The sequence below is a fragment of the Cricetulus griseus genome, chromosome 7 (assembly GCF_003668045.3).
Source record: "Cricetulus griseus strain 17A/GY chromosome 7, alternate assembly CriGri-PICRH-1.0, whole genome shotgun sequence".
Taxonomy (NCBI): Eukaryota; Metazoa; Chordata; class Mammalia; order Rodentia; family Cricetidae; genus Cricetulus; species Cricetulus griseus.
In genome coordinates, this window is record NC_048600.1 from 85,992,485 (window position 1) to 86,135,683 (window position 143,199).

The 143,199-nt window shown below is 44.3% G+C and overlaps 5 protein-coding genes across 20 annotated transcripts; 2 read left to right on the forward strand and 3 right to left on the reverse strand.

Annotated features, from left to right (window-relative positions):
• Positions 1–1,472: 1,472 nt before the first annotated feature.
• On the reverse strand, positions 1,473–53,125 carry Kiaa0753 (KIAA0753 ortholog). 12 transcript variants are annotated; one of them, XM_027426835.2, is made up of 19 exons: positions 52,907–53,125; positions 48,053–48,195; positions 43,713–44,307; positions 41,189–41,295; positions 39,669–39,731; positions 37,884–38,099; positions 35,494–35,704; positions 26,950–27,185; positions 24,640–24,806; positions 23,176–23,295; positions 22,026–22,115; positions 21,708–21,797; positions 17,784–17,862; positions 16,617–16,772; positions 14,033–14,218; positions 12,687–12,768; positions 6,797–6,917; positions 6,144–6,368; positions 1,473–2,922 (listed from the first exon to the last, which is right to left on the reverse strand). In XM_027426835.2, the coding sequence occupies exons 2-19, from the start codon at positions 48,143–48,145 to the stop codon at positions 2,805–2,807; spliced, it is 2,955 nt and encodes a 984-aa protein (XP_027282636.1). In that variant the 5' UTR covers positions 48,146–48,195; positions 52,907–53,125; the 3' UTR covers positions 1,473–2,804. The 12 variants fall into 12 exon arrangements, 10 of the variants coding, with proteins under 10 accessions (XP_027282636.1, XP_027282637.1, XP_027282635.1 ...); XM_027426836.2 differs by lacking the exon at positions 52,907–53,125 and adding an exon at positions 52,675–52,734; XM_027426834.2 differs by lacking the exon at positions 52,907–53,125 and adding an exon at positions 48,900–49,607.
• A 59-nt stretch (positions 53,126–53,184) lies between these two features.
• Positions 53,185–55,867, forward strand: Txndc17 (thioredoxin domain containing 17). The gene is made up of 4 exons (XM_027426846.2): positions 53,185–53,476; positions 53,948–54,029; positions 54,617–54,692; positions 55,516–55,867. The coding sequence occupies exons 1-4, from the start codon at positions 53,332–53,334 to the stop codon at positions 55,582–55,584; spliced, it is 372 nt and encodes a 123-aa protein (XP_027282647.1). The 5' UTR covers positions 53,185–53,331; the 3' UTR covers positions 55,585–55,867.
• A 933-nt stretch (positions 55,868–56,800) lies between these two features.
• Med31 (mediator complex subunit 31) lies at positions 56,801–64,848 on the reverse strand. The gene is made up of 4 exons (XM_027426845.2): positions 64,679–64,848; positions 63,605–63,682; positions 63,237–63,333; positions 56,801–57,618 (listed from the first exon to the last, which is right to left on the reverse strand). The coding sequence occupies exons 1-4, from the start codon at positions 64,704–64,706 to the stop codon at positions 57,426–57,428; spliced, it is 396 nt and encodes a 131-aa protein (XP_027282646.1). The 5' UTR covers positions 64,707–64,848; the 3' UTR covers positions 56,801–57,425.
• A 32-nt stretch (positions 64,849–64,880) lies between these two features.
• LOC103163142 (uncharacterized protein C17orf100 homolog) lies at positions 64,881–68,096 on the forward strand. The gene is made up of 2 exons (XM_027426843.2): positions 64,881–65,759; positions 67,506–68,096. Exon 1 carries the CDS (start codon positions 65,067–65,069, stop codon positions 65,466–65,468), a length of 402 nt encoding a protein of 133 aa, XP_027282644.1. The 5' UTR covers positions 64,881–65,066; the 3' UTR covers positions 65,469–65,759; positions 67,506–68,096.
• Positions 68,097–92,903: 24,807 nt separating this feature from the next.
• Positions 92,904–116,841, reverse strand: Slc13a5 (solute carrier family 13 member 5). Of its 5 annotated transcripts, XM_027426833.2 has the most exons (13): positions 116,747–116,841; positions 116,287–116,407; positions 111,540–111,668; positions 111,134–111,270; positions 108,856–109,043; positions 107,732–107,900; positions 106,127–106,249; positions 101,398–101,616; positions 100,503–100,603; positions 99,235–99,353; positions 97,033–97,194; positions 94,446–94,583; positions 92,904–93,035 (listed from the first exon to the last, which is right to left on the reverse strand). In XM_027426833.2, exons 1-13 carry the CDS (start codon positions 116,839–116,841, stop codon positions 92,904–92,906), a joined length of 1,833 nt encoding a protein of 610 aa, XP_027282634.2. The 5 variants fall into 5 exon arrangements, with proteins under 5 accessions (XP_027282634.2, XP_035304130.1, XP_035304131.1 ...); XM_035448239.1 differs by lacking the exon at positions 116,747–116,841 and having other exon boundaries at positions 108,856–108,992; positions 116,287–116,388; XM_035448240.1 differs by lacking the exons at positions 111,540–111,668; positions 116,747–116,841 and having other exon boundaries at positions 116,287–116,388.
• Positions 116,842–143,199: the final 26,358 nt, after the last annotated feature.

The following is a 143,199-nucleotide window of genomic DNA, read 5'->3' on the forward strand; positions in this document are numbered from 1 at the left end:
GTCCTTCTGCTTCACTTTGGACTCCTGCACCTGCAGCCACTGTGTCCCCTCCACAGCACTACCTCCTCTGCTCATTCTCCTGGAGCCACCCAATTCAGGGAGGCAGGCACCTGGATCTAGTGGGGGAGAAGAGGGGGAGAACTTTCTCTTACACCCTTGTTCCTCTTCCAGCACACCACCCTGGTACAGGAAGGGCAACCATACCAAGGAAAAGAGGCCGGGGTCACCTTCCCACCTGCCCGCCACTCACATTGTCTGTAGGTTCTCTAGCCCTGGGCCTGCCCCATGTCCAATTAATAGGAACAGCCAGATAAAGGCCCAGGAGCAGCTGGTGCATCCCATCCCCAGTCCAGGTAGAGGGAGACAAGTTTTCCACAATGAGTTGGAAGCCAACAGCAGTAGACCCTAGGGACCAATGTGCACCCTCCTAGATGGCCATCTGCTAGGGCTACACGATGCCAACACGTATCTGTGAACTATACTGGATGTGATCCATCCCCATACATTAATTCAAATGAACCTACAGAGCAGCAACAATATGCTAGGCAGAATCCTTACCCTCAAGTCTTTACTGGAGTCAAGGACTAAATGGGTGAGACACAGTCTGGCCTGGCAGTGAAAGCTGGCCTATGGAAGGCAGCACTAAAGAGCACACAGGTATCTCAGCAAACTGGTGTTGGCTGTGGGGTGGGGAGCTTGGGCACCACAAACATACTCAACTTACACATGACTCTCTAAAACAGCCTGTGAACAGGTCATGAGAAAACCAAAGGGAATTAAACGACGACTCACATATGCTCAGCCTTTTTCACACAGCAAAAACTCAGTGCTCTGGCTACAAGGCTGCATCCAGGAATGTCTAGAGTCAGAGGATTTAGTTGCCATTTCCAAATCCTTATTTCTTGTGGTTAACTTTTGTGTCTCACCGTGGTCAGCAGAGTCTGAGCTATGAAGCAGGCCCTGGGCACAAGGCAGAGGCAAGGCTCATCTCCCTGAGCTAATGTGTCACCTGGTGCAGGAGGTCACCAGCAAGGACAGGCCTCAGCAGGAAGTACTTAGCAAAGGCACTGCTCCAGAAGCAGTGTCTACCACAGTAGCTGGAGACAAGGAGAGGTGGAGCATGCATCTAGTGACACAGCAATCTTCATAGGATTGACTGTCTCCATGACCAGAGTGTAACTCATGAACACAAGCTAGCTAGCCCAAATTCTCTCATTGATTAATGGGGCGTGATGGTATCTATCTCACAAAGGGCACACAAGCATTAAGTTAGTGCAGGGAACACCTTTAGAGCAATACTCTAGTATGTGCTCAATAAATGTTAGGTTTTATTAGCATTTATTTTTCTCTGAGGTGGCAAATAGTTCACTATGTTCACATCAAACACAAAAGTATTCTCAGTGGTTTCTGTAAATCCCATTTCACATTGCCTGTGGGAAAAAGGAGATGTAAATTATTTCAAATAGACATGATCACAGTTTAAAATACTGAGTTTATTTTTTAAAAAATCAGCACAGTAAAAACTACCACACAAATGACTTTATACTACCAATGACAAGTACTTCTGCTGGCTCAAGTGCACATGTTTAACTCTCCAGACTGAAGATTATGAATCCCTCAATGCCCTTTACATTCTGAGGTTATGTAACATTAAGCAAGAAAATAATAAACAAAAATCAATTTTGCACAAGTTAAGTGGGACCAAGCAGCTTGAATCATCACCTGAACTTCTGGTACCTTAGAAACAATCCCAGAAGGCCTCTTAGGGACATCTCTAGTAGCCAGATTCACATGAGTCCTTGGGTATGTCTCACCCTTTGCTTTTCAATTTCTTTCACTAAACTTCACACAAATAACTGGCCCAGGAAACTTTTTTTTTTTCAAGCAGTTGCCTTATTTTTACACATTCCTTTTCTTTTTCTCAATTCAAAGTTTCTGAAAACCTTAGCACCAGGACCCACTAACCTTCGAAAGGCCATGTGGGCATCTTTGGTCCCCTGGAAAGTCCAAAAGTCTTTCAGTCACCCACTTGGCTCCCTCCTCTAGAAGGGATGCTCTGTGGTGTGGAGAGGACCTTCTGCTCTCTGGGAGAGTGAGCTGGCATGGGGAAGGCCTACCCTCTCCTATCCTCAAACTTTCCCTGCATTCAGAGAAATGCTTTTCATACCGGTATGTATCAAACAGCAATAAATGACTCCTGGAATCATGAAAATGCCCTAGGAAGTAAAGCCTTGGAGAAGGAGGTGTTTGGCCTGTGTGCTGAGCTGCCTACTCTGACTGCTGATGAGCAGAGGCTAGGTGGCATCACTACACTTTGCATTCCATATTGGTTGTCACCCAGTAGGGACAGGTGCCCTCTTAGGGCAGCACCAGTGACAATGTGAGGAACACATTTACCACGGGAGCCAACAGTGACTGCACTTGGGTTAGTACTGATTGGCCCTCCCCTGTGGTTCAGTAGAGGCTGGGATTCCTATGTAAAATGTCTTCATCCACTACCTTTCAAAACATTTTGATCTCCAAACTGAGTCAGAGGAATGAACACTCCATTTCAGTAGGAAAATTATACATCCGGAAAATATTGCATCATTACAATCCTCTCATGTTCCTCAGGCACTAAAAAACATAACCCACCCTGTTGTAACTTCCAGAACCACTGCTAAGACAATGAGAGAATACGGAGTGAGGATGACCTCACTGGCATTTCTCATCAGTGGGCAGCTGAGAACAAAGGTTCCCCATGGGCTGACACAGGGTGGTGCTGTCCCTCCTCTAGAGATATGAGGGCCCTGCCTGGACAGCTTTCATGCGGCGGCCTCTAGGAACTCTGAGGTGAACACAGCTTCTGCATAGTCTTCACACACATCCTGCAGCTCCGCAGCCACGGCCCCCAGGGCTTCATCTACCAGCTCATCTGAAAAACTGGAAGACAAAGGACACAGCTGAAGGTGTGGGCAGCCAAACACGGAGCTGTTCAGTATTCATGAAAACCTAGTAAATCAACTTGGAAATTATTTGGCAATCCAGACACCAGAAGAGTGAAGATACTTCTGAAGAACAAATAGAAAGTGAGGGGCCTGGCTCTCCCAGATACTGAGATGGTAGTACCTAGATCCCCAAACCCTGCAAGAACACCAAAACAGACACATGGGCCTCGCTCTTGAGATGGCTGACATTAGAGGTAACTGCAAATAAATAAGCTGGCCACAGTGGAGGTGCATGCTTTCTCTGTGGGAAAGGGCAAGGTCCTCCAAATCCCAGATGTCTCTATATAAGCATATGCATTCACATGCAACACACAGCCCTTTTCATTTAAACTGTTGAAGAGTACGCTGCAGACCTGGTATCCATCAAGAACTTCAGTGTGTCCTAGAAAAGACACCTTGCAGACAGCTGCAGTAACGTCACTATAAACCATTATCTAATCTTACCTACAGACTTTATTCAAACCTTGCCAACCATCCAATTAACGCCATTAAAACTTTTTATAGTTTAGGATCCAATCCAGGCTATTTAGTTGTCATGTCTCTTTAGATGACTTTGTTTTAAAATAAGTTCCTCAGTCTTCTTTTCATGACCATAACACTCTCAAAGAGTAAAGTTCTTTTTTTTTCTCCTTACACTGTCCCCGGATCTGGAGTTGTCTAGTATTCCCTTACAATCACTGTCAGCTACATATTTCTGGAACAGATGCCAAAAGAGGGCTATTGTGTCCCCTCCCTCAGTGCTTGCCCCTTTACTTATGACTGCTGGTTTTGACCACTCAGTTGTGGTGGTGTCTGGCAGGCTTCTTCCTTATAAAGCACTAGTTTCCCCTCTATAATTATTAAGTAAATTATACAGAGATAGATTCAGACTTATTTGGGGTTTGTTTTCCTGTGTCTTCATGACTTGTTCCTTTCGGGATGATAGTCATTGGATATTGTTTCAGACTCATTGTCTTATTCTCCTCACATATATTAGACCACATTGTTTGGTCTTCTATGTTCCCAATCCTCCCGCCTTTACTTTTCATCTTTAATTTTGCCTTTCTCCACTACTCTGGAGATATATATTTCCACATTCCAAGCTCCAAAGTTCTCTTCCTATCCAATACATTCTTTATTTCAGAAAGTGTATTTTTTTATCCTTGAATTTTGATTAGTTCCTAGTCCTCTGGCAAAATTCTAAGTTGTGTCTTTTATTTCTATTACCAGACAAGTTATTTGAGTCTGTAAACAGCTTCAATACTTGGAGCTGCTGTGGATGTGCTGTTACAATTGTCACTCTCTTGCCTGGGTATTTTCACTATAAATTAGACACTGTTCGCTGAAAATTATAGAAATAAATTAAGTCTGCCATGATGGTATGATTTTCCTCCAGAGAAAATACATGTTCGGTTACATATGGAGGCTGGGGAACAAGAGTATCTAGAGTCACCTTGGCTACTAAGAAGAGGCAGAATTGAGTGATGTCCATAAGAAGACCTATATATCCAGGCCACCAGAACTTACAGAGAATGTAACCTTTCAAGGCCTCAATCAGAAGGAATGCAAGGCCTGGGGATGTAGCTCAGCAGTAGATGTAGCTCAGCCTAGAATGTACAAGGTCCTGGGTTCGATACCAGCACCACCGTCAATGAAGTGAAGAAGCTTCCCAAGGCAGTAGCTTGGCACCACTGGATTCCAACCTCTGTCTTCTGACATGAGGAGGCTGTGGATACATTTACCTCCAGAGCAAACCATTCAGCACCACACCGTGGGCCTGTCTTCTCCACAGTCCTGACCTAGTTATTCTTTATTACCTAGTTAGTATCTAGATGCCTTCAAGTGTATACATTTTATTTTTAATTCAGAGTTTCTATTAACAGTTATCCTCAGGGGGATGGCGGGGGAGAAGTGGTTCAAATCACGGATGTCATTTCTGGAAGCAGAAATGTGTCATTTCTGGAATGACCACCTTGTCTTTGTATCTGCTTCGCTCTCTAAATTCCTACCACTGCTTCTCCACTCAACTACGAGGGAAACATAAGGGCACCTCTCAATCACTCGGCACAGCAGTGGCGTATGACACGGGGTTTCCTTTCAACTGTCTTCACTCTGCCTCAAAGCATCATCCCTCCTGACCTGTCTTCCTCTTCCAATCTGAACTGGCTGCATCCTGTGCTGAAGGGCAATTTCTTTTGAAGTGGTTTTGCCATTTTTCTGGATGTCCCATGTTGGAATCCAGATTCCCTGAAGTCCTACGTCTTCTTCCTTAGTGTACACCTTGCCCAGAGCAGCACATGGGCTCCAATAACTTAAGGAGAAGCAGTGCAGGATATCAAAAGCTCATAAATATATAATCCAAGAATGAAAATAAGCATGTTTAAAACTTAAGAAAAATACAAATAATCTACTATTTTGCTCAATGATAAAAACACCTTGCACTTTGTACTAAAGCAGTACTTGGAGGAGGAACTTGGGGGTACAGGAGAGCAGTGAATGAAGAACAGTGCTCCCAGAAGTTAGCTGCGTGTCAAGGCCAGTGTCTCACATATGAGGAGGACCTGATAATGGCTATTTCTTGCCCACCAATACTTGTGCTCCCTGATGGAGTAAAATCCTCAACAACAGCATCAAGAAATCAGCCCTGACTTGAGTCACTGAAGCCCTGACTCTCAATATGATGGGCTGAGCCTGGAAGGTAATAAATTCAAATGAGGTCACAGGGAAGAGTCCTCATGATGGGGATCGTGCCCCAAGAGGAAGGGATAGCGAACCTCTGTAACTAGAAGATAGAGCACAAAGGCAACTGTTTGACAGCCAGGAAGGGGACACCCACCAGACCCTTTGATCTTAGATAACTCCCAGCCTCCAGACTTCGAAAGACATTCTTGTTGTTTTAAGTCCCTCAGTCTACAGTATTTTATAGCAACCTGAGTTTGGCCTGACAGTCTGCCTGAGTGGAGACTGCAGGGCACTCTGCTCCTCCAGGTGACAAAGCCCATGATGTTCTTATGGCCTCCTGCATCTGAAAAAGAGCAGTTCACAGAGGCGGCTTCCCACTAGCCACTGGAACCCCAGAGCAAAGATTAAGACCTCAGCTAGTCCTTCCACCAGCTCCTCTTCAAGTCTAAAATTTGGCCCTTGGCCTGTAAGCAGAGACACAGAAATTTTACTGACCTTTCAGCTATTAGCCATGGGTTGAAGGAGCCTATAGCCTCATGAGATATGATCCGTAGGAACTGCTCAAATCGGCTGCAGTAATCACCAATGCTGTGCCTCATCCTTGGTGGGACAAAGAGGGGAGTCCAGCCTTCTTTCTGATGCAGATCTTCTTCGGCGGAGGGAAAGGGAGCCTCCCTTTTCTCTGATTCCTCTTCTGTTACCCCACTTTCATCCAGTGAGCTGAGAACACAGAAGAAGGAAGGCATTTAAATGTAGGCAAGGGTGAGCTGATCCTGTACCATGATGGTTTGTCCTCCTAATACTGAACAAAACTCAGCATCCTACCATCACTGCCTACTTCTCTTCCTACCACACTAATCCTCAACACTGCAGGCATTCCTGCTTTGCAGATGAAATAAACCTCACACTAAGTGTCAGCACAATTTGTACATGACAGAGTGGAAGCTAGCTAAAGGCTGCCAGGTACTGGAGGCTTCCTTTCCATGCAAGTGTTCAATGCCTACACAGAACCACCGCTTTAGTGACCCATCAAAGTTTGCAAGAACTTGCTCCAAACAACTTCTGCCATATTCGAACTAAAGGGATTTAGAATTTAACTGCACCCAATGCCACCAACTAGCGATCATGATAGTGTCACTGCCACTTACTTGGCATTGCAGGGACTCTCTAGCAAGATGTTCACGGCTGGGCTCTTAGGAGTTGCTGTCTTAGTGATCTTGATTGGATGGGGAGCCAAAGGTCTCTCACTTATTGCTGGGTTGCTCTGGTCTAGAAAGGACAGACATAATTTAAAACGTGTCCCTCTTACGAGTATGGTAGCAGCTAATGAACTGTGAGGGACTCACAGCCATCTTCCTCGCACACTGACACAGGCCAGGGTTGGTATGGAGGGGCTTCAAACACAAAGGTGAATTTTCAAGTTGTAGAGAAACAAAACACTGCAGAGTCAGTGTTCAGAAACCAGCGCTGCTCCCTAGCTCCACGCCAGACTGCTTGCCTGGTCTGTGAAAGGCCTCAGGAGATAGCACTTTACTGCGATCCAGCTGCCAGTCAAGGAGTTTGAAGTCACGACATTTGATTTGAAGAAGGAGAAAGCCACTCAGACCTGAACACTTATTAGCAGATTTAACTTGTCTCTGGACATTGTTGCAAAAAACCTGCATGAGAGTCAACACACTAATTTATTAACTACAATTTGAAGGCCCAAGAGCTCTCCTGAGCTTCAGGTGATTTCTAGTTTTAAATGTGTTTCAAGTAGAAAAAAGAGACCCATCACTCAGGTAATGTTCCGGCAAGACACTTTCTCTGATGTACATACATTCTGGTGATGACACACTGTCAGGAACAAATACTGCCAAGGTCAGCTTTTGTAAAAATGTAACCACTACCGAGTAAAATCAATTTTCAGTTATTCACAGAGAGAAAAGGATTAGACACCACATGACCCTAAGATCACTTTAAGTTTAGTTCTGTAATGTACCTGAGCCAAAAAGCATGTTGCCTGGATTCCTACAGTGATCTCATGATGTTGGAAACATAAGTGTCCAACACTCATTTCAAGTTCTTAGTGTTCTAAAAAGCTCCTCTTTAAAAAAAAAAAAAAGACATTTAACTATATGTATATCTGTGTGTGGGTATGTGCACAGGAGTGTAGGTACCTGCAGAGACTGGAAGAGGGACCTGGATGCCCTGGAGCTATATTTACAAGCAGTTGAGAGCTGCCTGATGTGAGTGCTGGGAACGAACTCTGGTCCTTTGCAAGAGAAGTACGCTACTTTACATACTAAGCAATCTCTCCAGACCCTAAGAAGCTCCTCTGAAATGTAAATGCAGCCTCCACACAGAGATCTATATAGCTACTAATAAGTAAAGGTTGTCCTCTCAAAGGAAAAGACAGTAAGTCCCTTCTAAAACTGTCTTTCACAGCATGCAACCTAACTTTGTGGCCCATGACCAAACTTTCAGTATAACACATCCCTTTGCTCTGCCTCCAACTCAAAAAAAAAAAAAATGCTAAATGCCCATTGTCTGACTACACAGTCATTAGAAGGGTCCTTGCTGTACCTTAGCCCATTGTCTGACTACACAGTCATTAGAAGGGCCCTTGCTGTACCTTAGCCCATTGTCTGATGACACAGTCATTAGAAGGAAGGGTCCTTACTGTACCTTCAGTAGCCTCGATGGAGGCATGACGACTGACAAACTCTCTAAGCCTCAATGAACCTGGGGCTTAGTTGGGAAAGTTGAGACCCCTTGACAAACAGTTATAGCCTGCTGGAACAGGCTGTGGGGGTTCACAAGCAAGAACTGGACAAAGGGAGAGAGCTGTATAATAAAAGCTGGGTATCCCTAATTGCTTGAGACCAGAAATGTTTCAGATGTGCGAGCTGCTCAGATTTGGGGACATATGTATAAGCTTCATTAATTGAGTGTCTCCAATTGGAAAATCCAATCTCTTAAGACCCTGGAAGCACACTGGATCTTGGCATTTTTGTTTATGGTTGCTCAGCTGTGTAAGAAAAAGTACTGCACAGGTAGGATCACATGAGCCAGGCCCAGAAGAACAATTCAGTTACTAGCCCATGAGGTAGAAGCCAGGGGGTGTAACCATAAATAACAACAAAATGCACAAAAACTGCAGAAAACACAGAAGAGTACAGACATGTTCTGTTACATGCCCCATCTTTCAAAATTTAACATACAGAATATTTTTTAAAAAACAATGACACAAATTTGTATCTTAAAATAATTTCTATGTGACATAAGCTGGCATCAAGCACCAACTGCAGCTCCCTTCACATCTCTAGGTAAGTGTAATACTCACTGAATTTAAGTTCCATTAGGGGTAATGCTCAACCACATCTACTTTCTCATGAGAAGATAAACATGAGTCAAGCAGAATTTGATTAACGCTTCCCAGGCAAACTGTGACAGCAGCCTAGCAATTGCAGCCACAATGTAAATGTAAACTTGAAAAGCAAAGAGAAAAACAAGTTTCTTTCTTCAAATGGAGTGAGAACAAGTGACAATCACCAGCCTTTTCCTCAGACCACAAACTTTTATCTAAGATAGACCATAATGCTAAACGTTAAAGCTAAGACAAACAAACTATAAAGTTTCTAGAAGAAAACCATATCCTCTCACCTCACTGGCAGGCAAAGGTTTCCTGGGCCACAAAATAATAATAATAATAATAATAATAATAATAATAATAATAATAATAATAACAACAACAACAACAACAGTAATAATACACAAAGTTGACTGAGGTTTTATCAGAATTAAAACTTTAACATCATTGGGAGAGGAAGTAGTTAAGCCATACACAAGAAACTCGTATCTGCAAAACAACCAATTGAGTAGAGTGGTAGCTGCCAGCAAGTGGTAGTGTGTGTGTGTGTGGGGGGGGGGGGCTGGAAATAACAATTGATGCATACAGAGGGTTGTTCTGGGGTGTGTGAAAATACATGTTTTGGTTTGTTTTTTGTTTTTGTTTTTGTTTTTTGGAGACAGGGTTTCTCTGTGGCTTTGGAGGCTGTCCTGGAACTTGCTCTTGTAGACCAGGCTGGTCTTGAACTCACAGAAATCCACCTGCCTCTGCCTCCCAAGTGCTGGGACTAGAGGCATGCGCCACCAGTGCCCGGTAAAAATAAATGTTTTGTAATTGAGAAAGTAGCAATGAACACTGGTCAGACAACTATGTGAATATAGCAGTTACTTAAAAAAAAAAAAAAAAAAAAAAAAAAAAAAAAAAAACAGAAAGGCAGTGCTGAGACAATAGCTCAGATGTACAGTGTCTGCTGAGCATATGCAAGGTACTGGGTTCGATCCTCAGCACTGCAAAATACAAAAAAACAGAAACAAACCAACCCAAACATATTTGACAAGAACTTATGCCTAGTACACACAAATATTCTGTATAATTAAAAAATAAAAGGACAACCCAATTTAAAAAAAAGACAAAAAGATTTTGGACATCTCATAAAGAATTATATAGCACCAACTACTAAGCGCTTGAAAAGGTTCAGAGTGCTACTTATCAAGAAGGAGGAATTGCCAGGCGGTGGAGGCACATGCCTTTAATCCCAGCACTTCTGGGAGGCAGAAACAGGTGGATGTCTGTGAGTTTGAGGCCAGCCTGGTCTACAAACTGAGTTCCACAATAGCCAGGACTGTTAAACAAAGAAACTTGTCTCAACCCCCGACCCCCCCCCAAAAAAAAAAGAAGGAAGGAAGGAAGAAAGGTAGGAAGGAAGGAAGGAAGGAAGGAAGGAAGGAAGGAAGGAAGGAAGAAAGAAGAAAGAAAGAAAGAAAGAAAGAAAGAAAGAAAGAAAGAAAGAAAGAAAGAAAGAAAGAAAAGAAATAGAAATTTAGGGGCTGGAGAGATGGGTCAGTGGTTTAGAGCATACACTGGTCTTGCAGAGAATCTGAGTTCAGTTTCCAGCACATCTGACAGTTCCCAACCACTTGCATATCTAGCTCAGGGAGAAAATCCAATACCTTTGTGCACTGCCACAGGCACAGACCCATCACTAAAAATAATAATAAAGCTTTAAAAATATTAGAAGGTGAAACTAAAATACCATGAGATACCAATTCCCCTGCCAGATTCATTATTCGAACACAATGTAAAACTGACACCGCCAGAGGCAAACAAGGGCAACTCAGTGGAGACAGGAGCAGACATGGCTCAGCCTCCTTGGCAGATATTTATAGTTTGTTACACCTAGCACATGACCTGGCAATACCTTAGGTATTTATCCAAGAGAAATAAAAACCAATGGTCCACACAAAGACTACATATTAATATGTTTACAAGAGATTTGAGACAGAGTTCGCGTGTAAGCAAGGCTAGCCTGGAATTCATATGCTACCCAGGACAGAACTCTTGATCTTCCTGCCTCAGCTTCAGATTACAGGAATCTGTCACCACGCTTGCATTTAAATTCATTAGTTACTTAAAAAAAAATTAGATGTATTTATTTTTTAATCGATGTAAGCTTTTGCCTGCCCATATGTGTGTACACCGTGTGCCTGCTGCCTAGGTGACTAGAAGATAGATCCAGATCCTCAGGATCTGGAGTTAGAGCCTACTGTCAGTCATCATGTGGGTGTTGGGAACTGAACCCAGGTAGTCTGCAAGAGCAATAAATACTCTTAACCACTGAGCCATCTTTCCAATGCCTTAGCTTAATTCTTAATAGTCCCAAACTAGAAGAAAACAAACATATATCCATCGGCAAACATGCAAACTAGATGTGGAATGTACATTCCAAGGAATACTACTCAGAAAGAAAGGAGAAGGGGAATAGAGAGGGGGTGACAGAGGACTAATTAGTAGGGTAAATGAACATTGAGATGTTTGCAATCAGTAGCTGTGTCATCTCCACTGCAGAAAGGACTTTAAGATCTTGTAATGGGTGGGGAGAGTAATCTGTATGTGTGATTTTCAGATTTCTTTATAATAGGCAAACAATGGGAGGCATGACCACAGGAGGAAAGGTGACTGACCACATAAGCAGAAACTGGGACAACTGTACAGAACAGACCCTCATCTGGAGCGGCCAGAAGGAACCAGCTCTACCAGCATTTTGACTTCTTTTCAAGACTCATTTCCAGCCTTCTGAGCTCTCAAGTTATAAGAGAATAAATCTATATTCTGATTCAATAATTTGTGGTGAGAAGTGTTCTAAGTGTTCTATTTGCTACAGTAGCAACAGGAAATAAGCAAAACCAGGCTATAACATGCTATGTTGACTGGAAGAGCCTAGACAAGAACACATTCTCCAGCAAGAGGCTGCACTTATTCAAACCTCTAGCTAGATTAGTCAACATGGCTGAGAAGCACAGTGTTGCCTAAAGGTAGGACATTGACTGGGAAGGACATGGGAAATTTCTGCAGCGATGGTGTGTGCTGCATCTAGACAGGAGTCTGGTAAGAAATAGATCCATTTGTCAAAACTCCTCAAATGACATGGTTGAGATCTGTGTGTTATATACAAACATTTTTCATTAATAAATTTGCATGTGGGGGGGGAGGGAGAAAGAGAGAGAGAGAGATGAAGGTATAAGAATGCAGGCACTGGCATGGTGTGGAGCATGTTTGGGGTCAGGACAAACTTAGGTGAGTGAGGACCCTCCACTGTTTGAACCAGGGAGGGGTCTCTTGTTGCCTATGACAGGCTAGCTGGCCCAGGAGCTCCTGTCAATTCTGCTTCAGCCTCTCACTAAGTCATCTCTCTATTTCTTACATGTAAATTTTAACTCAGAAAAACAAAAAAACATAAACAAACAAGAAACTCAAGCTGATGCTGCATATTTGGCAGAAAATGGACTGTTACCTGGCAGTTTACTTTGAAATGCGTAATAAGACCATCTGAAATGCAAAACTGAGATGAACTGAGGACAGAGGGTAAACAGACACGGTAACCTCAGAGCTACAAGGTGAGGATTTTGGTCATCACTGGGCAGATTTTCTCAGCCTTTGAAATTTTTCAGAGTAAAATATTGAGGGTGGGGTTGGGGAGAAACACCTACCATTTCTTTCTTCGTGCATCCATAAATGAGGGTCAGCATATACAATTTTATTATATCTTTGGCGAACTGTCTCCTGGTATTTCTTTAAAAAAGAAAGTTTAATTTATGAGAAAAGTAAGTTTCATTATAAGCCAGAAAGTAGTAAGTGTGGAAACAGCTCAGCAGAAGGACACTGATTAGAACAGGGGTCTGCTGAGCAGCTCACCAGAGAAGCCTAGGAGAAAGTGTAACTAACATGACTGCAACCTCAGACAGCTTGTCCCCTAGAGCTTGCTGTGATGACAGACACAGGTCCCCTGTCCACCTATGGACCACCTGTATTTACATCTTCATTAGGTTTGTGTTTCAACAGACTTGGCTATTTCTATTGCGTAGAACAGCTCAGGTCTAGGCAGTTACCCCCAATAGAGGGAAAGTGGTTTAAAGAATAGGACAAACAGTGTGTCTTTAAATTTTCAGAAACCAACCAAAAATTACCTTCCTTTTAAATTCCTATTTAGCAATGAGGAAGAACTGAGCTAATCATGATACAACTAAAACAAAAGTGCTGAGAGTGGGGTCCACCCTGGATAGGGCATCCTGGCTCTCTCTGCAGTTTTTATGACCTTGAGCACACCATTTGACCACTGGGTTTTGATTTCCTGTTCTTGAACAATTCAGTAGGATGGTTCATGTCTGAGGTCTAAAAGTTTGTAAGAAAAAGGAGTCATTATAATAGTAGTAGTCTGGAAACTAAAGATGATGAAGACATCTGTGATATGACAGGGTCACTACAGCAAGCTAGAAGAGGCAGCTGAAAAGTGTCTATAAACGATGGATACAGGGCTGGAGAAATGGCTTAGCGGTTAAAAGCACTGACTGCTCTTCCAGAGGTCCTGAGTTCAATTCCCAGCAACCACATGGTGGCTCACAACCATCCATTATAAGATCTGGTGCCCTCTTCTGGTGTTCAAATATACACGGAAGCAGAATGTTGTATACATAATAAATAAATAAAATCTAAAAAAAAAAGATGGATGCAAAAGTCAATGGTCCAAACTGTGGGACCAAGTCCCATAATCTATGTTTTTGGAATTACAAGTCACTGTTAACAGGGTGAAAACAGTATAGACCACTTGAGTTATGTGTCGGATAGTTTGCTAAATAAATACTTTATATCTTCTATTCTCAAAAACCCTACTTATTAGGCAGGGTAAGCGACCGAACCGATCCAAGGTTCATTTAGTTGGCAAGAGAGCTTGGATTTAAAAGTAGGACCCTGCGGCTCTGCCACATTGAGTGTCAGCATGATCAGGAGCAGAGGTGAACCCCCACTGGCAAAACAGACCAGCAGACCCAGACCTTACTTCCATTTCCTCCATCCGGAGCATCATGGTCTCTAGATTGGGGCTATCCTTGTTGTCCCCCAATGTGGCTGAAGTTTCTAACCCCAAGTTCTTATCATGAGTCATGGCCCAGAGTTCATGAGCAGCATCTTCCAGACAGTCATCCAGATGATGAATATTCCTGGACCCATAACTGATGCCTGAAGCCTACAAAATGAAGAAAGAAAGGGTGAAAAGGTAATATAAAGAGAACTGAAAAATTAAAGACTATTGTTGATCATTATAACCACAAAGCATAGTGTTCCAGCTGGCAGAGATCCCATGCCAGAACAAACTTCTCAGTCAGTATGTAACAAAAGCACCAGCCAATACAATTCTTATCGGTCCCTTAAGAGATTACACTAACTTAGAAGTGCCTTTATTGCAGCTTAACCAGCTATTTCATCTGCCTTGCTGACTAGACATATCTCTTCTGCCACATTTAGGGGAATGTATCATATTTTATACATCATGCATTCTAGATGGCATGTCTTTTCTTTTGGTTCATGCCCTTATAAAAGCCTCACAGCACTACAAAGTTCAGGGTTCTTTTCTTTGCTTGAGGCTCTTGTTATGATTTAAGAGGACTTTACCATTCTCTCCTGACTTTGTGTGCTTTAAATTAACAAAGTACTTTATAGTTTGCAAAGCATTTCTCCATGCTTACTTTTCTTCCTTCCTTTCTTTCTTCTTCCTTTTTTTTTTTTTTTTTTTTTTTTTTTTTGAGACAGGGCCTCTACATAGTCCTGGAACTCACTTTGTAGACCAGGCTGGCCTCAGAGATCCACCTGCCTCTGCCTCCCAAGTGCTAGTATTAAAGGCTTCTATCACCACACCCATCTATTTTCTTGATCCTAAGAGGGCCTGGCTCTGCCCTTCAACTTTGGACAAGTTTATTCAGCCTCTCTGGGCTTGTCTTCTTCCTTGTCTTTTGTTTTTTTTGAGACAGGGTTTCTCTGTGTAGTCCTGGCTGTCCTGGAACTCACTCTGTATACCAGGCTGGCCTCAAACACTTAATTTTTAAAAAAATATTTTAATTAAAATAATTACATAACTTGTCCCCTTCCCTTTCCTCCATCCAATCCCTCCCATGCCCCTCCTCTTACTCTCTCTCAAAGTGCTAGCCTCTGTTTCTTTATTAATGTTTTAAACACACACACACACACACACACACACACACACCTATATAAACACAACTCGTTGAAGACACTTAGTGTTGCTTGTGTGTGCACAATTTCAGGGCTGACCACTTTGTGCTGGGATAATTAATTAGGGGGCTCATCCCTGGGAAAGACTAGATTGCCCCCTCTCAGCAGTTATTAGTTGCCTGTTTGATTATTGATGTACAATCTGGAAAATTCCTTGCAATGCGAGTGTTTCCAACAACCCAGAATTCTAAACAAGAGATGGGTTTTATCTTTCAAACTATTGTATTAAAGACAATTTAAGGCCTACTAAGTAATTTGCACATAAAAAGCCTGTTTTATTCAAAGCATTTATATGTCTGTTTTACTGTATTAGTAATCCATTTCATTTTCCTTTCATACTGAAATGCTTTATGGAGCTGCTTTCCTAAGTTATAAGCTAGCCCATCACTTGTTGGGAGTCTAAAAGGGAGCTTTTAGTGGCCATGATGCACAAAAAAACACTAAGCCATCATACACCTGAGACTATAATGAACAATGGAGGCTTAGTTCCAGTCTTAGCAGCCTGACCTCACATGGGACTCCAACACAAAATAACAACACAAAAAGAATGGCAACAATGAAGATACAGCTAAAATCCTGCTTAACTGTTACATTAGTTGAACAATCTTGACCTAACAGTCTTCTTGCTCCCGGCCACTGGGCTATTGAATCTTCACTCCTGCTTCCTTCTACCTCCTTTATTCTCTGCCCTTTATTTGTTTGGAGCAATTACAGCAGCAAGCACCTTTTTTTTTCAACTTTTAGAAGATTAAAGGAATGCAACTTGTACCTTCTACTCCAAAGTCCCTAGGGCCAGGCAGAAGGGACAGCCCCCTACACATTAAAAGCAAATCCTCCAGAGGAAGATCAGCCTGAACAACAACAAAGGAGGTTTTCATTTAACCTCAAATGCTTTCATTTCTTTCTTGGACCTTCTTTCCTTTCTTTTAGACCAGACATGATCATGTACTAGGTGCACAAAACTTGCTTGCTTAACAAAAACATCAGACCCTAAAAAGAAAGGAAATTAGGCCCCCAATGAGCCAAAGTAGGCTGGATGAAAAAGAAATGAGGGAGCTACTCTTCTGCTCAGGCCATCAACATTCAGGGCCACACTTTATCTACACTCTGTCATTACAGGAGAGATAAAAGTGCACCAACAAAAGCCTGCAGCTCTGGAGATGTCTGTGAGCTGCTTACAAGGCCCATTCAGAGACAGAAGCAAATATACACTCTAAGAATTAACATGCTACATATGAAAAAGAATTTGTACTCTCCTTGAGTAGGATAACGTGATGTTTGCTAAGTAATCTGCATATCACTTTCCTTTGACTGGAGACATGATCATGTAATAATATCAGAATCCCAACGCCACACACCTGCTCTGCAGGCTGGGATGCTGCTGCTGTTGCTGCTGCTGCTGTTGCTGCTGTTGTTGCTGCTGCTGTTGTTGCTGCTGCTGCTGTTGCTGCTGCTGCACTTGGTGACGAACGATCCTTCAAAAGACTATTTGCTTCCACAGAAGAATTAACTCTCTATTAAAATGGACAAATGCATTCACGGATTATAAAAATTCACAACTCAGAACAAATAAGCAGAATATTGCAGAATAACCTGTGTGGAACTATTCATCAGCTCTAGATACAGTAGGCTTCTTGCAGCAATCAAAGCACCCAGTCCTCATGAAAATAAATGCCATGTGTTGTTCTCAGTGCTCCAGACATATTTTTAAGCTCTCAACTTTGTAAACACTGCCAGAGTAGCTAAATACCGCTTTGCAAGTCATTCAACTTGTCTGTTCTATACTTTTCTCAAATGAGGAGACTACACAACTCCATCTCTAGGAGCCCTCTGAGATTAATAATCCTAGAATTTCCATGGACTCTAATAGCCTAACACTTCTTAGAATGCCATTCAATCAATTAATGTCATAATATTCTTACATGACCTCATCTATAAGCATGAAAACAAGATGGCTTCTATTTCCAGGGTGAATCCATCAGGTGTCACTATTGAATCCCTACTGCTTACAGGAGGGTGACATAAAATTGTGGTATGCTCCAAGTCATATCATCTTTGAGAAACTTCTAGTTTGTGCAGAGAAGTGTCCCAAATCTCTCTCTTCTGTTGTAAAATAGCCAATCATTCTAAGTTACCAAGGTCACGGAGACCAGTATCCAGGGGAAAATTAAGTGAATACCATCCTTATCAATAGATTGATTTGGGAAGAATGGAAAATTCACTCTAAACTTTTTCCCCAAGTTAAATAAAATGCCACCCTTCTTAAAAGTAGTGCTGGCTTCTCTTCCCTTTCCTATACGCTCGCTTCCCACTCCACACACACCCACACAGAGGACATGAGGATAGTGGATACTATGTGGTGGTCTGGAGGTTGTGAAGGAACCCACCAGTGAAATCCTGCTCTGTATTACAGGCTGCCAGCACCAAAGAGACGCCTGGCCCTCTAAAAGAGGGTCAGTGTGACCTATGTAATAACTTTTCATTTCAGAACTGTGAAAGGCAAGCAAATGAGATGAACCAGTTACCTGGGCCTTGATCAAGAGGGGCTTCAACCGCTCCAGCACTGCTTCTTCTACCTTGTCAGCTAACTGGGCGGCAGACACACTGTTTAGAAGTAAAGTTGAAAAATCAGTGGTCAGAATGTCCTATTGTGCATATTTATGTAACTCCTCCAGGTGAAGGCAAACCCACAATGCTCCTCCAACTGCAATGGCCACATGCATGGGGTGTTAAGGTAGATATAGATTCAATTGCTCTGAGTGAGACCAAAACCCCACCCTTCTCTTTTTCTCTCTCTCTCCCTCCCCCGACCCTGCTTACAGATCAGCATGTAGCACCACACCTGCCTGTTGCCATGTTTTCTACCATGATGATAATGGACTAAGCCTTTGAAACTGTAAGCCAGGCCCCAGTTAAATGCTTTCTTTTATATGAGTTACATTGCTCATGTTATCTCTTCACAGCAACAGACTTCGCAGTGACTAAGACAGAAACCAAAACATACAGAAGCATACAACCCAGAAAATTCACTATGGGAACTTACTACAGTGAAATAAAACCACATCACATGATACATGTATGTTTATACAATCTTTAGTTATAATAATGCCATGCTAATGACAACTCAGATGTCCCTCGGTTGTTTACTAAGATGAGTGGTTAAACTCTGAAATCCAACTCACCAACAGAAAGAACGAATGAATAATATATGCAGTGACCAGAATGACTCTTTAGAGAACTACTTCAGGAAAAAAAGGTCAGTTCTAGGGCAGGTGAGATGGCTCAGCAGCTAAAGTCATTTGCTGTCAAGCCTGAGGACCAGAGTTTGATTCCCATAGTTGAATAAGAGAACTGACTTCTGCAAGTGGGCCTCTGACCACCATATATATGTACACTATGTACACTATGGTACAATAATTCCCACCCGCTGGAATAAGCAAAACTTTAAAAAGCCAATTCCAGAAAGTTATACATTGTAGAAATAAGTCTTGAAACAAATTATAAAAAGGGAAAGCAGATTAGTGGCTACCATGTTTACTGAATCAAAAGGTGGCTGGGGCAGCAGAGAAGTATGTATGGCTATAAAAGGCAACATGAGGGACGTCATGGTGATGGCGTGTTCATGACTGCAGCAATGCTAGCTAATCACGTGTACTCTACACCCTGGCTATATATAGTCAGCACTTTAAGATAGTAAACTAGGTAACTAAAAAATTATTTCCCAAGATTTTTTCTGTATTATTACAACTTTGTATAATTATCTAATAATAAAAAGTTTAATATTAACAAAATATCTGCTAAAAATCATTTCCAAATAAGAATTCCATAATAAGACTAATAATGGGTATACAAAATTAGCAAATATAAGCATAGAACAGACATTTTTAGATTTGAACTGTCTGGAAAAAAAGACTCCTTTCCCTCCAATTAATTATTACTATTATTTTTTTGAGACAAGGTCAAGCTACTGTAAAATGGGTTGGCCTCATGGCAATCCTCCTGCCTCAGTCTTCCAAGTGCTGGGATCACAGGCATATACCATGCCTAGCTCATCCTCTCTAAGAAGCTAAATTAGAGGACATGGCATAATGGCCCCAGAAGGGGGTGAAGGAAGGCCATTTTGCCATCACTGAGGTGGCTGGGGTGGTTTGAATGATAATGGTCCCCATAGGCTCACATGTTTGAATACTTGCTCACCAGTTGGTAGAACTGTTCTGTTTGGGAAGGATTAGGAGGTGTGTCCTTGTTGCAGGAGGTGTGTCACTGGACAAGGACTTTGAGGTATCAAAGCCATTCTCAATGTATGTGTCTTTCTCTGCCTCTGACTTGTGGAACAAGATGTGAGTTCTTAGCCATTCCTTCATGCTGCCATCATGTCTAATTTTTGGAAACTGTAAGCTTTCTTTTATAAATTGCCTTGTTCACGGTGTTTTATTATCGCAATAGAAAAGTAACTAAGACTGTGGTGACCTGAGAATACATCAATACTCACAAAGGTATCCACAGAGTGGGCTTCAGGAAGTGTGCCCCTTGGACACTCAAGGAAATATGAAATCTGCCACAAAGGATGGGGACTCCAGATGAGCATGCTGATAGCATGCTCAACAAAGTCACCTAGGTCAAATTATAGTTCCTATTATATCTGCATGCATTTGTCCAGAATACGAGGATGGGGAGTCACCAAACAAGCTCTGTAATTTGGTAATCTATATCCTTGTTATCACATTCAAAACCCTACAGAAAACAAAACAAAAAACACTAACAACCAAACCAGCCCCCTTCGTGCCCCCCAAACCTATAGACACTCAATGTGGATGAGAACTATCTGCAGGATGTAAAGCTATAAAATTGCAATTTAAAAAAAGAGGTTAAATTAGGCTGTGCTTCATCAAACCAAGCACACAAACAGAAAGAGGACATAACAAGGAAATTCATGTAAGCATGCCCAGCCTAGACACTTGTCTTTCCTGATGCTGATGAAGTGCTGATCCTCTGGGCTCTGTCTGCTGAGGGTCTTCACCTCACCCCATAGACTGCCCAGAGGAGCTGAGAAAACAGAGCACAAACAGGCAGCTCACTCTCCAGACAAGGCTTCCAGAAGTCCAGTAGACCTAGTTGCCCTACAGCCCTGAGGTGGTAAAACCTATCTTGTCTGTCATGACTCACTCATGCTCTTGCTCTTGCTCTTTGATGCCTGGGATGGGGTTCTTGAATACTCGGAGGAAAGCTTTAAAGTCAGGTGATGGTTCAGATTCTGCAACCTATTCTCCTGAGTCTTCTCTAACATTAGTAAAACTGCCCTTCCGGTGTTCTTCTGTTTCCAAAATTAAGGTTGTTGGCAGAAATGCATACATTAGTAGTAGATTTGTGAACAAGGGTAATGAAAAGATTAAGCCAGGAATCAGGACAGTAGGTATCACTAGGGAGAAGAGGGTATAGCTTCTACAACAGTATTACCTGGTTTGAGAGGCAATGCACAGGTGTTCATTTATAATATTCTGAACCTTACACACGAATTTAGTGTGTTTTTAGATGCTATGCTACACTTATTCTTTTTTTCAGAAAAAAATATACACAAAGGAATAAATGAGATGCGAAAAGATAAGTGGGTAAGAGTCACAGGCAATCAACCTTATACTACCTAGGGATGAGCAAGGCAGAGTCCCTCCAAGAGCTGTGACCACCCCATCATAGAGGTACGTATACACACACATGCTGGCCACTTCTGGGAGACAGTAGAAGTCTGGAACTATCAGCTATGTGTATAGGGGGAATCCTTCAAATCCTAACATTCTGTGAGTCTATAACTGAAATCTTAACCTTGGTCACCTTGGTCTCTAATGAATTAACTAGAGCCCTGTAACTGGGACTGAATGCCATCACTAATGGTGATAAAATGTACAGATGTTTCAGTCAGTGCTTTGTTCATTTGACTACAGGGTGAATGATTAACAGAGCTGGAAAAATGAGTCACCTGTGGCAGTGACATCAGCCCCATTACATCTCAAGCATATTTCTTCACTGCCTGTTAGGTGGCAGCACTCTTAGTGGATGAATGGGGGAAGTAACCTCATCTGAAAGCCTCAGACCACATTCAGGCTAACGTGAGACAAAAGCATCCACACACTCATCATTCACACACATCACACACATCTGCTCACCCTCTGCCCTCAGGAAGACCGGCATCCACCTAGTGCATTGCCTTGGGATGCACTGCAGCAAACAAGAAGCAAACACAGACCTCTTCCCAGATCATATATGGCTTTGCAGTTCTTCACACTCTACACACTCCCAAGAAACTGTGGTGTAGTAGTGTGCATGGAAACAAGCAAATGCTCATTCATTCCGTTACTCAATTTGGGAATGAGGTGAGGTTGGCTGTTCAAACTATAAGAATCAATTAAAAAAAAAGACACATACCCTATCACTCCCCAGTAGCAAACATATACCTTAATTTTTGAAGTCTATCCATTTCTTCAGCTTTCAGTTGAGCCAGCTCCTTTGTTCTTCTAGAAGTCTCAGCCTCAAGCCAGTCAAGTCTAGAAGGAGGTAAAGTCATGTCAGCTCTCCTTAGGGCAGAGTCAGGACTTCCTTGGCTTCTATCTTTGGCTCTACCACAGGCTTGTCGGTAGCTTTCCGGTTTTAAGAAGGCAGAAAGCCAGTGAGTAGAAGTGAGACTGACGTCAACAATCCTGACTCACTGTGGAAGGAGTGAGATGATACAGAACAAACCTGCCTTCTTGTTTACCTCAGAAACAAATATTTACCTCTGTTTTTGCATTCTTAACATTTCCTTGGCTTCCAATTCTTCTGGTTCTTTCAATCTTTTGGAAAACTGAGCATCTGGCCAAGAAAGCCTAACAGACAGTAAAAGAGTCAGGGTAACCATGCCTCAATGCCTTAGGGCATCATCACAGAAACAGAGCAGAAATGAGCCCCTTCCCCCAGCCCACACCAATGCTGGCTCTATGAAAGGATTAAAAATACAATGTATCCTCTGTGTACCCATGAAAGCTTCCATAGTGTGTCCCTACAAAAGGACATTTATACACAATTAGTACAGACACAGGAAGCTGTAGATGAAAAAACCAACCACCACTGTTCTCAGGACAGGTTACTTGTTTAGACAAATAAAAACAAAAGGGAAAGTTAACTCTAAACAATTTTATTGTATGTCTATATAAAGAACTTTGATTCTTCTGGTTCAGTATATGTGAATATCACCAAATTCTCTAACAACCCACTCTTTTTTAAGGGCTGAAGATAGAGCTCTACTAGAGTACAGTGTACTTTACATACACTGGAGCTGTGCTGTACTCCTGAGCTACCCCCTGGCCCTAATACCCATTTTCATTTTTGCTTTCCCATAACTGCCAGGATAATTTCAGCCAAACAAATGCAGAGCAAGCTGTTTTCACTGCTGTCTTCCTTTGGAACGTTCTCATTACACCCCTCACATTTATTCCTGCCTGTGCTAGTCCTGGTTTCATTCCTACCTCCCTGCATGAAGCTTCATTCTCTGCAGCAAGAGGTAAACACTCCCCGCCCTGAACTTGCCCAGATCTTAGGGTGTATACCATGTTCTACCTTAAATCACAGCTAATTACATCTATTTTCCACTGGCAGAAAATAAGAAGGACTGGGATTATGGTCTTATTTGCTCTTTCTTTAAAAAGTGCAGAGTGCACAACAGTGCCATTTACAAATTGGCAAATGACATACATGAAAATTTTCAATGAATGATATAAGAAAGAATAAAAGAGTGGTGGGCCTCTGGTAAGCTGGAGAGTGTAATAGGAAAGTTCAGGAACCTAATTTTAAATAATCATCTTTAGACACAGGGGAGATAAGAAGAGCTTTGCTTCCAAGTCTATATATAAAAGGTGCCCTTTAATTCCGAAAAATGCTAATACAAACCTGGCTGTTTCTTTCTCGGAAGCACCTCCCAACTGACTTCCCCCAGTGGTATCCTCTCGCTGGAGGGACTGTTCCTTTGTAGCACCTCTGGGACTGGACTTCACCTTTAGCCACGCAGCACTGCACCAAATGGAAAAGCATGCCTTTTGCAATCATTTGTCCACTTCTTGTGACTCATCCTAAGAGCACCACAGCAATGCTGATCTATAGCTCAGTGCCTGGTGCCTGATGGCAAAATGAATGTGAAGGAGAGAGATCCTCTAGCTCTCATGCCCAATGTCAAAGGGCATCCCGTTGTCTCAAAGAAGCAGTCACTATTTTAATTTAAAAAAAAAATCTGTCACAGAATAAAGAATGTACTTCAACAAAACCTGCTTTAAATATGAGTCTAAGTACCTGTGTTAGGTCTCACACAGCACTGTGAGCCAGGAAGCCTTATCTGCCCCATGTCTCCACCCACCACACATACTGTTTAAAGCAGTGATTCCCAACCTCCCCAAATGCTGCAACCCTTTAATAAAGTTCTTCATGCTGTGGTGATCCCCAACCCTAAAATTATTTTCATTGCTACTTCATAACTGTAATTTTGCTACTGTAATAAATTGTATCATAATCTGGGTGGTAGTAGCACACACCTTTAATCCCAGCACTTGAGAAGAAGGTGGACCTCAGTGAGTTCAAGGCCATCCTGGTCTAAAAAGTAAGTTCCAGGACAGCCAAACTGTTAAACAGAAAAACCCTGTCTTGAAAAACCAAAACTAAAATAAAATAAAATGGTAATGTAAATATCTGGTATGCAGGATATCTGATATGTGACTCCTATGAAAAGAGTTGTTGACCCCCCCAAAGAAGTTGAGACGCACAAGTTGAGAACCACTGGTCTAGAAGATAGTATATTGTGCACTTGGTTAGCAGCACAGACTTCAACCTGTTGATGTATTATATTACCAACTCAATTCACATCCCTGTGTTGACATGTATAAAACAAAGAAATCAGAACAAAGTCATGAAAACAAAAACACACAATCAGCCAGATGATGGTGGCGCATGCCTTTAATCCCAGCACTAGGGAGGCAGAGGCAGGTCGCTCTCTGTGAATTCAAGGCCAGCCTGATCTACAGAGTTCCAGAACAGGCTCCAAAGCTACACAGAGAAACTGTCTCGAAAAACAAAACTAAACAAGACATAAGAGATACAGTGTCCCGCCTTGAGTAGTAAGCACAATCTACTCACAGAGCAGACAACAGTCACAATCCTTCCTACAATGACCCTACCACTGAGCACTGAGATACTCCACCCACAGACAAAAAGGAACCAACAGGCTTCTAGACAAAAAACTCATGTATCAATCAAATAAGCGTTTCTGCCCAATGGGAAGAATGAAGCTTCATTTGCTTTAATGTGTGTCATCTGTGGAAGAAAAACAAGGCCAATCAAACTCATACTCCTTGAATTTTTGCATACCATTTAGGAGACGCTGGTGGGGACGTGGGGTTTGGAGGTATCCAAGGAGCCCTGTGATCTTTCACAGGCTGTCGGTTCATTTTTAATCTGGATGCCACTGTTGTCTGTTGCAACCTGCTTTTGCTGTAAGATTGGTTTGGTCTATTTCTTTCAGATATGTGTAGTCCCTATAAAAAGTAAACATATATTACAAAGCCAAATAAGTATCAAAGACACTCAGCCTCTGACTCACAGGAAGCTACAAGTGCCTCTTTGCATTCATTCTAAAAGCTAACAGAAAGCACTCTGAGGGCAATGTGAGAAGCATATAAATCACACTGAAGTAAACCTGGGCAAGGGGGCTTTTCCATATATATATAATTTATTATCTTTTTCTTTAAATAAATCTCCCCTTTTAAAAATCCGTTTGTTTAAAAATCCAGGTAAATTATAAAATATTCTTGGCTAAAATATTTAACCTTTTGAACCTTAGTCTAACTACAATGAATCACACAATTTCAAATACTACTGGGCATGAGGCTGAGATGAGCCTCCAAGTAGAATTCCTTCTGATAAACTCAATCCTGACTTACTAGTACCTCATTACAAGTTTATTTGGGACGAAATAAAGACTTGATGCCAGCCCACGACCTGTCAGTAACTGATTATGCTGATTAGTGTTTTGTCATCTTGACACAAACTAGAGTCCTCTGCAAAGACAGAACTTCAAATGAGAAAGTACCTCCATCATATTGGCTTGTAGGCAAGTCTACAGAGCATTCTCTTGATTAATGAGTGATGTGAAAGAAGTCAGATCACTGTATTCAATACCATTTCTAGGAATATAGGTTGCATAACAAAGTAGGCTAGGCAATTCATGAGGAGCAAGTCAGTAAGAAGCACTCCTCCATGGCCCCTGCTTCAGTTCCTGCCTTCAGTTTCCTACCTCAAACTCCTGCCCTGGCCAAAAAACAAACAAACAAAAAACCCATTTCCTGGGGCTGGAGAGATGGCTCAGTGGTTAAGAACTCTGACTGTTCTTCCAGAGGTCCTGAGTTCAATTCCCAGCAACCACATGGTGGCTCACAACCACCCTAAATGAGATCTGGTGTCCTTTGCTGGCATGCAGGCACAAGACTGCATACATAATAAATAAATAAAATCTTTACAAAAAAAAATTCCTCCCCAATTTGGTGTATTTTCACAGCAACAGAAAGGAAACCAAGACACTAGAAAACTGACAAATTTCTGTTTCCAAGGTCATGTGACAATACCCAGGCATGCTACAGAAGAAGCCTCTGGATAGCACTACTGAATAGCAGTCACAGCAGTAAGTACACTCGGACCAGTGGTGTTCATCTGGCCAGTTTTCCACTATAGGACCATAAGAAAGCTTTTTGTTGTTATTAAAATTTTTAGTAATTAGTTAATTGTATATATATAGGTGTTTTACCCACATGTATATTTATGTATCACTTGTATGCCTGGTGCCCATGGAGGTCAGAAGAGAACACCAAATATCCTGGAATTGAAGTTACAGATGGTTGTGAGCCACCATGTGAGTGCTTGGAACCAAACCGGGGTTGGGGTTGGGGTTAGGGTTAGGGTTAGGGTTAGGGTTAGGGTTAGGGTTAGGGAAGGAAGTTTTAGATAGAAGGCTTAAATATAAGGTAGTTTCACATCACAAGCTAGCTCCCAAGCCATATTAAAAAGCACTCACTTCAAGTGGCCCTTTAATATCCACTGACTATTACGGATCAGTATCTATCTTTAGTAGAAACACAATCTTTTTTAAAAATTTATGTGTACATAAATTTTTTAAAAATTGGTTTTGCCTGCATGTATGACTCTGTGTACCACAGGTTTGGAGGGCTTGTGGAGGCCAGAAGAGGGCACTGGATCTCCAAGAACTGGAGTTACAGGTGGCTATGAGCCACTATAAGGGTGCTGGGAGCCTAATCTGGGTCTTCTAGAAGGGCAACAAGTGCTCTTAAAACCACTGAGCCATCTTCAGCCCCAGAACAGCATTCCCCACTAACTAACCACTCAGAACAGAATCTTAAATCCTCTCAACTGTCACACTTTCAAATTTTGAATTTTAAGACAAACTTCCTAATTACTACCATGGTATTGAATTAGTTAGGATCTTACTGAATCAGGGAAGGATAGAATGCTATATCCTATACTACCATTACAATCTAGAATTAAGCAAGTCAACTTAGATTGCTGGACTCAGGGTTGTGGTATCCATCTGCCCTCAAACAAATGCTGGTCCTACCCTTTAGTAGCTCAGATGAATATAAACGGGTCACAAGAAAGGAAAGACCATACCTGCTGTTGTAGTCTGGCTGGCTCCAGAGTATCTTTCTTCCTAAATGGCACATGCTCCATTGCAGTCTTCTTTCTTACTGCTCGTGTTTTTGCTGGGGTTAGTGCTTCATCCTTGACCCCTGTGCTATGGCCCAATATAAAAGGGGCTTCTTCTGGAAGAGTGTCCTCCTCTATGACACCAAGTTCACTCTCCAGTTTTTGGTTCACTGGAAGCTCCACATCAGGCTGACAGTCATCTACACAGAGATTTCAGAGGAGAAAGTCTACTTAGCCACACAGGTGGAATGACTGAATAGCACTTAGGTTCTAACCTCCAGCCTGGCTCTGTGAAAAGCATGGAGCTCTGTTGCCACACCCCCTGGCCCCTTACCAGTAACATCACAGCTGTAATTACCAATGGCCAGAACCCCCTCAAAGTCAGGAACCACATTTACTGATTTTCCAGTTCTTGTCTATGGTCCTAATTCTGCAATACATCTTGCTCCTACCCAGGTTGGCCTCTAACGTGTCTGTTGATTATTAGATACTCCCCAAACTGGCCCCTAGCTGATTGCAGTCACATTTCCACTGGGTTGCCAAATTGTCTGTGCTGGCTAGACTTATGTTAATTTGACACTAACTAAAGCCATTTGAAAGGAGGGAACCTCAACTGAAAGAAAAATATATCCATAAGGTCCAGCTGTAGGGTATTTTCTTAATTAGTGATTGATGGGGGAAGGTGCAGCCCATTGTGGGTAGTGCTATTCCTAGGCTGGTGGTCCTGAGTTCTATAAGGAAGCAGTTTAAGCAAGCCATGATGAGCAAACCAGGGAAGCAGCACCCTTCCCTAGCCTCTGTATCAGCTCCTGCCTCCAGGTTCCTGTCCTGTGTGAGTTCCTGCCCTCACTGATTTTGATAATGAACTGCTATATGAAACTGTGAGCAAAATAAACCCTTTCCTCCCCAATTTGCTTATGGTCTTGGTGTTTCATCATAGCAATAGTAACCTTAACTAAGACATTGTATTTCTAAAATGCAAATACTGGAGCCAGAGATAGTTCAGTGTCTAAAAGCACTTAGTGTTCTTGTACAGAACTTGGGTCCAGTCTCTAGCACCCACACAGTGACTTACAATCCTCCACCTTCTAAACTTCAAGAGCACTGCATGCAAGGGTGTGCAAATGTACATGGAGTCAAAAGACTTATCCACATAAAAATAAATGATAAAATATTTTATTTTGAGGGGCGTTGGTGGCGCACGCCTTTAATCCCAGCACTCGGGAGGCAGAGGCAGGTGGATCTCTGTGAGTTCCAGGCCAGCCTGGTCTACAGAGCAAGTTCCAGGATAGGCTCTAAAGCAATACAGAGAAACCCTGTCTCAAAAACAAAACAAAATTTATTTTACTTTTGTGGGTTTATTTCTTTCATGTGGATGAGTGCATTGCTTGCATATATGTCTGTGCACCATATGTCTGCCAGGTGCCCTCAGATCTCCTGGAACTGGAGTTACAATATAGCTGTGAGCTACCGTGTGGGTCCAGGGAACCAAACCCATATCCTCTGGAAGAGCGGCTAGTGCTCTTAACCACTAAGCCATCTCTCCAGCCTCAGATTAAAAACTTTTTAAAATGAAAACAGTTAAGATTTTTTTCTCTCAACATCTTAGAATCCCTATTTATACAGAATATAGTATGAACTGTATTCTGTACACCTGGCATCCAATTGGCAATTAAAAAGGAAATAAACCCTTGATAAAGGCCTATAAAGACAATTCAAGACAATCGGAATACAGACGAACTCTAATAAGACTGTTCAGTCAGGTTTCTACACGTAAAAGCAACATACAAAAGTCACAAAATAACTACTTAGGAAATGTAATAGGAAAAATGTCCCATTACCATGGGTAACAGAAACTGTAGTAGGGCTGGGTGATGTTCAGTGGTAGAGTGTCAGCATGAGTGAGGCCCTGGGTTCCAGTCCTGGAACCACAAACAACAAACACAAATACACAAACACAAAAACTCCAAGAATATGAAGAGGAAATCTAATGAAAAACTCATAGGAGTTTCACAGAAAACATTTCAAAGCTTTAATTTTATTTTTGCAGTGCTGGGACTATGTACTTGGCCATTGAAAAGGCACGAATGAAAATCTGCATCAAGTTTTAATTTACAAAAAAACTCAACATTTTAAAGATGTCAACTCTCCATCAAGTGATCTATAATTTCAAATCTATATTAAATTAAAATTAGTGTTTGTTTGTTTGTTTGTGCATGCGTGCGTGTATGTGTAGCTAAACAGATTGACCCAGCTGGGTGTGGTGGCACATGCCTTTATTCTCAGCATTCAGGAGGAGTTTAAGGCGAGTCTGGACAACATAGAAAGTCCCTGGTCAGCCAGGGCTACAATAGTAAGACTACCAAAAAACAAAACAAACATACAGACAAAGCCTAAACATATTGATCCTAAAATTCATATGAAGGGGCTGGAGGGTTAGCTTAGCATCTTAGAAGACCTAGGTTAGGTCCCCAGGACCCACAAAATGATTCATAACAATGTGTAACTCCAGTTTCAGGTGCCCTCTTCTGACCTCTGAGGGCACCAGGCATGCACATGCTACATATACATACTTGCAGGCAAAACACTCACACATAAAATAATACATCTAATTTTAAAAATAAAAGTCTAAGAATTAGCCCAACAAATTTGAATAACAACAACTAAATGGGGAGTGACGTGGAGGCAGGAATCTTTTTTGACCTGAGATGGGAATCTGAGCAAGAGCTGCAGTGGTCAAGGCTATGTGGAGAGGACACAGGGACCGACGGTACAGGATGGGAGTCACAGGATGGTTGTTACTGACCACAGACCAAATATCAGAGTGGAATCCATGCCCCACAATGAAAAGCACTTAGCTCACAAAAGCCTGAAGTCCTAAAACAATGCTTCTCAACCTGTGGGTCGTGACCCCTTTGGGGGTTCCACATCAGATACTTACATTACAATTCATAACAGTAGAAAAATTACAATTATGAAGTAGCAACAAAATAATTTTATGGGTGAGGGTCACCACAACACGAGGAACTGTGTTAATGGGTTGCAGCATTAGGAAGGTTGAGAACCACTGTCCTAAAGGAAGAAAATTTCAGAGCTTTAAGCAGAAAAAAAAATAGAAGACTATCATCATATCATCAGGACAGAAAAGACTTTCTTAAACTCAAATATGATATCAACTTATTAGGGTTTATTTACACTGAACTACGGCTTTTGATCAAAAGTCACCATAACAAATCAGTCAAATCTGGGAGGAGATCCCTGAAATACACGTAATTAACATGGGATCAATACTCAAATGGTATAAAGAACTTCTACAAATATATAAAGGAAATAAACAGCTCAACAGAGAAATGTTGAAAAGTATAAGAAACTACAATTTATGCAGAAAAACAAAAGGCCAATAAAAGCATGACAAGATGACAAACTTCATTCAGTAATCAGGAAAATCAAGCGATAAGCGAGCATTCACAGCCATTAGAATGGGAAAGTGAGAAGTACCATAACAGACACAAATGAGGAGTGAGGAAAGCCAGAAACCACGAGCACAGGAATAAACTGGTGAACTCCTCTGAAGAGTGGCTCCATCGATGGATGGATGGATCAATGCCCTTCAGTAAGGCTGAAGATGTGCAGTGCAGCAGCTGCATGACAGGAACACTCAGCCCAGGGAACTGACATATGTAAACCCAAAGAGAAGAGGCACAGGCTTCTACTTCACCCTGTCACTGTTTATAAAAGCAGAAACAGCCAGCAGCGTGGAGTGGTGACATCTGTGTATACTTGCAGCTACTCAGGAAGTGGAAGAGAGAAACTGGGAACAACCCGAGTGCTCATTAATAAGGATGAAGAGATGAAAATTTACTGTGGTTTATTCATAAGGGAGCCATACACAAAAGTTAAGAAAGTTTGAGTCCTCTGAGCTGGGGATGCAGCTTTTCCTAACGTGTTAGGCCCTGGGTTTAGACTCCTCACTCAGAAAAAATAGATTTCACCTATTCATATGAACAAGTCTACTAATTTAAATAATAGGGAAGCACACTACAGGCTGGTATATACTTGTATGTGATCACATGTATGAAGCAATATATTATGGTCATAATAATGAGAAGGTCAGACATAAAAACAGAACAGGCTCATAATGGTAACCTCTAGAAAGGGAAGGTAGAAAATGGAATGGGGGTAAATATTCAAGGGACTTTAACAATACTTGTTACAATTTTTGAAAAAAATTCCAGACTAAAATGTTTAAAACTGCATGTTTTAAAAAGATACATGGTATTTATTATTTTCATTTCTTTCTGTTTAGAATATTTAAGAGCAAAATGAAAGCTTTATTCAGATTCTTCCTTAGCAGCAATCAGTCAGGAACTGGATTCCCCCAACCACTGCTTTCCTCGGATGTTCACAAAGCTCTGTAAGTTACACAGCAAGGAATACAAACCAGAACAGAGGAATGCCAGGACTGACTCCTCAGTCTGCAGTGTAGTAACTCCCAAGATTACATCTATTGAAGCAATGCTGGCTGCTAGGTCCTGACACCTTTTCAGTTATGAATGGCATCAATCAGACTGCAAATGCAGTACAAATTCACAGGGAGCCGAGTCTGAAGACACTGCTGCCAGCAGAATGGCAGCCACCAGCCTTCCAGCTCCTTACAGCCTCGCACAGTACACTAATGCAATCAGTAGTCAGTAGCCACTAAGAATCAACAGCGCTAGCCAACAATTACTTAAAATCACGAGGCAGTTGATCCAATCATGCTCAATCATAAATCTCAAATGACACAGAGACAGTTTCCCTCCCTTGGGGCTCCCTGTGACATTTGGGAAGTATTGGGTAGGGACGAGGAACTCCAGAAAATTAGAATGAAGAATCAGGAAGAAGAATCATATCTAAAACAGAAACAGAAGCATGACCTTCTGACATATCATAAGAACAAGAAAAATAACACTGACGATTACCACATTGCTCTCCATGAGCTACCTATAGCCAAGCTTCATTGCACAGTAAAGGTGATAGTGTTGTGTGCCTCATGTTTGGTACAGAACTTTTTTTTTTTTTTTTAACAGAATTCACATCCATCTGAGTTCCACCATGCTACCTCCCAGAGCAGGCAGAACAGGTTTCCTAAGATTCTTCAGGTGAGGAAATAAATGAAGCATTTGCTCAAGGTCACAAAGAGAGTGAATGCGGAGCCAAGGCTCCTACTTTGCCTCCATGGCAATTTTATTTATTCCATCCTCCCCCACCCCCACCTCTAGATAGGGAAGTCGGGCTTCAGTTACAATCAAGCATGCCTATGTGATGAATTTCTTACACTATGGGCTTCAGAGAGCTTTTGGGTTGCTATTCACATATGGTTTCCTGGAGGTGGTGTTCCTCTTCCCACAATCCTGGTCTTAGGTATCTCCCATCTGGCTATTCACCTGTACCTGGTGTAAAATGTGAGTTTGGTGAGCAATCCCAGCAAGCCTAGGTTTAGAGCTGCAGGTTACAACCCAAGACCTACAACTGGTATCTCAAGTGGGGCAGTCTTCTGGAGCTGAGCCTTGCCTCTATAGGACCGGACCTGCCAGAACTGAGCTGATCTACACAACCCCCTCCACACACACTCTATGAACTGCTCCTCCTGTCATCACTTAGCACTCCACTGAGGATACAGGAGAAACACTAAGCTGCTCAGGGTCCACAGAAGAGCAGCAGATCAATGAACATACCAACAGAGATGAGACACTCATACAAGTTTCTGATCTCAAGAAAAGAAAAATGTTGACAGAGTAAATTACAACTAGGAGGAAAAAAACAACCAAACTTTGGCAAATGAAAAATACAAAATAAGGTCAAAGGAAATTCAACATGTCATTACTCTCAGTAAATCTAAGGTTAAATATAGAGATCTATAACAATGTTCAAAAAACCAACAATAGGGGCTGGAGAGATGGCTCAGTGGTTAAGGGCACTGGTTGTTCTTTCAGAGGTCCTGAGTTCGATTCCCAGCAACCATATGGTGGCTCACAACCATCTGTAATGAGATCTGGTGCCCTCTTCTGGCCTGGGTACATGCAGACTGAACACTGTATACATAATAAATAAATAAATCTTAAAAAAAAAAAAAAGCCAACAATAGCCTGGAGTGGTGACCTTTGCCTTTAATCCCAACACTCAGGATACAGAGGCAGACTGATCTCTGTGAGTTCGAGACCAGCCTGGTCTATTCAGTGAGACTCTGTCTTGGGGGATCCACTGCTCACTTCTACCCTCTATGGGTACTGCAATACACAATTAAAAACAAAAATAAAATCTTTTAAAGAAGTAGAAACATACAGGAGTCAGGGTGAGAGGGAAGAGGGCAAAGGGCATTTCTAAGGAGCAGTCACTCTGTTCTCAGTGCAGATAGTTCATAAAGTGCATGAGGTCTCTTTCCCGGCATGAGGTCAGCAGTAAGTTAACACTTTGTACACTTCTCTATCTGTTTTTCTGCTTCAATTTAAACAATGAAGACCAGAGCCAGTAAGACGGCTCAGAGGATAAAAAGGGATTGCTGTGCACTGACAACCTGAATTCAATCCCTGGAACCCACGGTAGATGGAGAGAATAGATCTCTCAAAGTGTCCTCTGACTTCCACACATACACCTATCACCCCTCCCTCCTAATTATAAATAGAACATTTTTTAGAAAGGAAAATTAGTTTATCAGCTTTACCCATAAATGTTTATAGATTACCTCATCTATCTGGAAAATAAAAAAAGCAATAAAACCCTTATTTCATCAAATCTAAAGCATCATTTTATAACACACATCACTACTCTGAGTCATTAGGAATTTTACATACTGAAAATTTTAAGTGTTACAATTAATTACCAGACACATCCCTTAGCAGGATATTGTGGTTCATATCTGTAATCCTAGCACCAAGAGGCCTAAGACACAAGGTTTTCAAAGTTACAGGTCAGCCTCAGTTATAAGGCTTGCTGGGCTGCCAAGCAAGATGGGCAGGATGGCTCTACCTCAGGGCCTGGGGGATGCCCTTCTGCTGGCTGTGTAGCTCAGTGGTGTTGTCTGTCTGGCTGTGTAAAGGCTGGATCTCTAGCACTACAAAAAGACAAGCTCTCCAGTTTCAGAAATCTTCATCTTTGTAGGCCCAACAAAACACGGGGTTGTAATGAAAGACTTCAAGGCACTGCCAGATATGAGGCCAATCACAAACCCAACAGCTTCCCTTTAAGTAGTGACAACCACTTTCATAATTAATAAAAAATGTCATTTACAACAGCAGTGAAAACTATAAACTAGAAAACTAGAAATGCATGTAGCAAGAGCTTTGTAAACACCTATGTAGGAGCCTCTGCACTGGACTGGAGGTCTAGAAAAGAGGCCACAGTGAGTGTTCACGATGCATAGCCGCCTCTTCCCCACAAGCTGACACAGACCGCCAGCAGCATTTCCACACACAATAAGCTCATTCTCAGTCTCTCAGAGTGAGCAATGACCAGCAAATTTTTGAAAAGTAACAAAGAAAAAATCAATTGTCAAGGATGAAAATATGAGTAAGATTGACAGTTTTGCCTACAAAATTAAGTTTCTATACCAGAAAAAAAAACAAAAACACTATAAACAAATTCCAAAGATAAGTGACTAAGTAGGAGAAAATATTTATAATACATGTAAAACAAAAAAGGATTAAGTCAGGCAGTGGTGGCATTCATCTTTAATCTCAGTACTCTAGAGGCAGAGGCAGGCAGATAGATCTCTGTGAATTCGAGGCCAGCATGGTCTACACAGTGAATACTAGGACAGACTCCAAAGCTATAGAGAAACCCTGTCTCAAAAACCAAAAAGAAAGAAAGAAAGAAAGAAAAAAAGAAAGAAAGAAAGAAAGAAAGAAAGAAAGAAAGAAAGGAAGATTAAGAGCTACACTATTCACTTTATATTCAAAAGTAAAAGAAGTAAAACCCAGTAAGAGAAGGATAAAGAATACAAAAGGGAAAATCAGCACAGAAGAAATGAGCATGGGGAAGGAGCCATGAATGCCCTCAAGAGGACACAACTGCACCATGCAACAGTAAGATGCCTCCCCCGCCCACAGAAACTGGAAACATTCAGATCTTATTGTATAAAATACTCCTCATCAAAACATAATCACACATCCACCTTTAAGGAGTAAACTGGCAGATCTGCACAAATGTGCATACCACACAACCTAACACTCCCGCTCCCTAGGATGGGGGTCCAGAAATGCACAACATGCAGCAGTACAGTACAATCAGCTTAGCACTATGACAGAGCAAAGGGGATTTGCCTTGTTCAACGTCTTCTGGAGAAGCATAGTCCAGCCTTTAGTTCTAGGACACATGCTGGCTGCTACTTCCGATCCCAGCTGCAAGGCAGCTCTCATGGACAGGGCCACAGTCCTAACACTTCACCCCCACCCCACCCCTGCAGGCACTAATTGTTGCAGTCACTGTGACAGAGTAAAATATCACACAGTAACATTTTGTGACACATACCAGCAAGAAGCCTCTTTGCCACAGAAGGTCGACTGGCTTCCTGTGGAAATGTCTCCTTTGTGACCAAGGGTCTCCTCTCATTCTTGGGCAGTACAGTTGGCCATTTCTCTAAGATTCTTTGGCTACCAATAGGAAATCTGCTCCGAATTTCTGTTATACATTTCTTTACCTTTTTAGGTGACAGTTTCTTTTCCAGGAGAGACTCCAAAGCCTGTCATGAAAAAGGTCATTATTCTCTTAGTTTATCTCACTGGAGTATGACTTTAGTCACAACACTGAAAAATAACACCTTCCAAAGAGACATGTCATTAAATGGTAATCTCTAGTGGCTAACAAGGTATTGCGCTTAATTTACAATCAGTATTATTTACAACATGTGATTAATTTATAAAAATAACTTCTACAAAGTTCTTTTTTTTTTTTTAAGATTTATTTATTTATTATGTGTACAGTGTTCGGCCTGCATGTCTGCCTGTAAGCCAGAAGAGGGCACCACATCTCATTACAGATGTCTGTCAGCCACCATGTGGTTGCTGGGAATTGAACTCAGGACCTTTGGAAGAGCAGGCAGTGCTCTTAACTGCTGAGCCATCTCTCTAACCCCTACAAAGTTCTTTTACTCATTTAGCTCATTAAAATCAACCACAAAGATGTTCCAAGTGGGACCATTTTAAAGAGATTCTTAAAATTAAGAATCATCACTTGGGAAACTAACAAGTCTCCAGAACATAGCTGTATGCACTTTAACAAGGTGTTCATTTCCAACAAAACCCCATAAACTCAAGTAGTGTTTTATGTGGGTAAATACATTATACTGAACACACATGTCCATAAGCTAACAATGGGTCCAGTAGCTATTTGTCTATGGCAGTAATGGCAGGAGGTGTGTGTCCCCATTCTCTAAGGCACACCCACTCACTCACCACCAGGCAGTACTGGTCAGTACAAATTAAAGACAACTGAACACATTCAGGGAGGCTAAATGTGCAGGATCATATAGAAACAAGATAGTAAGTCAGGCAAGGAATCAACAAGAATTTAATTTCTTACTTTACTGAGTATTTTTAAAATTAGGGGAGAGATCTACATATGCTTAAGATGCTCTTGCTCAGGATATGGAGTAACCACTGAGATCCTTTCCAGGGTTTGTAAGATAGATCCTCTAAACAAAATTATTTTGTTTAGTACTGTTTCATAAGTTGAAAAAGCATGAATGATATGATGTGATATGCTATCAAAAGTTCTGAGATCTACCCTTGACATTCACACTCCTGACACTGAGCTATGTCTATACAGATACAACCAAAGTTAATTACAGACATTTGCTAAACAAGAGGACTGTAGTAGCAAAACATGATTTAATGACAACAAGAGCCAGTTAGTGGTAGACAGAATTCTCTCCACTATGCCACTCTTCCACGAGGACCAATAGCTTGTTAATATAAGGTTATCTTTTCCTATTTTTAAAGGAAAATGCACCACACTGGCATGGGTGGCTTATTAGTTCCACCCTTTAAGAGAACACTCTGACCTTTGCTTTAAAAACAGCAACAATGGGGGCTGGAGAGATGGCTCAGCAGTTAAGAGCACTGGCTGCTTTTCCAGTGGTCCTGAGTTCTTTTCCAAGCAACCACATGGTGGCTCACAATCATTTATAGTGGGATCTGATGCCCTCTTCTGACATAAAGTTGTACATGCAGCTATAGCACTCATAAAGAGAAAATAAGTAAATCTTAAAAAAAAAAAAAAAAAACACTGCAACAATATAAATTAGTAGTAACAAATGCATTTGCAAATCAGTGTACTGCAGCAAGAATCAAAGGCTACATTGTGTGGCAGGACTCTACAAACCTATGAAACTATAAAGCCAGAGCTCATTGTTAATGCTGTCTTTGTTGCCAATAAAACCACTGTCCATTCTTTATTACCACATGCCACTTGGGGAATGCCAGATGTTTCCAGTCATCCTAAAATCTGAGGCTCTTACTTGCATGTATCCTAAGCATTTCTTTTCTAGAACCTATCTAGATCAAATACTAATAATTAAGTGCTAATCTGAGAATTCCTTGCTATTTTCCTTTCTCTTTCTTTTATTGCTCTGTGTATAGATGATGCGTGGGCATGGGTGCTACAGTATGTGTTATTTGACCTATTATATCATTTCTTCTTCTCTCAAAGAAGAGAAATGTAATAAAGACCAGAAATGTAATAAAGACCAAATATTGTTTTTATTGTAAAAACAATAAAAATGAAACCTTATATCCTCTGAAAAGCACCAAGTTACCAGGCAGCAGCTTTGTCTTGTATTCTCATTGACTGGAACTAGAGTCAGCATTATTTCCCTGCCTTGAAACAACACCCTTTAACAAAAACTGGAGTCCATTCCATACCTCAATTTGCTGCAAGATGTCTATGACCACATCTAGCACAGAAGGATCAGTATCCAGCTTGGCAGAGCACAGTGAAAGCTGACGAATAAGGCTGCCTAGTTCCTTACACCGGGCAGGAAGTGGGTGCTCCCCTCGATCAGTAAACTGAGTGACAAACATCTGTAAGGCCCGGATGGCCCCTCGATGAGCAGTTGCCAGCCTAGACATTGCCCACGACTGGCAACAAACAAGAAGCAAGGGGTTACTTCAGGTTCTGACTTCCTAACACCACAGCAATCTTTAAGAATTTCTAGAGTCCTAGCAATAAGGGATAGTAGCCTGAACTTTCATCTCCTGTCATCAAGCAAGACTTCCAGTGGAGAGATTGGGACACAGACCCAGCCACATAACTTTCAACCTACTGTCTCTCCTGCCAATGTGATATGCTGGGGTAAGGGTGGTACAGACATTATGGGAGTGGCCAACTAATAACTGGTCCAGCCTCAGACCCATGTCACAAGAGTGAGCCCACCCCTGACACTACCTGGAGCACCAGCACCCAGAAGCTGGATGGCCTAGAGACCTAGGACAGAACCAAACACAACTGGAGAAAAAAAAAAAAATGTCAATGTAATGATGCCTAATGATATTCTGCTATACTCATAGATGGGTGCCGAGCCCAATTGTCATCAGAGAGACTTCATCCAGCAACTGACGGGAGCAGATGCAGAGACCCACAGCCAAACATTGGGCTGAGCTCAGGGAATCTTGCTGAAGAGAGGGAGGAAGGATTGTAGGAACCAGAGGGGTCAAGGACATCACAAGAAAACCCACAGAATCAACTAACCTGGGCTCATAGGAGCTGAATCAACTACCAGGGAACCTGCATGGGACTGACCTAGGCCCTCTGCATATATGTTACAGTTGTGTAGCTTGGTATTCTGATAGGATTCGTAACAATGGGAGCAAAGGCTGTCTTTGACTCTTTTGCTGGCTTTTGGGAACCTACTCCTCCTACTGGGTAGACTTACTTAGCCTTAATGCAAGAGGAGGTGCTTAGTCTTACTGCAAACTTGATATGTCGTGTTTTGTTGATATCTATAAATCTGCCCTTTTCTGAATAGAAATGGAGGAGGAGGAGTCGATATGTGGGAGCGGGGAGGGGGCAAAGGAAGCAGGGAGACTTGGAGGAGAAGAGGGAAGGAAAACTGTGGTCAGGTATAAAATTAAAAAAAAAAAAAAAAGAACATCTGGAGTCTATCTGCTATACAAAGTGTTCCCTGTTGTAAAACCTTTCCCAATATGAAGAGAATTAAAAAACCTCAAGTTCTCTAGAAACAGGTTCTTGTCTTTCCTGCTGTCTGTGAAGGCACTCTGGCCAGCTCCAGCATGGTGAGCACGGCTCTGGCAGACCTTGCCCTTCTCCCTGATTCCTTCTGTCTTGCTATAAAACTATTAGATTACATTCCTAAAGCTAACCACCAAGGTCTATTCCATTATTTGGCCACTGAGGCTGACAACGAAGGTCCAGCTATCAAAGTATAGGACCTCTGGAAGAGCAGCAGTCAATGCTCTTAACCTCTGAGCCATCTCTCCAGCCCCTGTGTAGATATTTTCATTTCAGTCTATAGACCAAGAATAACCATACAGTGACCTGTCTCTATACCAGGAGTGACCATACAGTGACCTGTTTCAGATCCTTTTCCTTGGAAGGCAACTCCACATTCAGAACAGGTTTACATAAACTCTGACAAAACACAGTAAAATGCACTCTATTAATAATTACTCATCAGAATTATAACGTACCTTCTTAGTATGTTTAATTTTATGTGGACTTAATTTATCCAATTCTTCCTGGATTTCTTTTACCTGTTTTATGAAAAGGTGGAAATGAAATTTTTATTCCTGTCCATTGATCTTTCTTATAGAAAAAACAGACCTTGTTTTGTACAAATCCCTTATTAACTCAAATATAACCCTTATTAACTCATTACCCACACTCCCAAAACACTGAATGGTTTCCAGTTCAAAATTAATAGAGTTATCCTCAGTGTAAGAACTGAATATGAATCACAGATGGGCCAACTCACTAAGTCTTAACTACACTAAAGAGTTTTGCTTTCTGCTTGGCGTAGGGGCACATATCTTTGATCTCAGCACTAGGGAGGCAGAAACAGGTGGTTATGAGTTTTAAAAGCCAGCCAGGGTTGCACAGAAAGTCTTTCACACGCACCATATACATACACATACACCGGGGGTGGAGTGTGGGAGGAATTACCAAGCACCATTGAAGTCTTTAAGTAAAAATCTGACATGCTGGATTCATGTTTCAGAAAGATCTCAGCTAGGAATATATATAGCCCATGGCATAGCACTTGCCTAGAACAATCTCTGTGGCAATGGTGTAGAATGAGAAACAACACAGAATTCAAAAAGAATACACAAGAAAATTTTGGAATATAAAAATAAGTTAATAAAAACAAAATGGAATGTAATAAATTAATAATTTTTTAAAAATTTAACTATGGCATTTGCCTTTAAACAAAGTATGGGTTTTGGTTGAAGCTATAAAAACCAACATGTAACTTCAATGATCAGAAAAAATTTAAAGGTTTATTAATAAATAAAGAGCTGCCAGATGGTGGTAGCACACGCCTTTAATTCTAGTACTTGGGAGACAGAGGCAGGCAGATCTCTGTGAGTTCTAGGCCAGCCTGGTCTACAGAGCAAGTTCCAGGACAGCCAGAGCTACACAGAGAAACCCTGCCTGGAGGTGGGGGGGAGGGGGACGACGGGGGAATTAAAGTTAAAACTTTAAAGAAATATCCATCACAGACTCACTCACAAAAAATTCAATGCAAATGCCTGTTTACCAACCTTTAAATATTTCCTGAAAGACAACAGTCTTCATTCTACCATGAAATAAAGAATAACCATGTTATTCTCTAAGACAGATGGGAAAGTCCCTTTAAGACTCAGGCTCATATGTACAAGCACTTTTTCAGAAGGAGGAATGGCTTTTAGCAGATTCAGTAGCCTATGCCCCCAAAGTCAAAAACAACTGTTTAAGGACCCTAATCATATGAACATCTCTCTCTCTCTCTCTCTCTCTCTCTCTCTCTCTCTCTCTCACACACACACACACACACACACACACACACACACACAAATTACTTGTCCATAAGTTTAGGGAATTAAGCCTGAAAATTCATTAGAATTTATGCAGGGCCCTTTGCGCTCATCTTTCTGTGACAGAAGGAAAATTATAAGTCCCTAAGAAAGCCACATGCAGATCACCCACTGCTCCTCCCCTGGCTTTTCCACACCTGCTGCTGAAGAACATAGAGCATTCGAGCACAGCGCACAGCTTGCTCCTGTCTCCTCACTCGGATTCGATGCTCTTCATCCGGATCCAAAGCTTCTTCTAGTCTATCTGAAAGTATTTTCCCCATATTAGGTTAAAAACCACACAAAGAAACTCAAGGAAACTTTAATGGAGTAATAGCTGAGGCTCTCAGGTCTTACTAAGAAAACCTCCAACAGCCAAAGTTAAGACTAAGCAAGAGCCTGTGTACTGACTCAGGGACAGAAGGGCCAGGAAGTTGCTAGCAAGCTGTCCAGCACACCAGAATTCACTGAAACAAATCCCACTGCACTTCACTGTGAAGCATTCCTTACTGTCTCAAAATTCCTTTACACTGAGCCAAAATTCACAAAGCTTCCTCTACTTTCAAAAAAAAAAAAAAAAATCTTTACTGGACTATTTTCATGCTAAGTGAGATTATTTTACTTTCTTATCCTGAATCCAAATGAGAAATTCTTTCTCTAACACATTAAGATACAAGTGTTAAAATCATTTGAATGAATTTAAATCTAAGTCTTCATCTATGTATCAAGAAGTACACTCTTGTATACACTGGCTCCCCATATTTTTTAAAAGATCAGCTCAGACCATTTCTAGAAAGCTGCCCAGGGGAAATCCAGTTTATGCACTTCTTCTAGACCATTGTTTCCAAATATATTTATACAAATTCTTCTATAAAACTCTTAACAGGCCGGGCATTGGCGGCGCACACCTTTAATCCTAGCACTCGGGAGGCAGAGACAGGTGGTTCGAGGCCAGCCTGGTCTACCAAGCAAAGTTCCAGGACAGGCTCCAAAACAATACAGAAAAACTCTGTCTCGAAAAACCAATAATAATAATAATAATAATAATAATAATAATAATAATAATAACAATATAAAACAAACAAAAACTCTTAACAGACAATTTGATAGCAGCAATACTTTGCAAGTTTAAGTATATTCTGAATTTAATTTTCTCATTAAAATGTTACACATGAGAGAGTGGGGCTGGAGTGCAGCTTGGCGGTATAGCACTTGCCAAGTATGTGTGAGTTTAAGTTTTAGCACCAAATTTAAAAAAGAATCAAACAAGATTAAGGCAATTAGGCTGCTAAGGGCAAAACTTTGAAACCAGAAATTGCACATACAGGTAAGAGTCATAGGGGAACCTCTAAGCTAAATTATTACCACCTCTATTTGGGTCACACAGTGAGGAGAAAATGCACATTCACATACCTGTAAGAACAGAAACAGGAACTGGTTGAGGCAGGGGTTTTTAACTCTTCACCATCAAGGTGAGTCCAATGCAACCAGCTGGGCTTGGGAAGCACAACTACTGAATGCAGAAACTGAAACTATGTATTCACATGTCTTTTTAGTCATTTGCCTCAGTCAGGACATTGTTATTATAGTTACCAAGTATCTGAGATCCACTAAAATATTTACATAAAGGAAGGTAGACCAGGCCAGCCCTTCCCCCACAGAGCTTCCAAAGCTTGGTTCTAAAGGTACTGGTCTTAGGCCAGATAACTAGAGCAGGAGACCTGGGAGCTCTGTTCCCCAGTAGCCTACACCAACGGATATCATGGCAAACAAACCACAATACTTCTGAGGTGGTCTGTGGCACTGTTCTGGACCACCCATGATGTTCAATCATTACACAACATGCTCATTAGGAAGACTGGCTGTGTGTGTATGAGTTGGTTTTCTCAGGCAGCTGCATTTTTCTGTTTTAGATGTTCCTGGTTTGCCAACAAGCGGCAGTTTTTGTGTAGTTGGTTCCTAGGAATGAGCAGATGAATTTGTACATCTCTTTTTCCAGTCCTCTTGTCTCCTACCCAGCCACACCTCACTATGTAGTTTTATCTTGTATCAACCAACAGGTACTTTAAAAAGAATTACATTTTTTCTCCAACATGCATATATTTAGATGTCCACATTTTAATTAAACTTTAAATGCAAAATATAATTTTAGACAATATATTATCATAGTCTAATAGCTCCTTTTGCTACACAATTCCTCATGCCCCACTGTCTAACAGCTGGCTTACTTGTTGGCTATAGAAACCCTACTCTCTACTCTTGAATCTACTACTTCCCAAAGAAATGCAAGGGCAGTGAGATTATTGTGAAATTAGTACTTCTTCCCTTTGACCCTGCGGTCAGATATGAAGTGGGTTTATCTACAATATACATATCTTATGGTCTTTTAAAGCAAATTAAACATCATTTTTGACAGAAGCACTTCTGTATTCACAAGGAAAATATCATAAGATGCTTTGTACACAGGTATTAGATGTCAGGCAGTGAGAGTGGACAGAGCCCAGGTCAGTCTCCAAGCCTAACTCTTTTATAGTGGTTGTTCAGTTCTACTGAACCAACCAGTTCATAGGAGGCAGCAGAACTTGGTAGTGTGTATGTTGGAAGAAGGGTCCCCAAAATGAATGCATTTGAATTATCCCACACCATGGCATCTCATCAAATGAAGAATTGGGTTTTTCTCACCTTTTTTAGTTACTGCTTCTATTTTATGGATACAACTGCTCAATTCCTTTCGGAGTCGTTGAACTTCTAGCAGGCTTTTCTGTTCCCATAGGTTTTTGTGCTCCTCTATTTTGGGTTGTGGCTGAAGTCCTGGATCATGGGTAGGTGGTGAATTTGGCACAGGAAGATCCGATCGTCCTGGATGAGATGCATATATATAAACCTTGGCACCCGAACTGGAAATGTCTACTTTGGATGGTTGATGGCTGCTATGACAGACATCCTGACTCTTTAAGTCCTTCTTTTCCACCTTGACATGTACACATTTGTGAGCGTTATGGGAATGACTTCTGAGATGATCTTTCATGTGTTCTTCAAACTGTCTTCGTTTTACATCTCTTTTGGCTAGGTGGACAGCATAGCTAAGCCTTTCTTCTGATACGACAGAAAATGAGACAGAACTGCTTAGATCATTTCCGTCTCTAAAATCCAAGTCTTTAGAATGATACAATTCATTATATGAGTGCTTCAGTTTTTCAATTTTAATTGCATGTGGACAAGAGTATCGGACTGCCAAGTTGCTGGGATGTGTAGGAACATTCCTATTAAACTGCAGCTGGTTTAAGAAATATAAGTAAGCTCTCATTAGAAAGATGACATATTGCACAGCTGATACACATACACATACATACATACATACATACATACATACATACACACACACACACACACACACACACACACACACACACACCAGTTCCTAATATTTTACCCAGAAGACTGTCTGTATATAAAGATATTTTTCTGGTGTGCCCATGGAACCAGTCACCTGCATACACCGCATACAAGGTTCTGTACTAAGTCATTTAGTCCTGCAGTCTTCCACCTGCTAACAGTAGCATACTGGTCCTCCTGCAAAGCCTGCCCTACAATGCTTCATGCAACCAGTAAGTTCTTCAACTCCCAACTATAGATCTGTCCTGTTTCAAGATGTTGAAGTCTAGTAAGACACAAAGATCCTGGATTAGAGCATTCCTAGAAACAGCCCCACAGGCACATACCACACAGCAGACCTAAGCCACTGTTGCTAGCCCTAGGTCCTCCCCAGATTTTCATCTGGTCATTGGACACACCTTTTACCCTGCACCCATAAAAGTACCTTGTTCTAAAAGTCCAGTTACCCAGGCTTAAGAAGATTTAGGTTCTTACCAGATTCATCATATAGGTAGACCTTATGATTCTCTATATTTAAACATAAACATGCTCCCACATTCCTGATGGTTTTTTTTTGTTGTTGTTTTTTGTTTTTTGTTTTCCGAGACAGGGTTTCTCTGTGTCTTTGGAGGCTGTCCTGGAACTAGCTCTTGTAGACCAGGCTGGTCTCGAACTCACAGAGATCCACCTGCCTCTGCCTCCCGAGTGCTGGGATTAAAGGCATGAGCCACCAACATCTGGCTCCTGATGGTTTTTAAGACGACTTTACAGCTGCATTTTCTAATCTTCAAAACCTAGCCTTTTAAGCTAAGCTACAACTACATTAAACAGATTGTTCTAGTTTTTCCACTAACAGGTACATTATTAGTATAGGGTTGTCTTTAGGATTTTATTTTGCTTTGTTTTTCTGCTTTTACATTATTTCCTTAGGTTAAGTAAGGTGCTCTAGGATTACCAGACCATGAGAAATAAATAGTTTTATGACTTTAAAACATAAAAGGGGTCTACCTATGAAAGGCAAGTAAAAGAATCCATGTTGTTGAATTCAGTAGACCCAATCTCATGGTACCTTCATTGGGAGACCTCCCAACACTCACAATAAATGTGCTCAAATAATCGCATGTATATAAAACTTCAGGAACTTTTTTGGGAGAGATGGGTGATAAAGCAGGAGTAGGAACAATTCACTAAGTAGAAAATAACAACAACAACAAAAGAAAACCAGAAAGATATAGATTTAAAAAGAAAAAAAATGTTAGGGCTGGAGAGATGGCTCAGCAGTTAAGAGCACTGGTTGCTCTTCCAGAGAACCTGGGTTCAATTCCCAGCACTCACATGGTGGCTCACAACCATCTGTAGTGAGATCTGGTGCTCTCTTCTAGCCTATAGGCATACATGCAGACAGAACAGGGCATACATAATAAATAAATAAATCTAGGAAGAAAGAAAGAAAGAGCCGGGCGTTGGTGGCGCACGCCTTTAATCCCAGCACTCGGGAGGCAGAGGCAGGCGGATCTCTGTGAGTTCGAGACCAGCCTGGTCTACAAGAGCTAGTTCCAGGAAAGGCTCCAAAGCTACACAGAGAAACCCAGTCTCAAAAAAAAAAAAAAAAAAAGGAAGAGAGAGAGAGAGAGAGACAGAGAGAGAGAGAGACAGAGAGAAAGAAAGAAGTAAAGGAAGGAAGAAAGGAAGGAAAGAAGGAAGGGAGAGAGAGAAGGAAGGAGAGAAAGAAAGAAAAAAGAAAGAGAGAGAGAGAGAAAGAAAGAAGGAAAAAAATAAAGAAAGAAATTTCTTAGCTGGGCATTGGTGGTACACATCTTTAATCCCAGTATTCAGGAGGCAGAGGCAGGTGGATCTCTGAGTTCAAGGCCAGCCTGGTCTACATAGTAAGTTGCAGGACATCCAGGGCTACACAGTGAAACCCTGTCTCAAAAGAAACAAAAAAATAAAAGAATTTTCTTTTAAAATTTCTCCCTGGTTAAGAACCAACAAATACACAAACACACAAATATAAAGCCCCAATAAAAAAGATCAAAGAACTAGAAGAAAATATTTGCAAGTATAAAGGGCTCCTTAACTGATATTAAAAAAAGAAACCACAGGGAGCTGGAGAGATGGCTTGGCAGTGATGTGTGCTTAGTGTTCTTCCAGAGGACCTAGATTCAGTTCCAGTTGCCAGCAAGATGGAGGACTCTCAGCTGCCAGCTGCCTGCATGCTGCCATGATCCCACATGATGCTAATGGACTGAACCTCTGAAACTATAAGCCAGCCCCAATGAAATGCTTCCCTTTGTAAGAAGAGTTAGTGTGGTCATGGTGTTTCTTCACAGCAAGAAAACCCTAACTAAGACAGACATACTCCCAACAATACACATATAAAGGCTTACTTACTATTACATGGTTTGTTACTGCCAGTTACTGAAATCAACCTACATGTCTACATAGGGTTGGCCATGGAATAAATTTTGGGACAGCTGCAGAATAGAGTGCTAGAAATGTAAGACATGAGGACATCTTTAGAAACAGCACTAGGAACTGGTGTGGGAGATTTCTCAGAAAAAAAAGAAGGAAGAGTATTATCAAGAAAAGATAACACCAAAAGAATATGTGCACGCATCTGGGCCTTAGGACAGAAAGAAAGTGACAAAGAAAAATGGAGGTTAATGAGATGGGTTATTCATAGGATGTGAATGGGAACAAGATGGAAAGAATAAAAGAAAACCGGGTGGAGAACAATGCTGCCCTGAATAAACCTGTTTGCACAGGTTTATAATGGAACCATGTGAATGCTTCACAAACACAAGGGAGGGAGGGGTGAGGGGATATAGCTCCATAAAGATAATGGAAAACCCTAGAAAAGAATACCAACAGAAAACAGTGAACCAAAATCAATTACACTAAAAAATGAGTGGGAAAAAATTTAACCTATAACTTTTGAACATAGTATTTGAACTATCCATCATTGGGCCTAGACACCCAAAATACTTTAACCAAGTACTGAACTCTTACTTTTCATACAACTGAAGACTGAGCAATTAAATAGCTATTTGTGGGTAATCGGTTCCAGGGTTCACACTGTAGCCTGGAGGGATCCAGCGCCCACCCTCTTCTATCCTCTAAAAGTAACTTTGCACACACATATGCACATACACTCAGAAACACACACACATAAGTTTTGGGTTTTTTAAAGTTATTTTCTTAAGTGTGATAATAGTACAATTAGGTAAGAGAGTTCATTTTTAAAGTGTTCTGAAATTTTTTTTTTAAAAAAAAGCATCATGTTTGTAGCTTTCTTTGGTATGCTTATACATAAACCTTAGAGACAGATGGTTGAGCAGACACAAATCAGCAAATTATTAACAACTGCTGAATCTAGAAAATGGCACAAAATGTTCAATGTCTTTTTATTTTTCAACTTTTCTTTATGTTTTATAATGTTTTGTAGCCAGGCATTGGTGATGAATGCCTTTAATCCCAGCACTTGGGAGGCAGAGGCAGGTAGATCTCTGTGAGTTCGAGGCCAGCCTGGTCTCCAGAGCGAGTGCCAGGACAGGCTCTAAAGCTACACAGAGAAACCCAGTCTCAAAACAAAACAAAACAAAACAAAAGTTTTGTAATAAATATCCAAAGGAAAACAGTAAAACAACCTGGGGCTGAAGATTCCTGAGGTCACTCCTCCCATTTAGTTGGATACCGGATGCTAGGTGAACACAGGTAGAAGCTGGCTGGCTTGGTCCCATCACATCAGGTGGTGAAGAACAGTGATCACAGAGTAATCAGGCAAATCTCCCTTAAATTAAACATGTCTAAAGTTAAACAGCGCCACAATCTTCAAAAACCAGATGAAGCAACCCACAATCCCATGCAGAGTTATGTAGCAGCATTCCAGAGTGAACCTACAGTAAACTCATGCAAGAATAACGGCTTAGAAAGAGGTTTATGTCTTATATTTATTAAAGCAACCACTTTTGACATTCTCATTTTCAAAAGAATAGGGAGCTACTATTTTAATGATAGTCCCTCAGACCATTTTCACTTCAAATCTCAAGAGTCTACAGTAAGACATTAGTTCTTTTATGATAAACTATTGTTGTGATTAGACAGTTTCATGGACATGTTCTACTTGCATAGATCCTAATGGCTGGTCAAAAAAGCACAATGTATTCCTCTGTTAAGTAGCTCAGATAAAATTCTGAGTGACTCTAAGTAAAGCTGGGGTTTAACCAGTGGAACGAACGGGCTCTCTAGGTGTTTAGTTCCCCCATCATCTATACCCTATATACATTCGCAGGGAGCTCACGGCTACTGAAGAATCTAGATGTTTAGTGCACCATCATCCACACCCTGTATACATTGGCAGTGAGCCCACAGCTACTGAAGAATCGAGAAAGCTGTAAGAACCCCACCCTCGTTCTTCTATTCTGAAGATACTGAACATACTTGAATGGCCCTACCATTCAAGGGTTAACCATGTCCTCACACATAGTTATTTACCTATTTCAAAGTCTGTGTCTCAGCTTTCCAGCTGAACAAGGATCCTTGAGACTTGAGGGCTTTGTCACTCTTGTATTTCCCAAAATCAGTACTTGTACACAGTAAACAATTTAACTCAACATGGTTGTGTTGAACAATTTTCTGAGAAATTATAAGTTTTAAGTACACCGAAGAATTTGTTCTCTCAAAGAATCCTATAGTAAATCAACTAGGAAATTCAAGGTTAAGAGAGAAAAAAAGCTAGCTTAAATTAAAAAAAAAAAATAAATCCAAAGTTTGGACTGGATCCTCTTAAAGGCAGATGCATTTGAAGGAACATAGGGCAGCTGTACACAACTCCTTGTTTCTAAGACTACAGAGACATGATCCAAGAGGCAGACAGGAGGCACACAAGTAAGGCAATGCCAGCTGGCGTGCGAGTATCACAGGGCTGAAGCCACAGCATGAGCTGCAGAGTTGGGGCTGTACACCTTAAGTCATCAATCACACACACATTCACACACAAGTCAGGGACACCCACCCCACCATTCCCTATACAAAGTCCTGGGATAGCCCTCTCCTTGCAATGCATTCCCCATCTTTCCAGAAGTCTCCCCACACCTGTTTCCCTGCACACCTGTTGCCACAAAGTATCTCTCCAGGAATCATGAGATTCCCTACAACTAATCTGTTTTTTTCACTTATACCCAAGACAAATCATTCCCCAACCTCTTCCCTCCCAAGAATCCCAGGACAATTTCCAATTTGCTTTACACAAAGCTACTGGCAGGTGCCCCTCAATCCACCCTCCCTCCTCTCTCCCAAATCCTTCACTCTCTCTCTAGCTTCAGGAACTCCTCCCACAGCTCTGCCCCCATTCCCCTGCAGATTATCTCTGAAATGGCCAAGGCCTATTTCCTCCCTTGAAACTGAAGGCACAGTTGTTCTCATTGCAGATACTCTGGGAATATTCTCATAGATTGTTGCCTCCCCCACAGATCTTGGACTGCCCCACATCCTGGCACCAAGCTCATGGGTGTAAGACATCCCCACAGCCTGGCCCCTCCCTGAAAGTCCCAGGATCTCTCTACTCCCTGTTTCCTCCCCTGATGCCCTTACTTCCTCAGTGGGCTGTCTCCTAACCACTGTCAGGTCAGAGACACCTCCATTTGCCTCCTCTCCAGGGCAGCCAGTCATCCACACTGCCGCAGGAACACGTCCGACCCCAACAGCTGCAAGCATCCCTTGATGCAATGTCCCCCTCACTACCTCAGGAACTGTCCCACTGTGTCCCCTCCACAGATCAGAGACACCTTCAGAGCCTGCCTCCATCTCAGGTTTAGGGACTCTGGCAGCAGTTGGCAAATCAGTCATTTGTCTTCTTTGCCAAAACCCCAAGCTTTCTCCACAGGCACTATCCACCACCCTGTGAGGCCCACAGAGCCCAGAAGCTGTGGGCACTCCCATAGTGGCAAATCTAGCAGCCACAGGCATCGAGGCAGACTGTCTTCTTTGTAAACCCTCAGCTAGTGTCTCATCACCCATGGCCTCAGGGAGCCCCACAGTCATGGATACCCCTGTAGGTGGCCTACCTTCTGCTAAGTCTGAGACTCTCCTAGAGCTAACATGCTCCCACACAGAACTAGATGTCCCGGCAGCCACACCCACACCAAAAGGGGATACCCCTGCAGTCACAGGTATATCTACAGTTAGTCTCCTTCCTGACAAGCCTGAGAAACCTCCAGATCCAGGCTCTACTGCCAGAAAATCAGGTATCTCAGGAAACATGGGAACCCCACCAGCTTGTCTCCTTCCCTGAGAACCTGAGAGAGTCCTAGACTCAGTATCCTCTACCACAGAAGAACACTCTTCAGGAACCATGGGCCTCCCCAAAGTAACATGAGTCCCTCCCTGCAGGTTCACAGCATCCACAGGGCTGCTTTCCTGACACACCCACAAGGCAGCAGGTACACCCAGAGCTGAGGGTACTCTTTCTGTGGCATACCTGTGTTTTGGCATCACAACTGTCTCAAACACCCCCACAGCCTGCCTCCTCCCACACGGACATGCGAGAGCTCCATAACTGGCATCCTGATCCACAGTCCCGGGGATCCCTAAAGCGTCAGGCCCCTGGGTCTCATGCTGCCTCATGACCTGCCTTCTTTCCTGCAGGCTTAGATTCCCACTGTGTGTCTCCTCCATAACTGGCCCTGGTAATGCCTCAGCCAGAGGGGCCTCTAGAGCCTGCTGCCTCGCCCACAGGCCCGAAACATCATAGCTGGCTTCTTCTCCCCTGTCTCCTGACACCACCACAGGCTGCAAGCCGGGGAGCTGTCCTGTTCCCCACAGTCCTGGAACACCTGCTTCATCTGCCTCCTTTCCCAAAGCCCTGGGTGCTCCCATTGCCTGTTCTATGCCCCACAGGCCCTGGGCACCTTGAGAACCTGCCTCTAGCTCCTCAGCCTGGGCAGCTCCCCATGACCCAGGGTCACCTCCACATCTAGCTCCCTCTTCTCTAGCACAAGGCACTCCTACCATCTGTCCCATAGCCCTCAGGCCAGGAATACACCTAGAACCCATATCTTCCACCTCTTGTCCCCTTTGCCACAACCCTGGGGGCCCCTGAGAGGTAGTTTCATCTTCTGCAGCCCTGGGTAGTACCATCAAGGTATCAGGGGGCCCTACAATTTGCCCCCTTTCCCGTAACATATGCCCGTACACAGCTTCTTCTGCCAGAGCCCCAGAAACCTGCACAGACTGCCCTCCCCAACATGGACCTGGGTTATCCCCACATTCCCTCACTTCTCCAGGTCGGGACCTTCTCACAGCCTCAGACCATCCAATGGCCACAGGAACCCCCCCAGTTTGTCTTTCTTCCCAAGGGCCTGAGGCAGTGCAGCCTATCTTCTCCACTACCGCAGGTCTACCCACAGCAGGAGACGTCTTCCCAGCTTGTCCCTGCCTACAGAAGATGGAGAGTCTCTCACAACCTGCCCCTATTCCCCTAGCTGAGGGTAGTCCGGAGGCCCGGGGGAATGCCCTAGCATGTCCTCTCACCCAGGGTCCTGTGACACCACCTCGGCTGGTCTCTACCCAGGAAGCTTGCCCGGGAACACCCTTTTCGACTGGGCCCTCTCCCTCAGGAACAGGAAGGAGCTCCACTCTGCTTCCTTCCCAGCATCCTGAAGCTACCCGCATAGCCTGCACCTTCAGCCACAGTTCCAGGATGCTCTCATGGCCAAGTGTTCCTGGTCGACCTTTTCTCTCACAGCTTGGTGGACTACTACCGTCTGGCTCCTCCTTCCCAGATCTGGTCACCCACACAGACCCAGCAGGCCCAGTCACCTCCGGCTCACCCACAGCCCCGTTCACCCACACTGCCCTGGGGTCCATTGCTGCCTCAACTGAGCCTGCAGTCCCAGGTGTCGCAAAGGCCTTGTTCATCCCAGGGAGCACCGCTCGTCTCCTCCTCAAAGGCCGCCGACCATCGTGCAGCCTCCCTACGCTTGCACGGCGCATCCGCCGCACCGAAGACTTTGCCCGGCGCCTTACTCCATAGCCTCGGGACATCCTTGCACCCCACCTCCTTGCCCACGGGGCCCGAACACGCCGCCGCGACCTGCTGGCCACCACGCAACGAGCCGGCATCTTCGCTTCCAGCCTACACCTGCGCAGCTCGGGCAAGGGCCCCGAGGCCCACCGCCGGGCTCGCAGCTCCCGGACTATTCCTTTCCCCAACGCAACCTCGGGCTTTGCACCTGTTCCCCTAGACAGCGTGCCCCGTACACACACTCACAGCACTCGGATCCGGCCCTCGCTGCCTTTCAGCCTCCTAGCTCTCTCCGTGCCCCCGCCCAGTCCCGGACACCGCCCCCAGCCCCGGCCCCCCTAAAGCCTGACGAATGGAAAGGTAAATTGGAGGGGAGGAGCTGCAAGACAAGCCCGGGGCAAGGGCTCCTCTCGCTTGTCCCCCCCCCGTCTGCCTAAAGCAGCTTCCCAGAATTCCCCCAGCTCCCGCCCGAGCCCACCTGGCCTGGGCGAGGCGCGGCGACCAGAAGGCGGATAGGCAACTCCGAGCTAGGCCTAGCTTCCGGCCTCTCGCCCAGTCGCCATGGCAACAGGAGCGTGGCCGCTTGGGGACCGTTGAGTTTCCTGAGCCATTTGAGGATCAAGGTGTTGTACCGCGAACAGTTTTGTAGTCACTGCCCATAAGGCCAAGGTGGGGACCAGACCAGGTCAGAAGTGTAGATGTCAGAAGGGAGTTGGCGCCAAAAAGAAACTCCAGTAGACCAAAATGATTGTCCTAATGAGTTATGGCCTTCGGAGGCTCCCGTAGCGCCACACAGCTCCAGCGGTACCTCCTACCCGGAAACTTGTCCACGCCCTACTTGGGCTCCGCCTTGAGGCGGCAGGACTCCAGAGCGCCTTCCACGCCACTCTCTGGACTGTACCCATGGCCACCTGCAAGGAGGTGAATGTGTCCGGCTTCGAGGAGTTCGACCAGGCTGTGAAGGAGCACAAGGGCAAGACAATTTTTGCCTACTTCAGCGGCTCTAAGGATGCAGAAGGGAAGAGCTGGTGCCCGGACTGCGTGGAAGGTGAGACCGGGACTGCAGGTTGCTGCACGGCACCAGTGGTGGGAAGAAGGCCCCTACTAAAGCCAGAAAGTGAGATTGTGACGGCGAAGATGGTCTTGTTCCCGTAGACCCTCTTCTGAGGGTCTACGGGAACATTAGGTCCTTATTCGCCACCCAAGGGTGGCCCACCTCGTGGGTCTCATGGACTGGAACCTGATTCTTTAAAATTCTCAGTTCTCCAAAAATTAGTGTCTTACGGGACTCGCGAGTTCGTCTTTCCGTTGTATGCTTTCCGATGTTCTGGGTGTGTCTTAAGGACAGTCAGGACTACGACTTAGTGATTCTCGAGTTCAAAAGAGAACACCTGACTTTAACATCCTCATTCTTACTGCAGGTTAAAGTCTACCAAGACTGAAGTAAGGGGAGGGGAAGTGGGGGCAGGGCACGGGCTGTCACAGTTGATGTGTAATTACTTTTAACTTCTTTAAAAAGCTGAGCCAGTGGTTCGAGAGGGGCTGAAGAGTGTTACTGAAGACTGCGTGTTCATCTACTGCCAAGTAGGAGACAAATCTTAGTAAGTGATCATGTATACCGTATCTCCAGATTCGGAAAAACTTAGGCTAAAGGGATCTCATATTTAAATGCTCAAGCTCTGTTTTAGGTAATGTCTGATAAGCCAAACAATTAGAATTACTGAATGCAAATTTAACATTTATGTTCAGCCACATAATACCATCAATGAATTTGGTCTGGAATAAGATCAGAATCTATTGACTTTACATTTTGTTTTATCTTAGCCACATTTTCTTTTTCTTTCTTTTTTTTTTTTTTTTTTGGTTTTTTGAGACAGGGTTTCTCTGTGTCTTTTGGAGGCTGTCCTGGAACTAGCTCTTGTAGACCAGGCTGGCCTCAAACTCTAAGAGATCCGCCTGCCTCTGCCTCTCAAGTGCTGGGATTAAAGGCATGCGTCAACACCACCTGGCTGTCTAAGCCACACTTTAAATGTAAACTTTGTAGAGGATGATACGTAAGTTTCAATCTTCAAAATGTTTACACATTAACAAAAGCAGTAATTATTAGTATACTAAATATAGATCTACTGTTGAATAATCTGTAATAAACCAAATAGTATTTTTCATGATCCTTTTCTTTTTGGAATAGCTGGAAAGACCCAAATAATGACTTCAGACAACAACTGCAAGTAACTGCAGTGCCTACACTACTTAAATATGGAACCGTGAGTATCTACCTTTATGTAGTGGCTATAATACAGTTAAAACTCAAGTTATTTAGTCTTGTTTGAAAAGATCATGACTCCCCCCCCCCCTCCAGTCAGGGTTTCTCTTTGTAACTAACAGTCTTGGAACTTGCTTTGTAGACCAGGCTGGCCTCAAACTGACTGCCTCCCAAGTGCATTTGAGTTTCAACATCACATTGTTGTTCATAATGCATCACAAAACAAGCTGGTACCCATTCCCCAGCCAATCCAATGAACTGTTACTAATGCTTTCTAGCCATAGTTAAGATTCTGTGTTCAGAAGAAAGGTGACTCACTCCTGGAAGCACCTACGTCATGCTTTCTAACTCCATTTTTAAGGTTTAAAGGGGCGCTCCCTTTATTTCAGCCCTGCCCCTAGGATCCTAAATTAAAGAGAGGGAAAGAAATGGCACTGGGCTTGCCATCTCTTGTTTTCAGTCTATGGGGCTTCCTGGTATGGAAGTTTAAGGCCCTTTGGGCCAAGTATTTTAATGATTCATCTTAAGACAAATATCTTAACTATTTCATAAAGCTTGTTATAACTAGTTGATAGCTCTTCCCCCCACCCCAAGAAAGGGTTTCTTTGTGTAGCCCTGTCCTGTAGAACTCACTGTAGACCAGGTTGGTCTTTGAAGTGCTGGGATTAAAGGTGTGTGTCACCAGGCCCGGCTAGCTGATAGTTTCTGATGGCAACATTTCTGTGTTCAAAAAACGTCATTTAAAGTAGAATTCACTCCACCCCTGGTAACATTCATAGCAGTGTTAAAACTTAACTGGTTTGTTCTGTTTTGTTTTTTTACAGCCTCAAAAACTTGTGGAATCTGAGTGCTCTCAGGCCAACCTCGTGGAAATGATATTCTCTGAAGATTAAGATTTAATGATAGCACTTTGTGATGGTAGACCATGCTTTTAATCCCAGCACTTGGGAAGCAAAGGCAGGTGGATAGGCGAGTTCAAGGCCAGCATGGTCTACAGATCGAGTCCCAGGACAGCCAGGGATATACAAAGAAACCTTGTCTCCAAAAACAAACAAACAAGATTTGATGATCACAATTGTGTGTTGATTTCCTGGTTTGCTTAAAAGAAGCCACATACTTGCTTTGAATTGATCAGTGTATGTCTAAACAATAAAGAATTAAAATACAAACCTCCAATTAGCTTTGTAACATACATCTTTAGTATGGCAGTGCTAGCTCAGAGGAAATATTGAAGATAAGACGTAATTTGCTAACTTCCAAGTCTAGCTATTAGGACTTTAAATTCTATGTATTTGCAAAACCCTTTCCTGCCTTGAAAGGTAGAACTTCCCTAAACCATTTAGAGAAGACACTTGGAATGCATATGCTTAATTCAGGCCAGTTTTGTTTCACAACTGTCTAGAATGTGATTCTCTTGGAATGAGACAGTCTGGTTCTCCAAGCCAAGGCAAGTTACTGTCTAAATCTCAATTTCTTCAAAAAAGAATTGTGTCAGGCATTGTAATGCACACCTGTAATCTTTCCACTTTAGAGGCTAAGAGAATCACAAATCTGAAGAAAGGGTAGAGTACAGTACCAACCAGACCTTGTCACAAATGAAAAGCCCAACTAATTCTACAAACAAAACAAAAATGTGGACTGAAGAGGTAGTTCAGTGGTTAAGAGTGCTGGCTGCTCTTCCAGGTTCGATGCCCAGCTCAAAACTGTATCTTACACCCAGGGGAATCTGATACTGTCTTCTGAGAGCATCAGGCATGCAAGTGGTACAAACATACATTGTGTAGGCCAAACATTCACATGACCTAGTAGCTATCCGTAAGCCCAGTACTCAAGAGATTAAGTTAATAGGCAGCCTGGGCTACAAAGTGAGACCCTGTCTCAAAAAAAGAGAAAAAATGAGGGCTAGAGAGATGGCTCAGTGGTTAACAGTACTTGCTGTTCTTCCAGAGGACCCAGGTTTGGTTCCTAGTACCACATGGTGACTCACAACCACCTTCAACTTCATTCCAGGAGATCGGATGTTCTTCTACTGGCCTCCTTGGACACCAGGGACATGATGCAAATATATGCAAGCAATTCACACAGACACATAAAATAAAAATCTTGAAGTAGAAACATTTTAAGGTAGTTTCTATTGTGGTACTTGTCAAATAAATGCTAACCTTCCCAAAGAAAGGTATTTTAGGCTCACCTTGAAGGACAAGAGTCCAATTAGTCATAACGACCAGTCTTTCCCTGCCACTACTATGTCAGCTATCTTACAGAGCAGGGAGCAATTGAATATGTCCTCTACTGCAGAAAGAAGGAACTCTGATGTAGTCCTTGTTCTTAGTTTAAAGCTCCTTGGTTCCAGGACCCCTCTCCTGAAAATGAGGTGAGACAGGGATATGGAACCTAATCTCAGTAAGGTTCCTAGAGATGACTTGGCTCAGGGTACCACTGTATGTCACACCCATGTTCTTAAACTGCTCTATAACACCTAACATTTACATTCTTATTCACTTGGTTCTGTTAAATGCAAAGGAAATATACAAATCCCCAGAAATCAAAGTAGAACAATTCTGGTTTAACAGAAATAATCTATTAACAATATAAAGCTTGTTGACCAAAAATAACACTAATGGTTCTGAGTGCTAGATAATAAAGGTGAGCAGGAAGAATCTTCCTTTACCAGTACTGTACAATAGCAATACATTATATACATGTCCCAAGAGCCAGGTCTGTCCCCAGCTCTTCATTTTCCTGTTGTGTTATTCTGCTGTTGCTGCTCTGCCAGGGCTTGCTGAAGACGCATCCGCTTCCGGGAATAGTGCTGCCAGTGTAGAATCTGCTGTTCATCAATGAATTTCGCACACTGAGCATTCACCAGCTCCTTTCGAAAGTGTTCATACTGGAGCAGTTCTAACATGTGTAAACACTGAGGGTACCTGGGTTTAAGTTCATAAGTTAATTATCAACATAATTTAAGGCATCCAAAGTTCTAATTCAGATACTCCCCTAAAAATGATCTTAAGCCTACAATTTCTTATGTTACTCCCACCATGTTATTTCAGAACATTACACAAAATTAAAGTTCAGAAACCTTTAAGTAACTTCCAGACCACACAACCCAGTAAACTGGTAAGCAATGTCAAAATTGATAAACCGTTCTCTTTTAATTTTCCAAGTGAGGAACATGAACACTTTTTAATTTAAAATTTTTTATTTCATTTATTTATTTAGTGTTTGTGTGAAAAGGAGAGTAAAGACATGCCATGGGATACTTGTGGAGGTCCCCAAGGGTTCCCAGGAATCAAACTCAGGTCATCAGGCTTGCAGGCAAGCACCTTTCTTTACTCACTGAGCTATCTCACTGGCTCTGAAGACTTTGAAAATAGTTATATGTTTAGTAAATACTCAGGAAACTTGAGAAAACCATGAACAAATATTGTGCTCTAACTATCCATGGGAATTATAACAAGAAATCATGTATATTCTAGGACTGAGCAGTACAATAGGATAAAAAGAAGCTAAATACATGATTATCAAAAAAGGATAAGGAGAGGGGGAAGTGCTGTGTCACTGAGCTGGAACTACAAAGAGTATGTTCTCGTGGCCTTTTTAAAAAAATATTTTATGGCGCCGGGCATTGGTGGCGCACGCCTTTAATACCACCACTCGGGAGGCAGAGGCAAGCGGATCTGTGAGTTCGAGGCCAGCCTGGTCTCCAGAGCAAGCGCCGGGATAGGCTCCAAAGCTACACAAAGAAACCCTGTCTCAGGGGGAAAAAAATTATGTTTATGGGTGTTTTCCTTGCATGTAAGTCTATGTATTACAGGCATGCAGTGCCCATGAGTGTCAGAAAAGGGCACTGGATCCCCTAGGACTAGATGGTTGTAAGCAACCATGTGGGTACTGGATATCAACCTGGGTCCTTTGGAAGAGCAGCCAGTGCTCTTAACCTAATGACCTATCCAGCTCCATCCTCATGGCTTTTAACACAAACACACAGAAATAGTCATAGATATGTATGTGTGCATATGCAAACATATACATACATACCATTCCTAGCTCTGTATGCACAAGGGCCTACAAACAAAAACACCGTAATATCAATGAGCACACTTAAGTCTCTAGAGCTTTGTTCTCAAATAGCATTTTCCAGAGTTCCTTGAAACAACTAATTCCAGGGCTAGAATGGACAAAGTACAGCATGAATGCAGGGTACAACATGTCAAAAAGAAGTGCTAATCATGGATGGGGATGTCACAAGTACATAAGAGCCGATCTAAAGGTGCTCAGCAGCCAATCCTGCTGGAATGAGAGCCAAGAAAAGATGACTGTAATCACAGGATAAAAACCAGAATCCAACTGCCAGGTGGTGGTGGCCCATGCCTTTAATCCCAGCACTCAGGAGGCAGAGGCAGGCAGATCTCTGTGAGTTCGAGGCCAGCCTGGTCTCCAGAGCGAGTGCCAGGACAGGCTCCAAAGCTACACAGAAAAACCCTGTCTCGAAAAACCAAAAAAAAAAAAAAAAAAAAAAATCAAAAGCTGATACTGATATACATGTCTGAATGAGTAACAAGGGAATGTTTTTCCTTGCTATAGAATTCTAACTAGTAAATATAGAATGATAGAAAATTCCACAGAAAAAAACTGAGGCAAGTATCTGTAACAGTGCTAAAATTAGGGAGAAGTGAACAAATGGGAGCAAAGTATAATGACACATGTATGAAGATGAAGGCTAACCTAAATTATTACTTGATTAAAAAACACTAAAATTCCCAGGTGGTGGTGCACACCTTTAATCCCAACACTTAGGAGACAGAGGCAGGAGGATTTCTGTGAGTTGGAAGCCAGCCTGATCTAGAAAAAAGCGTTCCAGGACAGCCAGGGCTGTAACACCCTGTCTCAAAAAAAAAAAAAAAAAAAAAAAAAAAAGTGAATAAAATTTATGTAATAAGATGTCTATATAGTCTCAAAGTATTTTCCCCACAAGTTACTTATTAAATACCAAACAGTAACTTGATGTGGAGAAATCTGGAAGGCACCACCTAATGCAATGGATCAAAATTCACATTACTAATAAGACAGACTTCACCTGTCTCTGGATTATGACAAACCAAGAAGGACAAAGTAACAAAGTATCAAGTCAGTGTTTGGTCAGCCTCAGAAAGAGAAACAGAGTGAGAGACTAAGTGGGAAGTAGGAGACAGGGAGGCAGAGAGAACAAGGAATTCAAGACTAAGAAAACAGGATGACAAAATGTAACATATAAACCTAGACCGGATGCCACACTAGATACAGGACACTAATAGGACAAGAGACAGAATCTAATGGGGTCCATAGGATACAGAGTAGATGAGCATTAATGTTCTATCAAAATGAAGATCCTGGCAGTCTCATTCCAGTGCAGCTTTTGCCTCTTTCAGAATTACTCAGAAAAGTCAAGAGAAAGCTACTTTCTCTTCTTGCTATCTCTCTGCTAAGCATGCCTCCCTAACACTTTGAGGTTCCATACTTTCTTTGCCTCCCTTCTGTCCCACTGCCTTCCATGTCAGCTTAACTCCTTCCATTCTCCTCCTTTGGGGTATTTTCTTGTAAATGCTAATAATAATTTTGTCCTGGAGCTTTTAAAAGGAGGAAAGGGGATGAGAAGGTGATAGGAAAATAAGGAGGAGGCATGGGAGGCACATAGGGGTGGGGGGTAGGAATGGCTATGGCTGCCACTGCAGAACCAATGCTATGCTTCTCTTCCAGTAATGGCTTATTTTTTATATTTCAAATAAAGAGTTTTCTGTAATTGTAATAGCTTAGCCCAGAATGCCCTATTCCCACTATACTAGCTAATTCCCTTTCATGGCACATCAGTAATTTAAAAGATTCAGCTCTGAGTATCAGGTAGGTAGCTTTAAAGACATTTAAACCTCTTAAGTTCAGTTTCTTTATATACAAAATAATATAACCTGCAAGTAAATGGCCTTAAGTAGCATTTAGTCAGTAACTAGAATTTAGGCAGTGATCATTTCCTTGTCAATTTTATAGGAAACAACATTCTTAATACATTAGACTACACATATTCTGACAGGCTACAACACACTAACTCCAAGTATACAGGATTAAATAGAAGAGGTACAAATGGAAAGACTCACATTTTGACTTTTGGAAAGTAACCAAGACATAAACAGAGAAGTCAAGTGAAAGCATTCAATTCATGAAAATAACTGGTGGATTTTAGTTGGTATAAAGCTCCCAGGAATTCAACGATTTGACTCCCAAACATCTTCCACTCAAAAACAGTATAGTCAACCTATTTTAAATTATCACAAGGAAGAAAAATGCCATGTGGTCTGTGTTACCCTGACCACATTTGAAGGCCTATGTTTAGTTTTTAAATTTGTATTTATTTATATGCATGGGCATTTTGTTGCTTATCATGTATGTATAGTGCTTTCATAGCCGAAAGGCATCAGAACTTATGGAGCTGGAATTTTGGATAGATGTGACCCACCACTGGGTGCTGAGAACAAACCTGGATCCTCTGCAAGAGCAGCAAGTGCTCTAAGCACTAACCCATCTCTCTAGCCACCCCTCTCCCAAATTATTTTATCTTGAGCCAGGGTCTCATTATATAAACGATTATATAACCAGGTTAACCTCTCACTCTAGAGATTTCCCTCTGCTCCTTCCAAGTGCAGGGACTAAAGGCATATACCACTTGGCTTGGCTTATATTTAGTTTTTTTTTTTGAAATGCCAGATAATCGAAGGGTTCCTGAAAATACTGGAAACCATGGCACTAAAAAACTGAAGGCACCTGAGAACAGATGTTTTAAGAGAAAGACTGCTGCTGCATGTACTAGGTATCAGAAAGCAGGCCACATGCTGGGAAGTCTAGAAGGGACAGTATTCCTCAGCTGCAATCAACTGGTGACCTATAAAAAAGAAGGCCTCAGCGCTTCTCAAGGTCCAAGAGTTGGAATTCTGTTACATAAAACCTTCCCATCTTTAAATTTTGGCAATTATTTTAAAAATCTAAAATCATGTGCAGATAACAATGAAACTGACCAACATGGGTTAATTCACAATCTCTCTTGAGTTTAAACATCTATAGCTACTATCTCCAAGAGGGCACAGATTAATAGAAAAAAAAATCTATAAACAAGGAGGTCTGTCTGATAACAATATAAGGAAGAGTTGTCCTTCTGGCTATAATCTCTGGCTATCAGTGAAGTAAGCTTCCTCTAATAGAGTGACATATGTTCGCTGGAGGCCTCCAACCAGAGTATAGTTAGTTATCATCCAACAATTCTGCTGGTAAGACTGAACTTGAATTGAAGGTGACTAAGGCTTTTAATACCCAGTCTGTAAATCTGCTAGCACTGTTATAACAGCCTAATAACTTAAAAGTCTCTCCTTCAGATTCCTAAAGGAATCAATAATTGCATCATAAAGAGCAAATCCGGTGCAATCTGTTCTACAGGCAGTCCAGGATCAATTCAGAAAAGTGACTAGGATATAAAGAAAAGGCTTGAAATGTTTCCCTCTAATTTTTAAGATAGGGTCTATGTAGCCTTGACTGGCCTGAAACTTGCTACATAACTAAGCTGGCCTAAAACTCACCGGGATCTGCCGGATCTTCCTGAGAGCAGGGATTAAAGGGGCATCAGGCTAAAATTTCTGGGTTTGTTGTTGTTGTTGTTGTCCACCCTTTTAGGGGAGGGGGAGTTCAAGACAGGGTTTACCTGTGTAGCCCTAGCTGTCCTGGAAGTAGCTTTGTACACCAGGCTGGCCTTGAACTCAGAGATCTATCCACCTCCACCTCTACCTCTCAAATGCTGGGATTAAAGGTGTGTACCAGCTTGTTTTTCTTTTTTAATTAAGACAAAGCAGAGGGGTGAGTTCAAGGTTTTGTTTTACCATTCAAAGGGATAGCTGTGTAGTTGTGATGTTTCTCACAATTGTCTATCAAACAACTTGACAGTGTTCATGTTTGTCTTTCTTTTGTTTACAGTGAGTTAATGTGCACGATACATTTAGCACAGTACTTGACACATAGGAAACTATAAAGAAGACAGTAAGTCTAAGACTCCCAGAAAACACCACTTCTTATATGTTCATTTTCAGCTTATGGCTATACCACTACATTTTAGTAGTTTATAGGTTGGAAGGCATTAGAAACCCAGAGAGACAAGGGGAATGCTAAATGACAAGTTCAGACAGACCAAATCAAATCAGAGTCTTACTCTAAAACTAGTTACTGGATTTTATCCTACATGAATAGAAGTGGCATGTTCTGATTTATACTACTAAGACAGTAAATTGGTTTTGACAGACAACTGTTTGGCTTTGTTTGGTTTGAAGGGAGTGAGGTAAGAATGACAGCAGAAATAAGTGAGATTACTGTAACAATTCAAATTAGAAATGACAATGACATGACATGAACTAAAAGCAGAAAAATTCAAAACATAGTTTGCCATTCTGACACCGAGAAAACTGCTAAATATAAGCACTTCGTATTTATAATAAAGTATACACAGATTTAAGATTATAAAAATTAAACTTACTTTAGATACTTGGCATATTCTGGTTCTTTCCAGTAAAGCAAGTACTTAAGATAATTTACAAAAGCTTTGTCTTTGAAGTAACCTCTTTGGGCAAGAACTGAAAGGCATAAAGAAACAATCTGTATGTCAACCAACTGCTGGACTACTGACTTGTAATCGCTACAATAAAGTAGCTCTTTTAACATTCCTACCATCAAAACACAAGGAATTAAAAAACACAAGTCCTTGTTTGCTCAGTTAATAACTACAGACCATCGAAAGTAAAATCCCATTCAAACATACCGAAGTAAATACTATTATGAATTCCATCTCTTCTGTCAGAAATCATTAACAGCTAGCTACTCAACTTAATGATGTACTCGACTTACAATTAAGGTAATTTGGGTTGGCTAAACATTGCACAAATTCCAACTCCAACTGAAACCGAAGTCGATTTCCAGCATCATCTAGGAGAAAAAAGTAAAAGACACCCAAAATAAAAGTCACGATACCAATGATTTGTAGAAACAAAAACAAACTGCCAGTGAGACTGCTCAGCATGTAAAGGTGCTCACAGAAAAGTCTGATGACCTGAGCTCCATCCCTGGAACCCGCAGGGTTGCAGGAACAGTAGACTCCTGCAAGTTGTCCTCTGACCTCGGCATGCACCGCCCACCCCCATAGGAATGAATTTATGAAACAAATACCAAACTGCAGGAGAGATTTCCTTAGAAATCTCAGAGTGGAGCCTGGTTTAAAACAAAACAAGCCGAGTGGTGCATGCCTTTAATCCCAGTTCTTGTAAGGGGGAGGCAGGAGGATCTCTGTGAATTCCAGGCCAGCCTGGTATACATAGCCAGTTCCAGGCTAGGCAGTAGTACATAGTGAGACCCTGTCTTCAAAACAAAACAAAGATAATAAATTACCTAAAGTTAGTTGAGAAAAATAAACGAAACGGCTATTTAAGGCCACTATGGGAGGATGGTAACAGAGATCACTGGTTGGTCTGTAATAGCTGTGCCACCCCCAATGTTAGCGTTACAACCACAACTACTAACAGTGATTAAGTTAAACAAAAACAAAGTGCTAAATAAAAGCAGGAAGCAAGATGCAAAATGATTAAACAGCGGGGAGGAGACGGTAATCCGTATCAGAACCATACACGTTACAAACATTTCAAGCAAGTTCACGGGAAAAGCTCCATAGAGCAGACAATTGAAGGGCTCGGTCCTCTCCCTCAGTCCCACCCCGGCCCGCGAGCCAGGGAGTGGAGGTGTGAGCAGCCCAGGAGCAAAGATGTCGTTCACACAGGCCACAATCAGAGACAACACCGCCTTCTCCCCCACCGATCCCAACTCCTTAAGGATGCCGGGTTAAGCCCGAAAGACGGCGCGGGGAAACCGGAGAGAAGGGGGGAGGACCCGTTCCCTCGGTGAAGACTCCAGGAGCACGACACCACGAACCTGTCTCCATAGCGACGGCCGCGGCCATAACCAGAGAGGAGAGAGACGCGAACACAACCAGCCCGACCCAACCGCGGCTTCAAATGGTGAGGGAGGATCCGGAAGCCACGGCTCTTATTTCCGGTCGCGGGGCATGTGGGACGCGAGGGCGGAGACAGCCTCCTTCTGAGGAGAGAGGCCCCGCCTATCTGTGTGGTCTGGGCCGGCAGCCTGAGCAATTATCTAGCGGCGCGTGCTGGAAGAGCTCGTTGCTCGCAGATCCTATGTGGCCCGCAGCAGCCTACACTGACGTAGCTCATCACCCTGACGTCACCGTCCCTTGTGTGACGTGACACAGAGCATGAGTCTTGGGCCTCTGTGTCCCTTCTGACCTGGGTGTGCCAGCAGGATGGCCTCGCCCCTTAGGAGTAAATCCTTCGCCCCGCGAGTGGAAAGCACCCGCCAAAAGGAAACGTCGACTATCCGCGTGGAGACGTCGTCCCACCGCGAGGAAACGTCATCCCACCGCGTGGAGACGTCCTCCCGGCAGGTTCGAACGTCTTCTCGTCAGGTGGAGACCTCTCAGCGCCACCGAGAGGGACCCTCCCTGACCTCCTCCGCGAAGCGACTCCCTAGATTCCTCGAGGTATCCTCCCAGCACGTGGAAACCTCCTCGCAGTGCACGGAGACGTCCTCCAGCCACGTCAGGGCGTCGTCATCCCTGCGGGTGGAGACGACTGTGCACCGTGTAGAGAGCCCAGCCAGGAGGGACAAGCAAACAGCTCGCCAGAGTGCCAAAATGACCCGATGAAGTGGCCATGGCCCTTAGCCAGCACTGAAGTGTTTCCATTTGCCAGCCAGCCAGCTTCCAGGAGAGCCAAGCATCTTTGGTTTCATGGAAACAGCCTGTAAATCAATGTAAGAAACAGGCTGTGGTTTCTGGGTGCTGCCAACATGTATTGAGATTGCATCACCTTAGACCACCCTGCTGTTGACCCAGTGTACTATTTAACTCGAAGCCAGCACAGAAGGGCTTCAGACTTGCGGTGCGTATATACTCGGCTGATGATGGACAAAGAGGCTCTTTGAGTCTCTGCACCAGGTAAGTTTCGTAGCCTGAGGTCCCTCTAGAATGGTTTGACCACTTGAAATTTGCGAAGAAGGACCAAACTTGTCATGAATTCATGACCACTGGCTTGATTATATAGTGCTTGAAACCAATAGAACAAAGAATCATCTTTCATGGATTATTAATTGACCTTTATTTGTATTTCATAATAAGCTTTCCTATGTTAAGTTTTTATACACAGTACTCCACATACAGGCTTTTATTATTTTTTAAATAGGTCAGGGGGTGTTGGGGAAAAAAAGGCAAGTCAATTAATAAAAAATATGCTAAGAAGGGAAAGTGAAAAGAAAGCCATTGGCACCTGACCTGAAGGGTGAGGCTGACAGAGGATGGTTACTGAGTACCTACTGTGTGCTAGGTACTAGTCAGAGCATGTCAGCGATAACAGTGGAGAAGACTAAGATCTCCCTGTAGTGAAGAGGCAGAAACAAAGGGGAAAGCTAAGGTCTCTTGTGCTCATGTGAAGGAAAAGGTATCTGGTAGAGAACAGGGAAGTTTCTCTAGAGAATACCGTCAGGAAGAGCCTTGCTAATTGTGTGGGTGAACAGTGAGCCATACCAGGAACTGGAGGGGAGTGCGTTCTAGATAGGAGGAAAAGCCAGCATAAAAAGTTAGTGGGAACAAACTGAAGATGTTTATGGAACAGAAAGACCAGTTAGAATATGAGAGTATAGTAATGAGAGAGAGAGAGAGAGAGATACCAGTTCATATGGAGTCTTGGAAATCACAGCAAAGAGTTTGAATTTTATTCTGAGGTCATTAAAAAAATGATGCAAGGGAGTAAAACTGTGATGCAGTTTGTTTCCGTCATTGGTGTGATGGTACCCTAGCTGGAGTGATTTTGTCTCCTGGGATAGTTGACAGAGGTGTGTATATTTGGAGACAGCATGGAAGTTGTTACTGCTAGCCTCAAGTGCCTAGAAGCCCAGGATGCTGCTATCATCCAGTGCTGTACAACAAAGAATCGCTGTGCTGAGAAAATTGATAGTGAAGTTGAGAAACATGGGAGGTTCTAGTAACTTTGCTAGAGCTTGGCCCCACGGAGCAAACCCCTCACTTCTGCATTGCAGGATTGTGGGAGGCCTAAAAAATAATATTGGAAGTGTAGTAATAGTATCTTCTTGTGAGGAGCAAAGCAAGAGCTCAGAGGAAGAGGATGTGTGCTCTGTAGGAACCCTCTACCTCTCCTCAAATGTATGTGATATTTACCCCAGTACAGAAGATCGCAAATGACTCTGATTAAGCAGAGTGAATTAGAGCACTTGCTACTTCCAGGTACTTTTTAATCCCAGGGAGTGCACTGGGTTCTCCCCTAGAATGGGGGTTTAGGTCAGAAGAAATGTAATAACTGTTATAGATGCCATAACCACCACACCCCAAAGCTACCATGATGGTTCTCCGCCTCATAAAACTGCTACTATTAACAAAGAATTAGCCTTTAGAATGGCGGTCTCTTCTGGTTTACTAGCCCTTTTTAATATGCCCAACTGTGCCTTAAAACACAAATGAACAAAGCAGTTGCTTCTCTTTAACAGGGTTCCTCATTACAAAAGTAATATGTGTCTAATGTAACAAAATAAACCAAAGACTTACAAAGAAACATTTAATACTGTATCATCTTTCCTTTCCTTTCTAGCCTGGAAATAATGTCAGAAATGTGTTTGTTCCTCCTTACTTTTCTCCATTAATAAGGATTCTTGCTTCTGTTTCCTCTTTTAGTAGTATCTGGAAGACTGGCTGTGACCTGGAAAAGCCAGACATCTGGCTTCTGGATCATTGATGCTTCAGGAAGGGCACAGGATTCTGGTAGATTCTCTGTTGTCTGTCTCTTAAAAGAGATTTTTATCTAGGTTTCTTCTTCTACATTTCACTTACTCATGTTTCAAAGCTGGAATGGAAAGAGAGATACATAGAGCAAGAAAGTGTCAAAAAAGTAATAGATATGATAAAACCCACATTTGCCATGACACTATATTATACATTCCACAGCTTCAAAATGACAATGTGTGCTGATGAAGGTAATTGTTAATGTACCTGTTGACTTTGTAAATGTGTGTTAATGTTAGCCATGCTGTGTTTCATCCTTGCGTAATTCTCTGTAGGAAATAATGCTGCTGTACCTGACACATGTCATACAATGTTAAAGATAATGTGTACAACAATAATAACTAAAGAGCAGTGTTCTCCATTTGCTTTAACGGCACAATCTAATAATTGGGTTTACTATACTAGGTAATAGTGTGTCTTGTTTTCAGTTGTACCACCCAGGTTAGTTTGAAAAACTAAATAAATGCAAATTCTTGCAAAGAAGTCATTTCTTATTCTCATAATCTTTTTTATATATCACCTGAGGGTGGTTTACAATATTTACTGCCTATTGTACTGAAAAAAAAAAATGGCTGGGCTTGTGGTACACACCCATAATCCCAGGACTAGGAGAGATTTATGCAGGATTGCCATGAGTTCCAGGCCAGCGAGGCCTACATAATAAATATCAGACTGGTCAAAGCTACAAAGCAAGATCCTTGCTCAAATAATAAAACAAAGAAAGAAGAAAAAGGAAGGGCAAGCCCAGTAAGATGTCTTGGAGCATAAAGGCACCTGCTACCAAGCCTGATAAACCTGAGTTTGGTTCCAGGGACTCACATGATAAAAGGAAAGAACAAACTCCCAAAAGTTGTCCTCTGACCTCCACACATATGCCTCCCCCCACCCTCCTCACCCAGATACAATATATTTAATTAAATTTTTTTTAAGATTGGCATTGGCAGGATCCTCTTTTCCCTAACTACTCCGGCCATGGGAAGAACCAGGAATCCAGTTTAATGAGGTGTTTTTCTCACATCTTCATCTAGACTTTCCAAAATTCCTGTTCCCCCATTCTTTCTATTGCTTCCAACCTAGAATAGCTAGTACAAGTATCCCAGCCCTGAATGTTTGGCCCAACCTCTACTATGTTTAAAGGCCTTTGCCTCTGCTTTCCTTGCCTGAGGCCACAGTAATCAGTGGTTAGAATTGCATGACTAAAAACAGAAAACCTGTCCCAAAGTGTCAGAAATACAGTTTGTCTCTCCCATTGTAAGTCACACAGTATTTCATTTAGTAACAGCATCAGATCAGTCTGTTGACTGTTTTACCACCTGTATACAGGACATTGGTTCTGCATGCTTGCTTATTACTCTGTCTTAGGGTTTCATTGCTATGAAGAGACAACATGACCACAGCAACTCTTAGAAAACATTCAGCTGGGGCTGGCTTGCAGTTTCAGAGCGTCAGTCCATTGTCGTCATGGTAGGAAGTATGGTGGCATGCAGGCAGACATGGTGCTGGAGAGGAGCTGAGAGTTGTACTTCAGGAACTGCAAGCAGCAGGAAGAGACTGTGAGCCAGTAGGCCTGTCTTGAGCTTCTGAGACCTCAAAGCCCACCCCCCAGTGACACTTTCTCCAACAATACCACACTTACTCCAGCAAAGCCGCACCTCCTAAGAGTGCCACTCCCTGTGAGCCTATGGGGGCCATTTTCTTTCAAACCACCACATACTTCATGGTTGCAAGATAGTTGTGTGTCTGCAGCTCTCTCCTACCTGCATTCCTCTCAGATGGAGTGCACAGCAGAAAGAGCAGAGTGATTGTTCTTCCTACCAGTGTGTTTGCCATGTTAGCTGGGAAGAGAAACCTTTATCAGGGACTTCTAAGTGCATCTCTTTGGCCCAAGCTGAACCATACATGTTATCTTTAGCTGCAAGGGAGGCTGGGACGACAAGTATTTAGCTTCCTAGCCTGAATGGTGATAGAAAAGGGGGAAAGGCTGGTAAGTGATACTCAGTGAGCCAATTTAGTGTTGTCTTCATGTTGCTTACAAGCATGATAGTCTCTTTCAGGTGATCTTCAGCCTCTGGTGTTCTCAGCAGTGACTTTGTTTCTTCATCTTTAACATAGCATTGATCAAACTGCTCAGGGCCTTTTCTGTCATTGATGCTGTGGAGTAGGACATGTGAAACACATTCTTACAGGTTAGTAACTCTTTCTCTCCCCCTCTTTCAGAACATTTAGGACATTGTTTCACTCTCTTCGGATTTGCATTGCTTCCAACAATAACAACGAAAGCCTTTGTTCCTCTATAGAAAGGCTTCCCATGGCCCCTGTTAGGTGTGGTGTGCTCTCTATTGTTGGTGGAGCACTTTATGATCTACTGGGTGTAGTTTATTTCCCATGTCTCGTATTTAGGGTTGCTTGTACCCTTGAAACTTTGGTTTAGTGGTCTTCATAATATTTATAATTGGAGGGCCATTATTCCTTCAAATGTTTCTTACCAGCTTCTCAACAGGCATAAAACATGGGTCTAATAAGCCTCGTGGAAGCTATCTCACCTATGCACTTTTGTTTTTTCTCTCCATATTTCACTGGCTAGTTTGTAGTGCATCTGTTTTCATGTTTATACTAATGATTTTTGCTGCAATGTTTGACCTATCACAAATGCCATCCAGTGTGGTTTTTAAATATTTTTTAAAAATTTTACTTAACTTTTTATCTCTAATAGTTCCACTTGGGTCTTTTAAATTATCTTCCACACATAAATGAATTCCTCCACAATTTTTTTTTTATCTTCTTAGCATGTTTGGCCTTCCCTGTCATTAATCAAATATATACAATTTTGTTTTAATAACCATTTTATTTATCCTTGTTTAATTCTTTCATCTATGTAATCTTTATATTTTGTGATTGTTACTTTCCATGCCTGGTTATTTTTATTTGCATGCCAGGCATAGTAAATTTTAACTTTATTCAGTGTTCTGTAGTTTTCCTATTCTTGTAATTCTTGAACTTTGGTCTAGTCACTTGTAAGTTATTTGCAAGCAGTTTGTTGTTTGTATCCACTTTTAAGCTGTTTTGTGAGTTCTTGATTTTAAATGGATGGCTAATGTTCTCTGAGGCAGAAACTTTCTATGTCTTCTCTGGATATCCCCAAGATAGGAGATGTGCCGCCCTGGCTTGGGGGAACAAGCTCTGTTTTTAGTGTGTGCCAGCTTTGGCAGTTTCCTGCCCTGAAGCAGTTTCCCTATATGAGCAATGATCAATACTCAGCTGAGGGTTTGCTGGGCACCTGCGCAGTCTCTAGAGTTCTCTGTCCATGCAACTTTCTTGTTTTCAGTAGGAGGCCCTGTGAATCCAGTGCCGCCTCTTCCACTCAGGATGGTGAAAGGGCCCTGCAACAGCTCCTCTCTTGCTGCAGACCAGGGAGCTGTAGCAATCACACAGCTCAGGTTCATCTCTTCAGCTATTCCAGGCCAGAGGGAAGCCTGCTACTGCACTCTGCCTGGAATCCTCCTCCTCCTTATTTAATACAGATTTTGCTGAAGGTTAATGTTACCATTTCATTTCTAGGTAACAGAAAATGCAGGTGGGATTGTGCACAAATCTTTATGGTAGTTATGGCCCAGGAATGGAATATATCACAGTCTCTGAGGTGCACACAATGGCTTTCATTTTCAAAACAGCCACACTATGTAGCCCAGGTTGGCCTTGAACTTTGTTATTCCTGTTTCCACCACCTGAGTGCTGCCATTACATGTATGTGCCACCTTGCCTGGCTTATTGTGTCTCTTTGAGCAGATGGTAATATCATTTTTTCTGTGAAAAATAATTGCATTGTGATAAGTATAAAAACATTAGGAGAATATGGGAGCTTAAATATAAATGCCAATTATCAATGCTATTAGCTGTACCAGTTAGAGTTTACCCCTTGGCTGCAAACCCCAGCAAATTTCTTCTCTACCTGTGGCTCTTTGCTACTCTGCCACCAGAGGGCACTGTAGGACGCATTCTCTCTAGAGGACCAGGGACTATTCCTGCCTGCTGCCTTCACAGTGCCTCCTTAGGTTTCCTGTGAAGTCCCTGAAACCAGCCACACTTCATACTGGCCGCTGCAGTTCCCTTCCCTTAGAGGCAGCTGAATTTAAATTTCCTATTTGAAGAGCCTGTTTTATTAAACATAACCTTGGAACATCAGCACCAGACAGTTATCCGTTCTCAGAAGTCTGCAGTTTCAACTCTCCAGGGGTCCTCTGAGTTTCTCAGCTTTGGTCATTCCAGTCTCTGTTCTCCTGTCTGCTACTGAGCATCATTGTCACACAGGTTCCCCGGCTTCCTGTCTAAATTGCCTGTTCAAAACCTTTGCTCATTTTTCTTTTCAGTTTTGCTTACTGGTTTGTTTATGAACACTAAATATTTTTAGCTCAGATTTTATTTGCATTATATACATATTCTTTTTCAAAAAATAAAAACTTTTATTTATGTGCATGTTTATATGAGTGTATGTTATGTGTGTGCTGATTCCTATGGAGGCCAGAAGAGAGAGTGGGATTCCCTGGAGCTGGCTGGAGTTTCAGGTAGTTGTGAACTGCCTGATATGGATGCAGGGAACCAAACTCTGGTCCCATGTAAGAACACCACTCAACTAATGAACCATCTCTCCAGCCCCCACACGCATAATCTTAAAAGTTTAGGGATCATTTTCCTCTTTGAATTTTAAATCTAATTTTGTTTTTTGGGTTTTTTTTATTTTGTGGTAGCAGTGTTGGGTTTTTGTGTAGTAGTGGGTTTTTTGTTTGTTTTCCAGGATAGGGTTTCTCTGTGTAGCCCTGGCTGTCCTGGAACTCACTTTTGTAGACCAAGCTGACCTCAAACTCAGAGGTTCTCCTGCCTCTGCCTCTGGAGTGCTGGGTTAAAAGGTGTGGTGCCACCACCCAGCTCTCTTTTTAAACATCAAAAGACTGTTTCTCACCTCCCACTATGTGCCTTCATCTTGCCTGGTTTCTTCCTTTGGTTTCATTTTATGACTTGCAACAACGTTTCTGTCTTTATAAACTGAGCTGCCAGAAATACTGTCCCAGTGACTTTAACCTTCCAGTCAAAGCTATTAAAGGCTGGAGAAATCAGTTTAGTGGCTCAGTTAATATTTTTAAAAACGGAGGAGCTGGAGAGATGGTGCAGATGTAAAGAGTGATTAAGAACACTTACTACTCTTACAACCCCAGTTGAGTTCTGAGCACCCAGGTTGGGTACCTCTCAATGGCTTATAACTCTGACACTATGGGGTCTGTCAACCTTTCCCTGCCCCCATGGGCACCTGGACACCTGTACACACACACACACACACACACACACACACAGAGAGAGAGAGAGAGAGAGAGAGAGAGAGAGAGAAAGTATTTTTTAAAAATTAAACAAGACTGGTGAGATGGCTCAGCCGGTAAAAGCTGAGTGAGCCTGATAGGTTGTGGTCCACCTCCTGGACCCATGGTAGAAGGAGAAAAGGAAAGTTAACCCTCTAAACTCCACATGGATACTGGCATGAGTGCATCCATTCTTAGAGTTGTCAAACATGCATACAATAATAATAGGAAATAAAATCTAAAAATTAAATGAAATCAAACAGAAATTAGAACACATCATTTTTTGCTTAAGAGGGAGGGAGAAAAGGAGGCCAGGGCCGAGAGTTACGAGTTTTTGCTATAGTGTTGCAACAAGGGAACAATTGGCTTCTAAGCCCATCTAACAAGTGTCTAGTACTAGAACATTTGGCAGGAGATGGATAGTGAGACATCATTATTAAACTAAACAAAAGAAAACATGAAGTCTAGTTAAGGATTGGTAGACTTGTTGAAAGACATTAAGGGTCATTTGTTCACAAGGTTGACATGAACTGAGTACAAAGATAACTGACTTCCCAGAAGAGGTTATCCCCATCCATCAGAAAATTGCTCAAGTGTTTGATTGGAAATATAATCGATTCCCAAAATGAGGTCTGTAGTTTATATTTACGCAATATCCCTGCACATGTCCATATGTGGACAGTCTATTTTATGACTTAAAGACATATATCAACAAAACTTGTGTTCCAGAACATATGTGTTACTGTCAAAGTATGAAAACCACTATGCCTCCCCCCACTTTATTTTTAGAGATGGTGTCTCACTACGAAGACCAGACTGGTCAGCCTGCCCTGCCTTCTGAGTGCTGGGATTAATGGTGTGTACCATCATGCCTATCCACCAGTCTGTTCAAGGGTTCAAGAATTCTTTAGAGCTGAGATCTATCCATGGGTGCTTTCACCTGCCATTGTCTGGAGAAAACTTACCCATTTTTGCAGGCACTTGGTACGATTCCTCTGGATACTCTCACAGTTTCACCTGCCTAACTACTAGACTAAGAAATCTGTCCACCCCAGGTTTTACCTGTGCTTCGTAAGATTTCATTTATAAACAGATCCCGATCCTAAAATAAAATGCTCAAAAATCAACAAGCCACCCTGATCCCTATGTTCTGTGAAGAGACAGCCCTTGGGTCATCTGCAGGGCACTGTCCTCATTCATCACCAGAGTTCACCAGAGGAAACTCACATGTTTAATGTCAATAGCCTGTCCATATTGTCCTTTAAAAAGTCCAGGAGAGAGGGACTTAAAGCTCCTTATGTATATTCATTGATGGGCTTCCAAACCCAAGGCTACTTCATCCATTACTTAAGACAGGCTGTAATCTTAGGGTAGAATACATTTCTACTGAGAGTCACTGTCAAGAATAGTGGAGAAAAGGGCATCTCTGAGGTCTCACCCCTCCACTCCACCCTGCCAACCACCCCCAGGCCAAAGCCAGCTCACTTGGTGCCATACAGACAATGAACAGCAGAGGTCAGCCAATCCCCACACAGCTGCAAAGGTTACAGAAACCAAGGGGGGAGGCACGCAGGCAAGGCCCTGTGATGGAGACTGGGGCCATGGTGTTCATCTTGGAAAATCAAAGAGTCACTGGACATGCCCATGTGAACTCAAAGGACTCTTCTGTCCTCCCCAGTTCTCGGGGGACAGTTTGACACCCCCAGAAGTTTGTCTACTGGCACTCTACCCCAGGTACTATTGAAAACACCTATGCCTTCTTCAGGACTGGATGAGGTAGGTCAGGAGACTAGTGGTTAAAAGGTTGAGTTACCTTACTCAGCATTCCTGGCCAGGAAGAAACAGCGCCAGAATCCAGACATGGGCAGGCTGCTCTGGTATGGTGTCCTAAAACACCAGCTGTTGCTACATAAGGACCAGTTGTCTAGCGCTCTGCAATGCACTCAGGAGGAGTCTTGGAGGTCATCAGGAGAGCAGGGGACAGTCAATTCTAACACAAAGTCCAGGCTGGTGCTTTGTTCTGCTATGAGAAGGGCATTAAGAGCCAGGATCAAAGGATGGGAAGCTACAAAATGACATGTTGGGCTCAGAAAAAAATGGAAGAGTTTTTCAATGTGCTTACTCTAAAGTCTTAAATCTACAGACATATCTAGAACCCAATCCTCCTCAGCCAACCCATGGAAACCCAGGTTTATGGCCCCAGAAGGTGTCAGAGTCACAAAGAAAACTGCTAGAATTGAGCCCAGCTTTGATGTCCTGGGCCACTGCCCCCACCCCATATGCATACACAGTGATAAGCTCTATGACTCTTTCTGTAAAAACAAAGGGCAGACAACAACTTAGACACATGAAGTAGGAATTTGGACTGGCATTGAAAAGGAAGCCTGGAAGGCCCCAGGCAACCCTACACTGAAGGAAAGGAAGGTAAGGAAGCCAGGAGGCACATGGTCATGTCTTCCTCACCAAGGTCTTTGACTATTTCCTCTCCTGCTGCTCCCTCACCCAGGTTAACATAGTATCTACCCTCCCCTCTGCCCAAACTGGACACCCTCTTCTGTACCCTTTGTCCACCCAATCCACCCAAACTCATCATTCTCTTCCAGACTCTGAAGAGCTGTCACCACCTGGGCTTCCCAATCACATAGTCTTTCTCCAAATCTATCTTCATTGACCTCCCCTCCTGCTGGTTCCACTGTAGGACCCACTGGTGGCTTCTCAGTCACCATCCTTCCTGGCCTCCCTGTATCATTGGACACTGGAGATAGTTCCCTTCTCCAAGTTCTCTCCATTTCCATGAGCTGGAACGCTTCCCTGGCTCCTCTCAGTGTATCTTCAATGCATCTGTCTTCTCTCAATTTCTCCTCCCTGCAGGAACCCTGCAAATGACCCCAGAACTCTTTCTTGGGCCTGCTGCTTTCACTTGGCACTCTGCTTAGCACTCAGTGTCACCTGCTGCCTGGCTATTGATGTTTCTCCCACCCAGACCTCTCTCCCAGGCAAGCACCAAGCCTTTGTGGCCTTGTCCTGTAGGAAGCCAGATTCATCATCTAGTCAGATATCTAGTCAGATGTCCCCAAGTTCGTCTCTTTCCTGTGCATGTGTGCGTGCGTGCGTGCGTGCGTGTGGTCTGCTTCTTTACTCGGGTGTTACACCAAGTACAGTTTTGTCACTTATGGCAGTTTGAGTGAGATGTCCTCCATAGTCTCCAGCAATGAACTCTTGGTCTCCAGCATGTGATCCTGCTTGGGAGGCGTGGCCTTGCTGCAGGAAGTACATCACTGGGGTGGGCTTTGAAGTGTCAAAGATCCTGACCATTCCAGTTCCCTCTGTGCTTCCTGTCTGTGATTTAAAATGTGAGCTCTCAGCTTCTGCACCCAGCATCCAGCTCTTGCCCCCGTGTCTTCCCTCCACCATCATGAACTCTAGCCCTCTGGAACCATAAGCTCAAATAAACTCTTCCTTCTATAAGTTAGTTGCCTTGTTGTAGTGTTTTATCACAGCCACAAGAAAGTGACTAAATGTCTCCTGATTAAATATGAAATCCCCCTTCCCCCCAGTCACCACTGTAACTCCTGTATTTCTCCATAACAGCTGTTGAAAGACCTCAGAAGAGGTACTTTCGTAGAAGGAGACCCGCACCCAGGAATCAGCGAAACCACGAACTCTGGATGTAAGAGCAAGAGGGTTTATTAGTAGCGCTGGTACCCCGGGGCTTAGCTTTTGGTAGGCTAAGCCCCGAGCCAAGGGAGAGGGGTCCTTATATAGCTAAAAAGCACAGTGCAGAAGCGAAAAGCATAGTTACAGGGATTCTATTGGACAATTTAATGAGGTACAGAGTTATCAGTATATTCTCAAGGTCTGCACCTGGTACAACAGACCCAATTCCCCCCTCCGCGTCCAAATGGCTGACCTTGGGACGGAGGTTCCCCATCGGGCGGGGAGGGGGGGCGTCCTCTCCCCGCTCGGCCCCAGCCCCGGGGCGCGCGCCAGGCGGGCGGGCCTGGGTCGAGGGCCCCCCGCCTGGGTGAACCGGCTTGGGAGGGAGCCAGCCGCCAGGCGTGTGGGAGTGTGCGCGCGTACGGGAGTGTCACCGAGAGAGAACCAGCCAGGGGGCGGGGTCTTTCACTGTCATAACAGTTAATCACTCACAGAGCAATCATGACTGTCTTACATTGCCCACTGAAGGGCAGCAGCTTTTAAGTTGTTTACCATGTACCCCCAAACCTGTAATGGTACCCAGTACCTGGCAGCTATGCTGTGGGTGTCTAAGGAATGAACAGATGAGTGAATGAATGACCAAGATAAAATCAGAGTCCTACGAGTTTGGACACAGAGACTGATGCTGGACTCTGCTCCAACCAGATCCAGATTGACTGGCATAGGTTCAAGGGCAAAAAAGTCATGGAGACCCACAGAGACTTAACTTGCCCCATGCCTCCTGTCCTTGTGTGAGATAGACTGCCTATCCTCCAGGCCCTGCTCCAGTTACATCTCCCCAGGAAGCCTGACCCAGCCCTCTACCTCAAAGTCTCCTCTTGGTATTTGCTCTTCCCACCACTGCCATCTCTGTTGACTGCCCCCATGTGCATGCTCCATAGTTTCCCTTCCTTGTTTGTTCCTGTCTTTCCCATGACACGGAAAGCACCAGGAGCAGGGGCTGCCATAAAGCCTCTTTGTGTTCAGTAGGATAACCTTGAACCAAAGGAACAAGGTTGGCTTGTCTGGACCTGGACATGGTCACTGACTATTCCTGGCCTCTGTGTGGTGGGACATCCCCTGGCAGAAAAAAAAAAAAAAAAAAAAAAGACGCAAGGGTGCAGCATCCCCTGAGCATGATTAGTGCCCATTTGGAAGGCATTGAACAAAGAGGGCATTGTCTGCTGACTCTCTCGTTCACATGTGGCACGGCCTTGTCCCTGTGTCTGCTCATTCACCCAGTTTATTGAATTCTCCTTGGCTGCCAGCTTCAGTGATGGGCACTGGGGACAAAGAAAAGACCCAGAGCTGATGACTCAGGTGCAGAGTCACATTGCACTTAATGTTAAGTCAGCAGGCCGAGAGAGGGAACGCCAGGATCCCTCCTCTTTTATCTTCAGTCTGTAAGCTGTCTTCACCCCCATGATGCTCCAGCTAGGAATCCAGACACCATCCAGTTTCCACAGACTGCCGTGCTTGCAAACAGCAGATGCCTCAGAACCTGGAAACCGCCTGATCCCTTTTCTTAAATGAAAGCCCACCTCCACCATCCCTTATCTTTTCTGGTTCGGCCTTTCCAGATATGACTCACAGCGCACCTCTCCAAATCCCTAGGGCCGCCACACGAACCGAGCTAGGTGGGCAGGCTCTGCTGACGCAGTATCCAACCCACCCCAGCCTGAGGTCTGTGGATTAGGCTTCAAGATCACCTAGGGCATTTCCAGACAGGGTGTGGCAGGGCAGGCTGAGTATGGCAACGGTGGGATGACTAGTCGACCAGATGGGCAGCCAGAATATAGGACCTCAGCAGGGCGGGGCTGCCCAGACTTTCCAAGCAGCTTTTGTGATAATTATTAATTTTAATGTGTAGGTGTTATTATTTTCACATAAGGATTCTGATAATGTAATCAACTAGCTATATTACCTAATTTTAAATTGGTAATAGTTAATAATAATTTTAAAATAGGTAATAGTTGTGCCAGACATGGCAGCTCATGCCCAGTCCCGAGGAGGCTGAAGCAGGGGGACTCCAAGTACAAGGACAGCCTTGGCTGCATAAAAACACTGCCTCAAGACCAAGAGATTTATAGCACCATACTCTAGCACACTGGGTGCAGCAGATAGCACTGGCTAGTCATCTTTATGTACAAAGCATTTATTGTTCTGTTGGATTACTTCCTTGCAAGACATTCCCAGGAGTGGAATTAGAATGTAAAAAAGGTATGAGCAGTTTAATAGCCCTGGAACCCTAAAGGGCTGCGCTAATTCACACTTGAGCTGGCAGTATGTTTAGGTTGGTTTTACCCTATAAGCAGCATGTACTGTTATAACTTTGCTAATGTTCGCTAATTTAGTGGGTGTAAAATGGCACATCACGGTTCCTCTAATTTGCCTGATTATAGTGAGGGTGAGCCTGCCTGTAGGTGCTAATGTAAGTATCTCAGTGACAGGCTCCCCACAGCCTCTCAGCCACTGTTCTGGCCTGTGTCTCCACATCACTGTCAGCCTCTGTCTATCTTTACACTCTGTCTTAAACCTTCCTATCTCCATCTCTCGGCTCCTTCTCTGGGTTATAAGCAGTCAGGGATGCAGCCCCTTCATGGAGGTCCCAGGCAAGTCCTCTGTACCTAGAAGTTGGCCCTGGGCACAAGGCTTTTCCCTAGGGAGCTACACTTCTGGAGTCCAATGGTGCCCATCTTTCCACCAGGGTCTCAACAGGGACCCTTTCCATTCGTTCAGGTAGCTTCATCTGAGTTGAACTTGTAGCTAAGAGTCAGTGGCACTAAGGTCTAAGAAGTAGCTAGGAGTGGCCAGACTGTCCTTTAGTGACCCTCTCCAATGAGATGTCTAAGTTCCACACCTCAAGGCACCCTGCCAGATGGGGTTTCGTGTCTGTGGAGTTGGAAATTTATGGTCTAAAAGAACTAATGAGTGGGCCCTCAGATTTCAGCTGTGTGGACAACAGAGAGTTCCACAGAGGTGACAGTAGCTCTTTCACTCCAACCAGCACCTTGCCTAAAGTTATAGAAAGAACTTAGCCTTCAAGCAGAAAACCCAGTTGGCCCCAGGCAGATGGAGGCCACTACTAGTACCCTATGGAACAATAGGTCCAAGTCTGGGCTCTTGCCACTCACTACCTACCTTCCAATGGTACCAGGAGGAGTTCAGACAGGCATCAAGACACCAGATGTCTTGATGATGAGGGAAGTGTGCTCAGATGCATATGGTGAATGCCCATGGAGGGCAAATGGCTGCCCCTGGCAACCCACCTGCCCCTGGCAGCATACCCTAGCAGCTAGTCCACAGAGGCAGGTGAGTCTGGAGAGTTCAAGCCTCTGCAAACCTCCTAGACCCGTGAGTGATCCAAAGCACTAGAACCACAGCCACGGAAGCCAGGCAGGCTCAACCCTCAAGTGCAACTCCCTCGCTTCAACTTCTAACAGCTTTAAAAGTGTTATTCGAGAAGTATACGCCCATTTCTAGGATGTTTGCAAAATATCAAAAACTATAAGAAAATATCAACCCTTTCTCCAGTCATCCAAGATAGCTGCTGTTCTTGGTTCCATCTCATTTTTCTCTGTGCTCCTTGCTGATACTGCCTAACATGGACAATTTTCTGTCTGCTTCCTTGCTTTAGATTATGAGCACCCAAGCTCATAGAGACAGGGAAATATCCTTCATGAATACTTTTTTTTCGAAACAGGGTTTCTCTGTGTAACTTTGGAGGCTGTCCTGGAACTTGCTTTGTAGACCAGGCTGGCCTCGAACTCACAGAGATCCTCCTGCCTCTGCCTCCCCAGTGCTGGAATTAGTGTGTGATACTACCATCTGGCTCTTCATGAATACTTTCAATGACTGCATAACAGCCTTTTGAAGGGACATCCTTTAATTATTTATATTGACAATTGGATTAATTAAATATGAAAGCACAGTATGGTCAACATTTTCATAAGTTATGTTTCCTTCCACAGTTAGACTTTTCTCTTAGCTTAGTGTTCCAACCCTGATATATATGTATATGTATATATATATATATATATATATATATATATATATATATGTGTGTGTGTGTGTGTGTTATAATAATATTATACTATGATATATATAAAATATTAAATATATATATTAGACATGTATATGTATGTGTGTATATATGCTGTAAGACTCTGTATATTTCAACTTTGCTTTTCTGGGTGGTTGAGTTCACACACATGTCCACCTCACCACACACCAGCAATGATGCCAAGAAATGTTTCTTATTTGGAAGCTGGTAAGTTTCCTGCCTTCTTTTAGAAAAAAGATTTTTGTTTATTTATTTGTTTGTGTGTCTGTGTATTTTGGCCACTTGTGTGGGGTGTGACTATGTGGTGACTGTGGAGGTAAGAAGTCGTCTTTGGATCCTCTAAAGCTGGGCTTACAGGTTGTGAACCACCTGATGTGGGTGCCAGGAAGCAGACTGAGGTCCTCTGCAAAAGCATGTGTGCTCTTAACTCCTGAGCCATCTCTCCAGCCCCTATTGTCTTCTTTTAGTGCTGGGCCAGTGGAAGCCTGGATAAAGAAGGTTCATTAAGGACATACTGAAGGCCATTCTGGAGTGGGGCATTTCCTCCCGACTTTGAAGCTTCTGGTCTGCCCTGCTTTCTAGGCAGACAGGCAGATGAAGCCCTGGAGTTAAATAACCTGTCCAGGCCCACATCACACACACAAGAAGAAGTCGCGGCCTGCTCCCATGCTGGGGAAATCCAGGGCCCTCATCTCACCTTTCTGTTCTCTAGCTGTGGGAGGTCAAGGAGAAACTTGGACTTGAGTCTGTCCAGTGCTCACAGGGGCGCCATTAATAGATTTTTAAGTATCAAGGCCAAGTTTCACAAGGATGCATCTGGTAGGCTAGCTCAGGGAAGGCTGGAGACAGGGAGGCGGGTTGGGAAGAGAGCTCACATACAGAGAATGTGATCCACAGTAAGGACTGGCATGGGGACACATGTATGTGTGGCTGTGGGCAGGGGTTAGTGAAGAACATTAAGGGTCTGGGGAGGCCTCCCACAAAGCCCTATTCACCATGAAAGGGCCATTTTTATCTACTACACGTCAGGCAAAACCTACGCCAACTGCCAAAGACTTCACCTCAAATCTAGAAAATAAGAGAGAGGATGGTATGGATTACGTTATATTTAAAACAAGCCCACACAATGCCTGTAATTTTTTATTCTGACTCCGTAATTATAGCCCAAGACCAGTCAGATCACAGTTATCCCCACACCGACCCGCTGTTGGGACACATTGAATTAGAGGGTTTGCTGCCCTTGGAGAGTCTATTTTAGATGTCCTGCACTGGCAGGTAACAGGCCTTTCACAAGGCCCATCTTGTTGGAGCCCCTCCCAGGCAGCCTGCTCAAAAGGCCAAGTCAGCAGCAGTTTCTGAGAAGGCAACTGAAGGTGGGGAGAAGCTGGCATGCTGTGGTATTGCCCAAGCCCATCTCTGGCCCTCAGGTCTGATCCCAGGGCTTGGAGCATCAAGGCAAGCTTGGGAGCATGCCTGGGTTAAGCCCATCTTAGAGCCTCTGCCCTCTGGAAGGTTCCAGAATGTTGCTCAATTTCAGCCCCTGATCTGGATTGGAAGGATGGATGGTTGGATGGATGGATGGATGGATGGATGGATGGATGGATGGATGGGCCACTGCTTGGCTGTTTGGAATTGCTTTGGGTTCCTGTTGCCCAAAGTGACCAAGTTGAAAAAAGAAGAGAGGAAAGAAGGGACAAAGGGAAGTATGGGAGAAAAGAGAGGGAAGAAAACCAAAAGAACATAACACAGCCAGTTACTTGGATAGCCCCTGTCACCAACCATGCCTGGGTCAATTAAGATTCCCCTCCCAGTAGATCAGCCCCGTTATGATACCTCAGACAGAGCCAAGGTGAGATTGGGCCCCCTGAATATGATCCTGAATATGAACTGGGTGTCAGAGGAGCCCTTCTAGGCTGAGTCCAGACTCCTGGCAGCCCTTTGGGGAAGATGGAATGGCACCATCTATCCCAAGATGATATGTGGCTCTAAGACACTGTGCACAGCCTTCTCGTTTCCTAACAGTGTTCTACCAGGCAATCATATCCAGGGTCAACGCAGCTTCCATTTTAGGCATGAGGACATGAAACTTAAAGAAGTGAAATGCACCACTAAATGCCTCCCACCTCACAAGTTAATGGGAGAGATCTAGAACCCAGCTGCCAGAACATCACAGGCCACAGAACTGGCCTAACACCACCAGGTCTGATTCAGCAGCCCCTTGGCTGATTCCATGCCCTAGGTAAGTACCTGGACTTGTGGAAGCCTAGCACAGCACCTATGTCTCAGTATGATTTCTCCTGGTGCACTGCTCCCAAGCCCCCACCAAGCCAGGTTCCTTAGACCCTCGTTGTTGGGGTCCCACCTAGATTGATGGCTCCATCTTTCTGCCTTGATGCTTGTTGTGCATAGTCCTAGTTTTGCCCTGAATACAGACATGACTATCTTCTGCTAGACTTCTCAAGACATGGCTTGAGTCTTATCTCTCTGTTACTAGGCCATACATAGCCCAGGTAGGTGTTCCCAACTGTCCCTTGTAAGAAAAAAGTCGAGCCTATAAAACCATTGGCCTTCAAAACTTTGCTCAAAGTTCATCCTATGATGTAGGGGAAGCTGTAGCCATGCCTTCTTAGGGGCTGGCTACAGGAGTACCTGAGGGCTTGTGAGGGCGTGGTCAGAGTGAGCAGGGGGACTGCGTTTTCGGTTTCGTTTTCTCTTTGCTTCTTGCTGTACAGACTACCACCGGCTGGCTGGTCCGCTCTGTAAGTAAGGCCTTTCCCTATTAAATACCCTTATATTTCTACCTGACTCCGTATTGGTAATTACCTACTATACTATGAGGCCTCATCATGGCTCACCTCAACCTTCTGGCTTATCCTCCAGAGCAGGGGAGAAAGCCATTATTCTCAGTGACCCTCTGCCTCAGCACAGATCTGGTACCTGAGTCAGTAAACATAGAATTGAATTGCTCTTTACAGTTACACACACACACACACACACACACACACACACACACACACACACACACACATGCATACACACACAAACACAGGAACGAACACACGCACATGTTAGAATCAGATTAAGGGCACCCAACCTGAACCAGCCAGCTGGTCAGAAACCACCAGGAGCTGGCATGTGAGGAATGTTTGCTAGCTAAGAATGGGAGCACGGAAATAAACCTTAACTTTAAAAAAGACACACACACCATAGGTATTTTATTTATATAACACTGCTCCATTTTTAGGTCACAACCTCCTCAAGGTGGGCCCTGCCCGCCCACAGGCCCCTTCTGCACCCCACCCAATAATCATGGCTTTACCTGCCCTCTCTTCCCTCTTGTTTTCCCTGCAGGGTTTCCCTCGATTGCAGGGTGCAAGCTCCCAGACAGCCCAGGGGCCTGTCTCAGACCCAGGTCCAGACTCCTTCCCTCCCAGGAGGGAAGGTGAGGATCAAGTCAGAGCCAGACCTGGAGCTCTGGGGCAGCAAGTATGATTCAAATCAAGGCCATCAGTCTATGAGGGCAACTGTCCCTTGGTTGGCCCAGTGCCAGGCAACTGGATGCATGGGAGGAGCTAGGTTCTGCCAAGCCAGAGGACTGAACACCACAGTTCAAACAGAGGTGGAGTGGCTTTGGTTTAAAATATGGAAGGCCTGTTGGAACCAGGGTTCTTGTCTTGAACCTGCCTTCACTGTGGTCGCCAACATTTACAAGATTCACTACCCCACAACTCAGCCCCCACTCCCAAGTCCTGAGCCCAATTCTTTCATGGGCTAAGGAATGTCACCTGCTGAGAGGACCAGTCTCACTGTAAAGCCAGGAGGTTCAAAGTGAGACCCTGTAAAATGGAGCAGCAGGAAGGAAACAGGTTAGAGGGCCATAGCTTTGTCCTGACACTTGCTACTTGTCCTCAAAATCATTTTGTGAACACAAAACTCAAGTTCCAGGTGGCTTCACCTTGATTTTCTGAGCCACCCAGATGAACCCCTTAGGAAAGGAGCCAGTAAGTCAGAAAGCAATGCTCATGATGGCATCAAAGGGTCAGGAGGCCCTTTGTCACCTGCTCCTGCCCTCCCTGCTCTCTCATCCTTCACCCTCCTCTCAATCCATAACTTTGCCATCATGGTTCCCTCACTGGGACACAAGAACCAACACAACTCTGGCAGGATTCCTGCTCCTAGTAGAATATCAGGTAGGAAGAAGATACTTGGGAAACCTTCACTGCAGTGCTTGGAAGAGGCACAAGCCCAAGGCACTGGGCTTTTCTGTCACAAAACACAGGCCCCTAACAGACCATAGCTGTGGTTTGCCACCGCAGGAACAGTAAATTGAGAAGCCTTGTAGCCATCAATGTGAAGTGGCCAACCACCAGACACTGTCACAGCCCAGCAGTGGGCAGGCGCTGGTTATCAGATGCCCTGTAGCCTACAGGCTGGGAGGGCTAAGCCTCAGAAACCCAGCTCCCTTCTCAGAACAGCACCGCTAGGCCCGGGGCAGAGGTTACTGCCCTGCATTCTCGATATGAGTATGGTGGCTTGGGATCGTCTCACAATCCTGGTCTTGTGAGGAGGGGTCCAACAGTACTGGGTACTCAGTGCCTGTGGTGCCAGGTCACAGCTTCAGGCCTCTGAAGGGTGCCTTGACTACTGTCAATGTTACCCGGAGCTGGGTCTGTTAGGACGAGTCTGACTCTCACTTGACCTTGGTGTCCACCCTCACCACGACCTCAGCAAGGAGGACCCTGGGAAGCAGTAGCCAGGAGGGAGTTCTCAGAGCTTTGGAAGAGTTGTGTCCCAGAGAGGGGAGGCTGTTTCCAGGCTCCTGGGTGTTCTACTTCACTCCATACAGGAGTGTGGCCCATCTGCAAGGGTCTGGCAAAAGGGGAGATATGGGGAATCTTCTGCTGAGTTCTTCTCTCAGAGTCTTCCTGGGCAAGGTCTCTTTTCCAAGACTCTCCTGGACTACCTGGTGAAGACTTGGACAGTGTAAGGCCATCCAACACCCAGGGAGTCTCTCTGGCTTCTGCTGGTGTGTTGTGTACTCAAGGTCAGCCCTTGAACTTCCAGCCAAGGGTCGTTGGGATTTCCAATGCAAGCCACCACATCATCTGGCTTCTAACCTGAGTCTGAGGATTGAACTCAGCCATCAGTCTTACCCAGAAAGCACCCCTTCTCTCCCCTAACCATCACCTTGGACCCTGCAAAATATTTTTTTTAAGTTTTAAAAACAAACTGTTACATACATGAGGCAATGAAACAAACTTGAGTGTAGAAGGAAATGCCATCTTTTCACAGAAGATGATACTGTAAAGGTATCTTTTTGTTGTTTTGTTTTGTTTTGTTTTTGACCTGACAATCTACAAATTCATCCTGGTACATTCATTTATTGTGTGTCTACCATATGTTCTAGGCATAGGATGATCCACAGGTGAACATATACTCTCAGGGTTTGCATTCTTAGACATGGGAGAGAGACAAAATACAGAAGTAAATCGGTCAACTAGGGAGCAAGTAGGAGGAGGAAGCATAATGGAGAAAATCCAAAGATGGCAGGGAGAACGCCAGGTGGATGGGCTCGGGGAGGGGTGGGGGGTGTAATTTAAAGCAGTGTAAAGTGTGTTTCTAAGAAAAGATCTGAGTCAGAGAAGGGACAGCTAGAAGCCAGGGCAGCTAGATGAGAGGGAGTTGGTTGCTCTCAGTCACAGGGGATTCTGCCCTCCTGGGGATATCTGGCAATGTCTGGAGACATTTTTCATCATCACAGCTGGAGGAGGAGTTGCTATTGGCATGCAAAGAATAAATCCCCTATCGTCCAGCAGCAGCAGTCCGTTACAGCACAACGGTTCCATCCAAGTTGTCCATGGTGCTGAGGTCAAGGCTCCCTGAGGTGAGAGAGGCAGAGGAGTAGGAGACAAAGCCAGGGATGTAGATGCTGGCCAGACAGCCAGAGATGTTTTGGAACCAGAGAAGCTGATTCAGAAATTCTTATGGAAAAATATGTGAGACTAGCTTGGGACAAAAATGAAAAGAAAGAATAAACAAGAGTGAGTAGCCTCAAAGAATCTTGTGTAAAAATCCCATGACATATGGCTTATTTTATATAAAGAGTTCTGACAAATGAGAATCTCTCCCTCTGTGTGTCTGTGTAGTCCTGGCTGTCCTAGAGCTTGATATGTAGACCAGACTGGCCTCAAACTTACAGAGATCTGCCTGCCTCTGTCTCCCAAGTGCTGGGATTTAAGGACTGCACCACCAATGCCTAGCTCTGAAAAAAAAAAAAGTTTCTTTTTTAAAAAAAATGACCAAGAAACAGAAATCTTAAAATATTTTATAAACACAAGGAAAAATGCCCAACATTACTCACAACTTAAAGTAATACGCAGCTGTTATAACTAAGCAGTAGAGCTTAACATTCATCAGGCCCTAGCATCACATGAATGAATGAATGAATGAATGAATGAATGAATGGATGGATGGATGAATGTCATGAAAAAGCATTTTCAGCCAGGCAGTGGTGGTGCATGCCTTTAATCCCAGCACTCGGGAGGCAGAGGCAGGTGGATCTCTGTGAGTTCGAGACCAGCCTGGTCTATAAGAGCTAGTTTCGGGACAGCCTCCAAAGTGACAGAAAAACCCTCTCTCAAAAAACAAAACAAAACAAACAAACAAACAAAAAGCATTTTTAAAGATAAAAGAACAAAGGTTGAATATGATTCCTGGGCTTATGTGAGATCAGGCCCAGGCACAGCTCTTAAAACACACCTGGATAGAGCCTCTTAGAAAGCAAATTACTTCATGTTGTATCTCAGAATCAAAAACTCATCCTTCGAGCAAGTTTGTCATTCTAGGAACATACTTTCCTTACTTATGTGCACAAAGACTAACGCACAGATTCCTCTTGGATAGCGCCAGCCATATATAGGAAGTAACCTGAATGTCCACCAGTGGTGGGGGGCACTTGTTTTCCCTGTGGTGCATACTTACAGCAGACCATGAGCAGCTGTTTAAAAGATGGAGACCTTCCAAAAGAAATGAAAGCATATGTCCACCAAAACAAAGCATCCAGAGACTTCTGTAATAGCTTTATTCATAATAGCTTCAAACTGGAAACACCCAACTGTCCACCCACAGAGTAGAATAGATGAATTACAGCAAGGTCATAAGATGAATTACTACATGACGACAACAACAGAAAAATAAATGGACAGATATACGCAACAACAGAAATCAATTTCAAAAGCACTTTATAAAGCAAAATACATCAAATGGAATAGTGTGAACTATGTGATGCCATTTCTGTGATGTTCAGGGGTAAAACCAAGCTGCACAGACGAACCAGGACCTGCCTGCCAGGAGGAGGAAAGGATTTCTGGAAGAGATGGGGAAATCTTTTAAGGAGAGGGTGATGGAATCAGGGTGTGGCTTACAAGGTAGGTACCTTTGTCAAAATCACTGGACTGCACACACTTCAGGTTGTGCCTTCTACAAAATTTGACTTTATCTTTTAAAAAAAATTATTTTCACTATTTTATGTATATAAATGCTTGCCTACATGTATGTCTGCACAACACACTCATGTTTGGTGCCCTTGAGGGCCAGAAGAGGATAGTGGATCCCTTGGAACTGAAATTACAAATATTTGTGAACCACCATGTGCCTGCTGGGAACTGAGTTCAGGATTTCTGGAAGAACAGCCAGTGTTGTTAACTACTGAGTCAACTCTCTATACCCTTTGATTTTATCTTAATTCAAATTCAAAATTAACTACTGAATGAAAAAAATTGCTAGCCAAGCTTAATATGCCTTGAATTGGAATAACCTCCAAATAAATGATTTTATGTGGGGTAGAAGGGAAGAAACAAGACAGAATACACATGCCAGAGGATTCTATTTGCCCTAAAGAGGCAGGTTTTTTTTAATATATAATTTTGGGTATATGCAACGTTTCTAGAAGGCTCTGTGAGCAAGTGTTGGTAGTTACCTTTGGGGAGGGAATGTGGGGGACTCAGGTCTGAAGTGGAAGACACATTAAGATAGCTCTTTGTCCTGCTGTCATTTCTTAGTTTGTTTATATTAATTTTTATTACTATGAAGCCTTGATTGGATAACAGGGTGTTCAGAGGTTGAATTCTAACCTCTCTTTACCCTTGATAGGTCAGCAAGGAGGGGGCAGCCCAACATTCCAAGTTGGAAGTGGCATTTGGACAGGCAGATCATGACTCCTCCGAGCTCCCTAGCGTCTGGGTTCTACCTGTTTCCAGACACCAGTGGAAAATAACTGAAAATCTGGTTGCAAAGATTTTGAGCTGACATGTCACACACTTGCAGTCCCTCCTGAGATATGGGAAGATTCGTCCCAGTGAAAGAATTGTGACGGTGAAGAGGGTAAAGTCTCCCCTGGTAGACTGAGAGACAAGATGCTGTGAGACTGGAGCAAGGCCACTGGGAAGGAGGGAGCCTGCTCTGGGATGGGACAGCCAAACAATCCAGTAGCTTGCTTTTATGTCTATAAATAAGAATATACCCATGTTCTTACCAAGAGCATCTTTATCCGTTTCAGGGGTGACTCTTAGTGAGTTGATGTCCTGTCTCTCTATTGCAAGCAAGAAGTTTTAGGAGAAGTGACTTCACCTGTCCCAGGCAGATGCCCCCAGAGAAACTGAGCTCAGAGGAAGCAGGGAAGGAGACCCACAGGTGCCCTTGGACACACCTACTTTGGTGCCCAGAGGGTAAGAAGCCCCTGGGCCTTGGCTTTTGGAATGAAAGCTCTTTATGGACTCCTAAGTCCCTGGTAAATACATTCACAAGACAATAATGGTCATGATTTTGTTCTCAGCTAATTGTGACCCCAAATGTCTGGTTCACATATTAAGAAGAGGGGTCTGGATACAACATAGGTGGTGGCCAAAGATGGCCTTCTGCAACTGGCTAAACCTTGGATGGGAGCCAAAAGTCACGGGCTTGCTCTCAGCTGATGCACGGAGATGGAAACAGTGATACTGAGGAGGAGTTTAGATGGCAGAAGGAAAGAGGTGGTCACCTAAGATGAGGATCCCCAACTCTGGGAAAGACACTGTCTAGTCTGACCCTTTCACAGTGGAAACAGATGCCTGGAGTACAGAATGACTTGCTCCATGTCACATGTGAGGACCCAGCTGGGTTTACGGTGCACACTGTAACCATGGTGGTCCAGTGGACCCCTCAGAGAAAGCGTGGCCCTTGGAAAGTGGAGGTGGTGCTGAAACTTTTTGACAGCCAAGCCGCCTGCTCTCTTGCTATCTGCTGATGATTTCCTGTGGCATTCTGTGGAAATGGAGCCACCAAGTGGCTCCGGGAGATGGCACCAGACATGGTTGCTTACCCAGCAGCTCCCCCTACCTTGCCTTTTCTCCTGATAGAATCTAGATTTTCATTTGGTTAATGAATGGAAATCCCTTGATCAGGAAACACAGGATAATTCCCAATGCATGGCATTGTCACTGAAACCCATCTCTGTCAGCAGCTGGTCAAAGGAAATGCATGGGACCTGGTTCTACCCAACGAAACATAAAGGGGAGTCTCCACGGGGCTTCTATGAGAGGCTGTGTTTCCCCTAAAAAAGATACACTTGGGCACCATCAGACACCCCAACTCCTGCACCCTCTCTTCACTCCTAGAAGGAACACAGAGGAAGATGTGACCCTAGGCTCCAGAGAGAGGGCAAAACTATGATTCCCTAAGGGTGACAGAGTGGACTGTGGAGGCCAAGCCTTTGGTGGTGTAAGCGAGCCACTGGATGATCTTACCTCCACACTTCGATTAAGTAAACATCATTGTCCTACGGCCAACACACTGTCCACTGGGGTTTCAGTTATTTACACCCCAAGGCATTCCACATGAATGCAAGTCGGACATGTTAGTGTGCCTCCACTCAGCTGTAAGAGATGTCACTCAGTGACAGCCTTAGGTCATCCTCTTACACTATGGGTTCTGCTTTCCAGATGGTATCCAGGACTAGAGTCCTCTACTCACGCTACCAAATCCTCTCCTCCACACTGGCCACACTACCTATCTTTAAGTGCCCTCTTGGGATGCTCTTCTGCCCTGACTTTTCCCACTGCATCAAGCACGTGACCATTCTATACAGATCAGCCCTTGGTCATTCATGGTGACCTACTCTGGCTCAGCCACAGTGCTGTCTCTAGACCCAATAGCAATCAAGGACTTCAGTCACAATTGGGCTGTGGAGATCAGAGAATTGGGTAAGGAGAGGCCACCGATGTGACATGATGGTCACTATTCTATCATACTCTCCTCAGAGAGAGTCTTAGGGAGAGGACCAGTTCTGTCTGCTTCAGCACCATCCTGAGCCCATCTCAGAGGGGGCAAATGGAAGGTCTCATGTTAAGGGATCTTTCCTGGGTAAGCAGGGCCTTGGGGTAGGCTGGCTCTCATCCATGTACCTTTCCCTATAAGCCCAATAAAGCCAAGGCCCTTCATGGCTAGAGGAAGGAAAAAAGGGTTTAGAACAAGAGGCCTATCTTTACTGGAACCAGAACTGCCACTAGCTGGACTGAGAACTTGTCCCTTGGCTTCTCCAAGCCTTGTTTTTCTTCTAGGACAAGACAGGATCCTAATGCAGGCTCTCTCACAGGGTAGCCACAAATATGGAATATGATAACTGGCAGATTCACCAGGTCCAGGAAGGCCAGGCACCCAGGAGGTGGACAGAGAGTAACTGTTTATTCATCTATCTCCCTCTGTCTCCTCCACAAGGCACAAAATCACACACCAGTCAGCACACTGGAACTTTCCATAGCAGACAGGGTATTTGACAAGAGTAAGCCTTCAACAGTGTGGTCAGGAGTTATCCCTCTCAAGGAACCAGGCCCATAGTTGGTCTTTGATGGGGATTCCTTGGGTCCCCATACTGTCTTCTGCCCAGAAAATTGACATCCATGGACCTTATGTACCCACCAGAGCTTCTTTTCAGCAGGGAAGAGAATGTCACAGAGGGACAAGGGAGAGCTTCCTCTCCTGTCTCCCTTTCATGCCAGGGGTCCTATGGGTTCCCATGGACATTCTGGAGTAATTCCCCATACTGTCAGGTCAGACGATTTACCCGGGCAGGGCCTGTCTGCTCAGGGACCAACAAACCACTCAGTCTCAACCATGCTCTGGTGCCACCAGGCCTGGCCACAGTGCACAGCCATCAAGGGAAAGGCCTTCCCAGAGGAGCTCAGACTCCAGCAGGGCAGAATAACTGCAGTGGCCCGGTCCTTGGAGATGAGCTGCTGAATCTGCTCTGGGTCTAGCCAAGGGGAGACTTAGGTAACCCACTTTGATACCACCCCCCAAAGAGATACCATTGTCCATCCTTGGAGTGTGATCCCAGCTGTACTGGGATGGCAGGAAGAACATTCCCAGAGGAATCAAACTGAGCTCCTTGGAAAAACAGAGGTTTTTCTCAGGAGCTTTGGCCAGGGGGGGCTGAGCAGTTTCCGTCCAAGTAAATAAGGGGGTCCAGGAGTCGGTGGGAAAGGAGTTTGAATTGTTAATTAATGTGAAACAAGGCAAGTAGGTGACAGGTCAGCCAAGGGTGAGCAGGCATGTGGTGATGTTAGCACCTCAGGTGATGGTGCCAGGTAGGGTCCAAGTCTTCAGGAGGCCTTGACTCCCACTCTCACTCTGGCAGTGGGAAGCTGTTCAAGATCAGAGTTCAGTCTTGGATGGGAAGTCCCTTCAGAGTGACAGAGATGCCCCTGGGACACCCAGAAGAGGCACAGGGGCTGGGCTCTCACCCTGGTGATCTGATCTCCATGTGGACACCATGAGAACAAGCATGTGAGAACCAGAGCCCAGCATGGGACCAGTAGTCTTTCAAAGCCACATGGTACAGGATCTCGAGTCCTGGTCCCCGTTTCCTGCCTGTCCCAGGGGACATGGCAGGGTCCTGGGAAAGATGGGCTCTGTGGCCTCTCAAAGGGACTTGCTCCTCTTCTGAGTCTATCTTCTTCCAGTCACCTGTTATCATCTCTGAATCTGAGCCTGGAGAAAGAGGTGGCTAGTTGGCTAGGTCTTCTTGGGGTGTTGGCATCATTGGATCACACTGGGGTCTGAGCACCAGTGTTCTGTGCAAGATGTGCCAGAAGGTTCATAGTCCACAAAAGGGTGGGGGGGCCAATGCTTGTGCTCTTGGGGCTCTTCCTAAGTGTTAATACTTGTCATATTAGCCCAGTCAGGGAAAACATCCAAGTTAAATATGGACCGTCCCCAGGTGTTGACTGACAAAAACACACTTGCGATTCCAATGAAGTTCATTATGAATCCTGATTTTACCTACAGAATAAAAACAGGATCAGTCAGCAACACAGGTCTTGTCTGGGTCTTGTGTTCCTGTATTCAGGTTCCCTCTCATCCCCAGACAAAGCAATTCAAGTGTTATTGTTGCTGGAGGAATCCCCGGGGAGGATCAGCACAGGTAGGTTCTCTATACCCATTATGGCATTGGGAAGTGACTTTGGAGAGGTGATACGAGGCACCCACCACTCCTGTAACCTTCCAGCTCTCTCTGCCACCCATGCTGCATGCCTTCCTAACTGTTATGAGCCATCACTCCAACGCACTAGCATGGACTTTTTGCTGGGGCTCAGAATCAAATTTGCAGTGTGTGGTTTCTGGGATCCATGTGCTTAAAGAAAACTCAGGAGGAACCCCAGAGTGCCCAAGGTAGGACTAATCTGGCTCCCCAGGTCACCTAATCACTCATCCCTAGCCCAGAGCCACAGAGTTACTCTTCCCCCACCAGAGGTGAGAAAGCCAAACCTGGCTTGCAAAGCTCTGCCTGTGACTGTTGGCTTCCAAGGCATCACTGACTCCCAAGTAAACGGGATATGTCATCCCTGAATCCCTTCTTCAGGCATCCCCACAGGTCTCTCTGACTACTGTCCCCCTCCTGAATGTCCTCAGGGCTCTTGCTAGTGAATTCTGATGTCATGTGAGGTCCCCACTCCATCCCTTCCAAATGTTCAGCCAGGACTTCCCCTGGGACCCACAAAGGTTTCTCCAGATAGCACCTTCCATGGGAACAGAACTCATATGAAATCATTTCAATAAATAAGAAAGGCTGCTCCATAAATGAAAATGTCAAATACAGGTCTAGGTGTTCTGTGGTACTCTCGGGTCACATAAGGGCCTTCTATTATTTTTCCTTGTCCTTTCCTTGTGTGTGCGCAGGTGTGCTCACCCATGCTTGTGTGTGTGTGTGTGTGTGTGTGTGTGTGTGTGTGTGTGTGTGTGTATGTGTGTGTGTGTATACAATGTGTGTGTGTGTATGCTACTTGAAGAGCTATAGACAGTTGTAAGCCTGTGTGGGTTTTGGGAACTGGACCTGGGTCCTCTGTAACAACAGAGTGCTCTTAAACACTGAGCCATCTCTCCAGCCCTCTGCTTCATGAAGCTGGGTCTGAAGCTCACTGATTCAGCTATACTGACTAGCCAAGGAGCCCCTGCAATCCTTCTGTTTTCACCACCCCAATCCTGGGGTTGCAGGCATGCAGCACCATGCCTGGCTTTTTGTGCGGGTGCTGAGAACCCAAACTCAGGTCCTCATGTTTTTTTACCAACTTTACCAACTGAGCTGTCTCCCCAGCCCCATATGTCATCCTCTTGAAACCCAAATATCATTCATAAATGGGAAGTCCCTTATACCAATAGCATCCAACAGGAACAAGTAAAAGGAGCTGTTACCATGTCAATAATTTTGAGGTGTCCATAGGCAAACACGATGGCATTAGGCGGGGTGGCCACAGGCAACATGAAGGCAAGTGATGCACTCATGGTACAGGGAATCATGACGTACAGCGGATGGATGCCGATGGAACGAGACTGGAGAGACACACAACACCGCAACTCACAGCACAGGACACACAGAAGCTGGCCATACTTCAGAAGCATCTCCTGAGGCCTGGGTTACACTCCAACCTTCACAACTGTGTCTGGCTAGTCCCTCTGAACTTTATACTTCTCTACATGATAACTACTGACCACAAAAGACTGAGCTCAGAGGCTACCTGCCCTGGAAGCCCTTTTGGAGCCCCTCAATTTAGTTCATATGTGTTATGGGAGGGGGCAACACTTGAGCTGCGAGCCAGAGGCCATGCTGGACTTCCTCTAGACTGCACTGAATATTAAAATGTCCCATGAACCGTCTGCCTGCCTTGTCACAGACAGAGGCAGTCTGAAGAACTGGATTCAGGCCCTCTCGCCTGCAAGTACTTCCATAGGACCGCTTCATGTTGGGAACCCAGTACTCACCTTTTTCATTTCACATTTTAAAATGTACATCTACTAGCACAGAGTTGGCATTTGCCATGTATTCAGTGAATAAAGAAATAACACAATTTTAACATCTATCCAAGGGACTCTTTATCAGGTATATTTCCATGGGCAAACACATCTACAGAGATTTCACTGTAATGATTTACCATCAGCACACAGGAGACTGGCCCAATGACCAGCAGCTTTGCAATGGTGTATGCAAATAGTGCCACTCAGTTTAATGCCCACCGCTTTTCACTTTCCACATGTGAATGTTCAGGCGGGAACATGAAGGGCTTTAATGATAGTTCCAGGCAATTTACTCTGAAATTTTGCCTCTAGAAGATTTTATTTATTTTTCCTTTGTGTATATGAGTGTTTGCCTGAATGTATGTCTGTGCATCGTGTGTGCGCAGTGCCTGAGGATGCCGGAAGAGGGTGTTGGATCCCCTGGGACTAGAGTTACAGATGGTTGTGAGCCTCCATGTGGGTTCTGGGAACTGAACCTGGGACCTCTGGAAGAACAATCAATGCTCTTAACCACTGATCTATCTTTCCAGCCCCATAGAAGAGCTTATTTTCAAAGGGCCCAGCTACCTCCTTAGGTTAAAGCCTGTGTTTGCCCAGGTGGGACTATCTGTGCTCACAGGGTTCACAGGAGATGGCAAAGCCAGAGCCTTTGCTTAAGAGAGGAGCGCTCCCACTGCATGCCCAGAATCAGAAGACCTTCCTTGCCCCACTCCTGGTCCCTTGCCTCCCTGTCCTCCTCAGCCTGTCTTCTTCCTCCTCCCTTTCTCTTCCTCCTCCCCCTCTTCCTCCTCCTCCACCTCTTCCTTCTCTGCTTCCTTGTGTGGGCAGCCTGCTTAGTGAAGAAGACATTTCCCTTGCTATTTTAAACACTTCTGTCTTCCCTAGGAATAGAAAGAAAAACCATTCAGATTTGCTTTTTTGAACTGGATGCCCCCGGCTGCTGGGATGGGAATTTACCAACTTTGTCACTAGGCTCAGAGCTTCTGTGAGTCAGTCTGTCTCTGAGCTCAGACTAACCACAGCCTTTCCTGTTCCTCTCCAGGAAAGCTTTGGTGGTTTCCTCATTCAGGTTCTCTATGGTTCATGTATGGTTTGGGGACTCTCAGCACACCTCTAGGATGGGACATAGGTCATCTGGCTTTTCCTGAATTTCTTGAAGTCAAAACTACTTTTAACAGATGACAGAGGGAACTTAACAGACAACAGCTGATTTCCCTACAGGCTTTGCTTCCTCCTAAATTCCCAGCTTGCTTTGGAACCAACATTCATCAGCCCTTCCTCTATTGCCTCTATTCTCTGTCTCAGATCCCAGCAACCCCTCTCTTCCCTGGGAAGTCTTCAGGCATTCCCTCTCCTCCAAGCATCCCACTCTCAAGTCCCATATCCCCTGGCCTTCTTTCTGTGATATATGCCCTCTTCTCACCATCTTGAAACATAACTCAGGTAGTTAGTTGTGATGAATATGATAGTTGTGTGGCTGTTGTCGGTGGTATGATAGGTGTGTGTGTGTGTGGGTGTGTGTGGGTGTATATATATATATATATATATATATATATATATATATATATATATATATATATCTGGGGATTGAATCCAGGTCCTTGCACATGCCAGACAAGTGTTTTTCCACTGAACTATAGCCCTAGTCTTTGTTTTCTTTTTGACAGTGTCTCACAGAATCACCTTGAACCTGCAACCATCCTGCCTCCATTTCCCAAACCATCTGATACAATAAAGTTTGAGCACCTGGTCCACCCTTGATGCTTTAGGCAGTGATGAAGAAATACCAAGAAGAGTGGACAAAGCAGTGAGAGAGGGCTTCAGAACCAGAGTCATCAAGTGTACATAAGACCACATTAGAGCCAGGGCCATATCTGGGTCTTCAAGCATGGTGAGGCTTTGGATCCTAATTTTACTGACTCAGGAAATGGTCAAGGGGTCACAACTTCCCATGAAATGTTCTTCCCTTCTCCAGCAAGTTACTTACCATGGAGGCAAAGACAGGCAGGAACAGGGTGGTGGTAGCCACATTACTTGTACACTCTGTGGTTATAGCAACGATACAGGACGAGACCAAGGTAATGATAACAGGTTGCACTGAGCTCAAGGGCTCCATCTGTTTCGCCAACCACTCAGAAAGTCCAGAAGCCTGGGAAGCACAGAAGACCATCATTTCACCATCATTTCAGGGCTCTTGGTTTACAATTCCTCCAGGGTCCATGAAGCTCAGCCCACCCCATTTCCAATTCTCTTTTTTGCACATAGGAAATCTTATCCATCCCTACGGTATTCATCCTTCTCTATCTTTGCTTGTGGCTTGGCTGATCTATTAACTAGATTCAAACACTAGATGTTATCTGGAAGATTCTATCCAAATGTCCTGTGAGCACATCAGGCTTAACGTGGCACAATCTAGGTTCCTCTTCTTCAGTCTGGAATCTGCTTCTCTGGGATCCCTAGCTAGTGACTGGATCTACCTGCCACTGCTACTGGGAGTCATAGTGGAGGGTTCATGACCTTCTGATTCCTGGTACCCAGTCATCACAAGTCACCCTAGATGACTCTTATCCACCTTCTCTCCTTAGACTTCTACATTCTCAAGACTTTGGAGAATAACCTGGACCACTAAGGATTTAGCCTTGGAATTCTGGGATAGGATGACAAGAGCAAAAAGCAGATAGTCAAGAGGCTGATGGCAGAGCCTTGGAAATGATCACATTTATGGGAGAACTGAACAAGAGTCAGCAGAGAAGGTTGAGGGGGGACAATGGAAGAGGGAAGACAGGAGAAAGGGGGTATCCTGGAGATCAAAATGGTGGCAAGTGTCAAGGAGAGTGGCCAAGTTGAGAGGAGGAGTTAGAGGACGACTGCAGAGAACCCCCTAGTTCTCTGCTGGCCTCAGATGCCACTCCAGACTCAGGATGCCTGTTCTCAAGTGTACATCTAACCAAGCCATGCTTGGCTGTTTCTCTTGGCCTTCAGAATCAAGGCCACACCGACTATCCTGAAACCAGACCCTTAGAATTCTGACTTCTGCCAGCCTCTCCAACCTCACTGCCACAACCAGGTGCCTCTTTGATCTTCTGCCACTTCGTCCCAAAAGGCTCTTGTAGATGCACCAGAGTCTCTAGACCTGGAAGCCTTCAGAAACAGATACTATGTCTCAACGTCTTCTGTAACTTCTATGCCTGGTCTATCACTAGGAATATACTAGGAATATTTGATAAGTGAAAGAAAATGCCAGATGGAGGTGGAGGAATGGTAGAGAAAGAGGTGACTAGACTGGTGGGTTTGCTCATCTGAAGCACGTACTCAACTTATTTAAATATATAGCCTATATATTGGGCTGTGGATGTGGTTCAGTGGTACCGTGTTTTGTGTGAGCTTGATCCCCAGCACAAATGAAATAGCATGCATGTGTGCACAAGGCTTTGCCTTAGATGCTAAGCAAACAGTAAACCCAATACAGACCAAGTCTATCTGTTACGTTACATTCCTAGATAGATGGAAAGATGGCTGGATGTATTGAATGGATGTTTATAAGGTTAGAATGGATGGCAAGGAAGGAAGGAAGAATTAAGAAGAAAATAAGGAGGAAGGAAAGAAGAAAGGAAGGGCAAATGAATGGGATGGGATGGGTAGAAGGGAGGGGAAAGGAAGGGGAAGGGAGGGAGGGAGGGAGGAGGGAGGGAGGGAGGGAGGGAGGGAGGGAGGGACAGAGAAATACAGAGAGCGCATCAGAGGAATCAGAGCAAGCCAGAGAGACAGAGGATGGAATAGATGGATGGGTGATAGCAGCCCCAAGCTAGCTCAGCCCTTTCTGCTCAGGAGACAGTTAAATTGCATTTTCCTATGCTTCCAAGTACTTAGCTAGAGAAAAGTTTCAAAATCCCAATGCCATGTCAACAAGGAGTTCAGCAAGTAGAGGACCCAACAGACACGGTGACAATACTCAGGGAGACTCAAAAGACACTTCCCTAGGATTCATCAAGGCTACAGCATCCTCAGCCTCTTGTGCTTCCCTGTTTCCCAAGTCAGGACACTGCTCTTGATGACAGCACAGAGTCCCATGCTTAAAGAACCGTGCTGTTCTGTGGTGGAGACAGTCAGCCCAGGGATGGAAGGGGTGCATGGTGACATTTGCCACCTCTTAGTAGAACTCAAGGGCCACCTAGGGCTGGACAAGTACCTCACATCCTTTTGCCATAGCAAATCCTCCCCCCAGGAGCAGCACTATGCTCCAGGGTACTTTTTCTTGGGTGAACTTCCAATCCAGCAGTGCTGGGGGATAGAATGGAGTTTTCCTTTCTGTGAAGAAAAAGAACACACGTGTGCATACATGCATTAGAAAGCAAGAGATGTGATCAGAAGAAACAAGCCAGTAAAGATAATGAGATACCAGTGCATACCTGCACAGTAGCTAAAAACTTGCGATAATCATGGAACCTCTTGCTGGGGGAGGATTTGGTTATATTCTCGGCTAAGGGCATCGTAAGACAGAACCACCTTTTCAAACAGCCACTTGGTCATATTCTTAAAAACTATTAAGCATTTAAGGGCATCTCTGCTAGGAATTTTGCCTAAAGAAACACCTACAAAGAAAAAGCTGTGGGCCGGGCGTTGGTAGCGCCGGACGTTGGTGGCGCACGCCTTTAATCCCAGCACTTGGGAGGCAGAGGCAGGTGGATCTCTGTGAGTTTGAGACCAGCCTGGTCTACAAGAGCTAGTTCCAGGACAGCCTCCAAAGCCACAGAGAAACCCTGTCTCGAAAAACCAAAAAAGAAAAAAAGAAAAGAAAAAAGAAAAAGAAGAGAAAAGAAAAAGAAAAAGCTGTATGCAGAATATTTGACTTATAATGAAATGTTCAGGGCTGGTGAGATGGTGAGATGGCATATGGCATAGGGACAATAAAGGTATATCTCACCAAGCCCGAGACAACTCCCAATAACTGTCCTCTATCTGACCTCTACAGATGCACCCTGGAGCCCCCCCCCCTCTTACACACACACAGGAGGGAGGGTATATATTAAAATTTTTTAAAGAAAAAAATGCCCAAATATTCTATATCTGGGTGTCTACAGGATCCCTCTATATGACAAAATATTGAAGAATTAAGAGCCAATAAAAACAACAAAGAGACAGAGTTCAAGCTGTGTGTGCTTAGATGACAAATTTTATAGTATATATGCATATCATAAAAACAGGAAGGAAGAAAAATATTGACACCATTATGGAGAATTTAAAACACTTTCTATGCCTGCTGTGATGTATACATAAAATTTAAAGTATTTAAATACAAAAAGAAAATTTACATATCTTAAAAATCTCCATTTCCCTGGCCTTTGTAATGTAGCCAGACATGTTCAGTAGGACAGAATTCTCTGCCCTCTAGACCCAGGGACCATCCCACGGGAATCCAATCATGATGGCTGTAAAGCCATGAGAGGCCTTCCTTACCTTCCTCAGTCTGGCTGCTGAAGTTGAACTTGGGCTTCTGTGAAGGTACAATGAAAAGCAAGATGGACACAAAGATGGACACTGTGGCATCAGTGATATAACTATGTAGGGAAGCACACGTAGGAACTCAGTGATAGTCATACAACAAATTTGCCCCAACCCACAGTTCCAAGTCTAAATGCTCCTTCAGGAGGGGACGGGCTCTGTTATGTATGAAAACCAGAGGTCCCGAAATCAAGGTTAGGAGTGGGTGGGAGGCTACAACCAATACCCTGAAATTCTTGGCCACCAACTTTGGGTGATCGCCCCCTCCTGACTTTCACACCCCCCCCTAATCATTCTACACTGCTCTGTGGGTGAACTTCATGATTTCTTAACCGGGAGTTTTAGACTTCTGGATTCACTGGGCCTCACAAACTGCTGCTAAGCCAGGTAACCAGGATGGAGCAGCCAGCCCCAGCCAGCCACCTCCTCACTCACATCTTCTGTCTTTGCTCAGCTTTCTTGTATGCCCCATCAAAGCCAGGGGAGAGCCCACATGTACTCTCTCCCAACTAAGCTTCCAAGTAACCTTGATGCATCTTAGATAGTTTCTGAAGAAAGATAAGAAAGGAAGATGGCAGAAACCACAGCTCTAAGGGGCCTACTCCAGCCCAATAAACTGCACCAGGGCTCTGGTCACCCTGCTCACCAACCATGTTTGGCTCAGCCTTCTGTGGGACATGACGGAGCCACAGAAACAAATGCACCTGCAGTTTTATCACCAAGATGGATAGGAAATGAATGAAGTCCCCAGAATGTTCCTTTAAAGCCTAGCTCCAGAACACAGCGCCCAAGAAACGCTGGCATGCAGACAGCATTATCCTAACTAAAGCCTTCCTCTGATCCCACTTACTTGGTTTTTCCATCGATCCAGGCAATGGACAGCCAGCCAGGCATGAAGCCAGGGTCTCGGGAGAACCATAGGATGATAAGCAGGGCGAAGCATAAGAGCACATTGATTTCGGCGTAGGTCAAGGGCCCCAGCTTCTTGTATTCCTCCTGCAGCACCTTGTAGATAACTTTCTCGTTGCTCCTTCTCTTCAGGCCGCAGCAGATGCAAGATTTTTTAAATCTAGACCACGCATGGACAAGAAGATAGCAGGGCAGATGGAATGACTCAGGGGCCACTGGGATAGAGGAATCTGACCAACTCACAGCAGAATGCCGTGACCACATACACCTGACTGTTCTGGGCCCTGCACGGGTCCAGCCCTCCCTCTTTCTGATTTTCACCTGCTTCCCCCACCCCCCCCAGATTGTTTTAGGGACAGACTGATGAAAGATAGAGGCTGAGGGCCCAGAGAACAACCTCAAGAACACTTCCAAAGCTGGGAGTGAGGTGGTACAAAGGGGGTGTACCTCCATCTCAGCCAGGTCACAGGGACAGCAGTAGACGGAAAGGAGAGGTTAGAAGGGCGAGTGGGAGGATAGAACATGTTGCTGGTGTTCATCAGCAGAGCTGGTGTAGCTATTAGCCAAGGGAAGACTATGCTCCAGGATCCCAGGAAGAAGGCTAGGGGAACTTCTAGAGCCTACAGGATCCGGACTCTCATGATCCCCAAGCTTTCTCTTCCCATCATAGCCTGGAGCTGCCTTCCACAGAGCTCGGATCTCACCCCCATCACTAATGGTTCCAGAGGGTAGGAGAAAGGAGAGGCACTTGACAGAACTGGCCAGACAGGGGCTGGGGCTCTTGAATTCCCAGGGCCTAGAAGCGTAGGATTAAGGACTCAGGAGACTTGGGGCAGGCATCAGCTATGGCTGAGATAGGAAGGAAGCCAGCCTAGACTCTACTTTGGGATGGTCCCTTCAGGGTGTTCCACTGGAAGATGGGCCTGCCAGAGCAGCTAACATGGCCTCCTCTGGGGTGGTGTTGGTTTGAAATGGCAGGAAGGAGGGGGATTTAGGGAGAAAGGTGACTGGGTTGCATGGAGTGAGTAACTGGGATAAATATAATGGATAAAATGCAGGCCTCAAGTTCTTCCCAGGGGATTTGTCCCACATATGTCCACCTCTGTTGGCCTCAAAGCAGTGGAGCAAGACCAAGAGCATTGTCTCTGGGGGAGCTCTCCCCTTTAGAACCCTTTCAGGTCCAGCACAAAATTCACAGGAGGGCTGGGCTGACAAAAAGTGTCTGGTTCCCACAGCCATGCTAGATGTGAACCACCTTCAAGGCAATGTCAGTGGTATGGTTGCCTCTCAAAGGACACTAGGTCATCAGAACTTAAGGCAGCAGGGAGACTCCTGTGCCTTCAGAAGCAGCTGGGACCTCCATGCTGAACTGTGGAAGGCCTCCTTCCTAAGACCCTCTAGTGTGGAGATAGCTCTGTTGTCACTGGTAGGGACCTCTCTGCCATCACTGGCTCCAGTCTATGCTCTTTCAAGCATGGGCCTGCCACTTCCTGCCATCCGAGAGACTTCAGAGCTGTTCTGGGGACTCCTGCATTCCAGGAGAAGGGGTAGCCTTGGTGTTTTTAGTTGCTTAACATGGGACAGGCATTGAGAAGCCTGGGCCTAGCTGGTGCTGATGGAAAGTTCCTGATTCACAGACTCTGGGGCTGTGTTGAATGTTTAGTCTTCTGATGCTGCCCCCACAGTGGTGATGCTAAACCTCCTGACCCTTGTGTTCAGTTTAACTGAGTACCTTCCCTGGGCTCATTTCATCTGGTGGCCACTGGATCCTGTGGCCATCCTGAAGTTGGGTTAGGGACCACAGTGTCCTTCTGCAAAAGAATGGCCTCCATTATGGTGCATCACAGTGAACTGGATATGCTGCAGAGCCACAGAGAGTGAGAGGGACCCCTGGGTCCACACATACCTCTCCATGGTGCCAGAAGGGAAGCACTCCCAGAAAACACTCGTCCCACTTTCAGCTGAGACTGGTTGGGATACCTGAGTGTGAGACAGCTATAATATGCCAACATCATTCCTAGTGGTCCTGGGTGAAGGTCTGTGACTGCCTATAAACTCGAGCAAAATGGGTTTTCTGCCTGAAAGACCTTGGTACTGCTTCCCATCTTCAGATGAGAATCTTAAGAATGGTCAAGATACAAGGAACAGTAGAGGTATGTTCTGTGGCTGGGAAATGTAATTCTTGGCTTCACCAGACCTGGTCCAGGAAGCCACAGATGCATGGGGAGATCATCAGGTTTTGGCATGTGGTAGAGTGTGGCCTAAGACAGAGAACAGCTCCCATTTCTGCTGAGCCATTTGTTCTCTACCTTGTGGATCTGGAATGGAAATTAGGCTACCTGTGAGCCATGCTGCCCTTGGTGTCTGAGTTGGAGTGGCATGTCAAGGAGGAGTAGGGTAGAAGATAGCCCTGCTTCTCTCCTACCTGCAGCCAGAAGTCCTGGTATATTCATGACAAGTGCTGTTCAGGCTTCTCATGCCCACAAAGGCAGTAGAAGCTGTAAAAGGCTGGGTGGAACCATATTTGGGTTGTCAGCTAAGTTTTCAGGGCCATTGTGTCCCTATCATCTGCTGGCTGGGAGGCTGATGGTGCCCTGATAGTCTGGCTGCCCAGCCAGCTCCCTCTGTATACTTGAACTTAGGGTTTTAGGGAAACCTAAGGCCATAGGTAGTCCTTCTAACACTAGGACAGCAACCCTTGGCACAGGCTCTGGATCTGACTGACTGGACTCCAATCACTTCTGTGCAGTACAATGAGGCATAAGTCATATAACCTCTCCAGTTGTTGAGTCTGTATATTGGCAATATCTATACTAGGACTTACTTCACAGGTTGTTGTGAAGATTCGTTCATAAACGGAGAGTGCCTAAAATAGTGTCTGGCATGCAATGTGTCTCTCTTTCTTTCTCTTTGCTTCCTTCTTTTCTCTGGCAGTGCTGATGATGGAATCCAGAGCCTTGTACCATGGAAGTGCTCTACCACACCCTTGGCCCTTGGGGTTTTGTTTATTACATTTATGTGTGTGTGTGTGTGTGTGTGTGTGTGTGTGTGTGTGTGTGTGTGTGTGTGTACACATGCTACAATGCAAGTATGGAGGACAGAGGACAGCTTGTAGGATCAGTTCTCTCCTATCATGTAAGTATTGGGGAATAGAACTCATATCCTCGATCAGGCTTGGCAGCAAGTGCCTTTACCCACTGAACCCCTGTGCTGGGGCTGGGACTGTAGGGGGCGGTTTTGTTTGTTTGTTTGTTTTTTATCTTTGAGACAAGGTCTAACTATGTAGTCCAGGCTAGTCTGGAACTCACGATTCTCCTACCTCAGGCTCCTGAAGACTGGGATTACAGGCTTGTACCACCACACCTTTAATTCTTATTCCCTCATGAGGCCACACAGATGTCAACATGCAGCAGGTTCAAGGGGCTTCTGGGGATCAGAGCACTGGACAGATATGAGTGGACAGCAGGACTTAAGTCCTGATGTATATTCGAGAGAAGAGAGCTGCTGCTTCCCCTTTGTTGGGGGTGGATTGTCTGGACACAGGGAGGGTGGGCAGCCGGAGGAGAACACTGCCAAGTGTTAGTAAGTAAGCACTGTTGTAATTGCTGGGAATAAGTGTAGCAATTTTAAAATGTAATTTTTGTGGAAATAGTTCCTCTTTCAGGAGAAAACAGATTGTTTTAAATGCCCCATTCCCCCCCCCCATGAAGTCTCTGTCTCTACCCTGTCTCTTCCCTGGGGTCAGAGATACCCATCTTTTTCTGGGTTCAAGCTCCCCGGTAGTTCCTAACTGTCTTCCTTCCCAGTGTGGCATGGCCACCTTTGTGCCACTGGTAAATTTATGTCTTTTAAAACAGCAATTTAGCCAGGTCCTGGGGGCAGCAGAGGCAGGCAGATCTCCAGGATGGACACGGCTACACAGAGAAACTCTGTCTCGAGGTGGAGTGGGAAAGCTATCTGTCCAAAGTCTGGCTGCATCAAAGGTGACTCTGGGTGAATTTGACAGTGTGCTGGGAATAGGAAGGTAAACTTTCCAGGCCTGGCACATTTCTGGGAACACCACAGACATTCGGTGAAGCTCTGACTAACTCAGACTGTAAAAAGGATTTCTGTGATCTGGCCTACTAGACCCACATGACCAAGTGGTAATGTGTCCAGCTGTGTTGGCTTGGCATGGGGAGACAGCCTTCTCTTTCAACTGCCTTAACCCACATAGATGCCACACCTGCTCTTGCTCCCTGAGCCAGGAGACATGTAGTAGTCAGAGGGGCCCTAGTACCCAGACAAGGGGAAGGGCATGGCATTGGAGCATGAGGCGGGTGTCAAAGCATAGTGCTGTGATATACCCAGTGGTGGCTCAGAAAAAAATGAGTTATTCCAAGGTGGAGTGGAGGAAAGGGACAGCTGGGAAAGGGACAGCCCTTGAGCTGGCCTTCAGTGCTGGGGAGGTGAGCAGACGGAAGGTAGGAAGTCTTCCTCTGAGCTGAAGGGACAACACGTGTAAATGTACAGCAAGCCTCCAGGCATGATGAAAATGGGAGAGCAAGCCAGCAGGTCAGGCTGGAGAAACAGTGCCTGATGGAAGAACTTTGTAGATTGGCCCAGAGCTGAGGTCTTGGTGCAGGGGTCTGGTACCATCAGACGCTAGCCTGACAGCAGCCCACACTTACTTGGATCTCATGTAAAAGCTCTGGAGCCACAGCCAGGACAGCACCAGCATGAGCACCATGTTGGGGAAGGCAAATCCAAACCAAGATGCAAAATTGATGGTGTCTTTACTGTCAGGAAACAATCTGAAAGGAGAAACACTGGTCTGTACCTCCACTGCCATGCTAGGCTGTGGGGAGCAGGACAGGCAGCTGAACCCTGAGAGATGGATGGGTCTGACCGCAGGCCACATAAGTTTGGGGTCCAGTCACCAGGATTCATCATTGTTGGGGACCCCAGAATATGGCCTCAGCAAGAGATAAGACTGAAGAATGAATGGCTAGGGATATTTCTGCTGAATCATGGAAGTACAGCCCAGGCCTCTGGAAAAGCACACCTTTGCCACACATGCACACGATCTGGACAGCAGCTTAAGGGGGTGCATGGATGCCTCTGAACCCTCACTCTGTGTGTTTCTGCAGGGGACTTCTCTGTGGACTGGAAGATGTTCTCCAAGCCCTGCCTTCCTCCCAAACCAGACTCTGCCTCCTTGGCCTGTTTAGCTCAAGGGCATCAAATCCCACACAGAACCTCCCCCAATCAGCCAGGCAGGCTGTTTTTTGTTTGTTTATTTGTTTGTTTGTTTGTTTGTTTGTTTCAGTGGAATTTAAGGGAAAGTCCTAAGGTTGTGAGCGTAGAAAACACTTTCAGGATCAAAAGACCCTAGTCACTAAATCTCAAGTTTTTGACCCAAAAGGCCAGCTACTGCTCTGTCTGTCACTCTCTCCTTTGTACCTCCCAGCTCCAGTTCCAGATGCTCTCCTCACCCATGTCTAGAACTCTTGTCTAAACAAAAGAGGCACTGCCTCCTTTTTGTTTCTTACCATTTGTACGTACTTCAATTAACACATTTACTTGCCAGGCTGCTTGAAGATCCCTGTAGCTGACACTCCCAGCAGATCATGAAAAGCCTATGATGGGTCCCAGACTTCTCTTCACTCCATCATATTCCAAGCCCACCCAGCACAAGACAGAGCCCACACATGGGATCCTCACAGCCTGTGTCCCTTTGCAGTCAAAGATGGGCATTTCTAGATTGCCCTCGTAGTGCACCCAAGGCCTTGGGGATACTCAATTAATGGAATTATAGTGAAGGAGACTGCAAGGCAATCGGTGGTCCAACACCAACTCTCTGTGCCATCTGTAGACCCTGAATATAACAGGACCCTGGCCATTATCAGTCAATGCTAGTGAGCTAAGAGGGGCTCTTTTAGAGATGTCCATTTTCTGTGAATTCAACCCACTGTCATTTCCTATGATGTTAGTGCTGAATCCAGGCTTCATTCCCTGTCTGAGATAGAAGCCCTGAACATTGAAAGAAGTTGGACTTGGCCCATGGAAGAAAGCAGCCTTGTCCATGAGCTTCAGGATGTCAGGTCTCCCAGTCTCTGGGAGGACTCTTAGTGGGTACAAGAATGCTGGGACACAGAGACTATATATGGGTTCATCTTCCCACCCTACTACACTGATGGCTTCAGGGCCAAGACAGGAGGAGAAGAGAGCCGAGTCAGCACCTCCAGCCCCAGAAACCCATGGTGATGTCTCCTGAAGGCACAGTCATGACTCACTCCTGCATCTGGCCCAGGAGCACCACGTTGGGTCCCGTCCCGGTCAAGGTGGCCGTACCCCCAATGCTGGCTGCATAGCACACACATAGGTTCATAGCCTTGTACATGTTCTTTGTGTCTTCATCCTCATGCTTCTGCGCAGCGAGGTCCTCAAATATCACCTGGTTTCCTAGGGTGGACACGGAGCTGTTAGCCATGTCAGTTGTGAGGCCACCCAGCCATTCAGAGCTCTGTACTCTGCTACTAACATGAGGTCAGGCACACACCTGGCCCAGTACACACACATTCCTCAGCTCCAGCCGCAAACCTCAGTCAAGCCCCATCTGCCTTCCCATGATCCCTTCACATGGCTTCCCGTGTACCTGCCAAGCCCAGAAATGTAAGGCAGATATTCCTATTTCCTGGGTCCTTCCTGTTTATTGCTCAAGCCACTCCCTGAATCCCAGGGTGTCTCAGTCTAGCTCAGATGCCTCTCCTCCTAGTGAAGCCCTCCTTCTCTGAGCTGCCATGCTGTCCAGCCTGCCTACGGCTTCTTCTCCTGAAGTAGATGATTTGGATGAGAGTGCCCACTTAGGTCACCCCACTGGGCTCCACAAGAGTCAGAGGTCAGAGTGTGCATGCTCACTTCCCATGTTGCCAGAACCTCACCCAGGACCTAGACACCAAGCAGTAACCATAGTTCCTGAGTTCTTTCCATGCAGAATCCTGGGGAAGAATAGAGAAGCAAACCCCAAGACCTGAGGGAGTAGACAAAGGGGTGACCTGCTCAAGGAGAGCCAAGAAGGCAGCCCCAAAGAAAATAAGAGTAGCGAGGGTGAGGAGCATCCGTCAGCTGCTCAAAGATGCATAAATGAATTGTCAAATGAATACTCAGTGCTTTTTATCGTGGGGCTAGTTATGACCTCTGGCTAAATCATGTAACATTCTAAGCTTAAGTAAAGGATCTGTCTTTTGTGTGATAACCAAAACCCAAATATTAATAACAAAACTATTTCTCTGGTTTTTCCCCCCTCTGTGTATGTTTAAGGAATGGCATAGGAAGACCAGGAGGAAGGAGGTAACCATAGCATCTGGCAACTGCAGGGAATTCCGGCCATGGCTGCAATACCTAAGCCAGTGTGTACCTGGAAACTCGCCGGCCTTGTTCTTGTCTGACAGCTCCAGTGTCCCCTGGCAGACATCCACAGCTGCATTGGTGGCTACCATTTGCTGCAGCATAGCCTCCACAATGGGTATCATCATGGCTGTGGTGGCAGTATTGCTGATCCACATGGACAAGAAGGCCGTGATGAACATAAAGCCCAGCATCAACCTATAGAGAAAGGGCAGGGTGGAAATCCAGAGTCCCTCGTGCCCTACCCACCACATCCCAGGGCACAGTTAGGACCTAGAGCCACCCCCTTCCTGACAGCTCAAGACCAGGTGTTCCAACACGGGGTGGCAGTTTGAGCGGCTCTCTTCTCTCCCTTGCCCTTCTTCCCCGCCCTCCTCCCTCCCTGTGACAGTTCATTTTCATTGTCAACTTGGCTGGATGCCTAGTCAAAAAGTACACTTCTGGGGGAGGGAGCTAGGAGAATGAGAAGGAGAGAAGAGGAGGGATGCAGAGGACATGAGGGAGCAGAAAGGTTGAGTCAGGGGATAAATAGATGATAACAAGAATGGAGATATCATAATAGAGGGAGACATTTTTGGTTTACAGAGAAATCAGGCACTAGGGAAATGTCTGGAGATCTACAAAGATGACACCAGCTAACAATCTAAGCAACAGAGGAGAGGCTACCTTAAATGCCCTCCCCTGATAATGAGATTGATGACTAACTTATATGCCATCCTATAGCCTTCATCCAGCAGCTGGTGGAAGTAGAAGCAGACACCCACAACTAATCACCAAACTGAACTGAAACCCAGATTCAGAGAAGGACGACTGAAGAGCACAGGGGTCCAGACCAGGCTGGTGAAACCCACAGAAACAGCTGACCTGAACATTGGGGAGCTCTTGATCCCCAGACTGATAGCTGGGATACCAGCATGGGACTTATCCAGACCCCAGGAACATGGGTTTCTGTGAGGAAACCACGGAAATCTACGGGACCTCCTGTAGCAGTTCAGTACTTATCCCTAGCATAGGTGTGGACTTTGGGATCCCATTCCACATAGAGGAATACTCTCTGAGCCAAGACACACGGGGGTAGGCCTAGGCCCTATCCCAAAGGATACAATAGACTCTGATGACACCCTATGGAAGGCCTCATCATCCAGGGGGAGCAGAAAGGATATGTGATGGATAGGGTTTTAGTTGGCGGGGGAGGGAGGGAGGGGTAGGGGAGGACGGGTGGGAGAAGGGAACTGGGATTATCATGTAAATCAATCCTATTTCTAATTCAAATTTTAAAAGTTGAAAAAAACAAAACAAAAACAAACAAAAGTATACTTCCAAGTGTAACTGTGAAGGACAGACAATGAGATCATGAGGGCTCCGGCATAATGAGTAGATTAAACCCTCAATGGATTTATAATGTGACAGCAGTATTGAGAGATGGTAAAATACAAGAAGTGGAGCCTATGACCTACCCAGCCACGTGGTTGGAGCCCAGTTAGTGGCACAGACATGAATTCCATCTTTTGGAGAAGTCCTTAAGTCTAGTCAGAAAGTGGTTGGTTACTCTCATATCGTTTGTGTCAGCACAACACTACAGGGCATATGGTGGGTAGCAGAAGAATTGGGGGTGGGGAGGATGAGGTGGATTTGATAAAAAAAAAACACCCTATATGCGCATACGAGGTTCTCAAATAATAAAAAAGAGGTGGGGCCTAGTTGGAAGAAGCATGTCATTGGGGCTTGTCTTTGGTGGTGTATCTTGCCATCACCTCTGGCTCCTGGCTCCCTCTCTTGCTTCCTGTCTGATGTAGGTGAATTTCTGCTACCACATACTTCTGCCATCATGATATTCTGCTCAGATATGTAAAACCCATCAACTGCAGACTGGTCACCATCCAAAGCTAAAAGCTGAAATAATCTTCCTTCATTGAAGTTGTTACTTTTAAGAATTTGGTCACAGACATGATTCCCTGTCACCCCTCATCTCATAAACACTGCTGCTGGCTGTCGGGCCAGAATGAGACCTCAAACTCAGCTGCGGTTCTAAGAGACTCCCATCTAGCAGGGAAATTTGCCTTAGCAAGACCCAGAGTATGGCACAGCAGCTCCACATGAAGGTAGATTAACTTTCCACGTACATCTAGAAGATTCCCACTGTCTTACAGAGCCTCTCCTCTCCTGAATCCCAAAGATCCACCCAGAGGCCAGCCCTCTGCCCTCCTCTTGGATGTCCTGCCGTGTCACACTCCACTCTCCAGGGGCCCCTGTAGAGCCATGTGGCTAGAGAAAGAAGGTGTACTCACATGGAGGGCTTGGTCCCCACGTAGAGCAGCATTCTTAGGGCAATTCTCTTGTGCAGTTGCCAGCGCTCCACAGCCACGGCCACAATGAGGCTGCCCAGGAACAGCATGTTGGTGTCCTTCATGTACTGGATACACACCTGCAGGGTGGCGGGGATGCCCCATCAGGGCAATCCCCAATCATGTACTACTTAGGTCCAAGGTTGTTACCAAAGTCCTCTAGACAGCTAACAAGCCAGATACCAATTTCAAAGGCAGCTTGGAGTGATCTGTCTCTATACTTGTCCTCGAGGGATCTGCTACTGGACTTCTGACGCTATCCCTAGGCCTTGGAAGCTCAGAGGGGCTCAGAAAAGAGGAGAATACATGGGAGGACCAGAAGCCACCAGCCCTTGTTCAGCTTACTCACCTCCTTGGAGTCCAGTATCTTGAAAAGTGGGAAGAGCAAGACAGGCAAGAGGGAGGTGACCGCCACTGGGATGACATCTGTGCACCAGTAGATGGCCATGAGGATGACGACATAGGCACACCTGACAATCTGAAGAGACAGTTCTGAGGACTGGACAGCTTCACTTCTGCATCCCAGTTGCATGTGTGGTGGAGAAGCCTATGTCCTGCTCCTGGGCAGTGTGGCTCTCCAAGGCTCAGGACAGAGTCAGGTTGTCTCCAAGTCCAACCTTTCCCTGCCTCCCTCTTTCCTGCTGTGTAGTCCTAGCACCACAATAAACAAATGTTTTCAAAGAGAGATTGCACCCCATAAACAGCCCAGGATACCTCCCTGTGGACTGAAGTTGTGCTTCCCAATCCCATGCACTGATATCTGAGGTAGGGACAGGTCCTTGTTGTGGGGACTGTTCTCTAAACAATGGGATGTTTAGCATCATCCTTGTCCTCCACGCAAAAGACAGCAGTAGCATTCTTTCTAGTCGTGATGACAGAAAGCTAGCTCCATAATCTATACATTTCCTGCTCTGGGCAGGAGAGATGATTGAAGGACTTCAGCGACTGTTATCCCATAACTTAGTACCCTGAAATGCTGATTATTTTGAATGGAAGGAAGGTAGAAGATAATGGATTCTGGAAGAGCTCTGAAGCTGTGTGTCTGCTTAAGTCGAGTCCTACAAATAAGAAACAATAGTTCCTGATCCCTTCTCTGGGTCTTCATTAACTAAACTCCCAAGGCAGTAAGGCAGCTGAAATTTGAGTAGGGCATGGTGGTGCATGTCTGTAATCCCAGCATCTAGGAGGACCTTTGTAGAGCCGAGATCAGCTTGGCCTATGTAGTGAGCTACAGGACAGCTTGGACTACAAAGCAAGACTCTAAACAATAACAACAAAAAGCTACTAATCACATAAAACCCAAAAATGCAAACAAAGTCTGTCAACATACCTTGCAAACACTTGTCACATTCCAATGCCCTCCAATTGAGGCACTATTTCATTGTCTATTCTATGGGACCCAATGGACTTCGTCCCTGGCAACTATTTATTTCTTTAAACTAACTGGATTAACCTAGAAATCATTTAGTAGTCTCCAAAACCTCCTACAGTCCTTTGGAACAGGGTATGTGAGCTTTGGGGCACCACAGGCTTGTGGGGAGGGACTCAATTCCTGTGAGTCATGAATCTGTAGATCTTCTCTCCTCATTTATCAGTCTATGGTCAGAGAGCAAAGGGGAGCCTTCCCTTCCTCTCCTATAGGATTGATACTTGTTGAAAGCCATGGGTGAGCTCCAGGGATGGGTGGTAGAGGACGTTCCTTCTGGGCATGGGTTATAAAAAGGTATGTTGTAGAGAAACTTTAAGTAATAATGCTGAAAGCCAGTCTATGTCGTCATGGTATAGCAATTCTTAACAATGGCACTCACAAGTCTCCTCCCTTCTTCCCAATCTTGGTTCCTCTTTAGGTTCATTTCCCAACCTTATCTGTAAATTACGGAATGTTTGAAAGCCTTAGTAGCCTTTATTCTCTGAACTCTGATTGTAGATGTCCTGTGACTGTTTTCACTGACTCTCCAAGGGGATGGAACACAAAGTTAACTGCCTCATCACCACCCACTAGCAGGAAGTCCAGGAGATGTCTCAGCCCTGAATAATCAATCAATACACTCAACCCTCCCTAATCCAGACTTGCGCTGTGTCCTCGGAGAGTGCAGAGTAGGAAAGGGATGTTGGAAAAGTCTAGGGGCGGGTTTCAGGAGAGAGAGCTCAGACAGGAAAGTGCTGACCATGTAAGCATGGAGACCTGAAGTTGATTCCTAGAACAAATGAGAACATCAGGTGTGTCACACACATGTACCAGCACTCAGAATGTGGAGACAGGCCAGCCCAGCCTGTATGGCCAGATCCAGGCCACTAAGGATCCTGTCTCAAGAAACAAAATGGACAGCAACTGAGGAAACAGCATCTGATGTTGATCTCTGACCTCCAAATGCACAAGCACACACATGCATACACACACACACACACACACACACACACACACACACACACACACACACACCTAGGGAGAAAGTGGCAACCTTGGAGACAATGATGAATTCTAAGTAAATGTACTGCACTTCCCTGCCACTGAGAAGGGTTCTGGAAAAGCAACAGAAGCTGAGGTGGCTAGTGGGGTTTAAAAGCCACACTCAACACAAAGCCTAGCTCACCGAGGGCGTCAGGAGGCACCCATGCACAATGGAATCAGACAGGCCCGAGTGTTCACCTGATAGTATCTACACATCAGTCAGCAAGGGGCATGCTCCAATCCATGTGCCCCTAGGTGACATGGGGCAACTAAGGCAAAGTGATGTGGCTATGACATCATTATGTACTATAATCTGATTGTGCTATGATTGTAGTCCAGTGTTGAGTAAAATGCCCTTACATTCATGGCTCATTACACATTGCATGAAACTGAAGTAGGCAAAACTCTCCCTTCACTCCGTGTGTGTGTGTGTGTGTGTGTGTGTGTGTGCTCCGTGTGTGTGTGTGTGTGTGTGTGTGTGTGTGTGTGTGTGTGTGTATGTCAAGAGCTCAGTTGATTGGTATCTGAAAAGCTGTCCATCCAGACATTAGCAATAAGGGCACCTTATTTTACTTTATACTTGATACTTTATACTTTCGAAAATAAGAATTTCATACAAGTTGAACAAAATAAGTGATTAAACTTGTCACTGCTTTTATTAAAATGAGTTTTAAAAGCATGGGTGGACTTAGAGAAAGAGTAGGAAAAGTGATTCAGAGAGGAGGCCCAGAAGCAAGCAAGGTGGAAGAGAAGGAAGAAGAGTGCACGGAGAGGGGCCATGAGCCACAGAGGGCAGCTTGTTCTGGGAGCCATCAGCTGGTTGGGACAACGGTGCTCAGGCTGCCCCCAGGGTCCACTGACTTTCTGTCCTGTGAGTGTTGTGTATCTCCAGGTTTTCTTGCAAAATGAGGGTGGCATGGTGAGTGGGGACAGGGTGCTCATTGGTGGTGGTCAAAACAGTGGTAGAAAGGAAGAAAACAGGAAGCCAGGGGCCTGGGCTCCCAGTACCTAATCCAGTTGGAAGGAAGGCACAGGGAGAGAGCTTTTAGAAGAGCCTTCACTGTCTTCCCAGTCTCCCAGTCTTCATTCCCAGGGCATTTACACATACACCCGAGCTGGGAACCTGGCTCACTGTAATTTATTCTCTCTCCTCTCTCTCCTTTCTCTCTCACTCTCCCCCACCACATGCATGCGCCAGGAATAAAGTGGGATCCTAGTTATACTGTCCTCTATCAGGAAGGTCAACCAAGCAACTATAATTATTCCAGGGAACATCACCCCCTCTCCAGGCAGAGCTAAAATCACAGCTTTCTAGCCTGGCCGCCTCCCACAGACAAGAACAGTCCCAAATCTCTGTGGATGCTCACTAACAGTGTGGCAACTAAAAAGTCATCACAGTTGACCTGCTATCCTCGGCCCATTGGGGCCTCTGCTCAACACATTCCCTTCCCCCATTCTAGGAACCAAATGATCCCCTTTTACTCTCAAAGATTTAAAGTGTCTGAATCCAGTCACCCCATTGTACCCATCAAAGCACCTAGACCCAGAGAGCACAGCGTCTTGGTGAAAGGCACAATGTAAAGTGAATAGACCCCATGCACCGGAGTGCACGCCTCTCCTCTCAAAACATTCCCTGAAGAGTCCCACTGTTGCCCAAACCTGCCTGTGAAGGGGAAGCAGGATCGAGCAAGGTTTCCTGTCTGGGCTGAGAGTGAAAGGACTGAAAGAGGGAATGGAGGAAGGAGCAGCCAGCAGCCACAAAAGGCTTCAAAGAGCTCTGGCCTCGCCAAACTGGCTGCACACAACCCAAGAGAGCCTGGCCAGGACTCCCGCCCCTCCTGGGCCCTGCAGCCAAGACCATTCATTCTCTCCCTTCCTCCCAGGAGCATTAGGAGGCCAGAGCATGGGGACGTAGCTTCCCTGCAACCCAGGGCCATGCCACCCAAGGCGTGAGCTCTGGGAACGTGTCCCGCCTCCTGCCACAGCCACAGCAGGCAGTGGGCAGTGGAGACCAAGGCCGACCTGCCTTTCAGGCTGCAGCAGGATTTGGACTCAGGAGTGGTTTCTTTGGTTTCAGAACTGGAAAGAAATATAGATCATGGATGGGGAAACTGAGCCTCAAAATTCAGGGCCATAATGTGGCAGAGACAGAGATCCACACAGGTGATGCTCTTTTCCTGTAGGTCCCTGACTGAAGACGTCTACAGCTGGGGAATGTCTATTCCCTAGAGAAAAAACACAGCGGGAGAGCGCAGCCCTCAGAATCCCTGCTGCCTCCAGCAGCATCTTTGAGTGGCATAGCTCTGGTTGTGCATTCTGGGGGGAGATTCTGAGTCAGAGGCTAAGCCTGTGGCGGGCTCTGTGTGGTTTAGATCTGTCCTAACGTCCGGGTCTCCGTGTTTTCCCGAAAGGTTCTTGAGCCCTGAAATCGGTGCACTCTAGGACGTGTTCACCTTAAGGTCTCCGCGTCCCTGGGATTCTTTGCAGGTCACCTCCCATCTGGAGCCTGGAGCATCTGAGCACGCACCCCCATACTTGTCCCCGCGAGGGAATCTGCGCGTTCCAGCTCAGCATTACCGGGTTCCGTGCCCGTTATTGCACTGGGCACCCGGGTTCTGCCGGGCTGCCCAGACACGCAACTGACCTTGTTAGGCACCAGAATGATGAGTGGAAGCAGCAGGATCGGGGAGAGGAACAAAATCATGAAGGACTTGAACTTGGTCAAATAAGTCTTCACCGAGGCCATCGCGCGGAAGGGAGGCAGACTGGCGGGAGAGAAGATTGAGAGGCAGCTGGAAGCTCCGCGAGCTTAAAAGGGGGCCGCGCGGTCCCACCGGATTGGGGGCGGCTACAACTCCGCCCCTCATGGCGGGGCCTCCCGGGGGGAGCCACCCCTCGGGGTCTGTCCCGGGACTCTGCCACCCCGCGGCGGAGAGAGGCGTCTGCAGATTCCGGTGTTTGGCACCAGCCCTCTGTGGAGGGACTGGGACCCTGGCACCTCACCGCTCGCCAAGCCCGTGGGCGCTGCTCTGGACGCCGACACTACGTAGGGTGTGCAGGTCATCCTGCCAGCTTTAGCGTGAGAACCCCTTCTGTTCCCGCACCTGCTCTCTTCTGGGCTCTGAAGGGTCCCAGATGAAAAGCTCCACCGGCCTGTAGGTTTCTCAGGCTTCTCTCTCCAAAGCTCTCTCCTTCTCATCCCGATCACGGAAAGGTGTCTCTTAGAGGCGGTGGCTGAGCCCTGCGCCACCGCGGTCCCCTCACCCCCAGGATCCTCTGGCTTCCCCCTTGCGTTAGCCCTACTCTGGACACAGAACCCATTTCACTCCTCGTGCCCTCTCCCACCCAGCGCACCCTGGGCGCTCTACAGGGACCGCTAAGGAAGGCGGTCACTGTCCTCGCAGTCCGAACGACTTTCGCCCTCCAGCGGACGCGCGTGAGCAGCGTTCTCAGCTCCAGGCGCCAGCAGCTGCTCACGTGAGGAATACCTCGATAGTCTCATTTTATGGAGGGAGATGGGGTAGAGGGGACATAACCCTGCCAATTGTGAGAAGGGGGTTCGTTCATTCATTCATTCATTCATTCATTCATTCATTCATCCTGCCCTCAATAGAGGTATGCTTAGTACCTACTGTGCTAAGTCCTGTTTGGGGCACCAAGACAGGAGGATGCAAAGGCATCAGCACCTCGGTGACTTCTTCCTCTCTTCTCTTCTGCCAGCCTCTCATCGTCAGCTTCTTTGGGGAAGTCTTACCCATACACCACAGGCTGCTTGTTAGACGTTTCACAACACATGGCTAAGTCCAGATTCCCGTACAGTCAGCTCTCACCACCGATCCAAATACTACTTCGTTGCTGACATGGTTAGAATGTTTAGGACTAGGATGGCGGCTCCTGTTATAAACGTGGAAACCATCAGTATACTCTAAACCATGCAGTGACCAGCAATCACCACAGCATTTACTTTGTGTTAGGTGTTGCAAGCAACCTGGAGGTGAACTGAAGAATAACTTATATGCAGTCACTAGGCATTATATGAGAAGTCCCAGCCTCTCCTCTCACTTCTCCACCCCCAAGCCTGCGGCCACCACCATCAGGAAAGAATTATTCCCCACCTTTCTCAGCCTGTGTATGTTCAAAGCCCTAAAACTCAGCACATGGCTGTATCAAGATCTTGACTCTAGTCCTGTGACCTATCACCATCCTCTCAAGTCTGCAACTGCCTTCTTCAGCCCCCCTCTCTTTTTTCTTTCATTTTCTATTTTCATTTTCTACGGGCCCCACCCTCTTCCCCTCAGAGCACTCAACACTAGATTTCTTGGTTTGTTTTTGTTGTTGTTTCATGATATTATGTGTATGGGTATTTTACATGCATGTGTGCATGTGTACCATCTGTATGCCTCATGACCCCAGTGTCAGAAGAGGGGTATTCTGGAACAAAGGTCCCTGGAATGGTGGTTATGGATGGTTGGGAACCACCATGTGGGTGCCAGGAACTGAACCCAGGTCCTCTGCAAGAGCAACAAGTGTTGCTCTTTACCTGTAAGCTATTTCTCCAGCCCATGGAAGTTTTTATTTAATCTTGGTTTTATCACTGAGTGCTCACTCAACACCCTTTACTGAGCTTTGGGTGTTCACTCAAAGCTATCTCTCTGGGATATATAATGCAAGTCAACCATTCTGTTAAAACTCAAGTCTTTAAAGAGGCTATAATTTGTGCTCTGCCTCTAGGTACCTGAGTCCTTATTCCATCCCTGTGTTGTCTTAGTGCTGTGTCTGAGGTTTCCATTCTGATTCATCTTCTCACAGATAGAGAGATTCATACCAATTTTTATTTCCAATGGCTGTTTGAAGACCATGAGTAAGTACTAACATGCTGTGGCCTCCAGTCAGCAACCAACAGTATTTGCTCTTGCTTTATACAGAGCTTTTGGTATTAATTAAATGGCATTGCCATTGGTTTCAGGTAACTCCTCATGTTCAATTGAAACTGAAGGTATGGATGCAAGTTATGAGAGCTTTGAGAAGAGCTCGTCAGAAAGGAGAGCCCATATCATTAAAATTTTGGTGTTTACATAATTTAATATCAAACACTCTGGAGCTGTTGCAGAGTGAGGAATCACATATAGTTGTATCTGAAGTAGAACAGAAACGTAAAAGAGAAGACATTAAGGCTAGAATTTGTCAGTAAGGCAGCAGATACAACTTCTGCAAAGGCAGTCTACACATTAGAAACACATCCAGCAAAAGCTTTCAACTCCACAAAACACCAAAACACCAGCAAACCGAATGATGACACTCTGCCATCTCACTAACAAAAGCATTGGTTTATAAACTGTCTGTTGAGCAGAAGCATCAAAGGACGAAACTGCCTCTACACTATACCCATTGATTTTACATGGGGAGAGTTGAGAGCATTGACAGGGCTCAGAAGGCCTAATGTTTCCACAGGGTAATCAGAATCTACTTTGGGAAACCTTACAAATTAACATGAAGAACTGTATTAAAGAGTCACAACCGCTGGGCTAGAGTGGAGGAAGCCCTGAAAGAGTGAAGTCTTCAATGAATGTGTGCTGCTGACAGAGGACAGTCATATCAAAGGACTTAGACCTTAGACCCATGGGAAAATGGCAAAACACCCACACACACCCTGAGGTGAGGCTCAGAGAAATGGCAAAGGCTTCCTCTGGGGTCCAAGTGTGGGTGTTGACAGTGTGTGCAGAAAATGTTCACCATCGATTTCTGCCCCCAGGTATTTATGACCTGAAACCTGCTTCCCCCAGAGGCTGCTCCTGCCCAGATCAGCTAAGCCTGTCTCCTTGACCCAGAAGTGCTGCCTCCTTTTTTATCTGTATGTAATAGCCCTGCCATGTCACCCAGCTATAGCCAATAACCTCACCTCTCTCTCCAAATTTTAATAATAAACATGCTGAATTTGCAGAGTTCTGAGGCTTCTCCATCAGAGATCCCAGTCCACCCAATGCCAGCTTTTTTTTTCCTTCATCCTCTCACAGCCCCAGCCATGTCTGTCCATGAAGCCCTGCAGGAGTCATCAGAGGAAAACATATGGTAGACATTCTAAGACTCAAGCATGGGCAAAGACTTCCAGAGAAAGACTCCAACAGCTCAGGGAACAAGAGCAACTATTGGCAAATGAGACTCCATGAAATTTAAAAAGTCTCTGCACTGTAAAGGGAACACTCAGTCGATCTCTGGCTCTCTCAGACCTTGCTGCCAGGAACATAAACTATAACCGGTGTGCTGAAAGCCAACTTGGCGGGTTTCTTAGGAGGTTAAACATACCTTTACCATGAACCCAGTCATTCTTCTCTTGGGCACTTATCCTCAAGAGATGCATGCCCGCATTCCCACACAAACCTCTGTGTGATTGTTTTTGGCAGCTTCTTTAGGACAGTCCCAAAGTGGAAGCAGCCCACAGGTCCTTCCAGGGCCAGGGAGGTGGATAGCTAAACAGGCATATTCCATGCAGGCTACTCCCCAGCCATGAACGGGGCACATATGCCTAGACTGCAGCAGCACCGAAGATCACTGGGCTGAGTGGAAAGGCCAGTCTCAACGGGTCACATATGATATCCTTCCATTTATAGAAAATGCCACAAGTGACAAAATTAAAGAGAGGCAAAATGGACCAGTGTTTGCCAACGGTGAGGTTTGGAGAATATTACTAGCTTTTTTTTTTCTTTTTTATGCAAGACAACTAGAGGGTGTCTCTGTGGTGACCGGTTTGGAGAATATTACTAGCTTTTTTTTTTTCTTTTTTATGCAAGACAACTAGAGGGTGACTCTGTGGTGACCAATGAGTATTGTGGCCTGATTGTGGTGGCCAACACCCCAATCTATATGTGTGATATAATTCTAAAATACCACACACACACACACACACACACTCACTTTCTGCCTATGCACAAACCATTAAACTAAGCATGACCCTTAGTTGAGTTAGTAGTATTTTATCAATGTCAATGTATGATGTCTAAATAAGGCAGCATATATCTGTTTTTAAAAGGTTTTTTTTTTATTTCCTCTTAACAGGGGACCAAAAATAGCTCTACTAAAATCTTACATTTTAAAATCTAAAATATCTTCTATAATAAAACTAATGTATTTGTTGAATTTCTTGACAAATTGTTCCCAAAACTTCATTGTCACTTCTTCACTATGGGCAATGGGGCTGTTAGTGCAGGGGGATTTGGAGAAAGGTGTGTAGAACTCAGTATATTTTTTTTTAACTCTTTGTAGGTCAAACTGGAATTAAAAGGTCAAATAAAACATTTTTTATGTTTTCATGAATGATTAAGCTCCTGTATGATAAATCCTTCTCAGTTTACAGTTTGTGTTGACATCTGAGCCCAAGAAAATGCTATCATTGATGAGACTGTGGCCTGCAAAGACACTTCCGGGAACATAGCTGGCGGGTGGATCCTCCTGGGCTTTGGATGTTCTGTTTTTGCTAGTGTGTGCCTATTTGGGCATGATGGCTTGAGTACTTCCATGGATGGGCTATTACAATAACTGGCCATAATATTACCTCTGGGCTTTAACTTGGGAATGCTCTTATTTGTAAACAAACTGGTTGCTTAAAAAGTTAGACATTGGATTCAAAGAGAGTATCAGTCAGTTCTCCCAAGGCTAGACCTACAACAGAAAATGTTACATGAGTTGTAAGTCAGGTGGGGTCTGGTCCCATGTGAGGATGGATGTTGAGCAGCACCAGATCCATCTTGTCCTGGACAGGATGGGCTTCACCTAAGCTGAGGAAGGATGCAGAGGGCAGGTACAGAAGGGCCTTTCGGGAACCCACAGACCTAATCTAAATGCCTGTGCTGCTGGCAGGCACCACACACACTTCTCAACCCTCATCTTCTCTTAGCCAACCTAGTCACCTGGCTAAGTTCCAAATCAAAGCCCTGGAGAAAAGGCCATCTACTACAGGGAAAGGTGGGGGAATTAACCAGTGTGAGCCAATGGTCCCGTCTGCCACGCATACAGTTGCTAAGTTCAGAGGGCACACTTGTTTCTTTTCTAAGTGATGTGCACAGAAATGGGGCCAACTCACATGAGTCATTTGGGTTCAGACAGTTGTCACAGGGACGCAAATCCACACCTACCCAAAATGGAAAGGAAAATACACTACTTTTTGATAGTCTGATTCAAATAATTAGGCTGGCAGTTAAGACTAACTTGCCAATTGGGTTTTAGAGCCGATACTTCACATAAATTGCACTGTTTATAGCTTCAAAGTTTTGACATAAGTATGTTTGAAGCACATGATGGCATAAAGTCATTGCTGTCCTGTCACCCAGCCTTTGATTTAATCGTCTATTTTTAAAATTTATTTTTGTGTGCTTCTGTGTGTATATCTGTGTGTCACAGCACACATGTTGTCTTAGTCAGTGATCAATTGCTGTGAAGAGACGCCATGACCATGGCAACTCATAAAAGAAAGCATTTCATTGGGGCTGGCTTACAGTTTCAGAGGTTTAGTTCATTATCACCATGGCAGGAAGCATGGAGGCACTCAAGCAGGTAAGGCGCTGGATCCACAGGCAGCCGGCAGAGAGACACTGGACATGACTTGAGCTTTTGAAACCCCAAGAGCACCCCTAGTGACACACTTCCTCCAAGACCACACCTAATCCAGCAAAACCACACCTCCTAATCCCTCTCAAATAGTACCACTCCCTAATGACCAAGCATTCAAATACATGAACCTATATGGGGGGCATTCTTATTCGAACCATCACACATGTGGAGGTCAGGGGACAATTTTGTGGAGTCAGTTCTTTCTTTCCAGAGTCAGTTCTTTCCTTCCAACTAACTTTGGTTTTGGGGATTGAACCCAGGTCATGGGGCTTGCACTGTCTGGCAGCAAGTATCTTTATCCACTGAGCCATCTCACCAGCTCCTCCCACCCCCATTGAAAGATCTTAGGAAAACCTTTTAGGCATGTATAATGGCCTGAATGACTGTCTCCAGAATTTCACTTATTGTTTGTTTGAAGTGCTGAGGATGGGCCTCGGTGCTTAATTTGAGGCAAGCCCACTACTATGCAGTTAGTATTTCCAAACCCCTGAAGTGATGAATTTAGTGATGGGGCCATAGGAGGTGATTAGGTCATGAGAGTGGCACCCCTCTGGATAGGACTGGCAGCTTTATATAAGGCAAGCGAGCTAGCTTGCCTGTTCCCTCATGTGAAGACCCACTTAGAAGGTACCATCTGTGGCTCACAAGGTGGCTTCCTACCAGACATCAGCTCTGCCTGCTTTGACCTTGAGGCTCCAAAACTATGAAAAAAAATGTTTTACATAAGGGTAAGAAAATACCATTTTATAGTATTTTGTCAAACCAGCCAAAGCATATTAAGACTGTACTTCCCAAAAGTAGAGTGGATAGTTACTCTGAAGACAGAACAACAAATACTTTGCCAAGTCAGGTGATTTCCAATTCTTTGCCAAAAAAAAAAAAAAAAGGACAACAACTCAGTTGAATTGCTGAGTGATGCAACAAGAAAAAAAAAAAACCTTCTATGAGTAAGCATTATGTGATTTGGAGCACATAAGTTGGGGAAAGTTCACAGACTTGAGAGATGCTACTCTACAAAATATCTTCCATTCCAGTGTTTTCATTTACATGGAAATGTTTCCCCAAGGCCACATCCATGGGGACACAGGGCTAGGATGAGTTCAGAGCCCTGCTTCCAAGTAATGACAGGAAACACACCCAAGACCTGGTATTGATGCCAAGCCCCCAGCCCAGCTGAGCTCCCTTCCCAAGCCAAGCTTTCTTTTTGTATATAACAATTATTTGTACAAATGTGTGCTGCTACATCTGTGTTGCTTTGATCATATACATGCTTATGATACTTAACATTATGACAACTCAAAGCAAGAAAAATGCTCCAACTTGGGTCTTTACCATCACAAGAAGCTTGAAAACACTAATGTTCAATTTATACACAAGTTTTCTGGGAGAAGATACGAACTGGGTGGCAATAGAAGATTTTAATAAAATATGTTAATGGGATTTTTATTTGTTGTAGTTTTAGGGATCAAATTGCAGGCCTCATGCTCAGCTCTGAGACGTCCTCCAGCCATTTATAGAAGCTTTATGGTTAAGGAGAATGGAAATACAAAATAATGAGAAAAGGGTTAAATTACCTTCTTCTTCAGAGTTCTTTGGATACATTTTAAAATGTAAACTATCCAATTTATGTTCACTTGTTTTGTATTTAAATTTTTTGTCTTTTTACGAGGTGGTACATATCTTTAATTCAAGCACTTGGGAGGCAGAGGCAGGCAAATCTCTGGGAGTGTGAGCCCAGCCTGGTGGTCTACAGAGTTAAGTGCAAGGACAGGCTCCAAAGCTACACAGAGAAGCCCTGCTCAAAAATATTTGTTTCATTTTCTTTTTCTTCCTTTCTTTCTTTCTTTTTTCCTTTCTTTCTTTCTTTCATGTGTGTGTGTGTGTTTGTGTTTGTGTGTGTGTGTGTGTGTGTGTGTGTGTGTGTGTGTGTGTGTGTGTGTGTAGCCCGGGATGTCCTGGAACTCGCTCTGTAGACCAAGCTGGCCTAAAACTCACAGAGATTCACTTGCCTCTGCCTCCTAAGTGCCAGGATTAAAAGCATGCACCACCATGCCCAGCTGAGGCTAACGTAGTGAGACCCTGTCTCAAAAAATAAATAAATAAATAAATAAATAAATAAATAAATAAGTCTGAATGTATTATTTATTTACTTTGTATGATTGTGTGTGTGTGTGTGTGTGTGTGTGTGTGTGTGTGTGTGTGTGTGTGTGCATGTGTGTGCATGTATGGAGCATGTGTGGAGATCAGAGGACAACTTGCAGGAGTCAGTTCTCTCCTTTCACCATATGGGTCCTAGGGATTGAACTCAGGTTGTTAAACTAAGTCATTTCATGGGCCCTTTTAAGTTTAACAATTGGATAAGAACATAAAAACGCATACCTATATTAGTTAGGGTTCTCTGTTTGAACTGTTGGACCCAACTCTAGGAGACACACCCCACAAAGTCACTCACAGGACACAAGTTCGATGCAAAAGCAAAAGGATTTTATTCCAACGCATTGGGGTCATTCCCTGGGAAGAGAACGGCCCCGAGTTTCCAAAGCAGGCAGTTTTTATGTCTTTTTGATCACTAGGCAGGAGTATGACAACATATTGATTGGCTATTACACACATGAGTCATTTACTGATTGGTTGGGAACTGAACTTACAATTTTGCCCATGAGGGGTTTGGAATGTTATTTTGGTTTTTTACACCTGCAAGGTCATAGGTCAGCTAGTGGTTTTTCCAGGAAAAGAATGACTTATACTTATTTTCAAAATTTGGGTGCTCTGGAGCAGGGTAACCCATAACAATTTTTAGAAACCAGACAGTTGTTAAAGATAATGGAAACTAGTAATAATAACAATTTCCAGAGACTGGTCATCATGACCGACCATTTCATGTGTTCTTTGTCCCAGAGCTGTGTGTAGCCAGAGTGATTTTTAAATGCATGCTGGTGGGTATAAGGCTGGGTTGAGTTGGGGTCTTTCAGAACCAATACAATATAAAATAGAGAATTTATAAAATAGGTTTATGTTAGAAAACTAATTGTCTCATACCTATGAGGCAGAGAACCTGGTAGATGCTCAGTCCTTGAGGCAGGGTATCTCGGCATTAGGAGCAGTCCCCCAGTGGCTGTCCCACACTGAAGAGGTTGACAACCTGAAGCTGGGTACCTCGACAGTAGTAGTCCCACATTGGCTGTCCCCCACTGACGTGGTTGACAACCCGACAGTGGCTTGGTTCCCCAGGTTGTGTCTCTCAGTAGTTCCAATCTGGTCCTGAAATCATGAAAGGTTCCTGGAAAGTCACTGGTTCTTAGTCCTAGACACACTGGATCTGTATCAGTGACAAAATTAGTAGCCACAGTAAAAACAACTTGGATGCAAGAGGGAACACCAACTGAGCAGAGCAAAAGGTGAATGAGTAGTCTTCCTCCTGCCATTCCCTTTTTTCTTGGGCCTCTACTTCAAGGTGCTACCCACACACTTGGGCTGGGGCTTCCAGCATCAGTCAAGGCAGTCAGGACAGCTCTTCAGGGGCGCCCCCCTACACGGGTGATTCTAATCTGTGGCACACTGACATTGGAACCCGACCATCACAGCACCCCCTGGGATGTGATGTAAAGTTTCCTTATGTGTGTATCTCATCACAGTGAAACGTTTAGCTCTGCGTGTGATGTTTCCTTATGTGTATATTTCATCACAGTGGAACATTTATCTCCTCAAACATTTCTTTCCAGCAAAACTTCTAGGACTCTAGCTTTTTGAAATCTACATTGCCCATATCTAGACAAGACACCATCTGTGCATGCCAGGTGGCTGCTAACTATGCTTTCCTGCTATGAATGAATGGTTTCATCCCTCCCCTGCTTTACATTTAAATATTTACAATGAAAGGACAAGACAGTCACTGCAATATTAATCTGAATCATATAAAATTGTTAATTTCAATCTATAAATTTCATATGCTCGACAGGCGTTGGTGGTGCACATCTTTAATCCCAGCACTTGGGAGGCAGAGGCAGGTGGATCTCTGTGAATTCGAGGCCAGCCTGGTCTCCAGAACGAGTCCCAGGATAGGCTCCAAAGCTACACAGAGAAACCATGTCTTGAAAAACCAAAAATCAAACTAATACTTCAACTAAAAAGATAACATTTTAGAAACAGAAAGCATTTTAGAAAAAAAAAAACCACATAACATTTTTCTAAAATTATCTTTGCTCATACAAGAAAAAGTCCAAAGACTACTCTCCTACAAGGGGAGTGACCTCTAGAACTCACATACAAGGACACATAAAAGAAAGCTGGTAGAAGTCAGGAATACCCCAAGTCTGTGGGACATGCACAGGTGTGTTCCATGCCTGTAGGACGTGCTCAGGTGTATTCCATGCCTGTAGGACATGCACAGGTGTGCTCCATGCCTGTAGAACGTGCTCAGGTATGCCCGTACCCATAAACCCAGCACTCAGGAGACTGGTGGGAGGACTGAAAGTTTGAAGACAGCTGGCATATATAACAAAGCATTGTCTCAGAAAAAGAAAAATGTTTGTGGGCTTGGGATGCAGCCTAGTGGTAGACTGCTTGCCTGGTACACACGAGGCCCTGGGCCCAGTCCCTAGCATTAAAAGGAAAACTGGTTTATTAAAAAAGAAAATTGAGTGTGATGATCCATGCCTTTAATCCCAGGAAGCAGAGTCAGGCAGATCTATGTAAGTTCAATGCCAAACCTGGTCTATATAGCAAGTTCCAGGACAGCCAGGGCTATATAAACCCTTTCTCAACCAAGAAAAGAAAAGAAAAAGAAAGCCAATAGTGTTTTTCAAGAACAAATAATTTTGAACTATGCAATGACTGGTGTCAGAATAAATAAGAGTATTTTAGGCTGTTGGTGTATAGCAGTAAAAATAGAGCAATCAGGGGTGAATAAACACATTCAGACAAAGCTTACAAATACTTGGTGAGAGCTTTTAGTGTGGTACCACATTAAAGCTTACATTATGCAACATATTGCTATAATTTTGCCTTGGAAGATAAACAAAAGTAAAGTCTAAAGAATACAAGGATAAATAAACACCAAACTCAACCCAGTTTTAGCCAGGTAGGGCCAGGTGAACAGAGTGGGATATTTCAATAGTGTCTAAAATGTTTTGTTTCTGGTTGGATAGCAATGCGTATCAGATGATTCTTTATCACTTTTAACTTTATTTTAAATATTAAATAATAAATGTGTTCAACATTTTTAAAAGGGATTGCATTGATTTTATACTAAAAAAGTATTAATGAGGCTCAAGGTAAAATATAAAAGAAAATATTTTAGGCAAAAGAATATATAATGGGACTGGAAAGATAGCTTAATGGTTAAGAGCACTGGCTACTCTTCCAGAAGGACCCAGGTTCAATTCCAGCACCCACATGATGGTTCACAGTTGTCTGTAGCTCCAGTGCAAGGGGATCTTATGCCCTCTTCTGTTTTCCTTGGGCATTGTACCCATATACTATACTAACATACATGTAGCCAAAACACCCATACAGATAAAATTAATTTAAAACTTAGCCAATGACCCACTTATTATAAATTTAGTTATTTCCAGAACCACTGTTCCTCCAGCCTTTTGTTTTCTCCAAGAGGGGGTGCTTAAATGAAAGGAAGAGGAGTGGATAGAGGCTCAAGCCTGCAAGTCCAGCACTTGGAGAACCTGGGGCAAAAGTTGGGGGCCGGCTGACTACATAGAAAGATTCTGTCTCAAAGAATAAAACAGATTGGTCAGGATGCCACACCTGTAATCCTAGCACTTGGGAGGCAGAGGCAAGATCATCAGGAGCTCAAGGTCAGCCTCAGTTACATAGCAAGTTTGAGGCTAGCCTATTTCAACAAATAAACAAACGAGAGAATAAGAGAAAGAGCAATGTGGGGATGAAAAGGTCATTCTGGGTGCTTTGAGGTCAAACAAGCTTCTTTTTTTCACTATGTATATGATGATGTCCTAATTAAATTGAGGTCCTTTATTTCTTCCTTAAATTAATGCTGAGTCCAAAGTTTTGTATCACTAAATAGTAATGGTGGCCTTGCTGAGTAATTCTGAAGCCACATTCCTTTGGGCTGAGTGAGGTTTCAAATTCTGAATTCCTTTGGGCTGCGTGGAATGTGATTCTCTAACATTTCAGTGAGAGGTTAGCTATTCTCTTTCTGTCTGAAATATTTTTCATTTATTTTATGCCTTGAGCCTCATTAACCCTTTTCAAGTGTAAAATGAATGCTGACTTAAAAAGAGACCCACCCCACCCCCGTTTTCTAAATATACACATTAGCAGACAGAATGAAAATATCTACTTGAGTGCAGGAATCCTTATCAGTCAGGTGTGCGCATTTCACAGAACATTGCCCATCGCTGCTGAAGACACCAGTGAAGCCCTTGTCCTCCTCCTCTTCAGAGAAATACATTGAAATCTATAGGCGTGCCTGCTCTGCCTGTCTTTCCATTGCTTACCTTACATGTTGTGGTGGTGTAAATGATAAATGTGTTAGGATTCGGGCATTATACTGGCCTGCCTCCTGTCACCTGATAGAATGCACTCAGGCAGTACCCTGGCCAGCCCAGGATCCTATGGCTGCTATGTCACTCCCTCTGCTTTTTATTTGTGGTTCAAAGTGTAAGACTTTCAGCTTCCTGCTCCAGCTGCCATGCCTGTTACTTGCTGCCTGCTGACATGCTGCCTGGCCATTACAGATTCTTAACCCTCCAGAACCACAAGCCCAAACAAACTCCTTCTATAACTTTCTGGTCATGGTGTTTCATCACAGCACCAGAAAAGCAATGGCGATACCCTGCTCCCTGGTGCCCACTCCTGTCTTAGTGTTCTAGAGCTTCGAAGAAACACCATGACCATGGAAACTCATAAAAAGAAAGCATTTAACTGGGACCTGCTTACAGTTCCAGAGGTTTAAGCCCATTATCATGGCAGTGAACATGGCAGCACTCAGATGGATACAGTATTGGAAGAAGTAGCTGTTTAACATCCTGATCTGGAGTTCTACATCCAGATCTGTAGGTATCAGGAAAAGCTAGACCCTGGGCTTGGGATGGACTTTTGGAAACCTCAAAGTCCATCCCCAGTGACACACTTCCTCCAACAAGGCCACATCTCCTAATCTTTTCTGATAGTGCCCCGGATGACTAAGTATTCAAATCTACAAGCCTTCAGGAGCCATTTTCATTCAAACCACCACACACAGACATCCATACTAATTGGCCAAATACTTTAAATCAATTCCTTAAGATTCTCAAAAAGCAAAAGGAACCAGGCAGTGTGTCACACACCTTTAATCCCAGCACTTGGAAGGCAGAGGCAGGCAGATCTTTGAGTTTGAGGCCAGCCTGGTCTACAGAGTGAGGCAGGACAGCCAGGGCTACACAGAGAAACCTTGTCTTGAAAAAAAGAAAGGAAGAAAAGAAAAAAGAAGCCATGGACAAAGAGCTAAAGTAGCCAGGAGAGTGATACCTCAACAAGCATAAAGCCTCTCTAGTTGGCATTTTTATTTTACTTAGGTGACTTTTTCTAAGTTTTGTCTTCCAAGAAAACAGAGTAACTTTTTGTTCTTTAGTTTCTTTCTGTAACATTGTTTTCTTGTTTCAGAAAAGATCCTTTTTGGGGGATAGAGGATAAAGCCTCCTAGACTACAGAGACGATGTGCAGAAGATAAATGCACCCACCCACTCACAGACACATGCCTACACATCATTAAAAATAAAATAAAATTTAAATGTCTTTAATTTATTAATGTCAATTCTTTTTTAAAGTATTTATTCATTTTACTATGTGTGTGCATATGTATACATGCACACATACATGACAGCACCTGTGTGGGGGTCAGAGAACAACACTCAGTTGTCAGTTCCTCCTTCCACTGTGGCATCAGGGAATCAAATTCAGGTCAAGCACTTTTAAGAGTTGAGCCACCTCGCCAGCCCTAGACTTTTTTAGTGGTATCTTTATTAATGATCAAAGAGCATGGAAAATCTAAATCCTAATTCACAGAAGAACGGATTAATGACTGGGTACACAGTTGTATAAATGTATATCATTTTTTAAAAATGTAAGTAAAAAAAGTACTATGTGTATGTGTCTTTTGCCTGCGTGTATGTTTATCCACTATATGTATACAGTGCCTCTGGACCCCTGGAAATGGAGTTACAGATGGCTGTCAGTCATCATATGGGTGCTGGGAATTAATCCAGTTCCTCTGCAAGAGCAGGCAATGTTTTTTAATCATTGAACCTTCTCTCCAGTCCTTACATGGATATCTGACAGAAATTAAAATGAATAAAATAGAACTCTAGGTCCAAATGTGGGCATATCTCAAAAACTTAAAGCCAAAGGAAGAGGAAGACCACAAAGAGATACAAATATTTTCATTTCATCTACAAAAAGTTTAGACCATATGCAAAAACAGTATCATATAGCTAATGGATCCACACAGATGTAATCAATATTTTGAACCGTATAGAAGGAATAATAAACCCCAGGCTCAGGAGAATAATTACATATGGGGAGGCAAGGATGCTGAAATGAAGAATATAGGAAGCTGTTATTAATATTTTGTGTCTCAGGCTACAGTTGGATAAATATTCTTTATATTTTTCATAATAATATTTTTATGTGAAATAAATGAGAAAAATAGTTCAAAACTAAAGTTTGTAGAAAGATCACATTTTATTTAAAACAGAGAAGAATCCATGAAAATCGGGTCTCTACTTAGATAAATTGGAAGGAGAAAGTGTCATCAAAACCCAGCTGTCAGTTCAAGATGTCAGTAAACAACCTAGTTTTGCGTAATTTTAACCAAAAAGGACAGTGGCTTGTACATGACTACAAGGAAAAAATAGTCAAGAAGGAATTGCAACAGCAAGGGAATTATGCAAATAAAAGGCAGGATTTCCTAGTAGGCTAAAATGACTTTTCTTATCATAATTCCAAAAGGACGTTACTGGACTGATTTGGAAATCAGCAGGTGCAGCAAGCACCATCTCCCTGGGCATTATGGAGATGGCTCTGGAAGAATGGGTGGGGGAAGTAAGGGAGGCAGTGTGGAGGAGTTTAGGGTTACACATCTATCTGAGAATTCCTCAGGAGTCTGCAGTTGTTCTTCCTGCCCACTTGGGCAGTGTGACCGGCATTGCCTCACTTGCTGTTTCCATCAGCATCCTTACATGCAATGGAAGATGGTGGTTCCATCTGGCTAGTCAAGGCGGTCACCCAGGCAACCTGTTTTCTCTATGCTGCTTGAGAGAGCTGAGAGGGTCCATGACGGTTGAGATAGCCCCAGAAAGGACCCAGAGGAAGATGTTCAATGGCACAAAGTGGATTATTATAACAACCATGACTCACCCTCCTACCTCACCTCTTCCCACTCCTCTCCGGAGACAAACACTTGCAACAGGGTTTTCGAGAAGGCTCTTTTGGTGCTTATTTACCTACAGGCTTCAAAATGAAACAAACTATGATTTTGCAACTTCTCAAGCTTGGAAACTGTTTGCTGGCTTCCTCTGATAAATTCTGAGTCCCTGGTCCTTGCGTCTCTACTCTCTCCTCTCTTCCCCCTGCCTGGTCCTTGCCTCTCTCCCCTCCCCTCCTCCTGCATGGTCTCAATATATGTTATCACCGTTTTGGTTAAATAAATACCCGAATTATTAGAATGATGACCTGTTGAACCAAACACTGTAATGTTGTGTGTTTTCCCAGTTTTTTACATTTTTCCCCCTTAGGGCTAGAGCCTGTCTTCTACTCACTGAACTTTCTACTTATTTCAACTCTTTTTGCATCTCAAACAGCCTCTTACTATGATTTCACACGTGGTCTAACATGAGGTAATCTATCACTGTCCCTTTGGAACTAAAAGTAAATAAGTCCTTGAACCATCTGTTCTGCTCCAGCCTGAACCACCTGTCCTCTAGACCTGCTTGCACAACTGGCATCCAGGACTTCGCTTTGCTGGCAACCCAAAAATTCCCTTTGCCTCCCCTCATTGGGATTTCTGATTTCTTGATCCTATGCCATATTCCTTCTTGGTTTATTTGTTCATCTTATTGGGGTGTATCCAAGAGTGGCTTCCCAGATGGGAATGCCTTGATTCAATATAAGATGCTAGATGGGGAATTGATACCTAAGATATTCAACTTACAAGGAAGATAGATTTTGGCTAACAGTTTCAGAGACTTCAATTCATGGACAGTTGGCTCTGTTGCTTGTGAGCATATGCCAAGATAGATCATTGTGGCAGGGAGCATGTGGCAGGGCAACACTGCTCACCATAAAGTAGCCAAGAAGCAAAGACAGAGAGAGGAGGAGCGACGGTCTCGGTAGATCCTTCAAAGGGCATGCCATCCCACACAAAAAGCCTAACTTCCTCCAGTTCCATCCCATTTCCTAAAAAATCCATCACTTCTCAATGGTGCTGTCAGCTGGGGACCACGCTTTCATACATAAAAGCCTTTGAGTGACATTTGAGGTCCAAACATAACATGTCCACTTGCATTTTTCAAAGCACTCATTCTTCTGTTTTATTCTAGTGTCACTGTGACTGCTGATAAGTCCAGACTTTTCTCTCAGTAAGCTTTGGGTGTGTTTTTTTAAACCATTGGTTTGGAGGAATTAGTGCCTTAGTACTGGACTTTGGATTTTGTTTAATTCATGCTGAGCAATGTAGGCCCATTCAATCTGTAGTTCTTTTAGTTCTGAGGAATTCCCTTGAATAATTGCTATGTTTTCACTCCAGTTTTAACTTTATTGTAATCTAATGGGCCCACCATTTTACTATAACAGTCCACTGCTGACCAAATGTGACTATGCAATGTATCCCTGTGTTTGAAAATTTATCTACAGGATTTTGTAAAATGCTTCCCCACCCAATTTTTTTTGAGACAGGGTCTCACTATGTAGACCAGGTTGGCCTCGAACTCACAGACTTCCTTCTGCTGTTGCCTCCTGAGTACTGGCATAAAAGGAATGTATCACCATGCCTGATCATATTTTGTCATATTTTTTCAGTTATATTGATCTCAGAGTCTAGTATATGCTGGCAAGGGCCATACCACTAACCTAAACCCTAAGTCCCTTTTATCATTTTTATTCCTCTAACTAGCCACAGCCTGCTTCTTCCTGCTAAAAGGGCAAAACACAAAGAAACCAGCAAGCATCCTCTAGCCACCTGATTCTATTACACCTTATTAATTCTGGGCACATGTTGCCTTTATTGGAACTTGGTTTCTTTTAGTCTCGAAGATTCAAAGACTTAAGTCAACTAATTCAGTCATTCTGGAATACCTGAGGCTATGGGTGCTTCCTCTTGAACAGGCACACAATGACATGGTGGCAAATTTTGCACACATAATCTGGGAGCACCTAGACTCCTAAAGTGCCCCAAGGCCCTAGTGACATTCATTAAATAAGGAAACACAGAAGCCTAGAAAGGTTGAGGCCTCTCAAGCTCCTAGTTAATTATGCTGTCAGGACTGAAGTACAGATCTGGCACCAGCCAAGATGGCCTCAATGAAGGCACTCTGAAAACATCAGCCTGGATAAGCTTGTGGCTCAGTGGTAGAGCACTCGATCAGCAACCAGTGTGTGCAAGGCCCTGAGCAAAACCAAACTGATAGATGAGTAAATAAACAAAACAAAGACCTTGTTAGACGAAGTAGAAGGGTCTTCCCAATGACCTTGAAATGTCCTTGTCATTGGAGTGAGATTGCAGATTTCCTGGAATGGATGGGCATGGGTGACAATGTGTTTTAACTAGGATAAGGACTGGGAATGTGCAAGAGTTGACTTTGCACAGGAGTCGATGGAAAAGTCCCGAGTGCTGGAGCTTCTGTGTGTAGCCCTTGGGGCTAATGACCAGGTTCCTCTCCTGTACCTGCCAACTATGCAAGATCTGCCAGGACATTCTCTGACTTCAAGAACCAACCAGACCTGAAGCCTGCCCCAAACACAATCACAGATATCCCCAGGCTTGGATTCTAGTGAGAGACTAGTCATTTGATGCAATTGCATGTGGTTTGAAAAACAAACTCCCACTCAAATGCACTGTACTCAAGGAGACTGCAAGGTCTATGATCATGTCTCCCAGAACACGGGCCCACTCTGACCACATGGCCTTTCCACACAGCCGACAGGAGCGTGTGCAATTCCAACGTGTAATTTTTGTCTGGGAAGTGGAGCTTCTCTGTCTTACAGGATTTCCCTTAGCCTAGCAATTCCTTGAAAGGATTAGGCCTTAACAAGACTCCCCTTAAGCCAGCCACAGTAATGTTATTTGAAAGTGTTCTGTCCTTCAGGATCTCAGACAGCTGTCACACAAAATCTCTCTCTTTCTTGTCAAATCAATGTGTTGAAGTATGTATTATTATTCTTTCATGCCAACCCAGAGTTCTGGATCCCAGAGAAAGGTACCTGTCCAAATCATATCTCAGAGGTTAGTTCCCTGTGGAAAACTTCACAAGCCCCCTCCTCTCCCCTGACCCACAGGCTGAACACAAAGCAACTGCAGGAAACTCCAGGTGACCTCCAAGATGCCGAGTGGGTAGCCACAGAGTCCTAGAAAGGAACTCTAAGTCCACAACAGAGTGAGTGGTTCTGCAGCATTTTTGTGGGACTATACTGTGGAGGGTCGATGACTGGCCAGAGATGGACAACAGAACAATGCAGTCATGCAAGCCCCCCAGCCAGGCTTCCAGTTGCATAGGGGTTGCATAGGGACAGGATTTTGTGCTAACCAGATTATGCCTTCATCTACACTCTGGCTAAAAATAGTAATGGCTCAGGAGCAAACATGGTGGACAGAAAGAAATTTTGTTTTATCTGTAACATTCCCTGTTCTTTAAAAAGAACATGTAGTCATGCATACTTTCATAATTATAAGTTTCTTTTAAAATCAAAAGAAAAATGGCTTTTGTTGCCACTTTGAGTTCTAGGGTGTTGTGTGGGTGGAGGAGATTCCTAACATACTATTTAATTATCTCAAACACACAACCATCCACATCCATTCAGGTCAGCAAACATGTGACTGCCACCATTGCAAACCACAGTTATGTCACTGTCTTCCAGGCCAAAGGCACATGGGTCCCTTCAGAAATGCAGGCAATAAACAGAAAGTGCTTGGTGTTAGTCAGTTTTCCATTACTGTGATGAAATGCCTGAGGTTAACAACATTTTAGCAACAAAGCTTCACTTGGCTCAGGTCTTCAGAGGTCTCAGACCCCTGAAATAATCATTTGGTACCTTTGTTTGGGCCTGTGGTATCACACGGCACAGGAGGACTAACTATTCTTTCCGTGACACCAGGAGCCACAAAGGGAAACAAGAAGGGGCCAGGATTCCAATTCCCCCTTTAAGGGCACACCTCAAATGACAAAACTTCCCCTCCACTAGGCTCTATGTCCTAAATAACACCCAAATATTGCCTCCCAGTAGTGTCCTGAGCTAAAGACCAAGCCTTCAACATACAGGTCTTAAGGGAACGGTCAAATCCCCAAATTGAAACAAATTTGCTCTCAGTCACCTACACCTATGGTTTGCTGGGGTCAAATTGAGATGAGCCAGACAAAAATATAAGTGAGTCCTCATTAGGCCATGTTCTATAGAGAGACACCGTAACCACACCTCCTAAGGGATGGCTACAGGTGTGCCTGACCATGCCTGGTTGGGATTGAAAGAGATGTCCAAACCTGAACGCCTCCTTCCAATCCCAGCCCTAAACAATGTTCAGTGGATATCCCTGGAAGGCCTGGGTTTTTTGTTTGTTTGTTTGTTTGTTTGTTTTTGTTTTTAAACAGAAGAGGAGTTGATCTGGGGAAGAGGGGAGGTAAAAAGAGAAAAGGGGAGGAGTGAAGGGAGGAGAAATTCAGTTAGGATATAATGTATGAGAGAAGAATAAAAGTTTAAAGAAAATAAAAAAAATAGATGTAGGGAGCCGTTTCCTGCATTCTCCATTACAATAATGGTGCCTGAAGACACCAAAATGTAAATTACTTTACAGGCGCTGGGTAATCTCCATTCCTTTGATCTCTGCCTATCCCGTGGCTCATTTGACCTGAGGAGCTAAAGCCATTCATAGGGTAACACGTCCCAGGCGGCTTGCCAGCCTTAATAAAGGAATGGGATTCTTGGTTCAGGGTCTCCGCTCTGGTAAGCTTATGCTCTCCCAACTCTCAAGATGCATTAAAGCTTGTCTGCAGAAGGATCCGAGTGTATTTCTTGCCGGCGAGAACATACAGCGCGCGGGACATATGGTGCCGAAACCCGGGAAACTTTGTTAACATCTCCGGCACTGCGGAGACCCCTCTAACGGGGCGGATTCAGAACTGCAGGGTGGTAAATTCGGAGAGGTATGTTTTTTCTGGACTTTGGCTTGGGAATGTTGCTATTTTGGGAGGTTAATATAGAGGCTTCTGTGCTTTTACTAGGAGCTATTTTGACCTTTCTCACTGTTGTAGCAATCTTAAAGAAGTCCAGAATTACATATCAGAAACCGAATATGGTGAGAGATGGGGCGCGCCCAACAATAAAATATAAGGAAAAAGGACCTCCCGGGATGTCTAGTGACAAGGGAGTAAGTAATTTGTTAAGAACAACAACAAATAAGAAAAAAGGACCTCCTGGGATGTCTAATGACAAGGGAGTGAATAATTTGTTAGATGATTCTGTAAATAAGTTTAAAGCTTTAAATCTTGATAGTTCTGATGACTCTAAAAGCTCAAGAGATAAAGTTTTAGAGGAAGCAGCTCAGCTAGGTAAAAAAGAAACAAAAAAGGAGGGAGAGAGAAATAAAGACTCAAAACCTAGCCTCTGCCCTACAATGAAACTAGAGGCCTTGGAGCTGAGCAGCTCAGACTCTGAGATTTTAGACTCTAGCAAGGAAGCAAAGCTAGAGGAGGAGGCAGCACGATACCACCCCGATAGATATCGGCTGCCAAAAGTAAAAGCAAATATGAGGCCATCGCCTGTTAATCCAGCGGGTGTACTTCCATCAGCACCCCCATTATTTGGTACCCACTCCTTCTTACCATTAGAGGAGCGGAGAAAATTACAGATGGCTTCCCCAGTCTTTGATAGGGGAAAAGGCCATGCCTGCTATTCAACACTTCTTAAAGGCCTGGAATGCCTGGGGCTTTAAAGCCTCATAAACATTAAAGCTCAGGGCCATACTGAGGCCAAGCGCCAAACCTCAAAACCTAAAAGGCCAAAGAAAATGGTAAAATGAAAAGATATCTTAACTGATCTTTGGAGAGGCCCGGATCCTATTCTCATAAGATCCAGGGGAACTATTGTGTTTTCCCACAGGATGAAGAAAATCCCCTGTGGATCCCAGAAAGACTCACCTGAAGAGCCCCTTCGGACCTTCAAAAGTCGAAACTCCACCCTCTCCCCGGGAGTTGAGAGCCGCTATTGTTATCCAGATTAACTCCTGTCCTTGACAGAGAGAAAGGGGTGGGGGTGGGATTGTTTGATGCAGCCGTTTGCGGATTGGTGTTACTTCTGGCTGGTCTGTAAGCTCTAGGCTCAAAACTAAAGAGAGATCGCCCAAGCGCTCATATTTGGCTAACTATGCTTAAGCAATAGGCCGCCGGCCAGACAGCTCTTGCACACCCGGAGCCTAGGCTCATTGCACAGGGTAGAATGTCTGGTTTGGGCAGCCCATGAGGGTGTTGAGCAAAGGCATCGCACAGAGTTGCCTAGTATGCAGGCTTCTCTGAGAGGTACGTTGTCCTGCATAAGGGTTGCCTGCCTGAACCTCCCTTTCCCAGAAAAACGGCAGAGGACAGGTCGAGAGCGCTTCGGGTCAAGCTAACAGCCTAGTCGCGACTCTCGTACACAGTCTCAATGTTTGATTTGGGAAGGTACAACCTCTGCCTCTATCCCTCAACATATGGGTGACCTATTTGCTTGTAAAAATGTAAAGCCTTATCATTAATTAATAAAAAAAGGGGGATATGTAGGGAGCCGTTTCCTGCATTCTCCATTACAATAATGGCCTGAAGACACCAAAATGTAAATTACTTTACAGGCGCTGGGTAATCTCCATTCCTTTGATCTCTGCCTATCCCGTGGCTCATTTGACCTGAGGAGCTAAAGCCATTCATAGGGTAACACGTCCCAGGCGGCTTGCCAGCCTTTATAAAGGAATGGGATTCTTGGTTCAGGGTCTCCGCTCTGGTAAGCTTATGCTCTCCCAACTCTCAAGATGCATTAAAGCTTGTCTACAGAAGGATCCGAGTGTCCTGCGTGTATTTCTTGCCAGCGAGAACATACAGCGCGTGGGACAAATAGATCCTGTGTAGCTCAAATTCTTTTTTTATTTTTTAAATTTTATTTATTTATTTATTTTATTTAGAGAATACTTCATTAGTTTTTGTAATCAAACACACATATTTAATACAGTGCATTACCCCTGTACAAATGGAAAAAAAGTAAGTTCACCATTTCTAGACCAATATGGCTGTTAATTTCTTTACTATGCCAACTCAACACAGTAAACTGGGATACTTTTTTCCAAAGTTGACTGCTGCGCCTATCTTGACCAGCAAGAAAGACACAACTCGGGAACTCTTCTTCCTGCAGTTTATTTTAGGAGCCTTGTACAATCTTCTTCTGGGGGCCCCGAGGAAACCCGACCCTCTGCTTAAAAGGCCCTTGGTAGCCCACCCCAGACTGCCACGTGGCGAAAGCAGAAGGGTCCACATACACGGAAGCAGGCCTGAAGTCCAGCCTTAGCCAGATAAGAAATTGTCCAGGACAAAGACCTCTCACCCTCGGGATGGTGGGAGGCAGAAGCCGGCGCCATCTTTTGGGCCGACAAAGCGCAGCTCTCCACAGTTGACAGCACAGCTAAAGTTTCCAAAAGTTCAAATTATATATGTATATATATATATTTATATTTATATAAAAAGACCAATAATAGCAATATGCTATGCATCAATAGCAGCAACAGCTTTTCCAGGTTCTGTAGTCATTTGAACAAAATTGTAGAGACATCCAGCACACTCCATTTAAAAAGAAAAAAGAAAAAAGAAAAAAAAGTAAAAAACAAAATCCCAGAAAACAGCACAGTTCTGTTACTCTTGGGGTACCTGGCACCATTTTTTTTTAAATTAGCTTCTCAATCATCATCTGGAAGGAAACCATTCTGAGCAACATCATTAAAAACATCTCTGATAAAGCACAGTCACTACTATGTATCATAAAGCAGGCCCACATATGAGTGAGTACACATCATGCTTGTTTTTTTGTGATTTGGTTACCTCGCTCAGAATGGTTTCTTCGAGTTCCATCCATTTTCCTGCAAATTTCAAGATTCCATTGTTTTTTTTTTTTTTTTTTCTGCTGAGTAGTACTCCATTGTGTAAATGTACCACATTTTCTCTATCCATTCTTCGGTTGAGGGGCATCTAGGCTGCTTCCAGTTTCTGGCTATTACAAATAATGCTGCTATGAACATGGTTGAACAGATGTCCTTGTTATATGAATGTGCTTCTTTTGGGTATATGCCTAGGAGTGGAATTGCTGGATCTTGTGGTAGACTCATTCCCATTTTCTTGAGGAGTCGCCATACTGATTTCCAAAGTGGCTGTATAAGTTGGCACTCCCACCAGCAGTGGAGAAGTGTTCCTCTTTCTCCGCATCCTCTCCAGCATAAACTGTCATTGGTGTTTTTGATTTTAGCCATTCTGACAGGAGTAAGATGGTATCTCAGAGTTGTTTTGATTTGCATTTCCCTGATGGCTAAGGATGTTGAACACTTTATGTGTCTTTCAGCCATTTTAGATTCCTGTATTGAGAACTGTCTATTTAGTTCTGTACCCCATTTTTTAATTGGATTGTTTGGTGTTTTGGAGAATAGCTTCTTGAGTTCTTTGTATATTTTGGAAATCAGCCCTCTGTCAGATGTGGGGTTGGTGAATATCTTTTCCCAGTCTGTGGGCTGCCATTTTGTCTTGCTGACTGTGTCCTTTGCCTTACAGAAGCTTCTCAGTTTCAGGAGGTCCCATTTATTAATTGTTGATCTCAGTGTCTGTGCTACTGGTGTTATGTTCAGGAAGTGGTCTCCTGTACCAAATAATTCAAGGGTATTTACCACTTTATCTTCTAATAGGTTCAGTGTGGCTGGGTTTATGTTGAGGTCTTTGATCCATTTTGACTTAAGTTTTGTGCAGGGCGAAAGGCTTGGGTCTATCTGTAGTCTTCTACATGTTTGCATCCAGTTATGCCAGCACCATTTGTTAAAGATGTTCTCTTTGTTCCAGCGTATATATTTGGATTGTTTGTCAAAAATCAGGTGTTCGTAGGTGTGTGGGGTAATATCAGGGTTTTCAACTCTATTCCATTGGTCTACCTGTCTAGTAGCTCAAATTCTAATTGATCTTAATAATAAAACTCCAGAGTCAGATATAGGGGTTATTCTCATTGTTTTTTCACTGACCTGGTCGTAGGTACAGAATCACCCCTTTTGGTCTGAGGATTCAGTAGAGGTAACAACTAGAGGCTGACTGCTCTGCTTCTCTAATCTTTCAGCATTTAATCCTTATATCTGACTCAGGGTTTTTATTATTTTTTGTTTGTTTGTTTTTCAAGACAGGGTTTCTCTGTGTAGCTTTGGAGCCTATCCTGGCACTCGCTCTGGAAACCAGGCTGGCCTCGAACTCACAGAGATCCGCCTGCCCCTGCCTCCCGAGTGCTGGGATTAAAGGCATGCCACACCACCGCCCAGCTCATTCTTAGCTTTTGAATTGGTGAAGCTACTGGCTGCTAAGAGTATATTTTAAAGGCTTTACCTGCAAGTCAAAAGGATGTGAAGTCAGACATAAAGGTGGGTAATTAGTGGCTACTAAGGGGACTAATAATAGCCCAAGGTAATTTGACTCTCGATAGGCAACTTTCTTTCTACACTCACAAACAACTAACTAGTCATTGGATCTTATAAAATCTCCAATACAAGTGTGCCCCTGTTATGATAAATCTTTCTGCCAAAAACCGCCTGAGCCCCACCTCCACGTGTGAGCTTTATGCCAGCCGCCCGCCCAAGTTAGGCCCAAATGAATACACAGAAACTTGTATTAGGTTCAAAGCTGCTTGGCCAATGACTAGGATTCTCATCTGTTAGCTCAGTCTTAACTATCATAAACCTATATATTTTATAAGACTTATCTTATCGGACGCCTTATTGGTGTCCCTCCTTGCCGGTGGCTCACATCCTGCCGCTGGAGCAGGAGCAGAGGGGAAAAGAGAGACCCTTCCTGTTTCTCCTTTGCTTAAATATGAGTCTCCTTGCTATGTCACTTCCTGCCTGAATCATCACTTCTCTACTACATTTCCCAGAATCCTCTTTGACTCCTAGTCCCGTCTACTTGCTGTCTCATTGGCCAAACAGTATTTTATTTAACAATCAATAAGATAAACATACACAGTACATTCCCCATCATGCCCCCCTCCCCACTAAACTTCAGTTTACAAACCTGAGGGTAGGGGTGGGTAATACACATTAGAATATGTTCCTTGAGCTGAGAATGGCGGTAGGGGGATAGGAGGGTAAGGGATGGGGAATGGGAGGGTGGGGATAAGAGCTGGTGATGAACAACTCCCAGATCTTGTTCTCATATCCATATGGCATCCAGCCCTGCTGGCCACCGCCTTGTCTCTTCCCAGGCACTGCCCTGGACCAGCTCAACTTGAGCTCATCTGATGTTCCTTGGCTCATGTGAACTCTTCAGAGCTCACCCACCAGAATGCCAACATTCAGACTGGTGTTTGCTTCATCTGGATGCCTCCATGCCCGAATCCTGAAGCCAGCTCTTCTCCCACCCAAACAACTTTGTCCAGAAGCATGGCAGGGGTTCCTAGGATACCTTCATGCTCATCCTGGCCCTCCCCTTTACAGCAACACAACCCTGTCACCTGGGTTTCAAATGGAGTGCAATTGCAGCCATCAGCGCTTAGGACAGGAAGACACCTTTCTCAAGGTGTCCTTATGGGATTTGTCAATCTGTGAGCATCAGAGCATGTTTAACCGTATCAGACAGTGTAGGTCAGTCATTCAGTGGACTCTTCATACAATCAAGAGACACAGTAGAAAATGGAAGAGAGGCTGCTCCCAGAGGAACTTCTTTTTGGTGTGAATAGAAGCATCTCGGAGAGATCCCCTCCATAGCCAAGAGCTTCTAGCAGGTTTAAATGTCACCACTGGAGCATTCTTGTTACCAGGCATACTCGGGTCCATAAACTGTCTGTCTCATTCACCTGGTGGGACTTAGAATCACCATGGAAACAAATCTCTGGGCATGTTGAGATGGGAAGACCCATACTAAGTGTGAGCGGTACTATTTAATGGGGGAGAGGTATGTGGGGGGGGACTAGATTGAATTTTTCAAAATGAAAGCCAGTTAAGTGCAAGCATTTATCACTCTCTGATCTCTGCTTCCTGGCTTTAGATATAATGTGTGACCAGATGAATAGCCACCTCCTGCCCCTGCCTCTGTCCTGTCTGGCCATGATGGGCTGTATCTCCGGAACAGTGAGCCAAAAGAAACCAGTCCTCACTTAAGTTCCTTTTTGTTGGATATTTTGTTGTAACAGTGAGACAGCAACTAATATACCCAGTTTCCTTGTTAGGAGCCAGACCTGATCATGTATACTTGATAACCTCCACACTCAGGAGATTTGGTTAGGAGGATCAAGAGTTCAAGGCCACCCTCAACCCCAGAGAATGTTTGAGGTTAGCTATAAGTGACCCAGACTAAAATAAATAAATAAATAAATAAATAAATAAATAAATAAAATTTAGCAGAAATTGAATTGATGGAAAAATCTGGGTTTATTCAGCAGTTTGGCCAATGAGAACTGAGAAGTCTAATTCTGCTCCATGTCTGAGGCCACCTTATAATTTACAGAAAGCCATGAGAAAAAGTCCAGAACAGACGTAAAT

Coding starts and splice junctions, on each gene's coding strand:
- Txndc17 (XM_027426846.2), top strand. CDS start 53,332: ATGGCCACCTGCAAGGAGGTGAATGTGTCCGGCTTCGAGGAGTTCGAC. Junction 53,477..53,947: donor GTGCCCGGACTGCGTGGAAG/GTGAGACCGGGA, acceptor TTCTTTAAAAAG/CTGAGCCAGTGGTTCGAGAG. Junction 54,693..55,515: donor CACTACTTAAATATGGAACC/GTGAGTATCTAC, acceptor GTTTTTTTACAG/CCTCAAAAACTTGTGGAATC.
- Kiaa0753 (XM_027426835.2), bottom strand. CDS start 48,145: ATGGGACCAAGCCAGCCAGCTTCTACCTGTGTTCACCTAGCATCCGGT. Junction 41,296..43,712: donor AGAAGCAGTAACTAAAAAAG/GTGAGAAAAACC, acceptor AAATACTTTCAG/ATAGACTAGAAGAAGCTTTG. Junction 23,296..24,639: donor CCACCAGCGTCTCCTAAATG/GTATGCAAAAAT, acceptor CATTTGGTGCAG/TGCTGCGTGGCTAAAGGTGA.
- LOC103163142 (XM_027426843.2), top strand. CDS start 65,067: ATGGCCTCGCCCCTTAGGAGTAAATCCTTCGCCCCGCGAGTGGAAAGC.
- Med31 (XM_027426845.2), bottom strand. CDS start 64,706: ATGGCCGCGGCCGTCGCTATGGAGACAG. Junction 63,683..64,678: donor GGCCGTCGCTATGGAGACAG/GTTCGTGGTGTC, acceptor TTTTTCTCCTAG/ATGATGCTGGAAATCGACTT. Junction 63,334..63,604: donor CAACCCAAATTACCTTAATT/GTAAGTCGAGTA, acceptor TATGCCTTTCAG/TTCTTGCCCAAAGAGGTTAC.
- Slc13a5 (XM_027426833.2), bottom strand. CDS start 116,841: ATGAGAAGGAGAGAGCTTTGGAGAGAGAAGCCTGAGAAACCTACAGGC. Junction 106,250..107,731: donor CTCCTGGGCCAGATGCAGGA/GTGAGTCATGAC, acceptor TTCTCCTTTCAG/ATTGTTTCCTGACAGTAAAG. Junction 99,354..100,502: donor CAGCAGCCAGACTGAGGAAG/GTAAGGAAGGCC, acceptor TTTTCTTCACAG/AAAGGAAAACTCCATTCTAT.